General features: G+C 40.6%; 1 protein-coding gene and 2 long non-coding RNA genes across 4 annotated transcripts; 1 reads left to right on the top strand and 2 right to left on the bottom strand.

The window, feature by feature from the left end:
* Positions 1-19,727: 19,727 nt before the first annotated feature.
* LOC124180540 lies at positions 19,728-84,690 on the bottom strand. 2 transcript variants are annotated; one of them, XR_006870280.1, is made up of 3 exons: positions 84,584-84,690; positions 21,396-21,562; positions 19,728-20,367 (listed from the first exon to the last, which is right to left on the bottom strand). It is a non-coding gene; the product is annotated as an uncharacterized LOC124180540 (long non-coding RNA). The 2 variants fall into 2 exon arrangements; XR_006870281.1 differs by lacking the exon at positions 84,584-84,690 and adding an exon at positions 31,224-31,263.
* On the top strand, positions 49,901-73,818 carry LOC124180525 (homeotic protein empty spiracles-like). The gene is made up of 3 exons (XM_046566163.1): positions 49,901-51,271; positions 61,374-61,546; positions 72,937-73,818. Exons 1-3 carry the CDS (start codon positions 50,422-50,424, stop codon positions 73,156-73,158), a joined length of 1,245 nt encoding a protein of 414 aa, XP_046422119.1. The 5' UTR covers positions 49,901-50,421; the 3' UTR covers positions 73,159-73,818.
* A 6,819-nt stretch (positions 84,691-91,509) lies between the features above and the next one.
* LOC124180543 lies at positions 91,510-94,035 on the bottom strand. Its single transcript, XR_006870283.1, has 3 exons — positions 92,984-94,035; positions 92,212-92,320; positions 91,510-91,985 (listed from the first exon to the last, which is right to left on the bottom strand). It is a non-coding gene; the product is annotated as an uncharacterized LOC124180543 (long non-coding RNA).
* Between the last annotated feature and the right edge of the window lie 28,301 nt (positions 94,036-122,336).

The raw sequence follows: 122,336 nt of genomic DNA, 5'->3' as shown, positions 1-122,336 counted from the left end.
CGGAACTAAAAATTTCTCTTAGCGTATACGTGCGCGTGTGTGTTATTGATTTTTGGAACACTGCTTTGCCCAATTTGAATCCGTCGGCTGTTTGTGCTACGTTTCAGCCGATGCGCTGCGAGTTTTCCGTAGCGCGTGTTTCTGGGGATTAAGCGCGGGGCGGGTGGACGGCATAAGAGGATCTACCGAAGTGCGGTGGAGTCTGCGGCCGTGTGTGGTGTCGGTGAAGTGTACGCAAGTGGAAAGGTACACCCACGCGCAAGATGTCGGGCCGATCGGTTCGGCCCGGTGAGAAAGCTGCAGCCGAACCCGCGGCGAACATCCGTAGACGAAACTGTGTTATTACGTTCTTAGGGGTCAAAGGGGAGCCCGAATGCGTGTGCGCGGAGACGCGTGAAGTCGGCTGCAAGGCGTGATCACGGGATCGGCGTCGGCGGCGCGCGCCGCTTCCCTCGAATGTAACGATCATTTCGAATTACGAATTACCGATCGAGCGCATTCATACCAAACAGATAAACACCCGCTGAGCGGTTTTACCGTTAACGCAATTATATATTGATTTAGATTTCATCTAAAATATAGCTCCTAATTGTAAGTTGAAAGAGCGAAAGATTCGGCTGTGATATATCTATGTATGTGCGAGGGGAATATTACCGATCCCATCTTTCCCACATATTCATTATCGGTAATGACCTATACACGACACGCACACGCGCGGGCTGCTCTTATCTTTAATACTAATCAAAATCTTCACAGGAGATCTGCTAAGGAGAGGTTGAAAGACCGATGTCGGATTGTCGTTGTAATTAATGCGCTAAGCATTTCCGCAGCCTGAAACTAAAAACAGGCAGATGCAGAATGTATTGCGTACAGTAAACGTTCAACCATGCATTGTTCATCTTTCACGGTTCTCACAAGGTTAATAGTTAAAATCTGCTGTTACCTGCAGACAAAAGTTAATTATACAGTACTTTGCTGATCATAAACTGATTTGAAACAGTCTCTATTGCACGATAATATTTAAAGTAATTTGGATGTCTGGTTTCTGTGACTGTACCATATAATTCATTTTTCTAGAACTGCTAGCTAGTTGTAAGTTATATAAACGACTTGGACATTTATTGATTCACATTCTGAAAATTTTAAATATTCGACATCGATCCTTTCATAGTTTAATATTATTACCGTCTCAGAAAAATTAGTTTTAGGCTTCTTATTAATTCAGTTTCGGTATAGGAATATCGGGGTTTTAATATGATAGTTCTGTCTAAGACGAGATTCTAAAGAATACGGTAGTATAGAAGAACGTGTCACACATACACATACATACATAAATAACGTGGCGTACAAAAAGTTGTCTCTAAGCCCCGGTTCCAGATGTAGATTTATAAGTATACACTATACCTACGGCAATATACTGTACATATATTATATACCCTGCCTAAGCGACGAAACGGAACGATTTTAAATCACGTGTATCAGGTTCCAGGAGATTTGGTCCTTTCGGGCAGGCTACACATGCCGTCGGTCAAGATGCTCGAATTAAGATTAGAAAATTCTTGTTATATTTTCTTTCTGTCAGATGAGATAACATCTGAATAACCTTTCAAGGGCACTCAAATGGTCCTGCGGGCGTCCTTTTTCAATTCACTCTCACTGTGTCCAAACGACGCCGTTATCGTTCACAACATATAAGGAATATGTTCAACACTTTTACCATTCTTTCGGAGTCAATTTGGAAAAACGTGCGGTAGTCTATACCACACGCATAATTTATTAAAAGAAACAAAGTATCGAAGTGAGCTAATTAGGCTTCTACAGTTGTATGATTACGACCTGGTAAAAAATGTATCATGCTCTGCGATAGCGATTATAGAAAAATGTGGTATCGCCAACTATAATCACACTGAGTAAGTTACTTGTATCGAATATTCTTGTACATTCCAGCACTATTTGAATCGTTGTCATGACGATACCTATTTTACCAGATTTTTCAAGAAATTAACACGAATGATATTGTTCTTTGTTACGATTATGCGCCAAATGATTTCGTTAAAAAACTAATTATCTTCAGTGTCAAAAACTAGGGTGAAAATCCCTCAGTTTTTTTTTTCGGTGGACAAAACTTTTGCGTAAATTGAGTTTACGGTTCAGTTGAATGAGAATTCGCAAACTGTATTATCGGGTACTGAAAAATTCAACAGCATAAGAATAATAGATACCTATAGCGGCGAGTGCAACTATGCAGCAGTGCAATATACGTCGCTCAATGTAAACATCAGCGGCATGTCCCCTTAAGGAAGCACTATATATTCCTTTATCTCCTGCAGCGAAGCTTTCTTCGATCCTAACCTGACCCAACGTCGCATTACGGAATGCCGGCCGCCGCTGCGTTCGCCCTTCTTCGCGGTTTGACGTCCCTGCAGAAAAGTCGTCGGTACTATTCATCACTGGACCTCGCAGTGCTGCACTTTTGTTAGAGCTTGCAGAGCGCAGCGCTTAGCGGCTGCGTTGCGGTGATAAATAAAGTTTGAAGGTCGAGCAGGAGCTATTCTCGCGGGGAATAACACTCGATTGTCCAATATTTTTACTCCCCCTCTATCCTTTGAAGTGTCTGCGTGGACAGGAAACCGCCCAGCGTGCGTTCCGCGTCATCATTGTTTCCGTTCGCGGCGCGATAAGCCGGAAGATTTACTGTCCCCCCCTCGCATGATGCGGACTTTTGCTCAATTACGGGAACAGATGAGATCGCTTATGGCTGCACACGTACCGGGAGTTTTCCCTGAAACCTGCCACTCGGCGCCTGCGGATAGGCAACCTCGCTCGGATTTTGCTCTTGCGTATTCAGAATGTAGCTCCGGTTGCCTATTCTCTGGCGTTGACCAAAGAGTTTCACGGAAAACTCCTGGTATGTACGCGTAGCTACATTCACAACAGCCCGAACTTCAAACGGTTACTCCTGCCTCATTCCCACGCGTGATAAACGCACTTTGATGCCGGCTGTTGGCTGGCCACATGCGTTGTTGTGGTTATCGTAACACCCCATGCATACCGCGGGGTAAATATAACGCCCAACCGACGTGATCACTTTGGCTGCTAATTACATGCGCGATATTGCTTTATACCTGGCTGGTTTCAGCCCGATATAATTTACCGATCATTCGGGTTTTCCCAAACGCTTCGATACTCTGATGGTAACCATAATGCATCGCTGAGTCCAACCTTTGCACCTCACCGTGGATGTAAAGGCAAACCTCGTGACGCGGCGGGTTGGTTACTGTTCAGCTTCAATGAACACGAGATCCCCAAATTTTGTTATTATTCAAATTCCACGTAGTTTTCGGGAATTTCAATCAATTTCAAAGGATTTTAACCGCAGGTCATATTATTACACACAGGTTTGAAATAATTTCGGAAATTTACCACGAGTTCTTGAAGGATTTCAAGAATGAGTCATTGTCAGAGAAATTCATGTACATGCTGTTCCTCATTTTCAAATTACTTTGAAAAGCGAGACGTGATGGCTCACTTAGTTTCAAATGTAATCGTGTCATCTTTATTAGTAACAACGTCCAATAACTTATATTTTCAATCATGTTTCTAATATTCCTGGCAATTTGTCGTTTATTATTACGTTCACCCGGAAACAGTATTTCACTATAGTAATCTGCCTTTTTTATCACTCGAATGTTGAAACGCTTGGGAATTCAATACCTTTGTTTTTTTTGTTTTATTGTCTCAAAGCTCCGTGTATAATCTGTATCGTTTACGTTGATGCTTTTTCACCATCTGTATAACATTCGCAACATAACATACACCGAGGATGATATTATTTAATCTCGTTACACCCGCATTTGGAGTTGAATGTTGCTCAATTCGTACCATGTGTAAAAGTAAAGAAAACTTTACTGCATGACGCGATGCGATGTTGGACGGTTAATTCGACAGAAATCTTTTAAAGACCTCCTGATCTTTGACCTACTACACACACATATTACCCGGGGATCGTTACACGGTGAGGGAATTGATTCCGAACACGTTTCAATCCACGTCCATTAGGAAAACCGAAGAACGTTATACCTACGTTCCAAAGGTAGGCTGTAAAGAAGGAGGAGGAGGTGGAGGAAGAGGTAGAGGAGAAAAAGTGTTTGCTCGTAAACATCCTGAGCACACAGTTTGTAATCAATATATATTTTCATATACCTACTATTCAAGGCGTATATTATACTGTATTTATATAGTGTATATCATAGTATACCATGGTATATAGGTATATATAGGATGAGTTGCAGAGTCATGAAACGTGACGGAATTCCTCTCGGGCATAATGTCCAAAAATTGACGCCACGGAGTCGACCGAGTATGACAACGCGCTTTGGTGTATATGCATAAAGGAATAATCTGAATGGTGGTAAAAACTCGTCAGCACAATGTAAACATTCGTTTATGGTGTGTGAGGCTTCATCTTCCCCGCCTGGAAACTGACCGGAGAATCTCAGTCAAGCATAACATTCTCAATTCAATCTCCGCAAGCGCATACTCAGGTCAGATATTGTGTGGTGGCGAGTAAACATATTATGACTATAATTGTTAGCATTTTTTCTACAGTGTAATTTCAATTTATTTTAATACTCGATCCTTTGTTTTCCTTAGTCAACTCTATAACAATCTCAATTCAATCTCTACAAGCGATTTCTCACCAAATCGAATATTGAATGGTGATGAGTAAATATACCATAACTGCACTGCTAGCATTTTTTCTATAATATGATTTTAATTAATTTCAATACTAGATTTCATTTGTTTTTCATTTTCTTGTATCGATGTAGAAACGTAATTTCTTCTTTTCTTTTCACGTTGACATGTTTTCCGTTTTCAAATGGTTTTAGAATCATTTCTGTTGCAGTGTATCTTCCTTTGCTCACTGATATCTGGAACTTGATATATGATCTGTTGCTGTTATCCCAGTGGAAGTTTAGTGAATAGAAGAAAGAATCTTCCTTGAAGTGATCCCGTTACAGGAACTACACGTGTTGGATAATTGGCATTGGGCAGCTTCATCGACATCAGTAAATGCAATTGGGCCAATTATTGCCTGTACTAATGCCTGCGTTACCAATGGAATTTTGGTAATTACATTTCAATTTGCAACATGTAAAGCATGCGTTGAGTATAGAATTGAAGAGGAGATAGACAATATAACTACCATCAATCATGGAGGGGAAATCGTCCAGGGATTTGAAAATTAGTTATTCTAATTGAGTAGGGTTGCATTAGGGCTCAGAATCTATAATTTGATTTTTCCAATCAGATTATATTCCTATGTTAAACAATCCTCAACAATGGATTGTTATCGATAGACTGACCAATATTGTACGAAAATAATCATTACGTCTAAAAAAAAAACGAACGCCTTGAACGGCCACATGTATCACTCTCGTGTATCTTCAGTTGCAATACTTCAGGCGCAAATCTCGGCTAAGTACTTATAATTATTTTCTCGTTAGTATCAGGAATGTGTAGGTATGCCAAATGATAACGGGTGACTTAGAATTATCGTTGGGGTGTGATATATAATTCTAGGGAAAAAAGGATTTATATTATTGAAAAATTCCTTTCGTATAAATTGCACCACTATGCCAAAGGCATCCACTGACGGAATAGGATGTGTAACCATAGGATGAAGTAACCATGAAAACTATACTCTTATTATTTCTCTACTAGTTTTTAAATTTGTGCCAGTTACTCATTTTGCATCATGATTTTGTTTCACTGTTTATTTACAATTTTAGTCTTATTCTTTCTCCTTTTTGTGTATATAAATTTATCCGTTATCCGTAGTAACTCAAAACCAGTAGTATACAAATGATTATTTTTCTGCGTCTTACTTACGGTTGTTTCAACCTACTTGTTCATCAAATGGTGGACCTATGAAACCAAGGGTAATACCGTTCTAGTCGAGAGAACGCTGGCAAGTCGTGCAATCTCTTTACCATTTGTAGCACGGCAGGCCGCAATAACCGCTCAGGAAATCTTTTACACGACCGTGATGTAGAGAAAATAAGCCTTCTTAAGGGTAACCGCATGAGACTCCAACAGTAGGTAACCCTATGTTTTACACGGTAGAAGGGTGAAGGATAAAAAAAATATATGGTGCCACATTGAAACCAGAGAAATAAACATGAAAATGATAGCTTGAATAAGACCTTCATTTCCTTCAGCTTTACTCAGCGCTAACGATTAGGACGTAGATAGTTTATGAGCGCCTCTTGTACAATTTTTTTTTTTTATTGCTTTGTATTTTATTTTTATCCGTTATGAAGTGACGATCGCACTTTTTGTTTCAGACGCTTTCGTGTTTGATGAATATCGAGGATCCATTTTCCAGAACATCTTGGAATCAGTCATGTGGACTGATTAATCAGACCTACCGCGTCAAACCTGCTACCAGTGGTCATCAATAATTACATCTATAATTATAATAATGATTATCGTCATCATTTTGCAACCTACCTTCGAATCTCGAGAAGCATCAAACAGCCGCGACCTTAGGTACATGGCCTGGTACAATTTATAATTTGTCGCATATTCCTTGCTAATTAGCTGAGTCTGATTATATGTAATTTTATTATTGTAAATTTACTGTCATGAATTGTCCATTTGTGAGCGACTAAGGTCGCAACTTTGTGAAACGATCGTTAAGGCTTCAAAATTTGTAGTTGTATCTTATAAAATCGACATATTATTACACCAACTACTTTTATTTGTAGTTTATTTTCTTGTATCGTTCTATATCAAAGAGAAAAAAAAATATTACAACACACTATTGCGTAAAGACAATCTAGATTATATACAATAAAACGGCTATAATATAAAAATGAAAGAATTATTCATTTCAAATGGGACTCTATTTGACACGCGCTCGATGTATTCCATAATATTAATATTCATAATTATTCCAACAACTTTTCACATGCTCTCTCGATCTTGATTTTTCGTAGGCATAGAATCGAAACGCTGTTTTAGCGAGTCTAAGTGAAGTATCTACGTTGGGTAGAGAAGCAGAATTGTTTTTAGAAAAGTGTTTGTATCGTAGGTTATACCTTGAATAGTAATAAATATTTTCAGTATAAGAACACATAAAAAACATTGTGTAAGGATAACTATAATCAGTTGGTTAATTAATAATATAATAAATTTTATTATCGCATTTATAGCTACTGAAGTTGTGCTTGCGCGAGAAATGAATTAAAATAATTTACTGTAAGCATGACAAGTTTGAAATATTTTGGATGAAATATAATAACGATTTCCATTAAACATTATAAAAATGTTAAACTCAACGAGCACAATTCCTCGTCCTCCTCATCCGCCTTGTCCTCTTCGTCTTCCTCGTCCTCCTCCTCGTCCACCTCCGACCACCTCCAGCTATCACCAACCACCTCCAACAACCGCCAACCACCTCCAACAACCACCGCTAACCACCTCGGGTTATACCTTGAATAGTAATAACTATTTTCAGTATAAGAACAGATCAAAAATATTGTCTGAGGATTAATATCATGTTTTTATCAACAGATTTTACCAAGAAGATTATGAGAAAAAGATTGTTATAAAAAGTAATACAGCTTTTATTAGAGCATTAAGAGCTACTGAATTTGGAATTGCTCGAAAAATGAATTAAAATAATTTATTGTAAGCATAACAAGTTTAAAAAATTTTAGATAAAATATCATTCCAATTGCCATTAAATGTTATAAAAATGTTTTACTCACCGTTCAGAAATCCTCGTTCTCCTCGTCCTCCTCGTCCTCCTCCTCCTCGTCCTCCTCGATCACCGGCAACCACCCCTAACGCGTGAGGGCTCAGGTTTAAATCCCCGGCCTTTTAAATAGTTCCTGAACAGCATGTTGAAAAAATGTAAGACTGGTCACGCAGTTCAGGCGTCGGGCTGCTTGTGGGTCCTGTGGATTCGGATCCGGCTACACCTGGACAAGGTTTCCGGCAGTTTCCCTTGTCTGCCGTGTCAACGCGGTTGTTCCCACTAGAACTGCTAACCCCCTGCCCTACTCTCTACTCTTGCTCCCATGTATTTGCAACCATAGTTGTAATTAATAACGAATCAGCATCATTTCATGTAACTTGTATTGAAATGAATAAAGAATAATTTTATGACCGTATTTTTTGTTTTTTTTTTGGGTCGTAAGTCCATCGCATGCTCTTTTCATCCGTATCGTACAACATTACGTCGCCTGAAATACTGAGTTCGTACACTCGAATGCTAAGAATAGGACTTGTGAGAACGCAATTCTTGTAACATAATACAAAAAATTTCAAGTATTTTGTTTCACTTGAAAATTCAAAAAAAAAGGAAAAAAGGATTTGGCATGAAATATAAAAAAAATGGGAAAAAATAAATAAATACGAAAAAGGTGCCTTTATATTGGCTTCTGTAACTGAAAGAGTTAATCATTTGCGTAAGCCCAGATTCAGCTCATCGAAGGAGATGTACTAACTGGAGTAAGTGATAGCCAACGTTTTACAGTGAATTTCGAGCTTACATGGTTCGTCAATTATTTCTCCACGGAGGAGTAATATCGTCTGTTAACGTTGACGACTTGTTCAGTTCAAACCACTGCACGGTACTACGCTATGGTAATTGCGCTCTGCATTATCGACTGCTTTCGTGTTGTTCAATACTACAGGGTATCAGTTACTTACCGACTTATTGAGTGACCACGTTCGAGCCCTACTGAACGCGTGCAGGCTGGTTCCTGAGACGCCGTGAAGATGACATTACCAACCGAATAAATCAGTAACGCCAGACGCATGCGTGATTCCTTGAGGCATCATCAGACACCCTATGATCAAAAGATTGCCTACAACAAGGAGCAGCGTATCAATTTGCGGATTTCTCTGAGATTTGTATTTTTTTATAATTTTTTGGATTACCTGATGGAATTCTTAGCTCAATATCAGATCTCAAAACAAGTGATGACGTCTTCTTTCACTGCCGTACATATCTCTGTACACATATTGTATAATACTGAAGTCATTTTAACAGAAAATGGTTAATCGCTGATCATTATTACACAAAAACAAGCGTGATCAAAACGGATGCATGGTAATTCGAGTCGCATATTTGAATTTCCTCGAGTGCCTGAAAAAATAACTTTATCAGAAACTAATTATTACATGACTAAAATCTGTCTTCTATCCATTTTTCATGTGGAGCTCAATTGAAACTTGTCCTCTAATCGGCGGGAAGCGATGAAACTATCCGATAACGTTCACGTATTTGGATAAATTATTCCACCTGATTCTTGAGTTACGCGTATAATATTACTTGGCACCGAACACCTAATTGATCATCAATAATCCGATAATATCATAATAAATTACGGAACACTATTTCATAATGAAATTTCCGATGATACTCGATGATAATATTGCCAGTATCTAACATGGATATGTTTACCGTTTGATTTATTGACACGGCGCTTCACATTTTTTACTGCAATATTTGAATTTTTCAATGACGTGGATAACTTTAAATAATTCAATTAACGACTGGCACAGAATACAATTTTTCAAACCGGACATTTTTTCTTTTCGAGACGGCATCCAAAATTTTGAACGCAAAGTTTGAATTAATTAGATCACGGCGATTGTTATTATTAAGGAAAGAGCACCTACTGAAAAATGTCGAAAACACAGGTTCTCGTTTTTTGTCTCTAACTTTTGATGCGTTGATCGCAGCATATTGGGACTGCGCCAAATCGATTTCTCTCGCAAAATTACGTCGGAATAGGGCATGAAAAAATATATTCCCGCATTTTTCAAAATCGCGAAAATTTCTGCCAAAAATACAAAGGGGTTAGCCTTCCTTTTTTTTGGGCAAAAAACTTTTGGTCTCAGATTCGATTTGAATGACCCTTATCTGACCTATTGGACCCCCAGGAAAAAGCACTTGCTGCAAAATGTCGAAAATTCAGGTTCTGGTTTTTGGGCTGTAACTTTTGATGCGTTGATCGCAGCGTATTGGGACTGCGCCCAATCGATTTCTCTCGCAAAATTACGTCGACATAGTGCATGCAAGAATCTATGCAGTCAACGGCTGACCATCGAAGGGCCTGGCCGCTTGAGTCTGGAACCGGCAGGAGAGACGAAGTGTGTATTTCTTGTATGAAACGTGAAAACTAAAAGCATTATACATCATATCATATCATCATACATCGTACATCATACATCATACATCATCATACCTAGTATTACAGTTCGAAACCAAAGTTTGAATTTTCGGATGTTCGGAAAGTGACGTCACCAATCTAAAATCGGCTAGCCGAGTTCCTCAGTCCGGTAACAACCGCGCAGTAGAGCGGACGGATGAGAGTCGCGCTCCGCAGATTTCGAGTACGGGTTCTCAACCTCCCGGATCCCGCGCTTCGGGTCCGCTACGTATTTCGAGTACCAGGTTCTCAACCTCCCGTATCCCGCGCTTCGGGTCCGCTGCGCGGTGAAACTCGACTTCCAGGATAAGCGCTCCGTGGTTCCTCGTTCATGTTTACAATAAATTATTTCAATTCGTTTTTCGCGCAAGCCCAAATTCGGTAGCTGTCAGTCCGCTAATAAAATTTCTCGACTTCCAGGATAAGCGCTCCGTGGTTCCTCGTTCATGTTTACAATAAATTATTTCAATTCGTTTTTCGCGCAACCCCAAATTCGGTAGCTGTCAGTCCGCTAATAAAATTTCTCGACTTCCAGGATAAGCGCTCCGTGGTTCCTCGTTCATGTTTACAATAAATTATTTCAATTCGTTTTTCGCGCAAGCCCAAATTCGGTAGCTGTCAGTCCGCTAATAAAATTTCTCGACTTCCAGGATAAGCGCTCCGTGGTTCCTGGTTCATGTTCACAATAAATTATTTCAATTCGTTTTTCGCGCAAGCCTAAATTCGGTAGCTGTCAGTCCGCTAATAAAATTTCTCGACTTCCAGGATAAGCGCTCCGTGGTTCCTCGTTCCTGTTCACAATAAATTATTTCAATTCGTTTTTCGCGCAAGCCCAAATTCGGTAGCTGTCAGTCCGCTAATAAAATTTCTCAACTTCCAGGATTAGCGCTCCGTGGTTCCTCGTTCATGTTTACAATAAATTATTTCAATTCGTTTTTCGCGCAAGCCCAAATTCGGTAGCTGTCAGTCCGCTAATAAAATTTCTCGACTTCCAGGATAAGCGCTCCGTAGTTCCTGGTTCATGTTCACAATAAATTATTTCAATTCGTTTTTCGCGCAAGCCTAAATTCGGTAGCTGTCAGTCGGCTAATAAAATTTCTCGACTTCCAGGATAAGCGCTCCGTGGTTCCTCGTTCCTGTTCACAATAAATTATTTCAATTCGTTTTTCGCGCAAGCCCAAATTCGGTAGCTGTCAGTCCGCTAATAAAATTTCTCGACTTCCAGGATTAGCGCTCCGTGGTTCCTCGTTCATGTTTACAATAAATTATTTCAATTCGTTTTTCGCGCAAGCCCAAATTCGGTAGCTGTCAGTCCGCTAATAAAATTTCTCGACTTCCAGGATAAGCGCTCCGTGGTTCCTCGTTCCTGTTCACAATAAATTATTTCAATTCGTTTTTCGCGCAAGCCCAAATTCGGTAGCTGTCAGTCCGCTAATAAAATTTCTCGACTTCCAGGATTAGCGCTCCGTGGTTCCTCGTTCATGTTTACAATAAATTATTTCAATTCGTTTTTCGCGCAAGCCCAAATTCGGTAGCTGTCAGTCCGCTAATAAAATTTCTCGACTTCCAGGATTAGCGCTCCGTGGTTCCTCGTTCATGTTTACAATAAATTATTTCAATTCGTTTTTCGCGCAAGCCTAAATTCGGTAGCTGTCAGTCCGCTAATAAAATTTCTCGACTTCCAGGATAAGCGCTCCGTGGTTCCTCGTTCCTGTTCACAATAAATTATTTCAATTCGTTTTTCGCGCAAGCCCAAATTCGGTAGCTGTCAGTCCGCTAATAAAATTTCTATAACTTTATATTCTTCTCATAATCTTTTCGGTCAAATATGTCGATAGAAAAATCATATTAAACCTTACACATTATTTTTGATTTGTTCTCATGCTGAAAATATTTATTATTATTCGAGGTATAACTCGAGGTGGTTGGCGGTGGTCGTTGGGGGTGGTTGAAGATGGTCGGCGGTGGACGAGGAGGAGGACGAGGATTTGTGCTCGGTGAGTAAAACACTTTTATAATATTTCATGGCAATTGTAATTATATTTTATTTGAAATATTTCAAACTAGTCATGTTTACAATAAATTATTTCAATTCATTTTTCGTGCAAGCACATATTCAGTAGCTATGAATAATCTTATACAATTTGTTATATTATTAATCAATTGATTAATATTCTTATAATATTTGATGGCAATTGTAATTATATTTCATCTGAAATATTACAAACTTGTCACGTTTACAATAAATTATTTCAATTCATTTTTCGTGCAAGCACATATTCAGTAGCTATGAATAATCTTATACAATTTCTTATATCATTAATTACTTAATTAATATTCTTATGGTATTTGATGGCAATTGTAATTATATTTCATCTGAAATATTACAAACTTGTCACGTTTACAATAAATTATTTCAATTCATTTTTCGTGCAAGCACATATTCAGTAGCTATGAATAATCTTATACAATTTCTTATATTATTAATCAATTAATTAATATTCTTATAATATTTGATGGCAATTGTAATTATATTTCATCTGAAATATTACAAACTTGTCACGTTTACAATAAATTATTTCAATTCATTTTTCGTGCAAGCACATATTCAGTAGCTATGAATAATCTTGTACAATTTATTATATTTTTAATTAATTGATTAATTACATTAATCCTTACACAATATTTTTAATGTGTTCCTATACTAAAAATCTTTATTACTATTTCAGGTATCACCCGAGGTGGTCGGAAGTGGACGAAGAGGAGGACGAGCTGGACGAGGAGGAGGACCAGGTGGACGAGGAGGAGGCGGGGTGGGTTGTGGGAGAGGACCTCTCCTCTCCTCAGAGGAGGGGAGGAGGCGGGGTGGGTCGTGGGAGAGGACCTCTCCTCTCCTCAGAGGAGGGGAGGAGGCGGGGTGGGTCGTGGGAGAGGACCTCTCCTCTCCTCAGAGGAGGGGAGGAGGCGGGGTGGGTCGTGGGAGAGGACCTCTCCTCTCCTCAGAGGAGGGGAGGGGGAGGGGCGGGGAGTGGGAGGGGGAGGGGGTGGGGTACGGGTCGGGCGGGGAGGGGGAGGGGGGAAGGGAAGGGAAGGGAAGGGGAAGGGCGGGGAGGGGAGGAGGGGAGAAGGGGAGGGCGGGAGGGTGGGAGGGAGGGTGGGTGGGAGGGCGGGGGCGGGGGGGGGGGGGGGGGCGTGCGTTCTGCTCTATTAACTCTAACGGGCTCACATTGACATCCGTCCTCCACTCCCCCCCCCCCCCCGCCCGCCCGCCCTCCCTCCCTCCCTCCCTCCCTCCCTCCCTCCCTCCCTTCCTCCCGCCCTCCCCTTCCCGCCCCTCCCCCCCCGCCCCCTTCCCCCTCCCCTCCCGACCCGTCCCCCACCCCCTCCCTCTCCCCACCCCTCCCCCTCCCCTCCTCTGAGGAGAGGAGAGGTCCTCTCCCACGACCCACCCCGCCTCCTCCCCTCCTCTGAGGAGAGGAGAGGTCCTCTCCCACGACCCACCCCGCCTCCTCCCCTCCTCTGAGGAGAGGAGAGGTCCTCTCCCACGACCCACCCCGCCTCCTCCCCTCCTCTGAGGAGAGGAGAGGTCCTCTTCCACAACCCACCCCGCCTCCTCCTCGTCCACCTGGTCCTCCTCCTCGTCCAGCTCGTCCTCCTCTTCGTCCACTTCCGACCACCTCGGGTGATACCTGAAATAGTAATAAAGATTTTTAGTATAGGAACACATTAAAAATATTGTGTAAGGATTAATGTAATTAATCAATTAATTAAAAATATAATAAATTGTACAAGATTATTCATAGCTACTGAATATGTGCTTGCACGAAAAATGAATTGAAATAATTTATTGTAAACGTGACAAGTTTGTAATATTTCAGATGAAATATAATTACAATTGCCATCAAATATTATAAGAATATTAATTAATTGATTAATAATATAAGAAATTGTATAAGATTATTCATAGCTACTGAATATGTGCTTGCACGAAAAATGAATTGAAATAATTTATTGTAAACGTGACAAGTTTGTAATATTTCAGATGAAATATAATTACAATTGCCATCAAATATTATAAGAATATTAATTAATTGATTAATAATATAACAAATTGTATAAGATTATTCATAGCTACTGAATATGTGCTTGCACGAAAAATGAATTGAAATAATTTATTGTAAACATGACTAGTTTGAAATATTTCAAATAAAATATAATTACAATTGCCATGAAATATTATAAAAGTGTTTTACTCACCGAGCACAAATCCTCGTCCTCCTCCTCGTCCACCGCCGACCATCTTCAACCACCCCCAACGACCACCGCCAACCACCTCGAGTTATACCTCGAATAATAATAAATATTTTCAGCATGAGAACAAATCAAAAATAATGTGTAAGGTTTAATATGATTTTTCTATCGACATAGTTGACCGAAAAGATTATGAGAAGAATATAAAGTTATAGAAATTTTATTAGCGGACTGACAGCTACCGAATTTGGGGTTGCGCGAAAAACGAATTGAAATAATTTATTGTAAACATGAACCAGGAACCACGGAGCGCTTATCCTGGAAGTCGAGAAATTTTATTAGCGGACTGACAGCTACCGAATTTGGGGTTGCGCGAAAAACGAATTGAAATAATTTATTGTAAACATGAACCAGGAACCACGGAGCGCTTATCCTGGAAGTCGAGAAATTTTATTAGCGGACTGACAGCTACCGAATTTGGGGTTGCGCGAAAAACGAATTGAAATAATTTATTGTAAATATGAACCAGGAACCACGGAGCGCTTATCCTGGAAGTCGAGAAATTTTATTAGCGGACTGACAGCTACCAAATTTGGGGTTGCGCGAAAAACGAATTGAAATAATTTATTGTAAACATGAACGAGGAACCACGGAGCGCTTATCCTGGAAGTCGAGAAATTTTATTAGCGGACTGACAGCTACCGAATTTGGGGTTGCGCGAAAAACGAATTGAAATAATTTATTGTAAATATGAACCAGGAACCACGGAGCGCTTATCCTGGAAGTCGAGAAATTTTATTAGCGGACTGACAGCTACCGAATTTGGGGTTGCGCGAAAAACGAATTGAAATAATTTATTGTAAATATGAACCAGGAACCACGGAGCGCTTATCCTGGAAGTCGAGAAATTTTATTAGCGGACTGACAGCTACCGAATTTGGGGTTGCGCGAAAAACGAATTGAAATAATTTATTGTAAATATGAACCAGGAACCACGGAGCGCTTATCCTGGAAGTCGAGAAATTTTATTAGCGGACTGACAGCTACCGAATTTGGGGTTGCGCGAAAAACGAATTGAAATAATTTATTGTAAACATGAACCAGGAACCACGGAGCGCTTATCCTGGAAGTCGAGAAATTTTATTAGCGGACTGACAGCTACCGAATTTGGGGTTGCGCGAAAAACGAATTGAAATAATTTATTGTAAACATGAACCAGGAACCACGGAGCGCTTATCCTGGAAGTCGAGAAATTTTATTAGCGGACTGACAGCTACCGAATTTGGGGTTGCGCGAAAAACGAATTGAAATAATTTATTGTAAATATGAACCAGGAACCACGGAGCGCTTATCCTGGAAGTCGAGAAATTTTATTAGCGGACTGACAGCTACCAAATTTGGGGTTGCGCGAAAAACGAATTGAAATAATTTATTGTAAACATGAACGAGGAACCACGGAGCGCTTATCCTGGAAGTCGAGAAATTTTATTAGCGGACTGACAGCTACCGAATTTGGGGTTGCGCGAAAAACGAATTGAAATAATTTATTGTAAATATGAACCAGGAACCACGGAGCGCTTATCCTGGAAGTCGAGAAATTTTATTAGCGGACTGACAGCTACCGAATTTGGGGTTGCGCGAAAAACGAATTGAAATAATTTATTGTAAATATGAACCAGGAACCACGGAGCGCTTATCCTGGAAGTCGAGAAATTTTATTAGCGGACTGACAGCTACCGAATTTGGGGTTGCGCGAAAAACGAATTGAAATAATTTATTGTAAATATGAACCAGGAACCACGGAGCGCTTATCCTGGAAGTCGAGAAATTTTATTAGCGGACTGACAGCTACCGAATTTGGGGTTGCGCAAAAAACGAATTGAAATAATTTATTGTAAATATGAACCAGGAACCACGGAGCGCTTATCCTGGAAGTCGAGAAATTTTATTAGCGGACTGACAGCTACCAAATTTGGGGTTGCGCGAAAAACGAATTGAAATAATTTATTGTAAACATGAACGAGGAACCACGGAGCGCTTATCCTGGAAGCCGAGAAATTTTATTAGCGGACTGACAGCTACCGAATTTGGGGTTGCGCGAAAAACGAATTGAAATAATTTATTGTAAATATGAACCAGGAACCACGGAGCGCTTATCCTGGAAGCCGAGAAATTTTATTAGCGGACTGACAGCTACCGAATTTGGGGTTGCGCGAAAAACGAATTGAAATAATTTATTGTAAACATGAACGAGGAACCACGGAGCGCTTATCCTGGAAGTCGAGAAATTTTATTAGCGGACTGACAGCTACCGAATTTGGGGTTGCGCGAAAAACGAATTGAAATAATTTATTGTAAATATGAACCAGGAACCACGGAGCGCTTATCCTGGAAGTCGAGAAATTTTATTAGCGGACTGACAGCTACCGAATTTGGGGTTGCGCGAAAAACGAATTGAAATAATTTATTGTAAATATGAACCAGGAACCACGGAGCGCTTATCCTGGAAGTCGAGAAATTTTATTAGCGGACTGACAGCTACCGAATTTGGGGTTGCGCGAAAAACGAATTGAAATAATTTATTGTAAATATGAACCAGGAACCACGGAGCGCTTATCCTGGAAGTCGAGAAATTTTATTAGCGGACTGACAGCTACCGAATTTGGGGTTGCGCGAAAAACGAATTGAAATAATTTATTGTAAATATGAACCAGGAACCACGGAGCGCTTATCCTGGAAGTCGAGAAATTTTATTAGCGGACTGACAGCTACCGAATTTGGGGTTGCGCGAAAAACGAATTGAAATAATTTATTGTAAATATGAACCAGGAACCACGGAGCGCTTATCCTGGAAGTCGAGAAATTTTATTAGCGGACTGACAGCTACCGAATTTGGGGTTGCGCGAAAAACGAATTGAAATAATTTATTGTAAATATGAACCAGGAACCACGGAGCGCTTATCCTGGAAGTCGAGAAATTTTATTAGCGGACTGACAGCTACCGAATTTGGGGTTGCGCGAAAAACGAATTGAAATAATTTATTGTAAATATGAACCAGGAACCACGGAGCGCTTATCCTGGAAGTCGAGAAATTTTATTAGCGGACTGACAGCTACCGAATTTGGGGTTGCGCGAAAAACGAATTGAAATAATTTATTGTAAATATGAACCAGGAACCACGGAGCGCTTATCCTGGAAGTCGAGTTTCACCGCGCAGCGGACCCGAAGCGCGGGATACGGGAGGTTGAGAACCTGGTACTCGAAATACGTAGCGGACCCGAAGCGCGGGATCCGGGAGGTTGAGAACCCGTACTCGAAATCTGCGGAGCGCGACTCTCATCCGTCCGCTCTACTGCGCGGTTGTTACCGGACTGAGGAACTCGGCTAGCCGATTTTAGATTGGTGACGTCACTTTCCGAACATCCGAAAATTCAAACTTTGGTTTCGAACTGTAATACTAGGTATGATGATGTATGATGTATGATGTACGATGTATGATGATATGATATGATGTATAATGCTTTTAGTTTTCACGTTTCATACAAGAAATACACACTTCGTCTCTCCTGCCGATTCCAGACTCAAGCGGCCAGGCCCTTCGATGGTCAGCCGTTGACTGAAGATATACATTTCAGTGAACGGCTCGGCTAATAACGTTGCCGTTCTGCGACAGTTGGATGATGAAAAATTTCACTCGTATCTATCAAATGTGTGTTAAAATACACTCGAAATGTTAAGAAGCGTCGTTCTTTCTCTCCCTATCACCTTTCTACGTCTTTAAATCGTTACGCAGCGTTAAATACTGTCTCATATACGAAGCATCCGTTTCATCTCGTTCAAAATTAACGCATCCGTGATGGATTACAGTTACTCTGAATTTTTTGCCATCCGAATACTTTTCGAAAAACAATTCTGCTTCTCCACCCAACGCAGATACTTCACTTGCGACCAGCTAAAACAACGTTTCGATTCTATGCCTATGAAAATTCAAGATCGAGAGAGCAAATGAAAAGTTGTTGGAATAATTATGAATACTAATGTCATGGAATACGTCGAGCGCGCGTCGAATAGAATCCCATTTCGAAATGAATAATTCTTCTCTTTTCATATCATAGCTAATCTGGTAATATAGGTAAATAGGATGGTTGGAGGTGTTCGGAAATGGTAGGAGGTGGTCGGCGCTGGCAGAAGGTGATAGGGGGTGCTCGAAAGTGGCCATTCATGGTCGGAGGTGGCAGGGGGAGGTAGGAGGCGTTCGAAAATGGTAGGACATTCCAAAAGTTAAAGTCGACGATGATCCGGTGCATCAAGTTTGTCGTTACAGATTTTCTTTTCCCATGAGGCCTAGAGTATTCAACAACGATAATGCAGTCCTTAAAATTCATCATTTATCTCTGACTGGAAAGCTAATTCGCAAGGCGTGGTATTCTATTCTATTTGCATTATTAGAAAAATACCCGTACTCTACATACACTGTTTCTAATCTTTTGCTACATTTGGTTTAATCCCCATGCTTCCACAGCACGATTAGTCGGAAATGTTTTCGATTATCCATAATAAAATAAAAGAAGTAACAAAGCTTAAATTTATCGTTAAAGCTCTAATGAATACATCAAACTGCGGTCGAATCAATTCATTTATTGTTTGCACATGACTTCTGTATATTTGATAAATTATTCCTAAATACATTGAAACATATGTATTTATAACGAAATATCATGCAATGGGCTGTGTAAACTATAAACTATAATTTCTATCGCATAGCTTCTTTTATGTCAACAGGGCTTTGAGACTCAGTTCAGTTCGTCCTCCTCCTCGTCCACCTCCGACCACCTCCAACAATCGTCAATCACCTCGATCAACCACCGATAACCACCTCGGGTTGTACCTGGAATAGCAATAAATATTTTCAGTATCAGAACACATCAAAAATATTACGTGAGGATTAATATTTGAAAAGTGCTGGAATAAATTTTTTCTGGCACTATTCGGACGCAATTTTGCGAGACAAATCGATTAAGCGCAGTCCTGATACGCTGCAAGCAGCTGATAAAAAGTTACAGCCAAAAAACCAGAACCTCAGATTTCGACATTTTTCAGCAGGCGCATTTTTCTTCGTAACTTCTTTCCTGTTGATCCCACGCTCTTTTCGCTGCGTTCTCTGAGTTCCTGGGGATCCAATAAGTCAGGAAAGGGTCAATAAGTCAAAATCGCGAAAATTTTCGCCAAAAATGGAAAGGGGTTAGCCTTACTTCTTTCTTCATTTTTGGAGCGAAAAATTTGTGGTCTCAGATTCGACTTGTATGACCCTTTCCTGACTAATTGGACCACCAGGAACTCAGAAAACGCAGCGAAAATTATGTACCTAGAGAATTATAATCAAATGGTTCTTATCGTAGATATTGCTGGTCCGGCTCTGCACTTGTAAGTTTCGACTAACGCAGAGTCTGATTCGACGATTAGCGCCAGTTCATTAAATATTCATAAATATAGCCAGGACAGTATTGTAGTTTCGGCTACAATGGCATTTGCCGATAACACGGCGTTACATTATTCAAACAAATTACAGCTCGCCCATGGCTGCAATATACGTTTTGACAAGCGGACATAAGTCAACCGCCATTGGAATGCGTGAGATTTTTTTACATATGAAAAATTGTTGTACAATGTGCAACGTGATTTGACAAAACTCGGCAAATAATAAATATAACGATAATTAATGGGCAAAAAATTCAAGGTAATTGTCAAAAGCGTTCCTACTTGCGTTCGTCCCCCATTCCGTATCAACAAGATAATTGCATCAATATATTCTCGTGTCTTTTGATGATTAGAATTTTATCTTCGCAATGCTGGGACCTAGAAACTTCATCGCTGTCGAAAATCGTTCTGTAAAAATTAAAAGCAACTCTCAAGAATATATTTATTTAAATTTTTTTATTACAATTTTGTATCTAAACACTGTTGAAAAATGGAAATTATTCTGGCTTTCGTGAATCGTTTGGATGATATTAATAAGTGATGAGTGTCTTTGAGCGGCTCAAATCTCTGATATCAGTTACCTCGGAGCAAAATCTACTTCCGCACGGTGCGTGACTAATTGAATCGCATTTTTAATTCTTCCGCGGAGTGATTAGAATTAATAGCCAAGTTTCTAATCCTGTCGCACGGTATTTTGGAAACGTTGTAAAAACCATGCATTCCCATGATCTAAAATTTTAGATTAATGTACACAACAATTTTTCAATCGCCGTACCGTATACCCAAAAATATATATATACACAAATGATAAAGAAGCTGCAAATGATTTTGTAAGACACGTTGCCACACTGAAGATACACATGTAGGCATAAAACCTACATCGGTTATTATTATTCGTTTTTTCACTATCTCCTTCCCTAACTTCTTCACCGCCTCCCTCTCTCTCTCTCTCTCTCTCTTCCCATATCGAGACGGTCAAAAGATAAATGATATAAGAAAGTACACACGCAATCGGCTTGTGAGAAATTTGAATGTAAGAGTTTGAAACCAGTAAACGTAACCTGCGTGCATGTGTGTGTTTCCGACAGTAGTGGTGGTAATATTTTACGCACAATATATTTTTTTCCAAAGAGGAGAATGAGGAAAATACGGAGAAGAAGGATGGAAAGGAGGAATATATAAATTATAAAGAGATAGTCAATTATAATTGCGGACATTAAAAATCGACGCTTTCGGCAAGTGATTGATGAAGTATCGTTTAAGAATGTCCTAATCGTTGATCGAGTCCTACCAGACCTCATTATAAATAGCCACTCACTCAACCCGATCCGCCGGTCGGCCCGCCGCGGTCCCCCCGCTCGGCCAGTGCAGCATCGTCCTTTTTATCTAAAATCTAAAGGCTAACCTTGTTAGCAAGCTGAACTACGGACTATTACATTTATCTACCCTAATCCCGGGTCTCCGAGGCCTACGGACGCACACACGATTCGCTGCTTGCTCAACTGTGATGGATTTTTTCTGGGGCTAATTCTGACGTCGCTCCACTTCTTCCACCTCCCCTGACGACCGCGTGCGAAGCGTAGACCGACGAGTGGCTCGAAACCTGAAAAATTGATCGAAAAATTAGTTCCATCAATTTTTAGAGAGAGAAAAACATCCTGTATTCTACTCGAAAATGGAATAATTGGATGAGAAAACGATTTTTCTGTCATTCCGTACATAATTTCAACTGTCCGTGGAAGCGAAAATTTTTATTTTCGCAGGTTTGAAATGTTCCTAAAATGAGGGCAAAATTTTTCTTGAATAAACGTCAGCATTTATTCCGATAAAATATCAATTCACTTTTCAGTGATTATAAATAAATCACTTGTGAATATTTCTTCATAATAACCATTCCGACCTTCGTATTATTACATGCTAAAAGATGAAAGAAAAGTAAGAAAATAAAAACAAAACTAGAAGTAGAAGTCTTTGCCAATGACACGTCAAAGTATAACAATAAGAGTGACAAACGTCCGGCGTTAGCACAAAGCGAACGCCGCGAGCTAAGTTCTGAGTAGGTTTACCGCTAGCATTAGAATCGAGCCTGCATGTAAGGTACGGTGATAGACACGCGTTATTAATTACCGAGTCAACGGAGATATATTTGCGCATATCGCGGTCGATTTATACCCGCAGAAGAGCGCTCACCCTGCCAAACGTCACAGTTGTACCATATCTTAGACATAGAATGCACGTAACACAGTCACAGGCAGGAATAACGCGGTGGAAATCATTAGAGAGACGCTGTATGACAAAACAGAATAATCATCGGGCGTCATTCGGCCCGCTGGCGATCAGCGAGCGCGGAGAGTCGGGCGCGCTCGGTATGAGCGAGTTGCGTCTGATCGTACGCGCAGCGAGACCTTCCGTACCGACGGAGTCCGCGCAAGCGGGCAATAGACGCGTATACGAGCCCAGAGACGATCTGATAACCGTAACAAATGACATCGTCGAACTGCCATGCGGCTATCGCTTAATCTTCCCGCGTCTCTGCCCACGAGGCCTGGGAATAATTGTCCCATGTCTCCGAGCCACCGACCGCGTTCCCTGGAACCAAACTTAAAAAGGCAGATATCGTTGCTCCCGGCTCCCGGTTTCTCCTCCTACCTGCCCACTCTCCTCCCCCCGCCCGTTCAACGAAAGACGGGAAAAAGATCATGCGGCGTCGAAGTTGTCCTAGAAAATATGAGACACACTCGAGCTTGCGTCTCTGTATACATGATGCACCGCATCCTTGCCCCTTGGACAATTTTTTTTAACCGCGATTCCCGCGGACTCGTGCTTACACTCGCGGTCTACGGGGTAAAAGAGATATGAAACTCTTTTGGTGTAACACGTGTCGTTACCGGTTCAACCTTAATTGTCTTGTGCGGCTTTGTAATGCCAGACCGTAACAAACTACCTGTCGTAATGGTGCGTTGCGAGTTGTAAAAATTTTCGTTACTTCCTGTTGGTTTTTTCTTTTCTTTGTCATTTTTTTTTTTTTCTTGTTTCTTACTTCTTCTTGTTTCTGATATCATTTTTTCACCGCCTATATTCATCTGTAATTCAAACCGAAACGTCGAATATGCTGTTTAGAAAGCCAGGACAATAGTTACATATAATTTATACCACAGTGTAATCTACGCAAAGGATAATGCTGTGTACCTGTAAGTGACGAAGTATGATTATCCTATTCAGCGATCATTCGTGCGATGCTTTCATTTTGATTGAACGGAGTTTCTGATCTTGTATAAGACTTGTTTGAGGCATATAGGGACAATCGATTTCATAAGCGTACAGATTATTATTGTCAAATAATATCGAATGTACCTCATTCCAGGAAATAAGAGACAGATTCAACAGATTTAGGTATTATAATGACGCGATTAAATTTTCTCAGTTATTTTCCCGAATTTCACAACTTTCAATTCAATTTGCGAGAATAAAAATGCGACAATTATTAGATTAACAATATTTTGCACAGCTATTACGATCTCGTTCTGTATGGAGACGGATCGTCAATTGGCAAACAAGAATCGAATAATGCAAAGCAATGACAATACTCGCATACGATCTCACCGAAAATCATTTCGGGGTATAAATGAGTTTATTGGTATGCCGATCAGCAGCCGTCGAATAATTTAACGTTGTGCAATTATCTGTTAGGCAGCCACGGCCGGTGTATAAACAAAATGAAAAGATACATACTATGCGAGGGAATTGAAGTACACCGCAATAATGCGTGCTTGTAAGTATTACAATTAAGCATGTGTGCGAGTGAGTTTCGTAAATACAACCCGGGTCAGATGGAAAAAGAAACTTTCTCGCGGCTTACAGCGTTAGCGACACGAGTGAGCATTATAATATAGTAAGTAAGTGGGTATATATTTCAGGTTTCCTTTTCAAGGAAAAAAAAAGAAGACAAAAAAAAAATAAAAAGGAAAAAAACTCGGCTGGCGTGCCCGTGTTGAATTATAATTGTCTCGACCTTACGAATGTAACGTATCTCGGTATAAGCATTATATTCTCTTTTTCAAGAACACTTTGATGGTTTCTTGTTATTTTTATCATCTACTTCCTCCTCTTACTCACTCACTTTTATTCCCCTCTTTACGCGGCAGTTTAAGACTAGAAACCTTCACGAGGTTTATTATGCCTGGTTTTATGGGTTCGTTCGAAATGGACCGAATCGTCTTCGATGTCCGTGATTATTGGGAATAATCGCCTTGTGCGTTGGTATATTGTATAAAGATTTCAAAATTTGATGGTACGAGTTGCATAGTTACGGTTATACACTTACGGACAAAAGGATAAACGGCGTTACAGGAAATCGGATATTGCAGCAATTTACGATTAATTTGTCATATTTTTATCGCTGCAGCTCACTCGCAATATATTTCACAATTTTATGATCAACTTATTAGAATCAACATTTTTTATTACATCTTTGAATCAATCTTTGCTCTTTATTGTACGCGTACTCTGTGATTTTACCGTAAACGTACATTCTTGACATATTCTCGTTTGATCACGGTGTTACCTCGTTAGATTTTTTCTTACCTCAAATTCTCAAATTACACCGTCAGAAAGCCGAAATATGTTTAAGTGAAAATTTCTTAACCGAAAAGTATTCGGGGATCAACTTTGATATCCAAGAGATATAACGTCTCGTAGATGGTTTAAAAGCACATTTCCCTATTAACTCCGACAATTTTTTAAGCTCGATTTGACACAGCTAAAATAACGATAAAAGACTAATTGCTAATATAAAAACGGGAATACATTGGAACGATGATACCGATTAATTTCTTTCCTGCAGTAAATCGATCAATATCGATTAACCATCGCGTTCATTCATTTACGTACGATTATTACAATTTACTGTCCAATCATTTTGAAAATATCGTGACTTTGTTACACTTACGGAACCGCCCCTTTAAAGGACCTTGGATGGAAAAGTGCGTGTATTGCAGCGTTTGTTTGTTGATATCAGATATAGCTGTATACTGTATAAAAATTTCTTGATATACAACAAACAAAGGACAGTGGTTGGTCAAACGACATTGGGTACGTATATATATATATATATATATATATATATATATATATATATCTACATAGTTATATTATATGTATATTAGATGTGTATAATATATATATATGTTTGTATGTACTTACGTATGTTTGTACAGGAATGGGGTTTGAACGTGAATGTGGCTCGTGCACGATGTAAGTCTCAGCGGGATGCCACTTTATAATTTTTGTTACTACGATATTGCCTACGAGATATTTCACCCCGACTTTTATACCCGGTGATACCAAAACTTTTCGGCACCGAGCTAATCGAGACACTATTTATTTTATTTTCCTTTTCGAATAAAATGCTAATATAAAACCATTGCACGTATGAAACAGAAAAGAATATATTATACCTGAGATATTTTTTCCTGTAACCGATCCCGACATCTCTTAAATTGTTATACGTTACGAAAAACTTTCCGGGCTGTTCGAAACACGTGAAATCTGACTCATGATTGTAATTTTTTCACCTAATAATTCATTGAACGTTTTGAATTCATTTACTTAAGATTTGAAGGTTTTTGATTTGGAAGAAAAAGAAAAAAATTATAATAATAGTAGTAACAGCCACGGTAATAAATAAATTACAATTTAGATAAGTTTCTAATTTATGGCCTTAATTAATTCTAGAATAAAATAAAAATGTATAAACAGATGTACTCGGTAAGTGAACCATTCGTTTGTATTCAACCCACAATCACTGTTCAGCACTCGTAACTGATTGAATTTCTTGCGGCTGGTAAAAATCACGGTAATATTACGTACGCAGGAGAGAGAATATAGCTATATTATAATATTTTTCTATTATCATTTGAAATATATGAATAGCCGATTAATTATCACCGTTATAATATTTCCGAAATCTCCAGGCTTAGGCGTGTATTTTTTAGTAAATACATTTCGGACACGGTGTATAGCTAAGCTCATTACTAAGATCCCGTGCGCAAGCGGGTGTCCGTTAATCAGCTTAGCGGCTACCTAGGTAGTCGCGTTTGGATCGGTGTATATGCATACTGTAGATAGGTTATTCTAAGGCACACATACTCCTGAGTTTCCTTATCTTAATCATACTATTTTTACTCCCACGTGGTTATCTCACTTTTAATTTATACTTATACTGTATTTTAATTGGTTTTTTTTTTTTTCTTTATTTTTTTCTCCAATTCGTTACCACTTTTTTCCACATTTTTTCTTCAACCCTGCAAGCTTTGTAAAACAGCGTAATTGTTCGGTTTTAGACATTAATGTTATGAATTTAATATTTTTACCCCCACGTGGTTACCTCATTTCTAATTTATAATTATTGTTGTATTTTATTTTGTTTCTTTTTCAATTCTTTACCACATTTTTGTATACTTTTCCTTCAACCCTGCAAGCTTTGAACAACACCTTAATTGATCGGTTTTATAATTATACTTCAATATTGTAAAATTAAAATAGTTAAAGGAGCCGTAAAGTAAAGTAAAAGACAAACAAAGCAGCAAGTGAAAAAAATTTCAATATAAAACCTAGCCATAAACCACCATACACATATTACACTGGAAATTTCTTCTTCTGTCGTATTTTGTATCGCAACGCATAAGTGTAAAAATCTACATAATTGTAGTGTATATTTTCCTTTCGAGTGCGATCAGACAACCAGATGTAATTGAGATATAAATTATTCATTTAAGCCTCGTGATTCAGAGATGGCTGTAATAAGATTCGAGAATTGAGATTGGGGCTCGTGTGTTTGTTCTGTATATATACAGTGTGAATTATAAATACCAAAATGTATAATGTAGGCAGATATATATCAGGCAGATTTCAGCAGAAGTAAATTAATAATTGTTTTTATCTTGCTATCTGTATAATACTGTGCCTACATGTACCAATATCTCTCTCTCTCTCTCTCTCTCTCTCAAAAAAAAAGAAGTTTTTGTGTTTGCGTTTTAAATCTGTAGACTATAATTATAAACTTTCCCCTGAATAATTCATACCTGTATTATGTACAACCAATTTAAGAAGTCGGCGATGATAAGTGGCGTCTTACTTACATAATGCGCACTACCGAGTATCAAAGGATGAATAATTCCTGTGTCACTTGAAATATAAGAGACAAAAAATTATTCTACGATGTTTGAGTATCGACTAATGCTTCCTTGCAATAAGAAGTAACGAAATTATCTCATTCGCGTAACAAGTTTGCTCAATTTTATATTGCAAATTAAATACGTGAAAATTATTGAAATTTTTGTTATGATTATTCGCATGACTGTACGAACGAATATTTTTTTTTTTTTAACAATTTACAATAATCTGCAGTTGAGAATGTACGTTACGGTTTAAATTAATTTAGAGCAATAACAAATGTTTATTGAAAAATTGTCCACTAATAAATTGATTCAGCATTATAAGCTAATTTTATCAAATTCCTGCACAATTGCTAGATCCCAATTTATCCCTACAATGCGAAATAAATTCAACTGAATTAATGATAGATCAAAAAAAGAAATAAAGGATTGAATAAAAACAATATTTTTATCGACAGATATCTGTTGTGAAAAATTATTATCCTAATTTCGACCGATATAATGTTCGTAATAACCGCTTCACATTCAAGTGTGTTCACATGAATACATTGCATTTATCAATGGATCGTAATTCCGTTGAAATTTTTTTTCTTCCACTCGAATTTTGTTTTTTTTACAACAGTTTATCGCCAATTAATTAAACCGAGCAGGTGAAACGACGCCAATTCGTTTATGGATATAATATATTTTCGTCGAATACCATTATATGAAATTGATGATAATTTGAATCATACGTTACGTAAATTAAATCGCTATATTCGAAACTGAGCGAACGACGATCAGTTGTATTACATGTAAATGTGTGTGCTACATGCATGCAGTTCGAGTCAAAACCTCGGAAAGGCCGTGGCGAACCGCCGAACAGCCTCACGGAAACTAAACCTACAATTTAGCTGATAATTAACGATAATTAAAGGTATAACAATTAACAAATCGCTTAAAATTCATAATCCACGCCCCCTCATTTAACCCAGTCGGCTAAGCTGTGGAGACCCTCGCCAAGTGTTTTGCTCCTTCCTTCCTTTCCCTTTCTTTTTTTTTTTTTTTTTTCTCTTTTATTCCCTTTCTAGATTCTCTCGCTATTCTACGAGGAAGACGTACAGGCCATTCCATGCCAAATCAACCAACTTTCACAAATTCGTCAGTGATTTTTTTCATCGTTGACTCAACACTGAGATTCACTCACATCGCGATTGCAATTTTTCTTGAAACCGATAATTTCGAGTGACTTGTTCGTTTCATTCTACTATCAAAGAGTAATTTTATTCTGTAAGCCCGCGTAATTGTAGGGTTAATATTTTTCATGATTCGACAATATTCGTCATTTTCAATTTTTGCATTTTATTAACTGACTGAAAATTATCGTCATTGTCGAATTCTCACAAGTATCGAAACAGTGTTTCACACAGGCATTGAGTAATTTCTGAATGGTCGAGCTCAAGGCACGTATAGAATAAATATAAGGACACAGCAGACGAAAATGTGGGAAAAACTGAAAGGGATTCGTGTGAAAAGGTACGTTAAATACGATTAAACGGCAATCGAGTTGGCATGGAATGCCTCATACGACGCGTGCGTGTAATGCATTTAATTCTTTGTCTTCTCCTAAACGGATTGGAAGATCGGATCAGGTATAAAGAAGTTAAAGGTGTGCGTTTCGATGAGGCACGGGTTCGAGAGATGCGGGCAGGCAGGCAGTCAGCCAGGCAGGCAGCTCTATTCTACTAATATATTACACTTAACGACCGCTTCAACTTCAGAAACTATTTTGACAAGTTGATTATACGTCGTTTAAACGCCGCGCGGTCGACGAAGCGGCCCGAGAGCCGCGCTGCGTTATTCTTGGGTTCTTGAGCTATTTTCGAAAAACGGTAACAAAACTTGAAATTTCAAACTCTTCAGATTACCCATAATTTTCCATCGTTGAATGTGTATATATGTATATAGATTGCAAAGCATCCTGACGTGCGGCGAACGTTTAGCGTCGGCCGGATTGTCTCTTATTTTTTATTTTTTTTTTTTTTACTTGACGAAAAAGGAAGAAAAGTATACATACAACTCTTATTCGTCTTCTTCTACTTTTTTCAAATTTTTTTACCTTTTTTTTTCTACTTCATCTCGTTCGTTTCACGTGTTATAATAGTCCTCGTAATACGTTATACGGCTAATGTTTATAATAGAGCTAAGCGGCCGCGTCGTTTAGACACATAACGCGGTTTTAATACGCCCGATACATCATACACTCGGAGCCTGTCGTTTTTAAAACGCACCCCTATAATCACGGAGATCTTTGAATCCGTATTTTTGACACGTCACATCACCACGCGGCTTGCGATGCTGTTTCAGATATCCGAACACTCGTGATGCAACTCAAAACCAGGAAAAAAAATCGTAATATTTTATTTGTTACTCGAATTCTGACAGTATGATATATACATACCTTTCCAATCTATCTACATGAAATATTTTAATCGGTATTATAATTTTTACAAAAAGCTCAAGATGTACAACTCGGCCGTAGTGATTCTGATTGATGTTTCGTTCAAATTACGTACGTTGGCAATTCGGATTCAGCCCGCAGCGCCACCGCCGGCCTGCCGCGAAACTAACTCAAACTTTGCAAACGTAACGTAAATCATGACCGTCGGGTCTAACCGAAAAATACAAACTTCGACGGTTACGAAACAGGATCAATATTTGCAAACGTAACGTAACCCATAACCGTCGAAGCTAATTCAAATATACTAAATTCGACAATCATGGGTTATGTTAGGTTTAGCCTGTTTCGCGGCCGACCGTCAGTGGCGCTGCGGGCTGATTCGTCATTGCCAACGTAACCGACTCGTTGAAAAAATTACGCCTTTTCAGAAATACTGCGGCCAGCTGTACACGGTTGTGTGCAGTTTAAACATCACTACTCGAACACTTTACATGCCATCTGTCGAGTTCGATGTGTTACAGATATACACAGGAACACGCTAAGTGTGCGGAAGAAGGACGGAGATAAAGGTGGTCAGGTAGGCGATCGGAAAGAGTGACTTGCAATCAAAAAGGCAGCATCGAGTAGCGAGGAAGATGTCATTGATTACACAGTTGATACCGACGTCAAGGTGCACGCCTGCCTGCCTACCAGCTACGCGACATTCGTTATCAATTACCGACCTGCAGCCTACAATCCTCGTCCCAACTGTGCAAGTTCTATCCATCGATATGTCAGCTTCGACGTGACAAGGATCGTGTACGAATTTGCATAGCTAGACCATTTCGCCCGATCTATTCTTACCCGAAGTTTAAATAAGTTTGATCATATTTCAATAACAATAATAATAATAATTGAACATGGTTGTGTCCAACTCAAACTAATATCAACTAGGAAGGGCGAATATACGTTGTCGCTGTGAGACGTTGAAACTAATTTGAGCGTGAGCTCAATGTTTAAACTGTGCAACTGAAGATGATCGTATAGTTGAAATATTTATACATAAAATATAATTTCAGGTGTACGTCGGTTGGAGATCAGTTAAAATCCTTGTGCTACGAAAGTTATTAGTGTAAATATCTACACAGTAGCTTTTTAAATGTCCTGGGTTTTAACCGAATTTTTTAGCTAACGCAAATAGTTTCAATGTGTCGATATGAGTTTCAATAATACACTAGCTTTAAGACCCTCTCTCGCTAAAGCTCGCTCGGGGTCGGATGCCTAGTGTAACTGGTTTTTGTACTCGTGCGCTCGCTGACTCGTTGTCAGTGTTTTACCATACGACATAGTTCTAGGGGAGACTGGGGCACGATGACTCCCCAAAGAATTCTGATATTTGTTTCACAGTATACAGAATGAACACCGTCTTTGTGCATGTGACGCAAACCGAATCTGCCCGTAAGATTTTTTCTATATAATCCTACAAATCAGGTTTACACATGCATGTAAGTATAACGTATTGTGATTTTATGACAGTAAATTTCGTTAAAAATAACACAAAATAATCAGCTAAGTACTAACAGATTTGAAACACGAAACACAGCAATTTTAGCTCTAATTGAAGGATGTTATTGTCATGTATTCCCATGTATACAATCCCAACTACTCACCAATTGCAATTTGTTGATCCTGGTCGTTCGGTTTTATTTTTCGATTGAAAATGTTATCCGAAGCATGCATATTGGTTTGATAATACATAACATGACGTTTTAAATAATCGAACTTGGAAACCTGAAAATTAGTCCAGAAGGTCAAGTCATCAGGTCAAGGACCTGGACAGCCAGAACTACGGAGCGCTTTTCCTGGAAGTCAAATTTCACCAGGTAGCATACCTGGAGGGCAGAAACTACGCAGCACTTCTCCTGGAAGTCGAGTGTCTCCAGGTAGTGTACCTGGAGGGCAGAAACTACGCAGCACTTCTCCTGGAAGTCGAGTTTCTGCGGGTAGCGTACCTGGAGGGCAGAAACTACGCAGCGTTTGTCCTGGAAGTCGAATTTCACCGGGTAGCGGACCTGGAGCGTAGAAACTACGGGGGCGCTTGTGCTGGAAGTCGAGTTGCACCAGGAAGCGGACTCGGAGCGCAAGATCCAGGAGGTAGAGAGCCTGGTACTCGAAATCTGCGGAGCGCGATTTTCATACGTCCGCTCTACTGCGCGGTTGTTTCCGGACTGAGGAATTCGGCTAGCTGATTTTCGCCTATATAGATCGTTGACGACAAGAGAAAGAAAGTTTTGGTGACGTCACTTTCTGAAATTCCGAACATCCGGACATCCATAATTTGGTTTCGAACTTTAACACTATGTATATGATGTATACGATGTATGATACAATATGACATATGATAGTACCTCTAAATAGACCAACGAAATTTTAAAAACGATTAGTAACTATTGCATTGAGTGGTTTTTATGATCTTGTAATAGATGGTAGAGTAATTTGGAATAAGCTTTTCGCTAATCTGTTGTCGGAGAAACCAAGTCTCGATTAGTAACTTTTAAATCACTTCGCAAAATGGAGTGAAATAACTATACATCGAACACCGATCGTAAACTATTGCGTTCGACCAGTTTTCATAAGTGTCACGTAATAAATAGTAGTAATTTGAAGTTAAATTCCCCCGACTATTGGAAAGACTAGGTCTCGTTTGAAAACCATTACAATATTAATTCTCTGAACGGAGAAAAAAAAACCAAAAAAAAAAATACAGACCAACACACCCGTTGCATTTGAATAGATTTCGTTATTCTATAGTGTAATTGTAATAATTTGTAATCATCTGTGCGACGCTACATTGTAACGAGCGAGTCTTGATCAGTAACTATTACCCAATTCCATCCCTACCTTAACAATTTTTTAAAGTACAAGTTTTCTAAAATTTCTTTTTTTTTTCCATTCGAGTCCAAATTTCGACAATGAACATTTCTCTCCCAAGCCCGTTCTCCAATCGAATTTGGGACCCCGCAGCCTCCGACGATGGTGATTTTTAATGAAATTTCATCCGGTCTCTCTCGCCCTCGAGCTTCTTGGGCATCAGTGAAATAGGTTCGACCGCCCTTCGGGGTTAAACTGTTGGTAGATAGCCGCGGTTTGTTTGGAAGTCGTTCTAATGCGCGAGTAACCCGTAATCAGTGGCCAATGGGAGGAGTCGAATACATCACGCCGGGCTGGCTGTCGGTCCCGGGGGTTTCTTCCAGGCCTCTCGTACCTACCTACATATCTATACGTGTGGATACAACCCGCGGGAGAGCCTCTCCTCCCCCTCTACTCGCCGCCCTTCGCCCCGACTGCGCAAGGGCCAGGAGATGTTCTTTGGAGATAACTTAGCACTCGGTTAAACGCTACTTTGTGGCTTCTCTCCGGCTCTTCACCGCTCCGCGGGGCATCCGAGCAAGTTCCTCCAACATCTCTCGCCAGCTATATCTCGATAACGAGACGAAAGGACGCCTCGTCTTCGCGTTTCATTTTTTTTTTTATTTTTTATTTTTTTCAGATTTTTCGTTGTACCGTGCATTTCGTTGCACGGGGTCAAAAGTTTACGCATATCTCAATTTTCAGACGTGTGTGGTATTTTCGGTTTTTCATCTGTTTCTCTTTGTACCATAAATTACTCGTACACGCTGCAAGGAGGGCAAAAAATTTGGTATCACCGTTTATTTATTATCATAGTTCTTACGATTTTTCTCCGATTAAAACTGTAAATTATTTTACCAATGCTTCTTTCCGAGATCAAGGATTTCATTTGTGTCTCGAAACTTGACACAGCAATATTTCTCACGAAATCGAATTGCCCTGCGTATATGCACAGAAGCGCAAATCTTACACATGCAGCCCACTGGCCGACAGAAGGTTATATTATTTGATTACAGGCTGTCAAGTAGCGTGCTGTGTTTGGTTTGTGCGAGTGGTTTTACGAGCTGGACTCCGAAATCGCCAAACGAGAGGCAGAGCGTATATATATATATACACACGCAACGGCGATCGATCGATCGATTGATATCGGTACGAAATTAGGTTGTGATTTATTGGACTTGTAGCTGCAGGACCCGCGGGCATAATATGTTATACATAAGAGACCGGAAAGAAGCCTGTTAAACCGAATAAATACGACTATAGGTCTGTGTATAAGGCTTGCACGCATTACACTTGTGACAGTAAGTGTTAACAACTTAGGAACCAGAGCTGAAAGTGTATAAACATTAAAGTGAATGCAGATAACACTGGTCGACAAAATTTTGTAACAAGGAAGGTGTTTACTGATTTTTAAATACCTGTCTACTCTCATTACAAAACCATATTTATTTCGATTCGATGAGGTCTAGTTTTTGTGTTACAGCTACTACCAGTAAAATTAAATGTTTATCGTTTTGACTTATTTATTATAAATACCAGTTAATTATGCACGATGAATAACAAAAGACCCTGAACTAAAAAAATTAAATCGAAACGATAAACATACAATTTTACCGACAGTAACTATAACACAAAAACTAGACCTGATCGAATAGAAATAGGTATAGTTTTACAATGACGGTAGATAGGTATTTAAAAATTACTAAACACGTTCCTTGTTACATAATTTTGTTCACCCAGAGTACTCCAACACTACATATAACCTAATTTTGTTTTTTTCATAGAAACTGTATTTTTGAAAAAAATAAAAATATCATATTGCATTAAATCTGTTCGTATCTAAGATATTCTAGTACCAATTCTGTTATATTAAACCTTGTTCCTAACATGATCGGTTAAAGGTTTTCATGTTACACATAAAGTTAATTTTTGTTGACCATTGTAATTGAAGTGAAAAAATTTCGCCCTACTTTGATTTTCTTTTATTTGCGACCGGGCAACTTTTGAAACGTCTAATCCGTGACCGAAAAAAAGTAGTTTCTTAATTTTTTCAAGCGCTTAAGCTGAAACGGCACATTTTCACAGTTTTCACGACGCGGTAGTTCGAAGAGAGCTGCATACTGGAAGAAGAATAGTGGGAAAGAAACGGAAGAAAATGATACTGGATAAATAAAAAGAGGGTAAAAATCCGTTTGAACGGAACCCACCATTATCAGGTTATTACTTAAGTAATTCCAACCCGGCGCAGGGTCGCGGTATCATTTTCTTATTCCTCCTCATCTTCTTCCTTTTTTAATTATTATTTTCTCCCTGCCACAGTTTTTCCCCCCTTCTTATCCTCCTCTCTTCCTTTCTTCGCCCGAATGAAACTCCTCATGCACGTACGTACATAATGTATATTTATGACCATCCGAGCTCAATTTTCGCCTCAATGTCTGAACAACCGTGGCATCGGGTATATAATACAACCGCAGCTTGTACACCCTGGTCTCGTTACGGCTACAGGTATACATTGAATATATTTACCGTTATATACGTGAAAGAGCTCTCAACGATTTGCATCCCCCGTCAAACCCCGGAATTTTCATATCCTTTTAACTAGTTTCTGTAATTTTTCACAAAGGTTTCATTGACGTTATCCAGTTTATATTACGTACGATTCTCTTGACGGACAGACTTGCACAACTTGATTATTTATTGCACATCAAAAATCGTAATATCCCTGATTATATGCCCGTGCAGAGTATAAATCAACGAATCTCATAACGGGAAAACTAGTATAGGTACTCGATCACGCGAAGGAAATGCGCATTACGCGTAGTCGTATAAGACACACGAGCTGCATCAGATAGCAAGTCAACAGGTGTTTTTGTTCGTCTGTGTATAATGCGAAACGCTGCTTTGCTAATTACGGTGTTGTTCGATCTGCGCATGTATATTTCAAGAAGCGGAAAAAAAAATCGAACTAATAGAAAAAGGAAATAGCTGTTTAACCTCTTTCCATGAGTGTCTTTTCAACTATGCGCGATTCCTACTAATCGTATTACAATACCAAATGAATCTGTGTATTTGTTTGAAAGTTGGAGAAATTGTTAGTGGTCAAGAATTTATTATGTAATAATGCACAATTGAATCAGTGATCGAAGGATAGTAATGATACACTGAGAAAAATCTCATTTTTTACAGTAGGTAACTAGAAAAATTCAGTAAAACGAGGTACGCGTAACCATTTTGCGATATCGTCGATCCTTTTTTGGTAATCGCAACGCAAAATCAGTTTGTTCGGTTTACTCTACTTTTCTAGTTAAACAAGGCTTTGACGTCAATTTATTGTTGCACAAGCGTTAAATTTTCGCAACAGTTACAAGAAAATATAGCAACAGCGATCGTAACGAGAAAGAATAGTAACGGATACTAGACTTTCCGGTATCAGCTAGAAAACTAATTTTCATTTTTTACCTAGAACTGTATTTTTCGATTGTGGTAAAAAATGAATATAGTCAAAGACTGAGCGGTAACCGGAACTGAAAATTTTTCTCAGTGTACATATTGACCAGATAAAGATTTACAGGTTTGTAAATTTTCATTTCGTTTCGCAGATGTATTTATTTCTCTTCTAGTATCTGCTGCTGTTGATGCAGGTCTCAATTGCAAGCCTGGAGTGCCAAAGATTGGCGTCCGGCAACACGTGTAACGAACCAAAATCGAAGAGCCGATAGGTGAACACACACAGCGAGATATGTGTAAGCTCGTCGTAAGGGGTGTTGGTCCGGTTGGCGAGGTGAACGGTAGTTAACACTCCATTACACTCGCTTACCTATCATCAGGATCCTTCGTGCATGCAGCTCTGACTTGCATTATACACCTTTATGCACTCCGGGCGTGCGTGCATCCTACAGCTGTGTGTATTCATAACAATAATTGCAGGTATAAGGATGTGCGCAAGTCCAGAGTATAATGCGTGTACTGACACAGGCTGAACGTGAAGTGGATAATTGGGCACCATGGATTCGACACACGAGCAGCTACCCCGAATTCGTGATATCGTACAACCTGCATACAGGTTATAACTGCTGTTTACACGGCGATGCGTGCGAAATAAGACGAGCGGAGAAATTTGGAAAAAAAATTGACGGGACAAATTACGATTAGACGTAATTAGCCGTCCAGCCTTTGTGCGCGACGTACCATGAAAACTTTAGGTACCTTGGATTTGTATGTGCACGAAACCGTCGCGATCAGAGATCATCGTCGTGTCGGTAATTACAGGCTGTTATTTTACCCTAAAAAATTTCAAGTCGTATTAAATATTGTTATTAGCGGTGTACTTAGTGCTGCAGATTGACGAGGGGATCGAGTTACGTAGACGAATGCGGCCGAATTCCTATTAGCCGAATGAAAATGAAGTGTAAAAAATACGGAGATGTACCTACTTTTTGAATGCCCTCGTCAATTATTATATCAGTAACGCAAAAGTTCGCCTTATGGCTGAATAACTGAATGATTTAAAGATGAAAGCTGCACTCGATTCGTAAAACAACGTTTTGAAATGCACGATAATTGATAATTGCGGTGGTTTGTAAGATTACTATTTTGTTTGATTAATAGTTGTTTCATAGCGAAGCCAACATTTTTCATATTGCACTATACACTGTGATAGTTGCGCCATTTCAACTATGTAATATTATTGAGAGAAGCAATGTTGGAAATTCCACTATTCGAATGTAGCAGAAACATTTGATTATTTATGCGATAGATTTTATTATTCCCATACTTGATTCAAGCATTTTACACAGTTGAGTCGATGACAAAAGATGTTAAATGCTTTACATACGCCCAGACGTAGTTTATACTATCGATATAGTTGATTCAACTATGTTAGACACATTTCACCAAATCAGTCTCACTAAACTTTCTAGTTGGATCGCATTTTGTTTTTACTGGACATTTGTTTACTGAAAGAAATTTTATTGTAATATTTGCTTTTCCCCATACACAAAAGTACAATAAAATATAGCATTTTAGGGACAATCGCGGTACAGTCGTGAAAAGTACAATAGTGAGTAACAAAATGCACAACATTTATAAAAATGTTTCAAAGATCATATAGTAATTTTTGCTTGTCAAGATAATATTAATATATATAGAAATAGTATAATGTCCTATTATTCTAGGAATGTTTATGATTGTACTTTAGTAGTTGAGATAACTACGCATTCTGAATATTGCACACTATTATAGTTAAAATAATTGAGCAATTTTCTACCATTATGAATTTATGATGCCAAAAGCGTATAATCGTGCTCATAATTGCTCACAAGTAGGAAACTAGTAAGAAAAGTCAATAGTTTCCGTGACTTTTCAACTATATCCTCATGTTCCGTGCATTGGTGTTTTTCTATGAGGGCCCGACCGATGCATTTAGTAGTTTATTCGGTGCCGAGATGAATAGTTGGCCAACAAAATGAGTTTGATGTTGGATACGAGGCCGGAGTTGAAAACCCCGATCGTTGAATACGTGTGTATAATCCAACGAAAATACGATCAGGGAAATTGAGCGCGGGATATGCGGAGAAATTGCCCCCGCACGTCGGATGGTATAACACGTAATACACACAGGCATCATGCGGTATGTACACACGTCGTGTTTGAGGTAAATTATTTTCGTAAGAACCCGTACGCTCTCGGCCCTGTAATAAAGTGGATCAGGCCCCGGTAATAAGCCATAATGGGCCCCAAGTATGGGTAATCAGCGATCCCCAGACTTCCTCTGCCGCCGCGGCTGCATCACCGCACGTCATCTTTGGATACTGCCGGAGAACAACGACGAAGAAGAAGAAGCAGGGCGTCACGCCCGAAGGCCGATGGGGGTCCGATGACGCGGAGGAGCTGATGGTTCGGGCGAATATACCGAGAGGAACGTTGGAATTTGGTGGACTGACCGATGGACTGCGCATGCGTGGAACAATCGAGCTCGATTGGTCGGCGAGATCGTCCGGCGTCTGCAAGACAGGGTAGCCAACTCACACACCGAAACGGGGCACGAGTGGTTCAACTCTTCCGTATCTAGCGACAAATAACGAATTGGAATTATATAATTGTTGTGACGACTTAATTCCGAATTGAACGCTTTGAACGACGAATAATTTTCATGCATTTGTGGTTCGGACTTCCACGGAAAAAGAGCCAAATATCTCACAGATCACGGCGATCTTAAATAATACTGCAAAACAATGACTCGATGAAAATCTCAAAAAGACTTGTAATTTTTTAGGACCATAATTGAGGTTATTTTACGGTTACTTCAAGGTTTCAAGATACTGCGTTATTCTGAGCAGTCAAATGGTCTTCAAACTGTGTTTACTGCACAGATAATGAAATTTATCAAAAAAAAAAAAAAGTACAGAGCCAAAGAACCACTTTAACAATTATAAAAATTTACCGAGCTTTCCCGAATCGCTACGTCAACTAATCGAGATCTGTTTAACCCAGATTAACCCAATTTGCATTACCGATACTTCCACTGGTAGAATTTGACAGCTGCGAGGCTTGAGGTGGTCAGCCTGTGTAAAAAGACGCAGAAGCTCGCGCATGCGCAGTCGAATTTTCAATCTGCTCAGTCTCACCATTTCCTCTCGATATGGTAGGTCTATAGGTACAAGCAGACGGGATGATCGCGGTGATCTCGGCCCTTTTTGATCCCCAGCTATTTATTTATGGGTTTTATTATACACATGCGTATAATCTATTTGCTCATGGGGCGTATATCACGATCCATCCACTTACGGTGCGGCTTAAATTTTACTATATTATGCAGGTTGTGCGTTCACTCTGACTCACCTAACACGCAACTATTACGACACACCTCCGGCCGAAGGGCTCGGAGAGACGAGAGGAGAGAGCCGGTCCTCCTATACCAATTGCGAATCAATTTAATCACCTCTTATTCCCAGAAAATGATAGGCCGTGGCACCCGGTTATTTAAGGTGTATGTATGCACGATAGGTTATTCCTGGGGACCGTTGCATCAAAGTATTAACAGCGGTTCTCATGTGATGAGAATATTAATCGATTTTGTATTGCGTAAGAATTAGTAATTAGTGTTCGGAGAATATTTCTGAAATCTTAAAGTCGATCGCCAAAAATGCGCTGCTTATAATACAGATTTAATACTCTAATATCGTACCGGAAACTTGTACATAGTCAAAGTATAATATACAAAATATTTGTACGAAATTACAATTTCAACTATGTAATTCCACATAGTTCATATTTGATTGTTCGTGAAGATAATTTGACCATTTGTACCACGCAGTTAGTCCAACTATGTTAGATAGTTGTAACGAAAATTTGCAAAACTTTTTATTTACCAAATAGTCAATTTAATTATTATAGATACGTTTTCTTTATTGTACTATGATTTGTTTGGTCAGTTGTGATATTATTGATCTGCTATTGTAGAACTTCGTTCGTTTTAACTGTAATATGTGTATTCTTTGTTAATCTGCAGTAAATAAATATAAGATTAGTTAAATGTGATTAGTTTATTGTTAACTAAATACAACAGTCGAAATGACTAAGTATATATAATTAAAAACCACAAACGGGAAAAAATTAATAAAATACACGAACAATCTTTAAGTGAATTTTCGTAGTAGTTTTTCATTATCGTGCTTGATGTGTAAAACTATACAGCAATTAATCGTCTTACATCCTCGCGTTCGATAACCATAATTGAATCCATTCATGTATAATAAAATACAATGATTTTGAAATACGTATATGAACATCAGTACACGGATTTCACAGTGACCATCTGTGCAGCGATTGTAAGAGGAGAAGAGTATAATAAATTACCTGTATAATTATACATCCAGCTGTAGAGGTGAAACCGTGCGTGTAATGCGCATATCAAGTCTCGCGGGAGTTAATTACGAGCCTCCGACTAAGTAGTTCATGCGGACTAATAAATAAATTAAATAATACGTCATTTCATTATAGAACAAAAACCGCTGTATGAAGTGTACTGTATATTAGCTGCAAGTATATAATACGGCCGCTGCTACTTTGCAGATAAATAATATAACTAGACATTACAGTCGAAGCCCCGCGATGCGCGAATGTGTCATAATAATTAATACGTTTCAATGTAATATAATTCGATCAACACCGGTTATCATAAGCATCGTATCATTGTATTATATATATAGACAGTTTGATATTTGCGGAACAATAAATTGAAGTTATCAGGCTTTATTTGACGGAAAAAATTCGCTAACTAAACGTATTTAATTTTGAACATTTAACTATGATCACCATACTAATCATCTACTTGTACTACATTTTCTTGTGATTCTGATGATATTTAAACAGATATTGTAATGATACCCATTTTACTAGAATTTTGTAGTAACCATATCAAATGTAATTTATCTCAATGTATACCTAAGTTGATTATACATGATTACGAGTTCCTGATTGAGTTTCGAATGCATTTGGCGAATTTGAGATATCATTACATGCCCTCATGAGTATTATGAGAATACCAATTTCTCGCCTGTAAATCCACATTGCTAATTATATTATGTCAACACATTACATTCGACAATTACCCACACGAGCGTTGATAAAGTCATTTTATTATTTATACCGATAGGATATGCGATTCGTTTTCTTTCATTCTATTATAGGCTGTTTCACAGCTCACATTGATAATCGGATAAACAGCAAGCATGAACCGGATTTACAGGCTTCGATAAATGCAGCAGCAGTTTTTTGAACGCGTAATATAACTCGAGGGCTGTACAGTTGAATGGAAATACGTTAATTAAGAACCGAAAAGAAAAACAATAAAGATATTTTATTCCACATTACGGTCACGTCGAATGCATCAATTATGAATGAGGCAATTATAAACAATAATCGATTTCTTTTGTTGTATTTTTCGCTTTTTTTTTTTTAAACATTCATTAAAACTAACACCCCTAAATATATACCCGAAAAAATTGGCTGAATTCATCAATCGTGGCGATTGAATACGGCGAAAGATATGCTTTGTTTATGCAAATAAGTGTGGTTTTACTTTTTGACACAGATTACTGCTCAGACATTAATTTCACACACATTTAATCGCGATCTTTGATAAAATTAACAAATCTGCGGGTATATAATTAGGTATACCTAAAAATTCGTAATATTCATTTATCGGAAAATGAGGCAAATTAAAAAAAAAAAAAGGCCAGAAACGATGTTATCCAACTGTCCAAGTATAAACAACTATCTTGAGATCGGTAAGCAAGCACGTATTGAAATGAAGTATAATTGATTTGATTCTGAAAAATAAATGTTTCTTTAATTTCAGTGTTAATCCTCGAGTGTTGCGACTGACTTTATGCGTATTATATATTATATTAATATACGAGTTATTGCATAAGCTGATGAAATCATATTATCCTTTGATAATTTGCGATGCGAGGCTACACAAAAATCACAACAACAACAACAAGATACCAAAGACCTCCATTTTATTTCCGTTCAATTCAATCTTACCTCACAAAACAAGAATGGCAGCGAACCAAATGTCGAACCTGTAACACGGGTCAAACAAAATTTTACTTAGACTTTAAAGTATTAAATTTCGATTCATTAGTTCGTAATTAGACGAAAAAAAATATGTTGCATGAAAAAGTTTTCGTTTTTATTTAGGAGACCGATTGAACGATATTTTCCAAAATTTGTGATTTTAATTATCAATTAAAGATGAAACCATTTAAATAAACATATTTATTATTTTTATCAAGTTTCACTATCAAAATAAGTTACAAAAAAGTAGAAAATAATTTAAAAATGCACGATTTTACTTTTTCTTTTATGTTCGTAAGTACTTTCTCTCAATAAACCCCAAATATAGTCTCCAATCATGTTTTTATTGTATTGGCCTTGATAACATTGTTCGAAGTTCAAAATGTCCTGATGAAAACGTTCTCCTTGCTCTTTTGAATACGCTCCCATGTTGTTTTTAAATTTATCTAAACGAGCATGCAGCATATGTACTTTTAATGACATCCTGCAGCCCATGGCCTTAAAATTTTTCAGCATATCCTCAAGTAGCTGTTTGTAGTTTTCAGCTTTGTTATTTCCCAACAATCCAGAAACGACTGCTTTGAAACTGTTCCAGCTCGTTTTTTTGCGTACGATTCAACAACGTTGGAAATTTTTCATCGGCGAAAATCTGTCTGATTTGCGAACCAACAAAAACCCCAGCTTTAACCTCCGCTTCTGATAACTTTCGAAAAAATTTTCTCAAATATTCAAAAGCTTCTGACGTTTGATCGAGCTTTTTCACAAATTGTTTCATCAACCCCAACTTAACGTGCAGAGGCGGCATTAACACTTTTTCCGCTTCAACAATCGGCTCAAATTTGACATTTTGTTTTCCAACACAAAGTTCTGTGTGAATGAGTATTTTTACTGCAACTATTACAAAAGCAATCTTTATACCAAAAAAAGGTATTTTCATTTCGTCTTAGTTCATGATTAACCAGAAAATCATAAAATAAACTTTAGGACGAAGTAGAAAATTTTTTTTGTAGAGCCGTGTAATCAGCCCAACGCAATGCAGAGAGGATGTAACACACGTGTAGGCGGATGTATTACAGCCACTTACCCCCGTTTACATAACCGACATCGTGCACGGTGTATTATACAAATGGTCGCTATGCATTTGGCCGAGGCGAAAGAAGCCCGCGAGTTATAAGTCGAGACTTGTATATTCAGGGAGATTAGGTTACACAAAATGGCGGGCTTAATCAGCCCTCTTTATGCCTCGACAAAGCCTCGACACAAAAGAGGATAAAAAATTGGAAATAAAAGAAACCAGATCTTTCCTATCCGTTTGCTCCGCCATGTTTCCCACCGTGCCTTGTGTGATTGCGTATATGCGGTCTAACGTATATGCACATGTAACCGTACACTGACATGCGGATATAATTGATTCAAACGAGGGTAGGTATATACTGGTATATATGTACACGATATAGATGCATGTCTGAGAGCTTTGTCGCGAGGTTCCTGCAACGCTGTAATACATATACCATGCACGTATCAATTGCCTGCTGTTCAATTATAATAACTCCATAAAGCACCGTCGTAATATTAAATCTACTTTCATTGTCCACTTTATGCGTGTTAGGGATATAGGTACGGAGGACTCGATTTCGCATATCCGTGTTCAATTGTAGACGCGTGAATTTAAGGATGTATGGGAGGCTATAGTCAGGTCAAACATGCGTACCCAAGCGAAAACTCTTCGAGACAAAGGTTTCAAAACCTAAACTGAAGCTTGACCAATTGACGAATCGATAGTTGACAACATCATTTTATAATTTAAAAAAAAAACAAAATCTCAGCCCTGATTTGGACAGAAATTTGAAACTAAGAATTTTGACTCGGATGATTCAATACGAAATCGCATATTATTGTACCGATACTATTATTTTTTCATCTTGCGCAAGTAATCGATATAATTTTTTTTACAAATTTTAATTGTAAATTTGAAAAATAACAAATTTTATTCAAAGGTTAATTCCCTAAAACTGAGACGGATTTTTTCCCTCGGACTTGAATTACAATCATTTTAATTTACAAATCATAAAGTTACGATTCGCAAAATAAATGTCGTACCCTATTTTTATTCAAAATCTTACTCGTATATACTATGATTTGTCGAGAACTCGTTTACTCGTAAGAAAATGAACATTGATGCTTCGTCGGAATTATTAAACAAGCAATATGGATTTTTCGCTGAAGAAACGGCAGAACGTGATTCTACTGACGGTAATAATCTGTAATATAATAACAATAATAATTATCATGATAACAACAACAACAACAACAACAACAACAACAACAACAACAACAACAACAACAACAACAACAACAACAACAACAACAACAACAACAACAACAACAATAATAATAATAATAATAATAATAATAATAATAACAACAACAACAACAATAATAATAATAATAAGATGTCTAAATTTGAAATACAATGTTCTAAAAAAATTTCTCCACGCAATAACTTTTTTTTGTTTTAATGTAACGATGGCAGATTAGCATCGAAATTGAATCTTTTCGAACATTTTCATATGACCGTACGTCCCATCATTGCTCAAATTTCGCTACAGTCATTCCTGAACATAACACCTATATATTGTGAAAGTCTGAATATATACCGGGACAATCTCTTGAAACATAAAACTCAACCGCGCATGCGCCAAATAATTTAATCTCATTGGTCGGCGAAATCGTCCCGCAACGATATTCTTGTCTGCGACGCAGGTGAGCCAACGTACGCAAAATGTGTACGTTTGAATTTTCAAAGAGCGTAAGCGTTAAATTCCGACCGTTCTTTGAAGAATCGACTTTCCGACCCAATAACGAATGCCTTCCAAACCTTTCCGAGTCACTGCCTCAATTATTTGACATTCTAACCTCGAAAACTCGTATCAAATACATCACCGCCAGAATCAGTTTGACAGCTGAAACTCGGGATGGCCAGGCTGCACGAACAGCCGATAAAACTCGCGCATGCGCGGTTGATTTTCAAGTTTCAAAAGATTATTCCGGTATATACATCATGTAGATGTTTCAATAATTGTATCAATGCTCGCGTAAATGGCGGTAAAAGAATTGCCTCAAACTCATAGAATATCAGACACTATTCTACAGGTACCCACGTAAGATTCCTTGAATATATCCAGTAATAAGCTGCACAGCTGGACCGTTAGAAACGATCCGCGGTGTCGGTTGTACAAGATATCTTTGATATTTTTTTCATCCGTTCCTTACATGTACCTTATATATATATAATGTATCGTTATATGATCCGATTCCAACGGGCACAATGCGTTCAAATTGATTTTGCGCGTATTGAATAATGGAGACACAATGGGTTAAACAGATCACATGCATACACGGATACACATATTCTGGCACAAGGACCTCAATTCCTCACCACAGGAAACGATCGAGTAGTGAAAATCGTCACACAGAAATAAGACACTGGACGGGTTTCGGTGGAAAAATTCTACAAAGTGAAAATTTAAACGGTTAAAAGAAATATATATATATGTATATATATATACGTATATAGGTATACGATGCGAAGGTACTGTAATCTGTAAACTGCGTGCTTGATCCGTTATCCTGTTTCAGCCATTGTGAAGAATTTCGCGACTACAATGGTTCGCCTACTTTAAGCACAATAGCGGTTTTTCGCGTAGTTATCGTCGCTATTGTTTGCTGTGTATCGATTCCGTAAGAGAACGTCTTTTCTCACACATTAAACTCCAACACTTTCAACCTGTTCGACGTATACGCAATACTGTATATTTTATATTACAACGTATATGCGTTATACTTTTTACTGGAAAAATCTTGTAACTCGAGCTGTTGAGAGGAGAGAAGTTACCTCCAACAATCCAAAGAAAAGAGATGTGAGGAAAATATGAATGAAGAAATCAAAAGAGGATGAAGAGAAAAAAAATCACGAACCGTAATGTTAAATTATATGATCTCAACCGATTTTAACGGAATTTCAAATCCGGACAACGAATGTCCCGCAACTGACGCTCGATACTTTTTCACGAGTCCTTTTTTTTTCGTTAGAAACGAACCTTTTCATGTATTAACGTTATACCTATGTACGTAAAGATACGAAGGTTTTGTAACGGATTCTTTTCGTTTGCTGGGATTTCACCCTGGCAGCACGTACACTTATATAATGTAACATAAAAATAACTCTGCGCACATAAATTGAGCGTGCAATAAATCTTGGCTGTCCAAATTAGTTGTGATATCTGATTTTCATTGTAGGAATTGTTTATGATCACGCGGGAAATATCGAAAATTTCATGATCGAATGTTACATTGTTTTTTTTTTTCGTATGTATATATATATATATATTTTGTATCCTAACTCATGTGAACGTGATTGTGGATGAACTGAAAGGTCAGAATTGTTCAGACATGAGGAATAAATTCGACCGTTGGACCAAAGTAAATTAAATTAAGGAGTGTAACTAATACACGAAGGAACTAAAAATGTAGTGACTGCGTTATAAACATTTCATTTCTCACTGTAGATTCGAAGAAAAAACTTCTCGTATCTGATAAATAGGATGCCTAATTGATAATTTTGTCGACAAAGCATCCAAATTTGTGAAAACAAAAGATAAGCTCATTGATACAATGTTTGAGAAGAGAGTTTATTTACTGTAAACAAACATATATTACATGACTATGGCGAAATAAGTGTCGTGTCATTATTATCAATTTTAATTTCAGCCAAATGCAATTTGTTAACTATTAGGAAATTTGTATCGATCATTATTTGGCTCAACTAAAATTTGATAATAATGAAAAAACATTTATTTCGCCATATCCAAACGTACGTTTGTTAAAAGTAGATAAAATCTTCACTCATCGTCAGCGAAGTAAAAACTATTTATATCACACGACAGTAACAACGGGTAGATTTTCAATTCATTTAGTCTCTAATTAGGTCCACTATATTTTTCTCGATGTACATGTAAAAGGTTATACGTGTACGTATGCGTGTAACGACAATTTCAAAGTATCGAATCACTGTCATTCGTGTATGCAAATTATTGTCCATTGATTACCGCAGCGACGAGGTATAGACATTGTAAATATGGTAGAAATATAATACCTACACAATTGGTGAATCAAGAATGAATCGAGCTTAAATTTGGTCCGTCAGGAGAATTCGAGTACGTTGCCCGTGGGTGACGGTGTGACAAAAGACTTGAAAAAAATAAAAAAAATTCCAAAGTAAAAATGAATGGAAGGTGGAAGAAAAAATTAAATACAGCAAAAAAACGAACAAGAACCGAGGAGCCTTCTCGAGATGAAAGCTTCGAGTGGTTAACAGGCGGACTGGCATAGGCTGCAGCCGAGTGTAGGGCAGCCTTAGAGCGTTCGCGCATTGGTTACTTTGCCGAGGCGATGTGTGCTCAGTCGCCATGTTGAATCCCCACTCCGAGGCATAAAAACACCTACACATGTCACGTGACGGCGTCGCCCTCGCTGATAACCTAACAGTTGGATAAAACAGCCTGAAACCGAAGTGCGAGCCCACGTTAGATGTATGATTGTGTATTTTGAAACAATCTTATTATCAATCAAATTTATATTCATTGGGTAAAGATTTTTTTTTTTAGTACACGGACTAATGGGAAAGCGAAAATACTGTAACTATCGTACATTGAGATGATGTGTAAACGAGATTGTTGAATTTTCATTACAATACTTCGAAAAATTGTGTATAATTGCGTTTTACTCCTTTTCAACAATTTTTATACCGTGTCGTTTAAATATTCTGCAATGTAAATAACGAAGCGGTCTCTCTACATGCTCGTATAAAATTTTACGGAACCGTTGTATCGTTTTGCAGATGAGCGTTTTGCTGAATCCTATGTTTGACGAATGAAGCTTTGTACAATTCATCGTATAACGAGATTAACCGTGGGAAATTTGACAGTTGTAAACGTACAGTGTTACCCTTGTAAAATTCCCTGTACAATGACATGTTGAAGATCCATTCTCGAAGTAAAAGACTAGAATATAAGTTTCGCGGTCCTTTTTATACGTACTGCATCGGACAAATTCTGGTTGCTAAATTTAATAAAAATCTTTATGCATCAGCTGTAATACGGAGTTTCTTGATCACATGGTTTGATTTCAGCACAACAAAAGCGATTTACATTATTGCATGGCCGCTGTGTATCAAAATTCGATTACACGCTCGATATCGATAATTGCATAGATAACAAGAAAATTCTATTTCTCCGGTATGAATTTTACCAAATATATTCCATTTCCGAATTACGAAGGATGCACTTGCACGTAAACCACTTTTATGTTGCATCGCAGCGTTGACAACGTGTTACGTTACGCATGATAATTTTCGCAAAATGACCGCATGTTAACAATCACAATAGGTATACATATGGCAAGCTGCACGGTGCATTTAAGTGAATAATGCAGCCGCATCGTGAAGTAGAAATGTATCACAATATATTATATACCATACAGAGAGCATCGTCTGTAAAGAATTAGCTTCGCAAACAAAATATTAACAGCAAAAGAGTGAATAATCTTATTATACCTATGTACCTATACATATATAGCTAGAGCGGCGGTAATCGGTGGCGAAAAAGTAAAACCAGGATTCCTCGGACACCGAAATAAAATTGTGAGCCAATTCGATTCCCGCCGGCTCGTGCACGGCTCACCGCGCTTGCTCCCGAGTCACTTTATTGGCGGTGTAGGTACGTCTGAATGCACTGAACGGATACGAAAAGGCATCAATTTCCGCGTTACAGATCCTAGGGTCTTTTGTATAACCTGATTTCAAGACGACCGTCGGTTCTACGATGAGTCAATTTCATCAGGATATTCCAGTGTCAACTACGAGACGAGAGAATTGGACGACAAGAACTTGACCGATGTAGAACATCTAGCGAAAATTTTATAGGAGCGAATCGTGATTCGCGATCAGAGAGTAACGGATATTATAAAATGTCCCGTTTATTGAGGGTAATGAACGTTGGAATTTGGCAAAATTGCAGGTGGTGGAGTTCGCGTCGACTTTCAAGTGCAAGGACTTGATTCAAGCTTCGCGAAAAGTCGGTTTCACGAAGATTTGCGTGATACCTAGATTGGTGAATCGTGAGATGAGAGAACGAGATGACGGGAAACTCGTAATTGGTACGATCCAAAGAGGAGTTAACGAATGAATATTGATTTTCAGCCAGAGAGTAAAAGATACAAAAGTAAAAGAGTCCGGTATATCGAGGATAATAATCACAAGGTTTCGAGTTCAACAAAAAATACCACGGCGGTGGATTTCGAAGTAGGTATGCAGGAAACTCCGTTGGCAAAATAAGAAGCGTGTCCCTTACCGAGTAGATATACGCGTCGAGTGTAAAATACGGGGCAAAAATGAGTGGGAAAGGTAGCGATCCCCACCCCCGAACATCGTGTCGAATTCCCCCGCCTCCGACTCGGTTAAGAAACAGTACACTCCGCGGGCCAGACGTATTAATTAAACGGCTCATTTTCATGCCGGGGCAAAAAGCGTCCGCGCCTCGTCCAACGCCCATCGCGAACTAATGCGTCCCCCACCACCTTCCAAATAGGGTTTGCCCGTGTGGCAGATTGGGGGCAGAAAGGGCGCGGCCGAAGGATCTGAGCCAATGACGCTGCCGGAGGAGCAGACGAGTCCGGGAGATTGTTTTGGCCCCGCCCCCGCCTCCCCCTGACGGCGGTAGGTGGACGTGGAAGTGACCCCCCACCACCGGGGGCAGTGGCGTTTAGTCGGTAATTTTCTCTCAAACACCATCAAGACCCGACGCCAGAAGCATCCGAGACACCGCCGCTCCTCGCGCAGCTGCGGCAGGCACACCGCAGCATCGAAACGACGCAAGGTTATCGGGCGATTTGACAGTGACGAGAAGACGTACAGTGGTTGGATAAATGTTGTTTTGTGGACGTTTGAGTAAGTGACAGTGCGCGATAGGTTTTCGAGCGGGTGGAAGAAGCCTCTGGATTTACAAGATCCGGAGTCGCCTGAACTCTGGACGTACAACGATTGTCAGGCCCCGACGGGAAGTGAAACTGGTCCCCCGAATGATCGCGGTCATGGCCACGGTGTGCGTAATCAAAGTGTGACAGTGTGCGGGATAGAGAGGATAATAATTTTGTAGTTGAGTGGTTTTCTTCGGTGGTTGAATAACGAATGACCCTCGCAACGGCAAGGCCAAGGGTAGTATAGGAGATGAGGCCCCGTCAGGACACTCGCTGAGCACGGGACAAAGGGGGTCTCAGCAGGAGCAAGGCTGCCGAGTTAACCTGGCCGCGACACGTACAATGATGCCACTCGCGCCGACGCCGATAGTCGCGGTGCCCTCGAAGCCGAAGATCGGTTTCAGCATCGACTCGATAGTCGGCGGGGGCCGCGAGGACCGGCTTAACAGGGTCGCGGATCACCTGGAACGCGATGGAAGTCCGATGGAGGTCGAGGGGTCCTCCTCGCCGGGCCCGATGCGGGGCCGCCAGGCCTCGCTGCAGTCCCCCGGGGGGCACTCGGAGGGTTCGGACAGGCCTGGGTCAAGGAGTTCCTCGGTCGAGTCGTATCCCACGGCGAGGCACACGCCCGCGCACAACGGGCACCCCTTGGGCCTGACCCACCACCTCCAGGAGTTCAACCGCACCACGTCCCACAGCCACAGCGGCGGCTCGACGCCGAACAACAGTCCCAGCCCCCCGCACCGGATATCCCGCGACTCCCCCGTCGGTGGGCACCCCCAACCACCACCCGGGGTCGTAAGGCCCAGTCCCAACTACCTCGCGCCGCCTCCGAGCGCCGCCGCCGCCGCCGTCGCCGCAGCCGAGCAGCTCAAAACCCTTTACGGTCTTCCTGGACATCCCCCGGGAGCCACGCAGCCCGGGCAGACCGAGTACCACTCCCAGCAACTCGCCCTCGCTGCCAACCTCGCCGCCGCTCAGCACTTTCAGGCTGCGAACCTAGCCGTCGCCCTCCAGGCCCACCACGGCGCCTCGCCCCACGGACCCCCCCATGGGCCTTATCCTCACCCCGGACCCCCCGGCGGGCCACACCCACCGCCGCATCCCCATCAGCCGCCCAGAGACAGCTACCCCCTTTATCCATGGCTATTATCCAGGCACGGGAGGATCTTCCCTCACAGGTTTCCCGGCGGTAAGTCAGACCCTCTTTATCAACTCCACGTGCGACAATCGGTGCAGGGTACCTTAAGCTTCTGCCGATCGAGCTTCCTCCAAGTCTCGAACGGTCGCTGACGCTCGGTTTTGATAATAAACGGGTTATGCCGGATCGTTGAGATCTGCAAGTGTGAGCGTTATATTGTCAACTTCAGCCTCGTCACCTACTTGATCGGTTGCAATCTTCATTTTCATAAACGGTGGAAATTCACTGGCGTGACGTTCAGCGAATCGTAAATGACTCCGCGCACTTGTAATTAGTATACCTACTCGTTCTGGAAATATCAGCCACTGTACTCATAGCCACGAAATCTATAGCCGTAACTGTTCACTGATATCAGCAATTTCCACTCGTTTATGTTCAGGAAGTACGAGTAATCGGGATCATGACGATGCTTAAGTTATCCAAATGCATTGGAATGTGATCGATGATTTGACTAATTGTAAAATCGGAGCAATCGTCTATTATAGGTGCATTATACAGTTGAGTGCCCGAATTCTTCTGACGATGGATTCTTCATTCTAAATAGTTACACAACTTAGCAATGTAATGTGAAGAAAGCTAGTGATCAAAGCGATCGAAGAAATCATCCAACACTGTACTTGAAAGATTCTACAATTTACCGACAGACAGCAATCGAGAAGCTTTTCAAATTATCATCAGTACTAAGTCTTCAGCCACTCTGATAAAAGATTTCTGATCGAGAGTCCTCGTGAAATGTTTCGTCAAAAATAAAATCTCGACTATCCAATCTATCCAAACGTCACGGTGTGATAATACTAATTTTTGAACCAAAGTGACTGTATATTGTAAGAAAATATAGTTATTCGCCAGAAAAAATTTGTCACGTGAGTTTGGGTGATACAATAAATTTTTAGACTTGAAAGACAGGTATTGTTTGGAGCAAAATTTTATGTACGGTATTAATAAAGTCCATCCGTACAATGGGTATTGAAGCAAGATTGCTTCTTTCCATAAATTGGCAAAATTTTGTCGTCAAACAATAAAAACGACGACATTTGAATGGAGCTAAAGTTGTACGACAGATCGAACTAGAACGCGAAAGGAAATCGGTACAATCATCTTGAAGTGTCAATATTCACTGACGTCGGGGAAATTGTTTGATGAAGTTGGGAATACAAGCAACCCACAAGTCGGCTGAATATCCGAATGACGGAAGTTTACAAGAGTCTAACTAGCATGTCGATAATATACATATATATATGTATATATATATATATAATGTCGTATAAAATTATTTACCAAGATAAGATTATAATTGTAGCTACGCAGGTTGCTTAACACTGAAAGCGTAAAAAACCGAAAGAGAGAGAAAGAGAGAGAAAGAGATGAGAGAGGAGAGGGAGGTGTGGAGCATAAGAGAGCGATAAGGACGCGCTTCGGTTTATCAGACGTTCAAAGTCATTTGTTGTTCTTTATACTCTCGTTATATCCGAAGTGTCAGTGATCTACTTTCGAACAAATTTTACGAGTAAGCTAATGAGGTAACCGAGATTGTAGTCGTAGAAACTGCTAATTGTAATAACGCGCCAGCGTTTGTATTCGTTCCATTTTCCCATATTTAACACGAACCTAGAAGAGGCTGTACCAGGACCGATCATTAGTACCTTGCAATAAGAATGAAATTGCCCATTTTTGGACTCCCGTATCCCGTTCAGTATGTACCGCGAGTTGCAAGAGCGGTTAATTTCACTCCGAAGGCATCGATTAACGCGATCATTGTACGGGTTGATGTTATTGAAGTGTACACGAAACGCTATAAAGTGGAAAAAGCTGTGTCGGTGCGAGTTTGCTTCTGCCGTACTTTACCACCACGTAGGTACATATATTCGTACCCGCAAAACGGGCCCGTCGCAGAGATCGCCGATTGGCCGAAGCCCAATTATCAAACAACAGATTGTAACTTGCCGGGGACTTTCGCGCCGGCTTTATAAAGGCGTTCGAACGAGGTCGGGCATTGACGGAATACCTTAGTCGAGGCTCGAGGTGTGCCGGACCATGCACCGTATACCGCGAAAGACAATTATCATAAATTTGCGGCAATCAGTAGCCAGATAGGCTAACAGGCATAAGCTGGAAGCACGCACGTGACCAGGTTGGACCGAGGGAATGCTCTCTCGCCCACTTACTGCCCCCCTGCAACAGAAAAATCGCAACATCGACGCCATCTTTGTTCCGTAATGACGTCACGGTCACTCCCTCCCTCCCCCTTGGTACCGGTCGTCATTGCGGAGGAATGACTCTCTGTGTTGGTAGCAAACCGACTGTTTACCCACTTACACTTACGTTATACCGTGTACACGATGCGTATCGTTGTATCACAACTCAAACATCAATTATCTCCGTCGTATGGTTTTCGGTCGTCGCGTTATTTTTTGTTTTACGCTTCCGGTCGCTCCTGTGACTTCTCATCCTCGATCAATTATTCGACATTTCTTTCCATTCGCCTTCTCGCACGTTGGAGGTCGAGTAATAACTATCGGGCAGCTGTTGGAAAATTAAATATCTACTCAAGTAGATACGATATTTTCCATCTGGATTTTGATTTTCACTGCGCAAGACGCGGAATCATTTCAGTTTTCTTAATGGAGAAGCTCTACCTGTACTGGCTTACTGAGAAAAATTTCATTTGTTATGGTAACTGGAAAAGATACGAGAAAGAATAGTAACGGATACTAGAGACTATCCGTTGACAGCTAGAAAACTAATTTTCATTTTCTACCTAGAACTATGCTTTTCGATTGTGGTAAAAAATGAATATAGTCAAGGACCGAGCGGTAACCGGAACTAAAATTTTCTCTCAGTTCTGATCAACGAAAGTGCATTTTTCTTCTACGGATTAAATCCAATTCCTGACTATCGTTAATTCATCATTTTCATTATCTTGGTCGATTCAATGGTTTCAAAGTCGTTTGACTTCGTGAATTCGTTGTACAATGAAATTGTCGACTCACTTTGGGGTGTCGAATAACTTACGCGTGTTATCGCTCTAGAGGTTGCGACGACTAAGTTCAGTCGCACTTACGCAAGTGTGCATCCCAGTTCCTTTACACTGCACATTACGTAAAGTGAGATGCAGTGTAATGCTCGTGTGGTTATTCAAGAACGGGCATAACTAATACCAACATGTGTTCGCGTTATACGAGAGTGAAAAGAGAGAGAGAGAGAGGGAGAGAGAAATAAAAAAAGAGTGATACTGGAGTCGTTACACAGTCTTTACTGATACCCGCTAATTGCAAGATAACGGACAAAGCTGCAGTTAAGCAGGCTCGATATTGCTTCAGCCTTTCGAAAATATAACAACGCCATTAATTAAGAGGCTAATTGCTTGCGAGGGTCAATCTATGTTTTCACGCTGTACAGTCGAAATGCGTGAATTTTCATTCGTCTGATTTACGCTTTGAGCAATAGCCGCGATTTCTCTACTGAACGCCGGCTCGCCGCATGGCCTAAGTGTCCTTCTCTTTGGACCCATGAGTTAACCCCCATATATCCTGTGATTAATTGACCAGTTTGTTCACCGTTCTTAAGTATATAATCAACTTGGTCGTAGATCATGGGGCAATACATAAATCGAATCGCGTTGAATCATGCTTCCTGCACCCGGCCGAATCCCTAGACTACATCGATAAGTGTGTAGCACTGAACGGCCTACCCTTCAACAATGGTCTGAAAATAAACAGCGTTTCCACTGATTTAAACCCTCTGGCAGATTCACCGCGATTCGTTTTTCCTCAAACGATTTCGAACTGACAGAGGAAAAACGTTCTCGAGTCAAATCCTTGACACAAATCGTATCTAGAACGATGCATTGGTGCTTGACAAGGTGAAGAAGCCGGGAAATCTCAACACCGGATACTTGAATTCCGTATAACTTTAATTCCATACCCGATTACGAAAAAGCGGAATGAATTCATAAAAAAAAGTATTCGTTATCTTGATCAATGAATCTAGTTGGAAAATGGTTCGGAACGTGGTTCGTTTCACATTTCACCATGGGTAAAGTGTCCAAGAGAAGTTAATAACAGTTGCATTATGTCTAACCGGGTAGAATCCCGCCCTCTGACATGACGCTGAAGCCCGACGGGGGGTCGGTAGGTAGCTAGACTTCCATTTTTTGACAGGGGAATGTAGAATCGCGCAATAGAAATAGGAAAGGTAATAACAAAGCGAGGCGGGAAAAGGTATACTGTGTATAGAAAATAAAAAGACGTGGTAAAGAGCAAAGCAGCGCGATTATTCCATTCATCCGTAGACCGTATGATACGCATTATATACCTCACACTGCCATTCCACCCCGATTGTCAACGTTTTGCTGAATGTCCTGTTGTCACTCGTGTCTATTTCGTACGATGTCACTTTTTTCCTGTAGCGTGTCACAGGTACGAAGTATTATATCGTGTATGTGCTGTCTATACATATACAGCGTAACGTATTCCATGGAATAACTTTTTTCGGAATCATTTCTTACTTTCTCCACTTTCGTATAGTAATTTTCAATGCGCTTATCGCATCCCCGGGGCAAATTTACGACTGAATGAATTTCTGATCAAACTGAAAAAAGCAACAAACAATCTTTGCTACAACAAGCAAAGAAAATAATGGGTATGGTTTCAAACCTCTATGTCAACTGGAACACGTGCCGCTAAGCTCTGCGAGTGTTGAATGTAAAATACATGTAGTTCTTATAACTAGTGATTGAAATTTTTATGACTTTGGTATAAATTGAGAGATCTGTTCGAAACTTGGCAGAGTTGTTGTTTATAATCATAGAAACTAACTGTGAAAATTTTTAAATTTTATCGTTATTGACGTGAAGGCTTAAAACTTACCACAGATTTTTTCCTAATAATTTGGAACAGATCCGGATGGCGTCCCATTGAAAATTTTTCTAACCCCCCAAACAAGGATCACCCTAACATATATATTGCTCACACGACTATATAAAACATTTACTCCTCAACGTAATGCGATCAGCGACATTAGAAAAAAACAAATAAGCTACACTAAACTAAACTGAACTAAATTGATCACTTCAGTCAAATGTTTAATCGCTACGCAGCAATATATTATAAGGACGAGAGCTCACTTTGGTTGTGAGAAGAACCCGCCATCTGGCGGCGCGATGCTAAAAATTCGCGGTCAGAGTTGAATCGAATGATTCTTCGTGACATCGTTGATACTTACTTTTCATCCGTTTGCTAATTTATTATACCGAAGTTGACGGTTGCCTTTCTTGACATTGGAACGGAGGCCGAATCAAGGATATAAACCAAGTGTTACCATAACTTTGTTACGCGTTGCGGTTAATACCAAGTCAAGCCCCAGTCGCACATGAACCGGTAATACATTAGGTATTAATAAATTGCCATTACCATAATTGCCCGTTACACGTATACGGTATTGGTTGTATAGTAAAGGCGACGCACGAGTGTTGTCCTAACAAATTCGTTGTCTCATATTTCAGCAATTCAAGACCCACCTATGAATTTCTTGTACAAACACTGCACAACCTGAGCCCGCTCGCGCGCACACAAACGTCACCGTCATCTTCGCACACAACGTCGTTTCGTCTAGTGTTTAATGAACAGTGTTAAATGAATTGTGAGATACAGCATTATCCTCAACGGATATACATAACCCACCCAAGTTGACTCGTTCCTGCAACGGTGTGCACGTATTCATATTGAAATCTCGGTAGCTGTCAAACGTTTACACTATACCCAGCTGGTAATTAAGTTTCGGCAATCCGCTCGCCTGGCAGTCCAACTAATGTTCCTCGTTTAACATCTTACCTACACCTAGCGTTCACCGTACTATATGTCGTTTCATCAAACTATCTATAGGTATTTATTATTATTATTATTATTATTACTCTCAAGTTCATGATTTGTGCACTTTCAGTTTTTTCCTTCTCTAGCCAAATTTTTGGCAACTTTGTTAAAAATGAACCATACATATATAAAATACTCCGTTGATGAAAAATTATATCATGTGTAATGTACGTCAGTGTAACGTGCATATGGCGGGTGTGTATATATATATATATATATATATATGTAAACGTATATATATTTCGTTCCTGTGCATGTCTGCAGGCTTAATAATCAATATTAGCAATTTCAATTACGTTTTAAATAGGCTACCTCGTAAAATGGCTGCTTAACGAGGCGCTATTTTATACTTCGAACGTGCCTCTCGACCCGCAGCAGCTTTCGCGTTTATAAGAGCCCGCGCTGCAACTGGCAGCCTGGGCAAACATATCGCATGTATAATTTCAATTTAATTGACTCCGGGTAAGGAAAAATCAATCCATACACCGGGAGTTGAAAAAAAAAGTACCGCTTCTGTGTACCTGCAATGGAAAAAAGCAAATCGCCATATCGATCTACTGGAACGAATTAATCGCATGCGGTTTCGTACAGAAACATTCGGATAAATTTTTATTACTGTCATTGTTCATGGAATTATATGTTGAACATGACTAATTTTATAGTTTTGTTGAATCGCTGGATCGAATTCATAGGTTTAATTTTTCTATGAATATAATTCGGTGACCTGATCGGTGATAAGAATTATTCACTAATCACAATAATATAATTAACAGTCGTTGCTTTTTTTTAAATGTCGTTGAAACAGCCAGTTTATATTTAAACCTTAGAACCTGAAGTGAATTAACAACTCTCGGTATCTTTATATATATATATATACATATACCGACTGCATAAACCTGGATATAATTAAAATGAATAACACAACTTTTTCCCGCATATATAAAAGTATATCTATGCAGCGGCGAGGTATATTACACGCATAAAGCACGGCTTTGCTCCGCTATATCGTGTGTATCTACATAACTGAGTAGATATAACGGGCGTGCCCGTGCAATTATCGCCTGAATAACAAACGAGTTTTAAACGTTATACGCACAGGTTACGTGTAAAAGAAGTTTTGAGGTTAGGCTGGTTGCGCGCGCAGACAAAATGGCGGCACTCAACGGCTCGTGCACGCGTACCAACCGCCCAGCGTTGCGTAACAATTAAAAAGGCGCCCCCCCTGCACGCACAGCTTACGCCTATTTGATACGTTGTAACGATCTGGTCTCGTTGGCTGTTGTTTCTTTTTCCTTTTCTCTTTCCTCTTCGTCTTCCGCTTCATTTTTTATTTCAAAAAGTATAATTTCAAGTCGCTCAGGGCGCCTCAGCTGCGCGGCCAGCCTGATCAGTGCAGTGGGTAGGATTCGAATATACCTACGTGGTGAGCTCGCTCTGCAGGTAATTGCCGGTAATTACTGGGTCGCGCTCAAACTCGACTCAAGCTCCTCCGCTCGTGTTGTTACATTCGTCAGTGTGTGCGCTCTATGCGACGAGAATGCCCGCGAGGCAAAATCTAGGAAGTTTTACTCGGCTATGCGCCACGCTCAAACGCTTGTACGCGCAGATCAGCGCGGATTTGACTCGCGTATATAACGACGCGATGCTTATCGGATACGGGATGAAGGAGAATGAGAAAATTAGTCACACAAAACTGCCTGTTAAATGCCTCCTTTATTCGGTCTTTAAAACGATGTTTGAGTTATAGAGCAATTATACTTTTGGTATTCAGCGTGTGGGATTGATTAGTTTCCATTGAATATATATCGACTTGTTGTATTCGCAAGCTACGACGATTTCCTCAGAAACTGAAAAGAAAGCTAGTCGATTACAAACACGAGCTTAGATTCTACCGATTAAATATCTCGAATTACTTTAACAATGATTGAAAACAAGTCAGTTCGTCGAATTCTGTAACGACGAAGAAAATCTGGATACAAAAACGTATACTTGAAAGTTTGATTCTTCAAGCTAGATCGAAAACTAGAATAATGAGCCTTTGACCACAGAATAATACGAGATTTCAGAGATCTTTCAATTACGTGACTAAGTTTTTTTGTTTTATCAAATCGAGAGTAAGAAACTTGTAAAAACTGATTAGGATTATCATGAGTTATTTGAATAGGCAAATTTGACGAAATTTTAGCCTACGTTGAATCAAATTAATCTGAATTCAGTGAGGAATGTCAGATAAACTCTATAGTACAATTTTCTCAACACGAATCAATACAGAAAATGATCTGATCACGGCCCAATGCAACAGTCAAGAAACCTGGACTTACAATTGCCTAAATTGAACCCCTATAATTACGAAAAATTGTTCGATCTCTGATATAAAAAAAAAGCGACACGTAAGTGCACCAAATTTGTATCGAATAACTGTGTTACGTTTCAATGCAAAATACGTTTATCTAAACTACATATTCATCAAACCAATTCGTGTAGCAATCTGCAGTTGAACAATTATCACATTGTATCGTAGCTCCCGACACGACGCTAGTATGAGGCATTCGCATGTAGCGGACTGAAGAAATAGCGAGCCCGCAGCGGTTTCGGTCACGGAAAGACCGCGCGGTTCGTATTTTGCACAAGTATAATAATGATACAAGTATACCTGCACACGTACAAAACGATAGGTAGAAACAAAAATGTAATTGCAGTGTAAACGGGGGAAAAATCTCTGCCGCGTGCATGTTCGCAAAGAACGCGATGTGTATCCCCGTGTACATATTATCCTACAATATATACTCCAGGATATAAATTTTTCCCCTGTGCAGTGCGCATATTAGCACAGGCAATACACCGTATGCGTCAACCCGTTCGAAGGGTGGAAAAGGCAATATTTGATCAATGCGTTTGCAACTAGAATCGTGCAGAGCAGTAATTATTATGCCTACAAGGCTGACCGGAAATGGTCACGCTATAGCAAAATAATTGAATACATCGCCGGCGAATTCAGTTTGCTTTCCGAATATATTAGGTATGTTATTTACGGGGTAGCAGAGGGAAAATCAATGGAGATCCTAGGGGATGACACAGAAATCTATAAGCTGAAAATTTTGCACAAGGCAAATTTAGTCAAAGATCAAATTTCTCAGTTATTCCACAGTCTTCTAACAAAGTTATTTCACCTTTATGTGTTTGTACACTGAGAGAAATTTTTTGTTCCGGTTACCGCTCAGTCCTTGACTATTTTCATTGTTTACCACAATCGAAAAATATAGGTCCAGGTATAAAATAAAAATTAGTTTTATAACTGTTACCGAAAAGTCTAGTATCCGTTACTATTCTTTCTCGTTACGATCACTGTTACTATATTTTCTTGTAACTGTTGCGAAAATTTAACGCTTGTGCAACAATGAATTGACGTTAAAGCCTTATTTAACTAAAAAAGTAGAGTAAACCGAAAAAATCGATTTTGCGTTGCGATTACCAAAAAAGCATCGACAATAGCGCAAAATGTTTACGTGTAGGCTCGTTTTCATAATTCCAACAATATTCAAACAATTTTTTTAACGATACCTGTTTCACTGAATTTTAGTAGTTACCGTAACGAATGAAATTTTTCTCAATGTAAGATTCTGTTAACGTTCGCGAATTTCCGTCGAGTTTGCCAAGGGCAGCGGAATAAGGTAAGTGTACCAGTTATTGACACGTTTAGATCCAATTATTGACCCTTTTATTTCACAATATTCTAAATACGGCACAAATTGCAAATTGCTCGATGATTAAAACTAATTGTTAGAGGGTTAAGCACTGCAAATTTATTTTTTGCTAATTTTAAAACTTATGATCAAATAGATACAACCAAAAAAGGTCAATAATTGGGACAGTGTCAATAACTGGTACACTTACTTTAATTGGCGAACTTGATACCCGCTGCAGCGTTATCGCCGATTCTTAAACACAGGAATTCAACAGCACGTGCAAAACGTTTTCCTCAAATTTTATACTTCAAACCACAATAAACATCCACTTGCATGGTAATATGACGATTTGTGATAATTAATAAGAATTTCCTTGACAGAGGTCAAGATATAATTACACTATATATATATGTATATATGTATACACATACATATGTCATATAACGCAATGTTTATGACATTTTTCTCATGAGCTCTAATTGTCAAGAACGGTTTGATTAATTGCGGTTTCCGCTTTTCTTCAACTTTTTTATTCAGGTCCAGATATCCCCGGATTCCTTCTACAGCCGTTCAGAAAACCGAAAAGAATCAGGACGGCGTTCAGTCCCAGTCAACTTCTGAAGCTCGAACACGCTTTTGAGAAAAATCACTACGTCGTTGGGGCGGAAAGAAAACAATTGGCGCAGGCTCTTTCGTTGACGGAAACACAGGTGAGGAAAATTTCATTTCCCATCAGACTTATTACACTGGTCTGCAACAAAATCCTCCTTCAAAAAACTATGTCATAAATATGAAGATTTTGATGCTCTGAATCTGTTCCCGATGGCCGTTTTTTTCTATCACGTCTCAATTTTTTTTCGGAAATATCATAAATTTAGGTTTTTTTTTTAATTCGTTTTATGCGTTAACATTATAAACAACGTATAGACGTACGAAATAGGTTTTAGCTAGTCGTAAGAGAGAGGAGGAAAATGGTCAGCAGCAATGCTTGCTGATTTTTGTTGGTCGATTCGCCGAGAAACTTCGATGGAAACGATGAAAAGAAAAAAAACTAAAAAATAACTTGAACCATATTACCATAATAAGATGAATATACTGATATTTTTATAACTTGTGACTGTAAAATTAGCATTTTTCGCTATAAAACTTGGACCGTAGTCTTTTTTCACTTTTTTGTAATTGTTGTTACTTCGATAATATCGCTTTATAATTAAATGAACATTGTATTTAAAATCTATGTGCTGTATTTATTTCCATGTTAAATTCTGTGCTTAGAGCACCAAATACGATGTTATCATGGATGAAAACAATGAGGACAAAGAAATTAATTTTTTTTTTGCAGACCAGTGTTTTTTACTCACGTTCCAGACAATTTACGATCAGCAATCGAACTACAATCGTATAATTTTTAATTCGTTCAATGTAATTCAAACAAACTTATGTACCTATATCGAAACCTTCGGAAGATTCGTACAATTATTCAAAAATTTTCAAACTTACAATTGTCACTCGTGAGATTTTTTTTTCTCAGAAATCCCGACAAGGTATGAAATTAATTCAAAAGTTGCGAGAACATTTATCAGCTTATCGTGTGCACGATATTACACTTGGAAAAAAAATGTCTGTGAATTTAACAAATCTGTTCTGAAAAAATATATAAAAATGTTGTATCGTAGGAATTTATTAGCGAGGATCGAAACTTGAATGTTTTCAAATTCGTACATCCGAATTATCATTTCACGCGGTCGAATGATATAACTCGTATTCCAATATGGCCGACACAGCGTAAGCACACGAGCCCCTCCTCCTAGACTTAACGAGGGAATTGATATGATAATTTGACACGGGGGACATTTAACGGTTCCGCGTATGAGCTGTATGAGAATTAAGCAGTGTGATTTAACAGACTGTACAACGTATAAAGGACGGTAAAATTTTTTCATTCCTTTTAATATTTCCTCCTTCTCTTTCCCTCTCTCTCTCTCTTTATATATACACTGCTATGTATAAAGAGAGGGGATCACTGTGACAATTAAATTCAGGGGCAGAAAATGTCCAGGCGTGTTATAACGTGAATACACACTGCACTGTGTTTAATATGCGCGCGCATTTGAACGATGGCAACCATTTTACGGGACGGGGTTGTTACAATTAACTCGTTATAGAACCCACGATGGGATACAGCTGGGAATTTTCTTACATCTCAGATTTATTTCTTTTTCTTGTTTTTTTCAATTTATTTATTCAGACAGAATTAAAGCCGGAAATCAATAAATTAAACAACTGCAGACTTATATTTCTAACAATTATCAATTGACTTGACGTGAATGCTGTAAAGTTTTACATCAGCTACTGGAAATATATTATTCGAGGTCGAAAAATTTCTCACGATTACTTCTACGATTTAATAAAAGTAATAAAAGTACATTATTTCACGGAATTTTTTTTTTTTTTTTTTTTCATACGCAACGGTGTTATGAATAATTTCATTTCTTATCGGTTCCGTTGAATAGTTGAATATTCTCTGCATTTAACGCATGATTATCGGTCGAACTCTCTCCAATTTGATTAATTTATTTACTGTTTCGTAAATGTTGAGCGATTATAACTTGAAATTAAATTTTTATCAGAATCCAAAAAATCACGACAATACAAGTAGTTTGAACAAGACGACTAACGAACAATTCAAGGAATTATTCTTCGTTGTTGTAAAAATTATTGCAACTCAAAATGGTGAATCGTATAAGCCAGTAATAATCGTATGAAAATTTCATCTCGAATCATCTGCAGATTATTATCGCGTGAATTCGAGTAAATCGCTAATTGTCCGGAGGAATGCATCTAGACGGATCGTGATTCGAGGTAGTACCTAAATGTGGGTCTGGGCCGTAGCTTTGGGCCTCGTCGTCGGAGGTGGTGGTGGAAGCCCGCGGTGCAGCGAGCTCGAAATATAAATTAAGAGTCGGCCGGGAGCCGTTCGCCTCGAGTTTAATGGCGGCGGTGAATAATTAACGATTCCCCAGTCCCAACATATATGGACAGCAGCTCGGTTCAGGTATGCGCGAGACTCGATCAGGCGGCGAACGTAATTGCGTCAAGTAATTAAACCGCCCGGAATTGACCACTTACCAAACAAAAGATGCAAATTGAAAGATAATCGGGCCCGCGGCTGATTATTACTCGACAAGCATTTCACGTATGCCTGCGCATTTCTTGCGAAATAAAAATATGGTGGATATAAGCGGAAGATCGTTTAAACTCGAAAGAAATTTCGTCTCGTTCATTTTTATTAAGCAATACGTTTTATTCGTATGTTTGTGTAGTAGATTTATCCATTTGTAGTAAATCCAATGTAGTAAAGAGTAAAGGTTTCATTTTAATCGATTCGAAATTTGTTCAACAAATGCGATGAAATTTTTTGTCTCGAACAAGTAAATATTCGAACTAATTTGTTTGGGATACCTTCTCGTTTTTTCGAATTTCTTTATCTGAAGCATGAAGAGAAAACTTATTAAACTCTAAACAAATTTGGTCTAATTCCTTTTTCTTTTTTTCTGAAAGAATAAATTTCATTCGTACTCATATGAGTAGACGGTAGATTATCCATACGCAAAGTGAAAGTTTCATTTTATTCGATTCGAAATTTGTTTCAACAAATGCGACGAATTTTTCTCGCGAACAAGTAGATCCGAATTGCTTGTTTCTGTACTTGAAACTTCACGAGAAAACGCAGACAGAATTTAAATCCTGAAAGAAAGTAAACACCGAAAACCACATCGAGCAGAAGATTTATCTCTAGATAGTCATCAGGGAAATAATGAGTGATGTAAATTTGTTCGATTTCGTGAAATTTTACATTCTGATATATTCTAAAGCCGTATTTGATCGCTTATGAAATCGTTTCTTTTAACTGCGGATTTATATCAATCCATAAAATTTTTATTGATTTTCAGGCGTTGATTAATAAAATTGCTAATTGGCAACGAATTAATGCATTTCGCAGTAGTAAAATTGTTGATTTCGCCGAGCGGAAAGAGATGTGTTTAAAAACAATCAATATTCATTCGACTCCAATCAGAATCATAAACAATCGGCATAATCAGACGGATATTATAATTACCTTCGAATACTGCAACGATGCGACTCTGCAAGTCAGCAGCAGCAGCTGCATCTCATCCAGTGTGTTATGCTAGTTCACTTTTTGCACTCTCGATCACACAAATTAAATTATAACTGCGGGAACGAAACTGGCACGACCGAATCACATAAACTCCCTTGGTTTGAAATAGGAAAATATTGACAATTTTGAGGAGCGTTGGTAACTGTTCGATATTCTTTTTATTATACCGATATTTGAAATTTAACGGTTGTCTCACAGTAGAATAAAAATTCATCTGTTCCAGTGCATTAATTACACTTTTATTTTGAATATAGATGTATTTGAATGTGGATTATTTTAAACTGTTATTTATAATACAGGATATTTGTATTATTTTTCGAAAGCTGTGATGATCGCCATCCTACGATTGATTTATAGCAAACCGAAGCTCAAAACTAGACTGTAAAAACAGATTGATAACATCACGATAAATATTCTCTTAAGAATTATCTCCGTAGCAAAATCAATTTAGAATCTAAACAAACAATAACCTACATATCTATATATATGTTATTAGACAAATTCGAAACGAATGAAATTCTTTCTAAAACAAGTAGATGCGTTATTCAGGTTTCCTCATATTTTTCAATTAATCTATTGCAAAGAGTTCATTCACACCGGAAGATTTTATGTTTTTTAAATTATTTTTAATCCCGTAAAGAATTTTCACGTGATCATAATATTATGGGGATATTTTAGGTATAATGTTATTAATTCGTGGATTTAATAAAAGAAATTTGACACTCAGCCAACCCGTGTTTATTGAAGAATAATACCTGCAGATGATTTATTTGATTTCGTTTAGGATCGATTAATAAAACGTTTGTCACTCGAGCGAAGATCGAACAGATTTAATGAGAACGTGTACCGTCACGCCTGGATATTATTCCGTGGGTATATGTTTTGAATTTATGAATATCAAATGATTCATATCGTGGTGACGATCAAGTAATATTATTATACACAGTTATAACGAACTGTCTCGTAAACCAGGAAGAATTTATTTCTTTCTCTTTTTCCTTTCCTCGTCTTCTTCATCATCTTCCTCTTCTTTTTCTCTTCTCAACAATTTTATACCGTGCGCGTCCCACGTATTAAATTTTTGTCACATAAATTCATTCAAATGAAATATATGAGAGTTGCGAGAGTAAAATATCAAACGCAAAAAAAAAAAAAGAAAAAAAAAAAGAAAACAGAATTCTACTCCAAACGTACAAAATCTCGTCATTTGAAATATTTCAGAGCTACTTGCGTTTTAAAAACAATTATAAATTGAAATTTAAAAAACTGCATTGCTTGGAAATTGGTTTTTTTCTTTTTTTTTTCTTTCCGAATAATTTTCGGGGGAATTTCGTTACATCGCGTGTCTGTAATTTTGGAAAAAATGGAAATCAAACGCGATTCGTCGTGATATGACATGGCGCGATTTGTGAATTATTAACGGATCCGATTTCCAAACTTCGTAATTCAGCATTGGGCTAGATTTCCGAGTTTTTCCTCTGCTAGCGTAGAATTACGCAACTCAATGCAGCGGTACAGTTGTGTAATCGCGTTAGGGTCTTATCATTGATCTTGAGAATTAGTGCTGCTACACCCTCGTAAATAAGTACAACATGTGCACGCGAATCGGAAGCCGTAAAACTTGCTGGCGAATATTACATCGGATTACTCACGATTGCTCGCCTATTTTAGAGCTGTTTATACAATAGCAAAGTATTATTATAGTACGCGTATCGCGGTATTCGCGATTTTTTACAAACACGTACACGCAGATATCTGCTCTGTAATGTGACGTACGTGTGCGTTCCTAATTACATTGATTACGTGACGTGCATGGTTTATTCGATTAATGATACAGAAATTATTACAAAAATAAGAAGTAAATTTCATTAGATATACGAAGCCGTTTTTCTTCATTCTTATTTCGTTTGAATATTTGAGAAACGGTGATATTTATTGTGTGAATTAATTAGCCAATTGGTTGATGTAAAATTCACAGTTGAATCAGACTTGCAATTATTGAAATAAATTTTATTCAAATGAAATTGTGCCGAATTTAACGGTAAATAAAATACGTCTGATCAATTTTATTACAGGATAATCTTTTGGGCATTCGAATGAATCCTTTTGATTTTTGTCATACATATTACATGTGGAGAGAAGCTATGCCTGTAAAGTATGCCTATTAGGTTGGTCCTTATTTGGGGTGTTTTCGAATCTTCCTGCCGACAAGGCAGAAAAAGTTTGCGAATAAATCAATAAAAAAGTACGCGAAACCGGGAACCTGTAAGCCAACCCTAACTAAGTACTCCTGCCAAGGCCATGAATTTTCCCATATAATTTCAATGGGAATTCGGACTTACTGCACTATTTTTTTTCGCCCCCGCCTAAATGGCATTTTGAAAATTCTGAAACTTGGCATGTGTCTTTCCTATATTCATAGATATTCTAAAAAAAAATTGGCCGATTTCCCATTGAAATTACATGGGAAAATTCATGGCCTTGGCCGGAGTACTTAGGGTTGGCTTACAGGCTCCCGGTTTCGCGTACTTTTTTATTGATTTATTTGCAAAATTTTTCCGCCTTGTCCGCAGAAAAATTCTAAAACACCCCAAATAAAGACCAACCTAATCCCTGTGCAATTGCCTCGCGTTAATAAGTTGAGGATTTATATGTATATTTGTTCCTTTCTCATCTTCCAGACATGATTATACGTACATAGGTATAGCGGGTACTATTTAAGATTCTTAATGCGTAAACGGCATGTCACTGTCACTTCGTTACGCGCATACAGATCGGACGGTGCACGTTTTAATAGAACCGGTAGTGCATTTCATACCTATCCATCCTCTCGGATTTATACGCTTGAAAACCGTACCTTGACGAATGAAATTTTCATTCGAGTTCTGAGATCCAGATATTATTTTCACTCCTAACATTTCTAATTTCAACGTTCGAGCTTTCGTAATCTCGGAATTTCATAAACACCGGCTTCGTCAATTACGTCAATTGCATTCGTCGCAATTTTTTTCTTCGCAAGAATGTTGTTTCCATAAACCGTCAATAAATATTTCATCGTCCGCAGTTTATACGCAATTTCCTATTTTCACCGTGGATAATTTCTCTTTGATCGTTGTGTCGCTTCGACCGTATACAAATCGAAATTACCCTCCGTCGATTTTCATTGTAAAGTATAAAAAGCACGTCATATAGGATCAGATATATATATATATATAATTCCGTGCGTCACATATGTACCCCTGGATTACGTAGGTGCGAAGGTGGCGAAATGAAAACGTAATTCAGGGAGAAATTGAGGAGGGAACGTGGGCTCAATTTCGTCCTAAAAAAACATCGTCCCTCCGCAAAGGTTTCCCCGGGAAAAACTCTAATGCGGTGTCGTTTCATATTTCGGAATAACACCGAAGCGTATAGAGGCATAGAGCCTCCGGACCGTCGGCTGGCAGATACCCAGATAACGAGCGTCGCGTGTTGGGAGAACACTCGGTGTTTGCCCTGGCAATATCGCCTCGACACGATCAAAAAATAATATCGTTCGTTTATTTAACGGACGATCGTTTCGCGCTACTACCGAAGGGCTCCGCCGTTCAGGGGATTAAAAATGGGTTTACTGAGCGTGACATCGGTGCTGTACCCGGATTATCACGATCCGGGATCATCGCGATCGCTCGCACCTTGCCGACTCCGGTCCATTTTCAATCAGCTATATTTTCGCTTTTTACATCCAACTCGTACAACTGCGAAAAAGGGTAAACCGAGTGAAAAACACTGGAATTTATCGCCGCTCGATCGGCGATTCGATATATTTCCAAAACTTAGACTGAACACTTTTTTTTTTTTTTTCATAATACAACTTCATATGCAAACGTAAATTCATACATTTTCTTTTCTCTTACTGGAAAAAATCCTTAACTCGAGGGTGAATTGAAAGCCTCAATTTTCTTCTTATGGGAATTCTGTATTATCTATAAGTTAGGGGTACAAATTCACTCCGAAGTTTAAGGTTGTTTTTCGTACGGGCGTTAGGACTTGAAAAGTAATTGTGAAATTCGTGTACGGAAAGATTCGAGTTTTTTTTCTTCTCCCTTGTTCTATTTTCTGCAAATCAAGAGCGTCTATAAGAGTGTAAAAACGTAATTTTTCACTCATCGACGGTATTTGATCCGATTTTGCATCCAGACCTAAAAAAAAATGATCGGCGTAAGTCGCACAGCATCTGTGACCGGAGCCTCTAACGATAAAAGACGTTAATCGTAGTTAGAGAATTCGATTTAAACAGCATGCCTAATTTCTAATTCCACTAAAGTGCCGATAAAATCTCACGCTACGCGGTTTTAACCGTGCATTTTAATTTCGCCTTACTCTCCGAGCGTCGTAATAAGTATATAATTAGGAAATTAGTGTATATAAATTGCTCCGACACAGCAACAATGATATTAAACCGAAGGATGAATCGCGATCGATCTACAATATCGCTGTTCGATGAGACAACTAAAATTTCATTCATCGTCGCAGGAACTTTCGTTGGGCGAGTATACAGTTTGCGGCTCTTGTAACGCACAGCAATAAACGTAATTATATCGAACAGTGGTTACAAAGCGTTTGATAGATCGAGCATATGCCTCCGTATCCCGCGCGCATTATTATTATCCGTAGCGTAGGCCTGCAGCATTCGTTCCTTAACCGGGCTACCAACCTTTCCTTGCGTAATTAGAATATTAATTAATAATCCGGATTAATTAATTCCCGCACGATCGCCGACGCATACCGCGAACCTCGACTCCGCCCATCTCGACTAACCCATCGTGTTATTATTAAACATGCGCACCGCGGTGTAACTCACTGCTGACGTATATTGTGGGCACTCACTGTCACCGCGGTTGTTTAATTACATACCCGGAGTTCGTTATTTCATCCGTGAGAACACGTGTCTTTGATCATTGTTTGTATTGATAAATTTATGTTTATTACCGTTACAGATATACGAGTATTATCGTGCATGGTGCGCGGGAACTGATCGTCAAGAAATTTATATCCGAAATCGCAACATTTTATTACGCAAAGATAAATTTAAGAGGCCTTGATCAAATAATAATCATCATGACTTGGGTCCCGATGAAACCTGATCGAATCCCTACGAAGAGAAACAATTTTTCAACTATTTCTCATCCTCAACTGAATAATGAATTGTTCGAGGCGATAGAATAATTGATTGATTATGAGCTCCGGGAATCAGTCGGGAGTTAATTAAATTTTTACTCATATTTTAGGTACAGCTCGTTTTTTTATGCCCGGGAATTCGCGACTATAAATATTTGTATTGACTATATATCTACTCAATTTAGTCTCGTTATTGTGCAGGAATTGTACCATTTTACGATACACAAGTTACCCTAAAAGTGACCACCCGACAAACGCGTTCACTTTTGGAGCCGTAAAAGGGGGGATTTGTGACGCGTTATCTTAGGGGGGAGGGGGGCTGGTCAAACGATCCATTGTTACAGGGGGGGTGGGGGAGGGGAGAGGGTGAAGTCGCCCAAAAAATGCAAACGTATTTGTTGAATGGCTCCTGAGGCCCTGATTTGGTAGCCACGTGAAATCCTGAAGATTATCAAGATGCCCCGATAAATCCCCATTCGATCGCTGTCAGAAGAAACAATTTTTCAACTATTTTTTACGATCGACCAAATCATTCGAGACGAATGAACTATCGCCTGACCCGGTCCCGGTCGGGAATCAGTGGGGAAACATTGTCGTGGAAGTCATGAGAAGCCCCGACTAGACCCAGAAACAAGGCTTTAACGTCAATTTATTGTTCCGCAAGCATTAAATTTTCGCAACAGTTACAAGAAAATGTAGTAACGGTGATCGTAATTAGAACGAATAGTAACGGTTACTAGACGTTCTGGTAACAGCAAGAAAATACTAATTTTTATTTTATACCTAGAACTATATTTTTCGATTGTGACAAATAATGGAATCAGTCAAGGACTGAGCGAAAACAGGAACTAAAAATTTCTCTCAGTTTGGGGAACACGACGACACGTATCTCGTGATCGAAGCTCGCCGAATCGTCGTCAGCAGAATATGTGGGGTGTGCAGGGACGAGACCGCTTGCCACTTACCGAACAATTACCGCGGCAAATAGGAGGCCCCGTCTTTCAAGCTCGCAGTATCCGATCCCATCGGAACTCACCCCGCGATTCGCTAACGGTTTAATCGTTTAATCCGGTTCCGCGGGAGCTGCTCCCCCATTTGGTAATCACCCTCCGCGGCATCGGTAGTCATGGCTACGCCGCGTCTCCGACTTCTGATTCGTCGAAATCTCCGCAGGAGGGTTGGTACCGTTTCCGGTTCAAACGTTCGTCTCTAATACCCCCGAGATGATGGAATAGCTCGCCCGGGGGCTGCTTTATCGTCCGCCGGGGATTACCCGCCGGATTTATCCCTGCCTTCAGCCGCCCCTCTTCTTTCGACAACCTTTCGCCGATTCTATGGCTGAAAACTTTTGCCTCACCCTATCGTTCACGTCGTTGTGAATTGTGTGCGCACGCATCGGAGACACACGCCTGCCTGTGATAATGCAATGATAACAGGGATCCAACGGTTGGTGGAAAATCCGCGACACCCTTTCGCCATCAATTTTCAACGGATTTGAAAATAACTCTTCTCGCCGCGGGGAAGAAAAGCAATCTCTCGGTCAATTTGAAAATTCCTAATTTCACACGAAGTGTGTTGTGTTTTGGAATGCGGACGATTATTTTCGAGGGGCAAGTAAGACGGAGGAATGGTTGCCTTCTTTTCGAAACTTACACCGAGGGATATTTTTAGTTCCGGTTACCGCTCAGTCCTTAACTGTTTCCATTTTTTATCACAATCGAAAAATGTAGTTCTAGATAGAAAATGAAAATTAGTTTTTTTAGCTGTTACCGGAAAGTCTAGTATTCGTTACTATTCTTTCTCATTACGATCACTCTTACTATCTTTTCTTATAACTGTTGCGAAAATTTAACGCCTGTGCAACAATAAATCGACGTTAAAGCCTTGTTTAACTAAAAAAGTAGAGTAAACCGAACAAACTGATTTTTCGTTCCAATTACCAAAAAAGGATCGACAATAGCGCAAAATGGTTACACGTACCTCGTGTTTAGTAATTCCAACAATATTCAAACAGTTTTTTTTAACGATACCTGTTTTACTGAAGATTGCTAGTTACGGTAGGTAACAAATGAAATTTTCCTCAGTGTTGTCTAGGCGAAAGTCATCGTTGAGACATTATTTTACCAAAATAGCAAGTCGCGGTTCTCGATCAATACCGGGAAATTTGACGATGAAGAAATCCCACTTGTGGAAATGATTGGCAATTTGGAAATGAATTGGAACTTCTCCATAGTCAATTAACTCGAAACTGAAAAGTGCGCTTCGCTACTTTGGAGAATTGATATGCGCGTGTCGAGCTTCACGTACTGCAAAAAGTTTTGGATTCGATTTTCCTTTCGTAACGTGAAAATTAATTGTTCTGTTGCCAGCGTTGGAGTAACAACTTTCCCGAATCTATAAACGTTACATATAAGAATGGCGTTTGTGGCTAATTCAATGGGGTTAAAGTCGATTTGTCGAATGGCTCGAGTCAGCAATGCCTTAGCATCGAACCCTTTGAATAATCGTCGACGCGCTAAAAGATGGTACAATGCTGATTTTCCGGCCCGATAGAGATCGGAGGGGCGAACCCTCGACGGAACATTGCCTCGGAGTCAATTCGCGGACAATGATTCGAGGGGGTTTCACGGATCTTAGGGCGCATTGTTACCGGAAACCCTCGTTCGGGTCGGGTCTCTGCCGAAGGGTCGTCGCGCCGTTGTTGCGCCCGATTAATTCGCTGCGGGGACAATTCTGACCTCCTCTTCTCCCGTGTTCCAGGTGAAGGTCTGGTTCCAGAACCGGCGGACGAAGCATAAGCGGATGCAGCAGGAGGAGGAGGCCAAGGCGCAGCAGCAATCCGGGGGCAACGGCAACAACGGAGCAAACAAGAACACCCATCACGTCAGCAAGTGGCAGCAGGAGACGGGCGACTACCACCAGGACGAGGACGAACACATCGATCCGGAGAACGACGAGTGCTCGAGCGGTTCCGAAGCGTAGCTAGACGTCCTTTGCCTGGACTAGATCGAGGCCTCAGAGATCCGGCGAGTCCTTTGAATTTTGGATGACGGACGCGTGCGCGAGCTCGACCAATTTTCCCGGGGAAAAACTGAAGGAAGGGGCGTAGATTCGACTGCAGGAGGACGAGGACGATCGTATAATGCTCAAGGAGCGTGCTTCCTCCGGATATTGTGTTTTCGGTGCAGTGAAATTCGATGACCCGAACCTATCGAGGAAAGGGCTGTCAGAGTTTCTTACGATCAGGTGATCAGGAGCTTCGTCGGTTAAGGGGATGGAGTGTCGCGTCGTCGCGCCGAAAAACGACTACAAATTTTCACCTTCGGTATTTTCATACTTCTTTCTGCCTACCTTCGACCGAAGCGATGAATTTTTAAGGTCACCCTCGCGAATCGAGGAAAAACGCTCTTCGTACCTAACTACACAATTATCTCTTGCCATGTCGTATTCGCCATATTATTATGAGAAATCGAATAAACTGTACAATGCGTGACCTAAACTTGAATATGCAAATCGATCACTTTTAGCGATTGTAAATATAAAGAAGTTACGTTCTGCGCAATTGATCCGTGTGCGTGTGTCGTGTGACCGTTTATCGTTCTACACTCGATTAAATTTTTAGTACATAAATATATATATATATATATAAATTTTTAGTACATATATATATATATATATATATATATATATATATATATATATATATATATAATATATAAATATATATATATACACACACACGATTATTATGAAACAGCGGCGAAGATACGTCTGAACATATGACGCGTGTCAAATTGTATATAGGTATACGCATACACACACATATATGTATACATATATGTATATATAGTGAACTAAATGACCTAAAACAATAGAGGAAAATGAAATAATGAAAAAGAAGCGATAAAAAAAAACTGTGAGTGCCAAACATATTATTTTAATGAAAAACACAAGCAAACAGAAAAGAAACCCAGTGTGTACCGATGTATTTATAAGTTAAGTTGTTACTATTATACATATATATTATATATATATACATATACATATATATATATATATATATATATATATATATATATATATGTGTATATATATATTATATGTATTTTATATATACATACATATATGTATATATATGTGTAATTGACAGTATTCTTTATTATTCGATGTCTGAAATGTACTAAATTATAAATTATTATTATTAACTATTGTTCGCCCGGAGAAATTGATCGGAAATTTCTGTGCAACGATATGAAAAAAGAATCTCGCCTGGTTCTGTACAACTGAGGCCTGATTTAGACCCTCCCAGTTTTTCTTCTCGTGTAATATTTCTGAGAGATGAGTGGAAAATAAAATGCGAATGAATAAATAATCGAAAGACAAGAAATGTTGCAAGAGAACGGTATCTATAAATAGTAAAGCTCGGGCTCTAAGTCGGGCCTAAGTCACAATATAATCGAGTGAAAAGATATTTCACCACATGTCGTTATAAAATACATGCTTGGGGAACGTTGACGATATAAATTACATGCCTACTCATATTTAATATCCTTCGTTAGTCAACCGAACCGAGAATTATATCATGTATGAATAAACGACAAGTTTGTACTACAAATAAGAATTTCCTGACCAAATCATGCAAAACGCGACACAGATTTATTATTTTTCTGATCAATTATATTACACATATTCATGTAATATGTGAAACGGGGTGAACGAATATAATTTATTGTACATATTATATTAACGATATTATATACTTGTAAATAATAAATGTGATTTTACTTGACGTACGAATGTACTGTATAATGTATAATGAGTAAAAATTAACAAACCAAGAGAAGCGAGGCAAATCAATAAGATTTTCAAAAATAAAATTATCATGTCGTATTCTATAACGATACAAACAAAATAATAAATGATATGACAACTTGTGTCATGAAAAAATATCTTACCTACATGTGCATTAATGATTTACGTACGTTAACGATATTATTTTTACAAGCGTTCAATTTCGAAGAAACAATTATACTCGACGTTTGAATCTTCTTCTTTCATTTATTTCTACGTTAACGCGGACTGAAGACGACAAGATTGAAGACGAGTCTCTAATCGCTGGTGTCCGTTTTCTCCATAGATGTAATTTTTTTTTCCTCATTCTATTTTCTTAGCACGATATCAAGTTACATCATGCTCAGGATACTTTCAGGTATACATTTCTACTCTATTTTTTCTTTCATTTCACCTCCATCAGGTGCCTCTTCTCTCATTCATTATTTTATTTTACCTAATATCATTCCATCACACCTTAGCTGTAGAAAAAAGAAGCAGGTGCAAAAAAATACAAACATCAATATAAAATATAAAATATATTGTACACCGCTTTTTATCTTCTTCAAGTTTTTGCACAATGTGTAATAATGCAGGATACGTGTGACGGTTGTTCGCTTATTTTTTACTGCTCTCCTCTTCTCATCGTATATTCAAATTGTTTTTCTTCTAGATCAAAATTTTTATTTCACCATTGTTATTTTGCAAAACCTATAAAATAGACGATATGCAGCATCGTTAACTTTGTGTTCATCGGTATCGCGTTGCCAGCCGGCTATCACATATTATGTGTACCGCAAACCCGTGTACGGGTAATTACTTTATAATAGCTGCAACCAACCTGCGTAATTACCACTTTCAAATACTCTTTACAAGTTCTTTCCCCTAATTGCTTAACTGACTTTCCGGCTGCCGGAAGGCATACCGCTTTACACTCGCTATGCTCATCTACACGACGTTGCTGTTGTTATTATTATTATTTTTTTTACTTCTTACCGTTGTTGTTGTTGTTGTTTTTGTAGTTGTTATACGGCAAAATTGCAACAGTTTGCGATAATTTTCATACATAATGATGCGAACATGTATACTCAATTTTTCACTTTATTTTATTTTGATTATCAATTTGATTCTTATCCTTCTTCCCTTCCCTCAGAACCTTTCGATATGCGGACATGTGATTCGATTTTTATCAAAGTTGAATAAAATTTGCAAACAGCTGCACCGCACGACGTGTTACATTGCAGTCAAGTCCAGGGTTACACATGAAAATGCAGGAGGCACCTTGAGGCACTCTAATTATCACGTCGAGCTGGAGCTGCAGTCATCTTCGAAAAGTGCGCTGCTGCACTTCCTGCTGCGTTGCAAGTGTAGTGCAACATTGCATTGCCTAATGCGCGAGATGTTTTGCACTTAAATCGTTAACGCCGGGAGCGAATCGAGGAACTTGGAGGAAAAACCGACTCGATTGCAACTTGATTTGCATCCTTTTTTTCAGACACTGCAGGTTTCATATCAAATTGCACAGACTTGATCGCATTGCAGGATGTGCTGAGGAATTTTCGTACCAATGATGGAGGTATTATGTAAGGGTGCAGCCAATTCAAGAGTAGAACACTTATACTCACTTAGCGAACTGCGGGATGCATTAGATCGCCTAGTTCTTTTTTACATCCGGTTTTTCATAGCAGTCCTCAAGGGATTCGCGATTATTCCTGCAAGTTTCTGCGACACATTGACAGAGCAGAATGTTGTTGGTATTGGTTTAGAAATCAAATCACGGGTTGATGGAAAATTTCTGATTGAAATTTATCGATCGGCGATAATCGGTGAATCAACATTTGTGGAATAAAATCAAACGAATCCACCGAACCATTCATTTCAACCATTTTGTAGTGATTTAAGACGAAAGTCGACATCTAGGATCTGTTTAACAATTTTAGAGTAATCTTTATTCTTGCAATATTAGAATTTTTACCAAGCAAATCAACAACGATTAGCTATGGTGTATAAAAACAAGCGAAAAAGTATCGATTCTTCCTCACCGATCCAATATGGGAATGATCATTGTGGGGAAATATACAGAATGATTTTAACTTGGGAAATTTGTTTACGAGGTATAATATTACGGTGAAAATCTCTCTTCCCCTTATTTACAGCAAACGCGTCGTCGTTAAATCCTCGGAGATTATATTTACCTTGAGCACTTCTCGTGCCAGCTTACGAGTATAGCTGCCATCGTTCTTATAATAAGGCGATGCTGCTTCAGCGATACAGCCGCGCATTGGTAATTTGGTGGTAACTGATTGCAGGCGAGTATTTTAGCCTTAAAGAGTGTTGAACAGCTGAATTGCGGAGATGGCCATGCAGCCTGACTCGAGGGCCGTAAAAGAATGCGAATTTTTCTCCTTTTTCTCAACGATACACTTTTCTTTTCTTTTCTTTTCTTTTTTTTTTCTTCTGTACTCCTTACCGTTTTTTCACCTTACTTTGTTCCTCCTCTTTACGACCGTGGAGAAAAATGCACCTCGGCAAATTATATAACTCGTCGCCTCGACTGACGATGCAGCAGGTTGAAACGTATTTGCGCAGCTCGCTCCGGTTTAACCACGCAGCTACGTTGGTAATTGAGGGCGCGTAAAACTCGTTTAAGAGCTTTTTAATTTTTGAAACCCCCACGCATGTATACGTACATACATACCCTGAATTGCACTCAGCTTCATTAAGCATTCACTGTTTACATTAGGTATCCCGATTTAATTATCCGTAAACGCACTGCGCTTCTGAAAAATATCGGTAAACTTCTGCATACGCATATTATCGAAATTTCCTGCGTATTTTCCCATTTTCGTTTACTAACCGTATATTTTTCGTTCAACTCGCTATCTAGTTAGACAATTTACACAGAGTGAATCGCTAAAGACCAAATGGAGCGTCGTCTGCTAAAATTTAATGCGCACGCGCTATAATCGAAGAGCGGCTGTTTACCAGGGCGACCAACGATCACACACGTGACTTCAAAATTTTTGAGGTTATGAAATTTGCTTTGTATAATGTACCGGGACAATCGCTTGGAACTTGAAAATCAACCGCGCATGCGCCAAATAATTCAATCTCATTGGTCGGCGAAATCTTCTCGCGGCGATATTCTTATCTGCGACGCAGGTGAGCCAACGTACGCAAAATGTGTACGTTTGAATTTTCAAAGAGCGTAAGCGTTAAATTCCGACCGTTCTTTGAAGAATCGATTTTCCGACCCTATAACGAATGCTTTCCAAACCTTTCCGAGTCACTGCCTCAATTATTTGAGATTCTAACCTCGAAAATTCGTATCAACTACATCACCGCCAGTATCAGTTTGACAGCTGAAACTCGGGATGGCCAGCCTGCACGAACAGCCGATAAAACTCGCGCATGCGCGGTTGATTTTCAAGTTTCAAGCGATTGTCCCAGTATTCGCATACGACAGTCACCGTGGTATCGTATAGCTGCTTTGGTAAATTTAGAAGGCAATGATTATAGACTGTTACATATTAATTCGAACAAGTCTACATTTTATTTTCTCAATAATCCCTGAGTATATTACAATATGCAAAACTTATACCTCGTCTATATACAAACACCATGTCCCGTAGTTTTAATTACACATTCGATAATACAATTTGATTTCTTTGCAGAGGGATTAAAATGCAAAAGGCTGATAGTAAAAAAAAAAAAAAAAAAAGAAAAAAAAAGACTAAAAAATCTAAACGCATGATATAATATGTAATGTGCTAGAAAACGGAGTAATTATAGACTGCGAACATATGATAGTACAGCTCACCGGCAAATTGGTTAATTTGCACAATTCGCATATCACGCGTTATACGTGCGAACAGTGTAAGGCGATCTACCGCGTTTTACATATACAGGTATAACATACGCGCAATGAAACACTGTCGATACGACGTGACGTCAAAGGGTTGCCGGAGACGTAAGCAGCGACTAATCGTTTGGACAATTAAATGATCATTAATAAATAATATTTCATTGTTCTTCGTCGATTGGGCGGATCGCCAGGCGCGGTTTGACGTAACCCGCAGTTTGCCTTGCAGAGACTCGCGTTGATCTGTTCTGCACTTATAAATTCTTCAAGGAAGCAATTATTATTCTAGGATTGTATATTCGCTAATTACACGATCATCGTTCAGCCTCTTATGGAACTGCTAAATACGATACGAAATTAAAGTTATGCTTACGTTTCGGGCACTCGTTGCAAGGTATTGCAAATAGTCCCCAAATTAAGTTTGTGCAGAACGTGGTGGATTTTTTATTCGGTATAATTTTAAATATAACAAGTTTTGCGTTTTTTTCGCTAAAACTGAGGCACAGTAATATATTTCACTTTCAAATTCTGTGATTTCGAATTTTTTTTTTTTTTTCATCCCAATGCTTTAGATAAATGTTTTGGATGAAATCCCTCCATTCGATCGCTTTAACTCACTGAAGCTTTGGAACCTTTGTTTTACAATTTTTCGTACAATATTTTCAATCCAGACTGTACACCCGGAGTAAAATATAATGTAACGTAAGAATAAGAAGAAGAAAAAGAATATTTCCCGTTATGCCGCGTAATTTTTTAATCATTTCGGATTAGTTTCTAACAGTTTAATACCGCGAGCTTATACGTATAATGAATGCGTTAATTTCGAGCGACGTGCGATGCGATAAAAGTTATTAATGTGTAAGAATTTATGACCGTAGTTATACGTATGTACACATGTACACATAAACGCGCACACGCCTACGCGCAGAAATAATTAATTATTACATCATAGATCGTGTCTGATTACATGTGTAATGCATACGCGGCAGTGATTCGTCAGATAGATAGATAGACATTACACGCCTGCGTAGGATATGTACATGTGCATGCGGCAGAGTGCTGCCACCTGAAAATAATCAATTTTTACAATTCAAATGGCGACGGGGAAGCCCCCGAAATATCTTTAATACGCCACTGGTAAGGAATCTCACAATGCCTGCTCGTTTCCACGGCAGGAAGGCGTACAATGGCGTGTCAGCAGGGATTCTTCCTTCATTCTATTGTTTCTCCCTCCTATTTTCCACTAAATCACGAATTCTTTTCATTCGAATTAGCATTTCTTTTTCCCTCTGATAAACGTGATTAATTTCTCAAAGTACTTTTCAACCTCTTTAACGAAAATTTTTCCCATTTGATCAACATTGTTATCACGATTTCAGGATTTTGATACTAATATTGTACATTTATGTAACGCACGCGCATTGAAGTCGGTAGGTACAAAATTTGTCTCGTTCGCGTGAAAGCGGCAAAGTCGTGGTATGAGAGAGCGTATGAAACCCGTACCTTATTCTCGCCAAAAATTACGCCAATGGAGAAGGGAGAACGTAAATGAGACGGAGGAGTTGGAGCGAGGAGTGTGAAAGAAAGAGAGGGAGAAAGAGAGAGAGAGAAAGAGATAGTGGAGGAAGGCCTCGGCGCGCAAGGGAGAGACACACAAGGGGCCGCGGGTTCAGAACTGCTAATTATGTAAATTGCCGGTGTTGCAAATTACCCCCCCAGTTTGTGTTCGCTCTACACACAATCCACACACAGTCTTGCGACCCGAAGTCGAATAGCCCATATAACACGATACGCTAACTGTTCGCCATATCCGATCCTCCGCCGCACCTCCATTGAGTGTAAGAGAGTAACAAGAATGAGAACGGTCGCGACATGAAGTAAATTTTCAGTGTACTTTACACCGATTTTTGTATTATTAATTGATAGCCTAGTTCTAACTATGCTAGGTACATAATCGTTTTAGGTTAGAGATAAAACGTTCGATTCAAAAGCACTAAATACCCTCTTCGGTCTGCTGGAAATATTGAATCCTATGAAGGACTGTGAAATCCAGCGTCAGTATAAGCCCGTGTGCAACTTCTCCAATCTTTGTCAATTTCCCAGCATCAAAGAATGCTAAGGTTAATCGCCCTAGACTGGATAATACGTGTTGCATAACGAACCGATCAGAATTTACTTCTTCACTGCGAGTGCAGGCCATGCTTCGATAAAAATGCCTGGACAAAGGAGTACTTTCAACATGTGACATGTGAAGAAGCTCGAGTCCTTCGTGTTTATCAGATTTCGAGATTCCCGAGAAGGGAATTCCAGTCGAGGGATAATCGTGTGGTCACGAATAGTGGAAAATTTGAGAGGAGCGTTTAATCCGTCGCGGTAATGACGGCCATAAACTGTGGCGAACGACACCGGGGTGCGTTGTGTTCGTTCAAGAGGGCAGGAAACAAATTGGGCCTGACAGACGGAATCGGGCCTTATGGCAGCCGGCCCAAACTCTGGGCACACAACCTGCGGGGATGTCGGGATGCCCTCATGGCAGGACCAGCCTCTTCGTTCCAGGAACAAGGCGTGTAAAACAGCGGTTAAATCGGGCGGTTACTATTCAAATGAAAAGCACCAGCTCCTCGGCCGGTAAAGTGTCTAACAAATGTTCGGATTGTTCGATTGGTTCGACTGGATGAGGATGAGGATCACAGATAACGAGGCATTAGGAATAGGCGACTGCATAGGGTGAAATTTCGTCCAGGCTTTGATCCTAATTACCGATGGAAGGCTCGATCTCCTCAGGCACAGTGCCAACTCTCCACTCTTGATAGCTATACACGATGAATTTAGTGTTTACGACTATCGCCAAGTGCTCGGTTATGGTGGTCCCGACTCTCCTTCGGTCAGGGTACAGATTTATACGGGGGGAAAACACTCGCCTGGTATAAAGGTCCTGTCCTCACCGTGTTATTTAAATCGGACAACGACTAACTTCGCCTCGATCAACCCGCTTGACTTATGTTAACCCAACTCCCTCCTCTTCCACCCAATCCGAATTGTATATCCAATTTTGCCACGGACAAATTATGGGAAATATAATCGCCATTGATGGTAATAATGCGGTATACTAACTAACATTGTTAACGACGTTGCTAAACGTTCCATACTCCAGGCACCATAAAATCAAATGGAATTACGAAATCACTGCGGTATCATACAAATATTTACTTTATTCAATGATTCCTTGGTCATTGGTAGTCATGTCACAGACACAATAGCCGAAATTGTATAAATAACTATTTAGCTCGAACAGAATATACTTAGTAGAATACGTAACTTACCGAAGATGTCCCGTAATTTGTGCGCCAAGTTGTCATGAATTTTGTCGAAACTATTTATTTGTTAGGATATGTTTACTTTTACCTAGAATTTTTTTGCAGCGTATGAATCGCACCGATCGAAATTGCTGAACAATAAACCATGCGGAACTGCACTGGGAATGATTTGCTGAATGCGGTGCAACTCGGGTTTATGGTGCTCGATAAAAGGGGATTGTATGGAATCGGAGGAAAGATTGCATTCAGACCCTGACTGCCGAGGGTGAAATTACCTTCTGTGTAAAAAAGTCGAAGTTACGTGGCAAAAGGCGGAGTTCTTCTTTTCACAGTTCGAAAAAAAAAGAAATCACGACATCTGTAAAAGGGCTCAGATCACTGCAGTGAAACAAGCGTCATTGGAGGAGATGACGTGGTCGGGAAACAACTTTGATCGGTATTAGAACCGAGAAATGTGGTGTGTATTGTAACGGGGACAATAATTGTACGAATGCGTCGACGGTACGTGAAAGAAATAATGGTGTAACCACGCTCCGGGTTTTATGCCGAGGTGACGCGACCACGGTCTGTGTGGGTTATACACGACGGTATCGGGTTACCAATGAAATAGTGGTACCATTTTGTTTACAATAATGTCCCCGTTCGCCGTGTCCACACTCAACGATCCTCGCTCTACCCTCACCACCTAGGAGTCTGACCGCCTGGTCAGGGTGTGAGGGAAACCACGGCGGCGTAGCCGCAGAACGAATCCACGGATTAATGTTTTGGTTGAATTGAAAGATGGATAGATTTCTGATTATGAACTGCCTTTTCCACTTGTTGGAGGAAATTTCAACAGTATCCTTTGGCACACTGTTGTCGATATTGTGAATAATGTCGTCATTCGTGAGTTCAACGTGGTACCTGATATGTGATGTAACGGTCTTGCGAATGTTGATCTTAGACTACAAATACCTCTCTTGTACATTCCGAGACCATGTATTATATGTTCTTCAAGTTCAAAAGATGGGTCCCACCATGCATCCGCACCTTTAATTTGAACTTGTAGAAATGCAAATTCAAACAAACCGTTTGCAGTCCGAGACGCGGCTGCGGCGTTGATTCTCTGTGCAAACATGTAGTTAGAGCTGTTAACCAGAGCCAAGGTTGGCCCAGGTTATGACGGTATTATGATAGGTTCGCATGCCAGGAGGGCATTAAACACGAAGAGATCCATTCCGGAATCGCAGAAATCCTCAACTTTCAGAATATGATTCCTAGTTATTAGACCTCGCCGTATCCGACCGTGGAAACTAACCATCAATCCCTCCTGTATCTACTCGAATAGGATGTCAATGGTTAGCTGGGAAAAAAGGTACCCGGCATGGTCATCCCGAGCTCCGACCGAGAAACAGAAGGCCCCTAGAGGCGAGGCCACGATTACCTCGAGCCATGGTCTTCGGGTCTGCCAGTCTCGCGTCTGACTGAGACACTCCGCCATGCGCGACATTTATACGTGCCAACTGCACCGGGCAGACCGTATGCAATAAAACTCTCCGATGGATCGATCGTCCGAAAGGAACCAGCCGTTCCGCAAGAACGCGCTCTCCACTCAATTGACCCGTGAAATTCACCGTGTGATTGAGCACCCAATGGAACCCACGCAAACCCAATCAGTAAGCCGAATCCATCAATGCACCTCACTGTGTATATATAACTTCGACCATTCACGAGATGAATGTACATCGGATTAGAAGGTCACTTGTTCCTTCATACTAACGAAAGACGAAGAATAATAATAAACAAACGGAAGTCGCAGATATACGAAAGAATTTGTCATTTTCGAGTAACATTGATCACTGACCATAACGACTATGCTTCTTTAGCTAACTTTTGACGATGGAGTTTCTACTGTTTTTCCAAATTTTGTTAGTATTCAAAGGGCAAAACAGGCGTGTATATTATCTCCAGCATCTGGAAATCCATGGTTGATACTTTGGCCTTTAGCCGACACGGACACTTTTCCTTATGCATATCTGGCCGGTTGGTGTGCACTTGTAGCTGTACCGAGGTGTACTTCATGGTAGAAGGTATCCCGTAATTACGGTCAGTGAGCATTCATTAAACTGATTACACCTCACCCCTCTTTCTCCCTCAATTTTCTCACTCTCCGGTAGTCTTGGTAAGTCTGTTATCCTCCCATGTCTCACCCCCAGTGATCTGCACCTACTAGACTCAACGCCGAAGGTGGGTGGTTAGACAACACGTAAATACACGCGATAATACACACCTTAAACCCATAAAAATCAATATCTGCCGCATGAATGCAGGGATGAAACGGGTTGATAACATCGTACAGGATGGTTTGAGCTAAGTGAATACAGACGCCTATTACTATTTACATCAACACTTCACATACCTGAACATTATGTACCGGGAATATGATGCTTGGCTGGAGAAAATCTCTATGCGATCTAGCAATAGACGAAGACTCTTCCTCGTTATGAAATGCTGAACTGGAACAGACTGTTGTCAGCGTTTTAGTTAACAATAGAAATAATCGCCCTCTAACCAGATCTTCTTTAGATGTTACCGAGAGAGAAATACTAAGTGATGCACGGTCAATTATCCAACTTAGGCCAGCAAGGAATAATGCAGCCAGGCTACGTTCTCGGCTGACTCGGCAACGGAATGAGCCTGAGGAGAACAGAGTTGTAGAAGTCGCGGGCAGCTTCTCGCTTCATACTCCGGGGCCGCGATTCCCGTCATAGATGAGAATCGAGTGGGCACTCTAGGTGTGCGCCTTGGGCCGCGAGTGTTCCATCCTCCTCCAGGAGTCCGAACGGAACGGAACAGCGTAGCAATTATCAGCCATTTCTCGCAAATAGCTGATGGTTAGTGATAATTATCTTCGGTCAGGGACTCTCTGAATTGCTGTGCCAACCACGGTACCGCCTCCCATTGGTATTCCATGCAACGGGTGTCGAAATCGAGAGCGAATAACTCTTTTCATTTTCGACCGGGCGATCGGAGTTCTGCAGTTTCGTGAATCGATTCCTTCCTCACTGGCCCGTGATTTTTGGCAGACGACTTACCGCTCGACGTTACTTCCAGTTAGCAAACACTCTTAAAAATTCTGGTCCATATCGTCGTTACACCGAGTACGTAGAGAATTGAATAAAACCTGTGAATATACAGCCTCAAGCTCGGCTGTGAATCTCGAGCTACACCGAGAACGACAATCGTTATAGGATACCGCGTAGCTCCGACTGATATTTGCCTACGTAATTAAGTAATGCTCAGTTGAAGCGGATCTGTAACCACGCAACGATTCACTTCACGTAAGAAATTTTTCTACTTCTTTCGAAGATCCCCGCAGGTAGTTTACTATTCTTGAAGTGAGATGACTTGATATATTGGCTTGAAGGTCTGTGCAAACAGGCTGAAGTCGTGTGAACTCAATGGAAATCGTTCAATCACTTGCAGTCACGAGAGTTGGTTGGATTCGTACCTTATTTCTTCAAGATTTAGAAATTTTTCTCCAACTGTTTGTGTCACGCTGAATCACAAGATACGGGTTAGCCTGAGACGCGAGTTTCAGAGGGATCACACGTAAGAGAACATTTCCAATTATGTTTTCATTGGCGTGAGCGGTTCCCCAGTATAACACCGATCTTGATGGCAAGTCGCAGGGTAAAGTTGAATGTAACAATTTAATGAAACTCCCCAACGCGTTAAATGTATTCATCCTTTCCGCAAATTGATTGGCTCGAGCCGGTGATAATTCAAGATAAACCTTAACGATAGGATTTATTTTACGGCCGATCACGTGGCGAGTGCCAGAGAGGAAAGATCAGTAAGAGTAAGAGAGGGACGGCCTTTGCCGAATCCCGCGCATACACCCACGGCTGCAACGATGCACCAGACAGCGTTGCAGGAAACGTTTGACAGGGAGGGAAAAACGTTGGTGCAGTTTTATCTTTCTTCTTTTGTCCCGCTTGGAAATATGCCCGAGAAGAAATACGTAAGAATGTCGATTCGCCAACGAGATAACAGACGGGGTCCGTTTTGAGTGCTGCACTTTGAAGAAGCGCTTTCCTCGCGACTCCTGCTGCAGATACGCTGATGCATCGAATTATCGTCGCGAGACTCAAGCCCTACGGGCTGAAAATTACAGGTAGCAATTTTCCATATCTCACAATTGTGGGTACACATGTATAGATAGAAGGAGATACCGAGTTACGAGAGGGGAACCGAATGCTAATAACCCAGGTTCTAATTACAGCTGCTTACCGTCGCTGACTAATTGTTTCATCGGGTAAAAATAATAGCTCCCTGTCACGCGCACGGACTGTGCACGCATACTGACCACTGTGTACTCAATCAGCTTTAGCCTTTGCCAGACATTGTTGCCTAGGTATTGGTAAACATATGAAAACGGACTATGAATTCTGGTTACAAGTAATCATCGTGAAATCAATCAGCGACCAAACGCTGGTAGGTTAAACCAAAATGATGACGGTCGTGCAGGAGCTATGCAGCAAGTCAATGCCTCCTGAGTTCAAGGTGTAAAATCGCTGGATGAACGACCGTAACTCTGATCCCAGCTTCACGAAATAAGTGTCGTTAAACGCAGAATCGAAGGCTGGAAGCTGATGGCGGTGGAAGAAAATGGTAGGGAGAAATAGAAGGAGGAAGAATTATAAACTAAGAAATGAGAACCCTTGTACTCCTAAAGAGAATACGGGGTATCGGGTGGAGGGAAAGGGAAAACAACACCCGCCTACGATAATACTGATGAATTAGCTTCATGCTTCTGCCGCAGCACAAACACGCGAGTTCATTGGTGGTGCATTGGACTGGCTCACACACGCGAAGGAGGCAGGCTTCATCCAGGTTTATTGTTGGCGGCCACGTAGTTACCTCGTTCAGAATCTCAAGAGGAAAAGCACCTTCTTTGCACTATATATCAAGCCAACTACCCCTGCAGCTCGTCCATGGTGTCTCGGTGGGCAGCCGCAACGTCCGTACGCGCAAGCTGGTCAGCCGGTGAATGATCATCCTTGTCTCCACCCACTAACCCTGACAGCATAATCATCGGGTTACCCTCCACTTAGACTATAGTTAACCGGCCATTGTGGTTCCTCGATCTAAATGTGTACTTAAGACCCACTGGTTTGTTTTGTTCAAGGCGAGGTAACTCCGCTCTATCAGGTGACCGATCTGAGGCCACGGCTCTGATACGCGTCTGCCTTTGCACTTGTTGTATGGAACTCGCAACAATTACCTCTTCAACCAGACGACTGTGTTTCTAAATACTCAGTTGTTATGCCATTACATAGATCATCGCAAATCCAGCTGTTCTATTTCATGTCATCCATCTCGGACGATTGAAATTCTGCGGTAGCAGACTGAATCCTTATCACGGATCGTTGGAGAACAATTTCGAAAATACACAAGCCATCATCCTGGAATCAACAAATTGAGGTTACGGACTGCAGTGTTCCGTACGTCTGGCAGAGAAGAGGAGAAAAGGCCACTGAATATTTATGCGACGATTAGATTAATAAAACAATATTCGTTGCCCGTTAACTTGATGCTGCAGCGGACGGTTCAGCTGTGTTCATAAATAAAACATCGGTTGTTTTACCTCCTGACGCATAAATGCCAATCGAGCGATTATCAGAACTGACTCGAGCCTCGTCCCATCGCTTCGCAGTTCCCCGTGTTCCTCAAGTCGTGTCTCCTTCTGCCGCGGATTCAACGCCGACCCGAAGTGTCTGTGCTGAAAACTGCAGCAGGGTGAGGCCGAGTCAACGTATTAACAAGCCCAACCGCTGGAATATCTCAGCTTAGCAATTTTATAACGACGCACCTTGTGAATGGCGAACGAGATGTACAGGAATTGATATTTCGGCAAGAATTTATCCCAGCATCCCGCGCTCCGCGTGCATACCTACGGGTGTGTCGAATGGACCGAGAGCTTGCGCGCTTAATAAGTTTAGGATTTTACTTTGGCGGTGTTTCAGGGCTAATTGGGTCCCGCTCCGCGTGCCCCTCTGATGGCGCCTGACAGCTCGAGTAACGATCGATTCGACCCGGACCGACGGGTGATCGACAAATCGAATAATTCGATCTAATCGACAATTAGAAAGAGATCGAAGAAGGTGGACTTTTTCCCAATCAGACATTGGGCTCTAACGTATTATACTTCGGATAATATAATATGCCGATGAAAACGATTATTCATTGAAAATGTTTCAGCCCAAAGCTTCTGTTTCAATGGGGTAAATGGTAATCAAACTACTCTTGCCATCGTGTACTTCGATGTGATGCTTGTTCTATAACTGACGAACTCTCGTAAACGGTCTTCCAATCATAATAAAATCGCAAGTGCGTCAACGGCGGCCATGTTAATACTGTAACGGTATTTGAATCTGTTCATCAATTATCATATTAGGAACCCATTTTACGTCACTTACGGTCAAAAAAACAATAAACGTGAACATGAGATACCTTACCGTACCTATAATATATCTTTTCGGGAGCAGGTAATCGATGGATTTTCGAGTACAAAATGGAAAGATCTGCAACTCCGGAAGCGCGGAGAGCACGAGGGGAAGCTGCGAAGTGCGAGCCTGGTATAAAGGAGTAAAAAGTAGAAGCGGACGTCTCACTTCGGGCTGAGAGGAACTTGGGAAGGGGAGAGCGAGAGGTGAGAGGCCTCCGCGGCCCTCCAGAGACTGAGCTCGGTGCAGGTATGATCATGATAAGCAGGTGATAGATGCCACACCAGGTACCACCGGGTCCCACCAAACCCTCGATGCCGCTCCACCGGGCACAATGCTATTTGTTTCTGCCCAGCGGAGGACGCGTAAGCTTTCCCTGGCAAGAGTTGACTTCTTGCGCAGGGCAGCGCAGGGCAGCGTCCCGTGCGGACGATTTTTCTCTTCATTTATTCGTTTTTTTTTTCATCCGGCTTCCCGTCAGCCTCTCCGCTCCTCCGTGTCGGTTAAATCACATCGACAGATAATCACAACTTAATTTGCCCCCCGCTGCGAAGTCATAGTAGCCGGTGCGTTATACCGTCGAGTCACTCCACTCCACTCTCTCGCTCCTTCTCTCTCTGTATCTCATTCTACCCGCGACGTCGAAAGAGCGGTTAGGCGACTTTAGTTCAAACATGACACGGGAGTCGTTGCCCATTCATTGTATGCAGATGGATTCATCGTTCCCCGTTACCGTGTCAAGGAATTTAATTTTTAAAAGCTTACGAAAGCTGCTTCTGCTCCTCCTTCGTCCGTTTATTCCGCTCCTATCCGCTTCCACATATTGTAATAACGCAACTATTCACTTTTCCTCACAACAAATCCTCTTTACTCTCTTATTAAGCTTTTTCTTTCCTTCAACCAGTTTACTAATGACGATGAATCGATATTATGAAGTCAAATCAATATCGCAAGGCTTGTATACCTCATCGGGTAAGTCCGAACGAGAACTCGATCGATGCAACCCGAAACAAAATCACACTTATTCAGAAAATAGTATCAGTAGTCAAATCTCTAGTTAATTGATCACATGCGGAAAATGTTTTTTTGAGTCAGTAAACGTCATTGGGTTATTTCAACCAATGATTCCAGTAACCATTTAGCGACCAGTAGAACAATTCCGGAAAGTCTATTCGAATCGATTAGGTAGCAGCTTCATGTTTTCGATCAAAATGAAGGGACAAGCTGCAAAACGAACGGTAACATTAGTCCAATTAGTCTCCTCGACGAGCTTAAGAAACAACAGAATTATGAAGCACGAACGTAGCCGGTTTGGGAATCGTCGTGTAGTGGTTGTTGGTATCGGTGATGCGTGCATCGAATATAGGTACTATAGGGGATAATCGGTGCTGACGTGGTTCAATGTTAAAACGAAACAGGAGCTGCGATGCGAGAAGCGCGGGGTATTTTGAATCAGGCATATGTGCGGGTCGTTTGGTGAATCGTGATGTAGTAAGAGGCCATCTATCAAAATTAAGTGATCAAAACTTACGAAACGAGTGCTTTCATCAACTCAGAGCAGAGCCGTAAATGGTCTATACCTGAGCGCCGGACATCAGTGGGCAATATAAAGTGATTTACGCGAAGGAATCATACCATGACGTTACCGATACTCCTCCAGGGTGATTCGAACGATGCATCAACGTCGATCGATCCCAGCGTGCGCAACTCGTTAACTACCTATTACTTGCTCTCAATATTCTCGCATAGTAAGCGGTCCAAGAACAAATTCATCGCGAGAGGGTAAAGAAGGTGAAGAAGAAGAAGAAGAATAACTATACATATAAAGACTTTTCGTCGATCGATCATTGGCATAAATGCACACTGGTCTCAAGAAATGACTGACACTTTGAGACGTTGTTGCAGCTACGAGGCGTTAAGTGGATATTGATGATAATGTTGAAGGGAGGATATTTTTCAACCGGGAAAGTTGGTTCGTGAGTGATATCGGCTAGATTCACGGATAGTCAGGAAGAGATTCAATAACTTTTCACCCAGTATCTTCGGGATCTTGATCAAGACGTTTACACTTGAGCTTCGACGATAAGCCCCAGAGTTCAGATATATTTTACAGCCCAACCCGGCCCCTAATTTTTCTCCGTTTCGGGTCCAGTACCTTCGTCTCCGTCTTTCCACTCCTCCGTTTCTCCGGTATAACGGTGATGGCGATTGTTGGGCTGTTGTCGTGGATACTGAGATATCGGGTTACTCGCACAGGCGATAAAATAATTGTCTCCTTAAACCCATCACCGTACGGGGCAAGGGCCGGACGATTAATTCGAGAGATTTCGGAGGAAGAAATCTTAAGGACTTTATTAAACGCTGATTGGTGCCCCGAGATATCAGATTCCTCAAGCCGCTCGAGTCAAATAATAAAGAATAAGATTACAGATATGACGCGGTCATAGAATTATGTTATTAATTAAACGGGCTTTGACTATCCTCAACCACGTCGCTGCAGTTTTCCCTGATTATCATTTATCGTTGTTTAAATTCTCACATTTGTCAATTAAGCAGCGGAGCAATTAAGCCGCGTGGTAACAAGTTTCGTTGTTCGGTAGGATTCACGGAAACGAGATAGGTATGAACGTTACCCGCATCGGTTCTCGGTCATCTTTTTCTACTTCTACCGAACCCTGTGAGACTCGTTCACATTCTCAACAGTTAATAAAGCCGTATCAGTCAATTAACAATTGGTCACAGTCTTCCGCCGTTTTAATGAGGTTATTAATCTTAATCATCAAATTAACTTTCAATCAGAATCTAGACGTTTTCACGCTGGGCTTACCGCATTCAAATGTATCAATCATCGGGGGGCATTGTGTGGAGAACGGGGAGGTTCCTGGCCGAGCATTCGACGTCATTAAAATTCATTTGCACCCAATATCCTCCTCACCGCGGCCTCTCTCGTACAAACGGCGCAGCAACAACTTGCTAATCATTACACCGGTTTAAGCCTCGTTTAATTTCATCACTTTCAATGAATCCATTCGCGCACAGCTGTGTGTGCGTGTAGTTCGGTTTCGGCTCTGCCTGCATCCACGTCGTCAACACGCCACAATACCACTCGACCCTGCACGTCCGCATGCGCGCATATTCCGATGATTAATGATCTACTTTGCCCGCCATTAGTCGAGTCCGTTAATGAAGCGGTGACTTGACACGTTCGCTAACTAGCTCTTTCAGCCCAAGGTACTTGCGCCCCTGCAGCAGATCATGATCAGGTCGTAAGAGAGACGCGCACGATTGAATCCCGAGAAAACGCCGGCATTGCTGCAGAATATGAACAAATTAGATAACGCAAACGGAGAGTGGGAAAAAATGCAAGCGTAACGTGATCCTGTATAAAGTACGAAGCATATCCCGACCCTGAAAACCAGCAGGATTATTGGGATGGAAGGATGCGGAGCCTGCATGTTGGCGTTTACAGGTACGAGTGGATATACACGTGGTTACACAGCCTAAGCCTAAGCAAGGTATGCATAAATATACCACTCACAAGATAAAGATCTCTACAGGCTGCAGGACCGGCCTCCAGGCGCAGGACCATTTGTTCCATGCGTCAAACCGCGGCGACCCCATCCAAGGATCGGAGCTCCTTCGTCAATCTTGTGCAATTAAACCATCGGTTAGTGCATCACGGCTGCGTTATATACACTGTAGCTTGAATTTCGATTTGAAATCATTCGTAAAGTAGTAACCAATTCGTACAATGTCACATATATTTTCAATAAAGTTACCTTCTCCACGTCGTAACACTAAATGTTCAATTCGAAACGTATTTTTATCGATAATAAACTCAGAAATTATTCGACCTTTTTCAATGACAACAGTTTAAACAAGCAAGGATTTAATTAACTGACGTCGATACACTGAGGAGATGGGCTTCTGTGACTCCATCTGACCAACGTCATTTGAGAAATAATTTGTTTCTTCAATATCGGAATCCGTAAAACTAGTCCAAGGTGAATTTGATCCAATGCCCGTAGAGCGTGCATCGGCAGGATAAGCACGCGTGATGTTGATTTGAATGAAATGAATATTTATCAGGCATATAAGGAGACAAATTGTTTTCCCACAATCAGTGTAGAATAATTTACCAAAACGTCGAGTAGTATATGTTAAACGAAATTTTTACAGCACGCGGTCCTTAACTGACTAACATATTACGCCGCGTAGTCGTTTAACCCACGTTATATACGACCATCCTAAAGTCAATTAGACTTTTCAGTTGAAACATTCTGCAGTTACTTTTTAGAAACTATACCTACCTACACTAAGTCCGGTGCAGCCTAGAGCTGGAATCCAGCTCTCGACGATCGCCTTCGGATGATACGTGGAACGGTGGAAGGAGAGTTACGGGAGAGACTTATGCCATTGCTATCCAGGTGTTTGTGGTCAATCAGATACGCGTTTCCTTGAAAAACCGAGCCGGGTATGCCTGCGGCGACCGGCCACCTCCACACGCCCGAGCATTACACGCATTGTACACGTTACCGAAAAGTCGCACGCGGGGGTTAACCGAGTTAAAAAATCCCGCTTCGAGGTCCGTCCGTCTGTCCGTCCCTTGGCTATCCGAGATAGATCTCTGGCCCTGGCTGAGCGCAGCAATCCCGTTGCAGCGGAGGCTGAAAACTGAGTCGAGTTTCAGGGTTGCCTTGCTTGTCAGCGACGTGCCCGGGGAACAAATTACCTTTTGTTTTCTCAAACTCAGCTGTTATTTAGGGCTAATTTATCACCACCCTGACCGCAGCTCCAACCATTGAAGATATTCTACGATCCGAGTTTTACGTGAAACGATCGAGGAGACGATTCCTCTCTGGTCTCTTCGCGAATGCAGGCGTGGGCTTCGGGATCGACGGGGTATAAATTTCACACCTCTCCGATTTCGGTGCAAGCATCGGTGCGAGGAGCTATTCGCTTACAGATTAAGTGACAAGTGATTACAAGATTTCGATGATTCAACCATGTATTCCCAATAATTTTACTCGAGGCATGCGATTTCAAGCGATTCCAGATGATTTCACCTCGAATGTCTTGCAGTTTTTACTTATATCAAATATTTCAAGTACTTTCAAAGGATTTCACGTCAAATTCTAACAATCACTTGTGCTTGGTCTTTGACTGGTTCCGAGAAATTCTCGGGAATTCCAGAAGATTTTTCAACAGATTTTGCGATATCGGGAAACGAATAGCCCCACGCATCGGTGCAGGGGCCCGAATTTCATTACCACTGAGCTTTTGCGACACTCGTTGACGGTTTTGGAGACCTCGAGGCGCGGCTAGTGGGCCCGGGCCGCTCCGCAGGGCCCCTTAATTTCGTATTAACATAATGTATAACGCTCGTATACAAGCGATAATTGCGTTTTAATGCCGGTGTGCTTTACGTGTGGATGGCGCTTAATAAGCTCCCTAAGCTGCGGGATAAAATAAATAATGATATTCATTGTGCACAGGCGAGAGCCCGGGCTAACCAGAAAAGCATTTATCTTCACTGACACTCTGTTTATTAAAAATAATGACTGGTGAGCTACACACGCTCTCGAGGTTTCCCCCGGGCCTGGCAGCTAGCAGGGATACGTACACGCCGACTTCGTGCGGCCCGTCCAACAGGTTGCCGGTCTCCGAACGCCGCTCGACGCGTGACAATCTTATGAAAAAATCTGACGTACAGCGGCGGGCCCATCTGCAACGGGGCCTGGAATTATTCGCCTGTACGAATTCCTCTCGGAATTGAGAAAAGCGCCCCGCATTATCGTCGGATGAAGTTTCTGGGAGGGGCCCACGTATAATCGGAGTTTCCGATAAATCATTACGTTCAGGTGTAAATAGGCCACTCAGCCCTCGAAAACACTTCATCAACCCGAACCGGCGCGCAGAGCGGAGAACGCCCGGCAAATATTCCCCTCGGCGATATTTTAATTTACACCGGCTCCGGCTATCCGGCGCACGCAACTCGCCGGCCCCTGCGCACTGCGCACAAAAGCCCTAACCTCGAAGGGCAGGATGGGTGGTGCACAGGTTCCGAAGCATGTGCAGGCGGCTGCTGCCCGCGCTCCCACCGGCCAGCAAATCAAACTCGATAAAATACACAACCGTATATACGTAGGTATACCTATAGGGTACCGTTGAAGTTCAACAGACGGAGACTCGCCGTCGACGTACGTATTAAAATTGTCGGGGGCTGGCTGTTCGGGGGATTGTAATTATATTATAAATTCAGAGATTAAATATGCGGTCGTATATACCGTACATTTAAATATATACGTGTATACAACCTACCTTTGGGTGATCATGGGTTGATCCACCGATGCACCGCCTAGTTCGACATCAAATCCGAGTCTCAGCTATTCTTCGCATCATCTGCCTATTTGAAGTCCATACTAGGGATGTTCCAATAATTCGAAACACTCGGTAATTCCATGCGAAATGAATGATTTGATTGATTACGACGTGTTCCGTTCATCTGTTTACTTGTTTGGAAACAACGTGCAAACTTAGCTCCAACTCTTCGGGGTGGTAGAAATTTTGATCTCCATAAAGAGACATTTTTCGGTGCCATGTTCGTCAATCAGCTTCTGCTTGTTGTGTAAGGAATTCTTGATTCTTTTTTTTCAACTGCAAAAACAAAGTAACGTGAAAATTAAAATCAGAACCATAAAGTAAAGCCTAATTGATTGTAAATTTGGTTATATAACGAGTTTTTTGCGCGACGAAAGATAATTTTTCTGCTAGCTAATCGACGAAAATGAAGTTATATGTTATTTACCTCGACGAGGTAGAGTTGTTTTAAGTTCTTCCTGAACAACAAGGGAACCAAGATGCTCAAACAATCGCATTTTGAAAATGACACGTGACTAGAAAAATCGAATATTTTATTCGATGACTAGCAGCACACTTTCATGCAGTACACTAAGTCACCTGAGTCGGTAAACAAGTTAAGACTATTGTTTCTGCTATCATTTTCGTCGACAAGTATTCAGCCCCCTTTTTAGTGTTGACAATGTCGTATGATTAAGACTGGTATTAAATCTGGTATTATCGTCATTCAAATGGCTCTCGATTGCAGGTTTTAAATTGTAGCTGAATTGTTGGAGGTCAAGTGACAAGGAAACAATGTCTGATCGCTGTGCCTTTCGAAACAAATCCTCGTCCTTGCTACTGACATGACTGTTCATAAGTGGTCGAGGGTTTGGTTGGGAGCAAACGGTAAAGCGTTGGATTCTCAGGGTGTCTTTGTTGGGCGAAGATATCAGCGATTGAACCGGCCGGAGTGAAACTTTCAGGATGGTGTGGAATGACCGCGAAAGGTGTAAGGTAGAAAACAAAGGAACATAGCTGGATGATGCACGAGGTGTGTTTAGTCGCACGATAGTGACGCGGAGGTTCGAGTTCAGCGCGACGGGAGCCGATTCGGTACATCGTCCTCTCCTTCTCGGGCCCAAGCCGAGGGCTTGTGGAGGCGTCTTTCTCGGCCCCTAACAAGACTCGAATAGAGCCGTCAAAACCGCGGGGGGTGCGAGACTCCGGAGTCAGGCTGGCCCCCCGCTGGCGACCATTTTGGTTTTTATTAACGAGAGAGGAGCGTCCCGTCCACGGGAGGACGACACCGGTCGGCAGGCCTGCCGCAGAGGGACTCTCGCGCTAGTGCGAAGGAATTCATTAGGCATCTCGCGTTAATGACGCTAAGCCTCCATCCACCTTCGGCTACCTACCGAAGACATTTCACTCCGTCTGCTCGGACGGTGGAAGAGAGGCTTAAGTGCTGGGAACACTCGTCTGCTCTCCCCCTCTGACACATCCTCGCGACACTCGTTCCATCGCCTCGAACAACCGTTGGTATTTTATATTCACTTGTTGTTTTTTGTTTCTTTTTTTCATTACTTTTCTTGATTTTACGTCATTGTTCCGTGGACTCGAACAGCCCGTGGTTCGAGAGTCACTTCGTTACAGAATTAAAACCTTCCGCGTCTGAGTTGAGATGAACGTCCATTGAATGTTCCGTCGTGTCGATGTCAATGTTAAGTCGTCAGACATGATCCTGGCTTCCGTGCGCTTCTCGGAAGACGGAAGCCTACGCTGATCTACCGAACGACAACGCCTGTTTCACTCGTCGAAACGATAGTGGACAATTTGTTCTTCTCATCGATACTTCTACAATCTGCTGGAAAAAGCCAGTTACCATAATGTCGAAAAATGAGTGATCATTGGCAGCATGTTTTCTATTTCAACGTATCCGGAAACAGAATATTTATCAACGTTTCCACGAACAGAATTCACGTTTTTGAAGAGAATTACATTACTTTACCAGACGCTAACTGGATGACAAATTTCTTCAAGCAGAGTCAGAGTGTTCGCTAAAGTGTCCGGAAAGAAAACTAAACGAACCTTCTAACACGTCTGGTGCGAAAAGCGGAAAGGAGTTCGAGTCGAGGTGGCGGCAGTGGTTAGTGAGAGCGGAGTTTGAACGCGGAGAACGTTAAACAAAAAGAATCGTTCTGAGATCAGGGGGACTGGAGGAGACGTCGTTCGTGGAGGTAATTCTTTCGAGGTATGGAGCTTCTACCAACCTAGATGGCAGGCCTCGCGAGGAGCAGGCAGGTCTCCGGTCGCTATCAGAGATGAGATCAGATCTCGGGGCGGGCAGGCGATGTTGGTATAACAAAACACTGTCCGGTGATGAGCGTCATTACCCCTACCCGGAGACGGCGAAGCCCCGTCACGACGGCCATCTTGGAGAGCTCTGACTGGCTGCCTACTGGAAAGGTTTTGTCCATCGGGGCCAGGGATGCGAAAGGTTATTGCATCGCGTTCCGGCGGGCTCAGCCGTTAATTAATTATCGATTATCGCCCCGTCATATCGCGTTCACCTCGGCCAGTCACGTCGCAGCGACGAGTGCCCTCCGGAGCGTTTTGCGACCACGGTGAAATTCGACGAGTGTGGGTGTTAAACCCGCCGCCATACTTACTCCGGCGACCTACACATCCGAAGCCGTTGGGATACACGAATCGCGGGTAATTCAGGAGCCGATACGCGTTTCCGGTCGAAATGAACGACGACAAAACTTTCAAGGTCGTGAAAGGACTCGCGCACGATATCCATGGCAACCCGAACATCGTCGGTGCACACACGCTACGTGCTCCGTGATCTCGCTCACACGTGTCCCACCTTTGCGCACACTGCGGTACAAAGTGCCCTGTGTACATTCAGCTTCGCATCAAGCTACTCGCGGTGTCTGCTTTACACCCTTTCTCCTCTCGCCTCTCTCTCCCTCTATCCCCCACCTTCTTGAGTGCCTTGGCACTCCTCCTCCTCGACCGGCTCGAGAGGCTCCTCCGCCTCTCGGTCGACTCGCGATGCTTCTTTTCTGCATCCTCCGTTTATTATCAGCAATTTGGCGCGCACTCGCGTGAGCGTAATTTCATATTGGTTTTCTCCCACCCGAGAAGAGGCTTTTTCCTCCTTCCCTCGAACCTTTTTTTATGTCTTATATTCGCTTTTTACTCCTTCGTGCAGCCGGGGTGAAAGGCTTCGTGCGGCGAAACCTTAACGCGCGAATATAACCAGCACGAGAACGAGCGAGGATCTCATGAGGGGCACTCACAAATTAGAAGATGATACTTCTGAGGGACTAGTTAGGAACTAGACTCATCGACTGACTGTCTGACGGCTCGACTTGCTCTCAATTTGCTTCAGAGATCGGTGAACCTCTGCAGTAACAATGCATCCTGAAACTTCAAACTTCACGGTCTTCGAAAAAATATTCTATTCCGCACAATCGCAAAAATGTACTTTGAGATGCATCTAGATAAATCGTCTTGTAAATCATCGACCACCTTATAGATCCCCGTAGAGAAGATCTAGGTCATAGAACACGAACAGGTTCTTGCTTCCCCTGAGAAACGTTCGTCTAAAAGCCGACTCAGAAGAATCGGCATCACGGTACGCGAAGCTTACATTCGAAGAATCGACGATGTAACAACAATTGGAATATAACTTATGGAATTTGTGCTAAGTAGCAAGAAGTTCATCCTACTCCTGACATTCGAAAACTCTTTCCCTTGGGCGTTCAGTGATGAGAAAACCTAACGGCAAGAAGTGACAAAGTAAAGAATTCCCTATTTCATAGAAAATCTCAGCGGTGAGTCTTGAGTACGGATTTAACTGTATTTGAACTTGTCCCGGATTAGACCTCAGATTAAAATTAACTACCGGTTAGCTGACTTTAGTTCCTGACCGAGTACGTAAGCTACTATTTATCTTTAAGAACCGGGCCGATCCTACAACGACTCGGACAATGACTATAGGCATCACAATTTGCATGGCGCGTTGCTGCTGCAGTTACGCTGTGGAAAAGTTACCCGATCACTTTTCCGTCAACCCACTGGTAGCAGCTCAGCAGCGCGTCAAGACCCCCGATTTTACCCGGCAGCGTTAAGCTGTTTACTAAGTTTCGGCGTCCAGTCCATTCCTAAATAGTCTTTTCTCGACGGTTACCAGCAGATTATCACTTCCACGCCCACGTTTAAGCCCCGTTTAAAGTATATTCTCCATTCTGGGTTCTCTATCCCATTACCTCCGTCATGCTACTCACTGAGTCTATCAGGGATGCGATATTCACCTTCCCTCACCATAATGTGCTGCATCCCGTGAACCAACAATTCCGTTAATTGCCTTTCAGGTAGATGAGAGTTTTGGTTTGGCGACTGTTGCTAGTTACAATATCATTGTCCTTATATCTACGGCGTGCCTACATCAGCATCTCGTGCTGTAAAATCATTTTGCATTAGACAGAGTATTATAAATTGACACTGCTAGATCTTACGCTAATTCTGATACTCGAAGATGTCAAGACAGTTTTATTATGAAAACACTCTTGTGGAGATTGGGAGTCGAAACGTTCGAAAATTGCTATCATTCCAAGAAATGTTATAATAATGGATACATCACAGTGAATTAATTGGCCACTTCACCCCGCATTTAGTTACAACCATGAGAAGGTAGAGGAGCCTCCAGGCCGTATAAAGGAGCGCGAACGAAGCACCAGTGCGTCAGGAATTACAAGGAATTAAATGCGGCAGGTGCAGGCAAGTTCGATTGGTGATATAATTTCGTCGGCGAGCACGCCATTCGGTGGTTAAGAGAGCTAGATATATACATATATACTCGTATATATATATAGAGCCAGAGAGAGGGAGAGGGAGAGAGGCTACTCAAAAGGGAGAAATGCGCCGGGAGGCTCTCATGAATCAAGGGATCACACCCTTGTTAGCGAAGTGCGCGTGTGCATGGGGCTTCCCTCGCCGGGCATGGTTGCGATCTATCGCCGAGTCGGCGTTAATTCCTGCATCCTCCAAGGAGTACGGTGCCCGGGGTTAGAGCGAGAAAAGCGGTTCTTACAGTCACTCGGGTCTTTCGCGATCGCTGCACTTGCATAGCTGCAGTGGAATCGAGCCAGCGTAAAACTTTTCCCGTCTGCAGATATTACGTTTTCTACCTTCTCTGCAACCACGTACCGCGCCTTTTATCATCCAATTAAAGCGTGATTTAGAGTTGCCGCTTAGATGCACGTTTAGCGATCGTAAAAGTCATCACTGTACGGTAATCAGCTCAACATTAAAATCATCGTACTAACGATAGACCGAAATTCGCCAATCAATTAATTATACCCAGGGTCGTTAAATTAATTCGAAACTCATCCCTCGTTCAACTTTTTGAATATTCGCCTTAATTCTGCGTCTCAAAAGGAACATATTCCGATTTTGTTAACAAGACGTGCATGCGCTCATGCGTATGTGTGTGTGTGCGTGTAACAGTCGGTCTTCAGAAAAACAAATTCATTTGGTGGGGGTCGTGATTGAAAAATCATGGCTATACAAACCTGACAAATGGAGACCGGCTAATTATCACCAGAAGTAAATTAATCTTTCAGAGGTAGTTGAGCTGTTAATGGGTAAAGCGTTAAACGATGGTTGGGAATTGTGACAGGCTCAGGGTGCAGGAGAGGATGGAACCCAGCAAAGCCGAGGCCGTGAAGCTTTTCTCTCCGTAGGCGTAGAGAGAATATAAGCACAAGGATACTAACATGACCGATGAAGAGCCAAGAGGAAGTCTCGTGGAACGCAGAGAGCGGCGGGTAAGACGCAGGAGGTAGAAGAAGAGGAGAAAAGATGAGTAATAAGAATAAGAAGAGGGAGATGAGGAATTCTACTTCTACTTTTTGCTGTTCTCTAATTAGGGGCCAATTATAGCGAGCAGGCGCTTGGCTCCACACAATACCTGCGAGCGTGCAGCGGCAGCAGCAGGAACGGCAGCAGAGGAGTACCTACTCGAGTAGGTTATGGCCGGCATGTGTTGAGGTATCGATGCACCGGGGTGATTAACTCTGATTTTTTTTGGTCCTGGAGCCTAGCCAGGCAGGCTAAATACAACGATTAAGGTGTTCGCGCACCGGTACCGCGCTTCTTTTCATACCGGCACATCTCATGCTGAACGCTGTTTACTTTGCTCGGTGCGAAGAGCTGTTCCGGGACTCTGCGGAGCGGTATGGCATTCCTGAAGGCACGTACCCTGTCTTGCGCCTACAGTCGAGGCGACGATTTCAGGGAACATCTGTTTATTCAGCCAATTATAAAAACGCGGACAATAATTTCGACTCGGCTAATCAGCTTACCTTGGTATATCATAATGCAGGCTAGCTGCAGGGGGTAGTCCTCTCGTACCGTATACGTATACTCACGAAGATCTGATAAACCTGATCTTATTTATTACCTTACCTCGATGCCCAAGCATCTGTGTAACACGGCTTATGTATACCCACCAACTTCTAGTCTCCGATACACTCGCGTCACTCGACATAATACAGATTTCATATGCTAATTCGTTGATTAACAATACCGAGATGGCGTTTCGTCATCGCGGCTCGAGATCAGCAACACGGTTATACCCTGCCCACCTTAATACACTTTGGATTTACATGTTAATTTTTTGTTAACCCCTCAAACCAGCTCTGCCTCTTCGTATTCTTATTCTCCCTCCATTTTTTGGTAACAACACTGGAAGCTTCTCGGTGTTATTTATTCTTTTAATTCGTCAAGCTATCTCATCTTCTCCAAAGTTTTTTTTCTCTCTTTTCTTTTTCACCTTACTTCAAATTTTGAAACGGAGTGCAGATTCGGAACGCAATAAATGTAAGAAAGGGACGCGTTCCTCGGACGGTTGCTGCATCCACCGCATCGCCGTACAAGCACGAAAAGCGAACTCAGAGACAACTATATTAAGACGAAGAAAGAGATACGATCTCTGGTGATCCGTGGCCAGAGAGAGAGCGTCATGCTGGGAGAACCTGGTCACACCTCGGAGCCACGGGGAGTCAAAGCCTTGATTCAATTATACCTCGTAGCTTACGTGAAGTTGGGATTCGTTTAGCTCAATTTCGTTCCATTTCGTCTCGTTTCATTTCGTTTCGTTCCGGCGAAATCGAGGGGGTGCAGAACGCGTCTTCGCAATAATGGTACATTTTCGAGCTCTCGTCTATCTCGGATGACACCGATGTCGGGAAAATTGGAATTTCCGTGTGTTCGGCAGCTCCCGCGTTTTAACGTGCGGTCAATTCGACTATGAGAACGAACTGTAGGTGAAAGGAGAGAAAAAATGATGGAAAGTTGGGTTTCCAATGCGCGATGGGGTTCGGGATGAATTTCTGGAAGGCGAGAGGCGGGAGTTTATGCCGTGCACACGGTGCGTCGTCTCGCACAGTAAGACGCCGATGGTATCTAAGGCAGCTAATATAGTTGTCGTGAATATCTTAAGCCGTCGAGGCATTCCTCGGGGTCCTCTTCGTGCCCCGCGTTATGAGGCTCGACGGGACGCCCATTCATTCGGGCGAAGCATCTGCTAATTTGAAATCATGGCAGTTTGATTGCACGACCCGACATACTTTCGTCCACTTCTTGGATCCCCCGTCCCCCGGTTATATTCCGGAATTCACTTCTTTCTCGGGCGGCGTGCTACGCGTTATTAATCGATCAGCGAGTGGTCACCACAATTGCGCACTAATTGGTCTAGAAGTAAGGTATGGTTTGGAATTGAACATCTTCGAACACAGGAATTAGGGGCCAATTCTCGTTGCTCTCGACGTTCGGTTTTTCATCTCGCTTTGTCCCAGCTACAGATGTAATCTCGGTTCGAATCTAGTAGAACATCACTCAGGCTCGGCGGCAGCGCTCGAATAATCATCTCAATTAATTGTCGGTGCTAATTAAAGCTAAACTCTTCAAGTAATTAACAGCTGACCCTATCGCTCAACAAGATCCCACCGATCGAACAGCTTTTCGTATAACAAGGAAACCCCGCGTGCTGCACACGAACCTGGACACCTCAACTTACTCTTAAACCGCAAGATGCTGTTTTCTAGGGGGGAAATCAGTGGTTCACACGTGAGCTAAAGTTATTTTTACAATTACACGGCGAGCAATTTGATTTACAGGCAAAGGGCAATCATTCGCACCTTTTCAAATTTCGTGTATCAAGTCAGAGGTTGTGTGTGTGTGAGTAACACCCAGAGTTCTCTCCGTGTATCCTTCGTTCTCGACAACGCGGAGGACGGGCATCGAGCATCTGATCGGACACCGAGATTCGAAGAAGGAACGAACATTTTTCAGATTTTACAGAACCTGGCCCGACACATGTAGACACGCCTAGCCAGTTTTATTGGAATTTGTAAGATATTCTCGAAAGGGAAAAGAGGGATTAACCCACCTCCATCTCATCCGAGTAAAGACATCAGTTAGAAACTTATCTCGAGTCGATGACAAAGTAATTATGGGCCTACTTAAATCTTATTCATCCAATTAATTATTCATACCACGGCGATCACGCGCTTATGCCGAAAATGAAACCTCGCAGAACTTGAAATCTGTTTCTTTCCAGTCTCCGTGTTACTTGTTTTGAAAACAATTTAGAAATAAGCACGAGATAGCAAAAAAAAAAAAAGCGAATGTGCAAAAAATTCGCAGACCATCCTGTGACACGATCAGACTCATGACTAGAGACGTACAACGTCTGGGTATTTTTTTGTTGAAAATAAAGAAAAAGGACGATTGAATACATGAAATTATTCAAAGCCATTATCGACTTTCCGTTCCAACAAGCGATACATGCATACATGACTACATACACACTCACAGACAATTATGTTTGTTAACGAAGAAGTTAGCGGTGTCGGTAGGTACGGAAAATCAGAAATGCACCAAAGCAGAGGAGTCATAATCGTTTACTGGCGGGAGCATTGTCTGCATTGTTTAAGGGGAGGCCACACAAGCAATGCGTTATGCATACGGAATGTCAACGCCACACAACGCGAACACTGCGAGTATACGCGGAATATCACGGTGAATGTCGAAGAATTTCTCATACCTATATCCACGGCTTCGGACCCGGCGGACTGATGCCCAATAGCGCGTCTGAAAAACCTTGACCGCCGGATCAGTAAGCGATTTTAGAGAAGGAAAGAAGTCACTTGAACTTTGAAACGAACGAGTGAAACGAAAACGATGGATATCTCCGTGAGCGCAGCAAAGTTTGGGTTTGGATAAATGGAGTCACCAGGTGCCTGGAGCCCGATTGGGATGGAGGAGGACTCTGTTAATCGTCGATTCAAGGGGTAATCGTTCCGTGCTCGTACTTCTGAAACGGTGCTTTCGTCGGGCGGAGAGACTCAATTATCCTCTAATTGATAGTCAAATGGCATAATATATCGTTGCGGACACGGTACTACGGTGTCACTCGGTGTGTATAAGCCTGTTTGACAGGAAACGATCGAGTCGATAGAATAACTTAGGCCAACAGGCACTCGTCATGCAGGCTATATAAGTTCTCTGTGAAATGAAAGAAAGGAAGGGGAGACTGGAGAGGAAACGAAACAATATCGCAAGCTCCATCACCAGGTGAAAAGACCATTTTACCTCGATAAAAAAACTGACCATGCTGTCAAAAGTACGAATGCAAAGAATACTGTAACCTTTGCGCCGCTTCTATTTATACTCACGCTGGAAGTTGGGTCAAAAGGCGAGAAAGAACCCGAGCGTATCTCACGTTCATCGAATTTAATTCCATGGGATATACGTTGGCGTCTAAGGCTGACGGAAACGTTGGTTTGGCTTCTATGAGCGATTAACAACCCTCTAGGCGACGTCGTGTATCGGCGCAAAAATAAGAGCTCCAAACCGTGATCACCGGCTGTGAAGAGCACTTCCGGGAAACAGGCGGAAAAAGACTACGTCTTCCAAAGCGGGTCGTGGAATGATCCATATCGCGTCGTTGAATTTATTTGATAGCTTGACACAAAGGGTAGACGTGGTGCAAATGATCAAGACGAAGGGCGTTACGCTCAGTGCAAAGCGATGCTGCGTCTGGGCGTAGAGCGTAAAACATCATCATTCATCAGTCATTGCATCGGGATATTTTATAACCATCTTACGCACAGAGCATGGGGATGGATGGATAATGTATTAACTGCATTGTTTATGACGACCCTAACCTGAGCTGACAATGAGTTACTATGCATATATTTGTTTGATTAATAGACAGGTTCTAGGTAGGCGATGGGTGGTTTCAGGGTTTGGTCCCTCCTTCAACTCTTTCTAGTTAGTTACCTACTATGGATATAGTGTTAACGGTCTGGCCGTAACAGGACGCAAGAGATGAACGCTCTCCTACTCCGTGATTGATTCTCCACCACTATGCGGGGACGTACACCACGCGACCTGACCACCACGTTTTCACCACCTGAACAGCGCAGGGTCTGACACGATTCTGCATCCGTTACTGTTTCGAATGTGTCAATACTCCTTCAGGCATTTCGCTGTACGGTAAAAGTGTGAATTTTGATTGGCAGAACTATTGTTCACCGCGAAATTATCACTGATTAGCCAGGCTGTAAAGAGCAGCTGATATTCCAAGCATACGATGACTTGGAGTGAATGTTTCCTTGAGCGTAAATCGAACGCAGCGTAGAAGAGTCGTCAAGGAAACAGGAGTCATCGGATAACACACTGTGCGTCTAACACGGATTGCGGTGATGGTAATTGTACCGCGGCAACTGATTACTGCCAGTAATACGAGAACTTATTATGGAACTCAATCCAGATACGCGGTATATTCCCGTGTAGCTAACGAAGCGGAGGAATCTGTGGATCATTTTTTGTCGGCAACGTTATATAGCACGGGAACACGGAGCTTGACAAAGTATTGACTTTCTCCACCTGCTTATACCCGTCCAACCCAGGCCATTCCGCGACGCCACGGTCTGCATCCAAAGGCTCCTGATTGCCGATACAAATCGAAAAACTGTGGAGCTTGTTTCTCAGTTTTGCAATCACTTTGGTAGACATTGATCTATCGCTCGTTCTGATTATGAAATGACGCTCTACAAACGTAGATTATTCTTTAGAACCTTGTTTGAACTGTATTGAAGAAAATATTTAGACTACAAAAGAATCCGTATTATGAATGACCAGTTGGTGTCAATTTATTTTTTAAATCTGTGTGACGGTGAGTAATTCTAACAAAGAGAAAACTGCTTCACAGAAATCGATTTCATGCTTACACAGAAACAATACCGTTTCTGGATCCGTGCGGCATGGGTAAATCGTTTGATAACGGTCCGATCGGTTGGTCTCTTTCGGTTCTTTCGAGGCATTTGAATGCGTCTAGATGGGTCAGGTTAGGTTCGTGGATTCCGCGTATCTGTACGGGCGATTCAGCTCTGATTTGAGCAGTGAAAGTTTGCCTGTATGCGTTTTATGTAATTTTGCTTTCCGATCGCGTGTGGGATGGTAATATCCGACGGACGTTGACTGCTAATGAAGCCAGCGCCTCGCTGTCACCCGCTCAGAAATGTTTATAGACTTTACGTGAGTTCTGATCGCGACTCGACGAGCCACGTAAATAAACGATCCGAAATACTAGAAAAAAAAGTAAATAAATAAATAAATAAATAAACGAGTTAATACATAGAAAAAAATTACGATCGTGATCACACTTATTTTTCTTCCCTTTCCGAATAAATCACCACAAGCCGTGACGGTAACGTCTCGTCGACGTATCAACCATCTCCCAGGTAAAAAAATCACCCTTGTCAGGATCGAGGAGCACTTTTCGGTGGTTAAAAATAATTTGTTGAATATAAGAACATTAACCCTTGTCCATAAACCTTCCCGTGGATGAGAGTTAGCCGTGGCGAAGCCATAGAGAGGTCCGGATGATCCATAAATAATGCATGCTCACCGTTGCAGCGTATGTGTGTCTTTGACCTGTAATTTCATTGCGAAGGCGTTGGTTTAGACTTTGGCGCCTCCGCCCACAGGTTCAAACATCGAACGAATGAGCAGGCTGCACCAAGGATCGACTCTGCTCGTCCGGCCAGATGATAGCTGGTGTCGAGCGTGAGCTAGAGGCTTGTTGCACGCACCAACACGCACTCCAGGCACTTTAGGATTACGGGAGGTGTGTGGGTCTGGAAACGATCGGGCACGGTGCACGGAACATCGTGTCGGGTATATTGTCAGTACTATCACGAAAAACAATCACGCCATTGTTGCCGGCCACGTATAATTAACGATATTATCTCTTGGAATTATTAATTTACAACCGATCGGCGCACGGTGCCATGCAATAGGATGGATGCACCCTGGGCACTCCGCTGCATCAGCATCTCCCTCTTTCTTTCACCCACTCACACTGGCACACTCGATGTGAGAGAGGATGCATCCTCGTCAATGTTTTTTTACATCTTCCTTTTGTCGTTAAAAGGAGTTTATGCTACAGGAGTGACACGCCACTTCGTGCGCCCTGAACATGCTATTGTTTCCTCGACTCACCAGGGTTGAAGACACGTTACAGTAATAGTCCAATGGCATTATCTGTTGTAAAAGTGCCCCTTAGAGTTGAAGCTCGGTGGAGAAATTAAAGTCCCAGCGGTTGCCTGAAATCAACGCTCGGTTCTGAGCTTGGGTTAATAAATTCGCTGATGAGTGACCAATCGGCACATCATCGTCGAGAATCGACGGAGCCGGCTGAGGGGTCAAGATAGGATAACGGCTGTACGGGTGGCTTCTGTAACATTCTCATCAGGCATCATCGGTGGTAATAAAACTTAAACATGCCTAAGTGTCTGGACGTGTGTGTTTCAATTCTGCCCAGATTGTTTGTATGCGCATAACGATTCGATGGTGAATCGTCGACGGTTTTGTGATGGGGGTATATGATGTAAGATCTCTGTCTACAAGTTTATGGAGTAATGCCGTATACCTTTACCGTACGAAATATTATCGCTAGCCACCTGAAATGGATATTTGTAATGCGGTTGGATGTGTGGCTCTGTTGTTAATGGACCTCACACCGCCATAATACGCTTTCGGACGGTAATCAACCGTTTTGTGCCACTTCGGTGTCCGAGGCCAAGTACCTGCGCCTCCTCTTCAAACGAAGAAGAATCCACGCAGAATGGCACTTACATTCTTGTTATTACCAAGTCGTCTTTCCTTCTTCCATGTACCCAAATTACCCGTGGGTATCTATAAACATACGAGGAACAATTGAAGGGCACGTGCCAACTACCGCGATCAATTGTTCACTCCGGCACATCAGCTACCACGACGAATACTAAACGTTTTTGTTAAAAATTCCGGGGTTTCTAGTCTTTTCACAAGAAAAAATAACGAGGAAAAGAAACACCGCCTGTGCTACGTAGAAAACGTCAAGTTTATTCACTTTGGGCACGTATTCGTAATTCACGTCAGGATTTCTCTATTTTTTGTTCCATCTCTCTCTTTTGTTTTAGTTTATAGTTTTGAGAAATGTGTATTATAATTGAGAAACAGAGGACAGCGATGTGTTTTGAAACTCTTGTTCGACCGCGGGCACAAAGGGGAAAAACGAAACGAGGTATGTTTTGTTCCGCGAAATTTACGGGGCTGAAGGTTTGTGGAAAATGCTCGTGGAACGGGCGTTCTAATCTGAAATTTTCCCGAGCGTTTCTGGTTAGTGAATGATAATGAAGCCTGTCAGGATCTAGCATGGAGGGTAATTTTGAGAGTCAACCTGGTGGAAAATCGCAGCGGGGGTTCGGAGCCTGCGAACAAAAAGGTGCTGCGGAGAGGCTGAGGTTATAAGAAGAAGAGGGGTAAGAGAAAAACGGAATAAGAAAGAAAAGGGAAAAAAGAATCTGAAAATGAAATCTACATTGGAAGTCCGTTGTCCCGTGGCTAATCCAGCTTCTCCCGGACTCTTAACTTCAGAAGTCAAACCGCATATATTTTTCTCCACTCACATTGGGCACAAGGCATAACAACCATTGTCGGAATTTAACGCGATCATTCGTATATCCCAACGCTGACCGCTTTTCCCAGATCCATATATACCGTTGCAAGATCTCGCCGATATGAACAGGGGGAAGATAAATATTTTGAGAATCCATTGTGCCCCTGTTTTGCCAGCGGCCAAACCGCAGATGCGTCCGAGCGCCGTCACTGTGCCGACTGGTTATTATTCCACTATTATAGTCCATGCATGGTGAAAACTGCTTCTCTTCTGCTCGCTTTATTGTCAGCTTTAACGTCGCCGCTCGCACAAACGCCATTCTCTTCCACATCCACGGATACCGCACGTATAATCAATTGAAACGTCATCTTCAGGTGCCGAAGCGCATCGAGCGGAGATCCTCGGCGGAAGCGACCCTTCGTACCGTTTTTTTAGGACCTGCTGGCTCTTGAACAGGATACAAAGTAGATCCCGGGGATCGTCACTCGATACTTGGTCTTTAGATCCGCTTAATTAGGTGCCCATGGAATATCCAAAGAACTGTGAACGAAGTCAAACGCGCAGTCCGTGTATGGAGCTTTTTAAACCTCCGTGGTTGAACCGATACTGCTTTTTTCATCTCTATAATAGCTCGACGATTCTCCTCGTCTACAGTTCGATAATTACTATCTTATCGTATTTCGATCGTGACTAACTCAGCGTTGAAACTTTGACGATTGCCTGCATATCAATCAGTCCACCGGTCAATTAACCTCCTCATTTTATTTCCACCCACGATTCAGACGGACTTATAGCTCACCGTTTAGCTGGCTGTTAGCAGCCATGAGACAGCTTGTGTGTTTTAACAGTGGTTTGGCAGATGTGACGAAGGAAACCGGCGTGGCTACGAGGCGAGGTTTCGAACCCTGCTAGAGCTGGAGGACGGATGTTTGACGAGGGATTGGTTACCATTTTGCTAAGACCTGGTGGTCCACGCCACTCTCGAACCAACTGATGCGATACGACAAGTCACCGATACGCTCATCTTATACATCGACCACAGTTTTGTAAAGCTTAGCTTACCGATTTGACCGTAGAGAAATAAGGAAACAGAGACAAAAAAAAAAAAACAATCAACGGATGCTGAACGCGGGGAAGAACGGTAAAAGGAAATAGCCAGCCAACAACGTGTAATGTATCATATCATCCTTTTTACATATAATTTATACCGTTGATGAGAACACTTTGTAGGTACTATACCTGTACATATCGGTGTGTTATGGATATTACAAAGGTACATACATATTACGCAAGAACAGGGTATAGTCTTACACACGTATACTCATATATCAATTTCTATCAACGTCAAACTCATGTCCACTGAGAAGATTTAATCACTACTGAACTGAGTCTGAAAATCAAAAACAAGTTCACCTGATATCATTGCTGCAATTTGCAGCATACGTTCTTTTCCTTATCCTTTTATGAATGTCCTCTGCATTATTTCATTTCTATTGATTCAGCCATTACAGTCAGTCTGAAGAACTTTTCTGAAAGTGATTTTTCTTGTTTTTTTTTTGTACAACGAATGAACTATAATCATTGATGGCAGGTCATCAAGGATCAACTTGGAACCTTATCACAGGATCTTAAAGGTACATCGACAGAAATATCCATGAGTATTAGAGCAAACCCGTCGAATACCAACACAGGCATGTGATACACCGTCGAATTGCTCAATCGGTAACGTAAGAAAGAACGTGGCATCTTGTAAACGGTTTCAAAGTAGCGAACGTGACTTTGCGACAGGCAAGCGACACGCTGTGTTGAAAACGCTGGAGGACAAGTGTGGAGGAACGGCTCTGAAACGCGTGGAGTAAAATTTAAATTTCTTTGAATCTCGGTCAACGCCTAAACTTGACGGCTTAAACCGATCGGTGACAATAGTGCCGATAGAATGTGTATTAGGATGAATCGGATGGGTGGCTCTGAGGTTTTTTTTATCCATTGCTCCTTTTTCTCTTATCGAACGTGCCTAAAAGCGAACATACGCCTGAAATTTCGGATTCAGAGCTAGTCTCTCTGTACCAAGTATGTAAACAAGAACTTGCCAACGTGATCGAAATCGACAATCGAGCTCTGCACTCCTCCGTCCCTCGATTCCTCAACTATATAACATGTGTACACACTCATCGTTCGAAAGTACGTTTAAACGGTTTCGTAGAATAATGAACAACGGGCCAACATTGTTCAACTCGGCTCGCAAGCCGCAACGCTGCCACGTATTATACTGGTATACACTCGTGGAAGAAACTTTAATGACGACGGCCTTGTTGTGGCGCATGAAAATATACGGTTTCAGATTATAAAAGTCAACCGTATTTACTCCCGACAATTGGGCAAAAAACGTTTTTTACCACTGTAATTATAGACGGTCGATAGAAACAAACACGCAAACGAACACTAAACGGTCTGTGAACATGTTGGAGGACAATTATTGCGGAGTATTATAGCGTTCATTTAACGGCGACGGCATGATGGTTGAATCATTACCAAGCACAATGGATTTCGAATGATGATGAGGGAACGTGGTTATGATACGTTTGAGAAATGTGTTAATTACTCTCGATATACCGATATTTTATGCTAACGAGTGTGAAATCACACCTGTAATCTTTTTCGTCAGTCAATTACAGCTGTAAATTAAGTTACATCGAGTTCATTACCGTAGATTTCAACTACCGATGAGATATATACACGCAGACTTACTCACTCTAAGGCGATTCCTTTACTGACTATACTCGTCATGCAACACTCGAACTGCCCCGAAGGCGACAAAAAGGAGGAGAAGAAAGAAGGAAGAAGAGAAATAAAAAAAACAACCCCATGGAAGAAGAGACGCTAACCGCCATAAAATTGGCAATGAATGACCAAGTTGTTATACGGACACTAAGGAAATGCCGAAATCCATTGTGTCGCGGCTGCCAAGCCCTAGAAGAGCGTATCCCGTCAAGAATCGGTTGCGAAGAATGAAATCCTCTCGTAAAAGTATAAAGCAAACGCTGACGCGCCCTATGTATACCTATACGATATTGTATGCCACTCGACTTTGCGCCTTGTACACCCGGATTTTGAATACAGTGTCGAGAAAAAGAAAGACGAAGAGATCGGAAAAAAAAACAGAAAAAAAAAATGAGAGAAGAAAAATGTAACGTAGCGTTACGCACGGTAAATCATCGCTCATAAATTGTATACCCTGTGCGGAATAATGCGGCAAATTTATTTCTATGTCCGAAGCCTAATGATCACGCATATAATTATTATGCAATTGGATACAAAACATTTAATATTTTTCACAACAACATTTGACAAGCGTAATTTTATTAATCGCGATATGATGCTTATACGTTTGTCTGTAAATGAACACGGTAAAAAGAATTAGAATCTCTCGCTGGAATATCTGATATTTTATCGAAGTACCGGAATTATATCATCGCTAATTCGGCGCTCAGCCTCAAGGTGGAACTGACGCTGAGCATTCCCGCGATGAAAAAAGTTGTCGACTGTATCTAATAATCTCTGTGAACTGAGCACATGAGAATCGAAACAAATTTTACCCGGTAGTTTTTACTAGAATTAGTTATTTTTGCGTAACTTCAACGCTAAGTCGGTAGAATTACCTAAATTTCACGTGAATAATTGTCACTTTTTAATCCAAGTTTGAGTTAAACTTGAACTCCGCACCAACTGACATTGTCATACACTAAAAGTAGAATTACAGCTTCATCTTACTCATCTTAAGTCAGAGATTGATTTTCTCTAATATACTATGATTACCGAAATGTCACAACATCAGGGAAAATTTTTACACACAACTACCAAATATTCTGATACACAGTTGAAAATTAGCATATTTTACCCGAACAGTAATTCAAACAGAAAGAAGAAAAAAAAAAAAAAACAGACGATGAGGTAATATCATCACGGTATTTTTGTTACTTGCGTAATTTGATACACGCTATTGTGTTATTTCTGCTAGCTAATGCTCATACCCGGAAAAAGGAGACGATCATTGTCAGATTGTAAAAATTGTACTTACGAGAAATGTTGGTAAAAAAAAAAAAAAAGACAAATCGATGTGAAAAAAAGAACGATTATAATAATTATGTGTGATTTATTTCCAGGTAGTAAATTTGAGTAATTGGCAAATTTAGGTAGCCGATTCGACGCGATTTGTCACAAGCTGCTACCTGGGCCAGTTCGAAGAATGTGTGTTGGGTACGCGTGTATGAGTTATTGAAAACGAATGGTATATTCAAAAAAATAAATAAATAAATAAATAAAAACAAAATAAATATATATCCTGCCAGTGAGCGTGATAATTCATTGCAAAGCAAAAGCACACGCGTGATTATTAACGCAATTTAAAATTCGTTGATAGGTAAGTATTTGAGAAGCGTTTTATGTCTATACCGTACGACGATGCATTCGTTCACTGATTACTTGATCACGCTTATCCGGCTGCATGACCATAATATCTACATCGGCGATAATATATAATATCACCATCCTATACAGCGACTGTTTAATAGCCAAGATTTAGTGGGATACCTCGTTACGTAACAGCCAGAGCGGTTCAACGAAACGGATTCGTTTCTAACGACATCGTTTCGGTCACTAACGACTCTTTTATTAGGTAGACTGAGTCAGGCCTCGAGTGCTGCCGCCTGAAAGCCACCCGGAACACCGGCAGCAGCGCCCCAACAGTCCGGCCCGTTTAGGAACTCCTGTGTAACGACTTATTCCCATTTTAATACGCAGACACCCCAGCGCCATTGTTTACCTTACCACCCCCGATTTCACCCCTTGAGTCAATCCTCATCTTTCAAACTGAAAGATCTCGGCACTGGAAATTATTTTTAACGTCCGGTGTCGAACGCGTATCGACTATCTAAGTTTTTCAGTAAACAATGTTTCAAATCAAAGCAAGGAAGAAATAAACAATAAGAAAATTAATGAAATCAATAAACAGAGTAAATCTTAGTTTTTTGGATCACAATCTTCCATTCTCAATCCTCAAATTCCACAGTCGTGCTGATCAGATTTCAGATTTTCCAACTATTGTAACTACCGTGTAATGAATATTAATGCAGCTGTACGATGTTTTCTGGATTAAAAATCAAGTAAGTTGAGCGTAATCAACAGTGGTTAATAATGAAAAAAAAAACTTGTTAAAATGGCGTTTTGGCTGCTGGACATACGAATTATTGACAGTGTGGAGTTCTGAGGGTTGACAAATGAAGAATGACTAAATGAAATCAGTCCTGAATAATAAATTTCGGAAAATTATGAATGGATCAAATAGGCTGCTCTGATCAACTTGTGAAACAAACGTATTTTCAAGGATAGAAACCTGACCTGTCGCCGTCTAGTGTACATAAATAAGATTAAAAGGAATTACTGGTACAAAACAGTCTCGACATTGAGTGTAATAATCCGACTGGCTGTGGAGAGAAGTAAGGAATGCGTGTGTCGGGATTTTGTGGAATGCCAGACGAACTGGCGAGTAACATGGGCATACCTATTCCCGAACATGGTACGAGGCTGCATCGTGCGTAGCTGAGGAAATGAAACTATATACCATAAACGCCGTTTATAACCCGTGCACGGGTATAATATTCACCGACGTCGAGGCCACTAAAAGGTTAACGTTTTATAGGTTATAACTCATTTGGGAATTAGGCTGTTTAACAAAGGGTTTTACCTCTCGATAACCATCGCAAGAAACCCGCTCAAGGAGTACCTCAAAAAGTGAAAAACCTCGTATCAAGTCCACCATGCTTGCCCTTCACCTTCCTCCACGTGACGACGCAGTTATGGTCCAGTTTCGGAATCAAGAGGACGAAATCTCCAAAGTCAATATACGTATACTATTGTCAAAAATTGTCGCATGGCACTTTCGTTATTGGCACAAAATTCGGAAAACCGTTGTTGGGCAGAATATGCATTCATTTTTCCAACTTATCTGCTTCGAATTCATTCTGAAGTTGCGCAATACCTAACACACAGAGAAGGGTTTTTGAACTCTACCAAATAAACCGATCAAATATGGCGAATCAAACATTCTTTGAATTAACATAAAAGTAGTTAGAACAGAGATGCTTTCTTTGGGTTCATGATCGACTGAAAACCCCATTTTTCTCTATCGTTAAAAAAGAATCTAGACATTGCAATGGTTCGTTTTCAAATGGGAGATCCAAATTTCTTTTTCACACTGAGTTTGAAGTCACATTCATCACATCTGAAAGTTTCTGCCTAAAAAAATAATAACGAATTTTTTTACGATTTCAAACTGAATGGAAGAGGAGGGCGAGAAATCATTGCTATCCATTTTGGTGCATAAGTATTGACGGAAAATATGTTTTACATTGATTTTTCCAAAAATGTATACCTTGGGTGAGTAAATGTGTTGAAGAGTTCAAACAATTAGTGCCGAAAACACATTCCAATGCTTGAATTCGATTTTAAGCTTTATTTATAATCCAAAACTAAAGAAGATACGAACATCAAAATGCATCTATAGGGACTTTTTACCAAATCTGTCGAAAACGTCTGCAGCTTCATTTCCAAAAACTTTTGGAACACCGTGAACAACTGTAGACAATTTCAAACAGTTCTGAAGTGGTTTTAAACGGTTTCAAGCGGTTTAAAAGTAATTCTAATCTGTTCCACAGGATTCCAACCATTTTCAGGAAGTTCTAAACTCATTTCTAAATGGTTTCAAGTGATTCCAAGCATTTTCAAAATTAATATAACATTCTTAAGTGGTTTTAATTGATCTGAACATAATTCTAAATGGTTTTAACCTAGATTAAAGGAGTTTCAAATGATCACAAAGTGATTGCAAGCGGGTTAAAACAGTTTAAATATAGTTGCAAAGGGTTTCAAACTGATTTCATGGAATTCAGATGCTTTTAAAGTAAGTTAGTGTTTTCAAAATGATTACAAACGGTCTCAAACGACTTCCAATTAGTTTTGATCGATTCATGAGTGATTTCAGGCGACTTCACCGATTTCTAAGCATCTGTAATCAATACTGCTTTATGATTCCGACGAATGAATAGCCTTTCAGCTCTCCTTTGGTCCAGCTCAAGAATGCAAGGTGATAAGCGAAATCTGTGCGCAATTTGATCGAACACGAAAATTAATCTTCGAAGCGCGCTGCGAAGAAGCCGCGAGATGCGGCGCGACAATAATCTATGGGGTTCCAATCTGATGGGGAATCTGGCGTGGCACCCCGCCGAGTAAAGGAGGCTTTATTAGCCGTCAATTGTTTGTTCAACATTCCCGAAAAAAAAGAATCCCCGTAAAAGTAGCCTTCGAAGATTTACTGCCTCTGCCGCGCGATGCTGCGGTCAGGCTGCTCTGCCCTCCCATTTCCTCCGCTTACAATCCGGCTCCAAACTCTAAACTCCTTCGTCCACGGCGGCGGCTGAATATCTCTCACAAAATTCTACGAATATCCTGAGATAAAAACTTTTACACCCTGAATTACGAAACAAGAAAGAAAAAAAAACGACTTTTCGCAAGTTTTTTTTTCGCCTGCTTCATAATTTGTGCTTTTTGTGTCACGTTGGATTATATTGAATACTCAATTCTCCAACATGACACTGCGTTGATATTAATCATGATCGACAAATGGCAATATTCAATTTACTACCGAAAGAAAAGAGAAAATCCGTATCAACGACTCTGTAGAAAACAGTGCTCTTAACAAAACGAGCCATTGTAGAGTGAAATCGAACGAATCTAATAGATTCTCAAGCGTTTGATAACGATTTCAAACGAAGAATCTATAACTCGGTTCTTGTCCAGAAATTGAATATTTCCTAGTTTTGTATTTTCAAATAGATACTTGTAGATTATTGGTATGATAATTCGATGAATGTACTGTATCGTAATGAAATGAATAAAGATTATCCATTTTTTATCATTCAAACTCCGTAAACAAATCTAAAAAATAATTAAGAATAATTTTAAAATCCATTTTATTCATTTTCAGTCTTCAATTCAGCTTCTCAAGGCGTGATAATTCACTGTTTCGACTCTACGAAGTACAGATCGCGTAAATTCGCGTTGCTGCGAGATGCTAACAATAATATATCGAAACAATCAGCGATTCGATACACAATCTACTCAGAGAAATCAAATACCTCGATTCGTTCATTTCTACAATGAGTCAAATAATATTAGGCAGAACAATCAGTTGCGGTTTTGACGCGCAAATCGAAACGTATCATATCGTGAGTTGGTACACATATAATGTAATTAATGCTTCTCGTATCGCGTTTCTCGATCGGGTTATCTCGTAATTATTTTTTGTCATCATCATGCGTACCTACGACGTTGTGACACTGAAAATATAAAGACGCTTACAAACAGTATGTTTAATACTATTTTCCCGCGATTATCTCTACTCCAAAAAAATGTGAGCATTGCGATTTTTTGACAAATTAATATTTAAAAAAGTTTCGTATCCTCGTCGTTTTTAATTTATAAGTAGTATCAAAAATGTCACTTCGTGAATGAATAAGAAAATTATTATGCCAAAGAAACGTCTTATGAGAGAAAAATTTCTGTTCAATTCAAACACATGCCTGCATAATTAGATGCACACAAATTATCTCTGAATACTATAAGATTTTCGTACTAACTGAGATTGTATATGATCCGAGACTTGCGTATAACGCGAAGCGTTCGAAGCAGGAATACAGACGGTGTCACGTTATAAAATTCAAGACAGGTCTCGTGACCATCGAGATAATTAAAAATCTAACCCAGTACTGCGTCATAATTTATAATTTAATTACAGTTTAAAAGGGCTATAATATTAAACAGCGAATGGTATCCGAAAGACCGGGATATTTATTACTATGCGAGTCGACGTTGCCAGTTTGAATATACGAACCTCGGGCCTCGACCGACAAAATGAAAGAAAGAAGAAAAAAAAAAATTGGAAATGGAAATAAACGGCAAATGAGAGAAACGAAAAGTATAAGAAAGAAACACACACAAAAACTATCATAGATAGAAATTAATGAGTAAGAATTTAGGCGTAAAAAAGCACAAAGCGTCGCTTGAACTTGAGTGAAAATAACTTAAGAAAACACAAAACTTAGGAAGCGAATATTTCGCCTCCTCAAATCTTCCTAACTCTTTGGAAAATTACATTTCTTTCATCAGTATTTGATTCTTTCCGCGTCTTCTGTATTTTTGTCTAGTCCGATGGATTTAAAAAAAAAAAATTTCAACTCGTGACGATAATGAAAGTATCGAAACGATTGCAACTAAGAATACGTGAGAATAAGTAGTGAAAAAAGAAAAAAAAAAAAAAAACTAGGCTTTGATTTGTGTTCAATTTTCCACTCTTTTTAGATTTTCCTAACAGTTGTCTGTTTCTTCAGCCCCCACAATTCTTACAATAATTTCTTTCTATCCATTATAATTTTGTGAGCACTTTTCTTTTTTGTGCTAAGGAAAACGGGGAATAACAATATTGAGGTAGGAAGAGTGAGGGGGAGAAGGCGAAACGATTGGGGAGGAAAGAGAGAGGAATCAACGGCGCGAGAGAAAGAGAGAAACAAATGAGGGAGATGAGTTACGACATCACGTAAATCTCTGGCTAATGGCTGCCTAAACGCAAAACCTTCCGAGACCCGCGGTGCAATCCTGCCTACAACCGAGAAATTTAATAATACGGCTAATAGGCTTGTGTTAGCCTATTACCATCTCTTAACAGGTCGAAATCCTCCAACCTTCCATGAACGCAGCTTCGGGAGCTAAAGAATCGCTCCCTCGACCGATTTTAATTTAATGTCGAATAATTAGTTCAGGTTTGGATACACATATTCAGGACAAGTTATTTTCGTCTATATAAACGTCGATGTTACAATAAATATTCGTCCCTCGAATACATAAATAGGCAAGATAAAATGAGTATTTTCAGTAATTATATACTGAGAGCACAATATAAAGCAAAAACTACCAATCAATATTTGTAACCAATACTCGCAAGTTCGAATGGTTAATTAAGTTTTCGTACCATTGAAAATATTTTTACCTTCGTTGTGTCGATCAAATTTTTTTCCCATTAATAATTTCATACTATATTTACTTACTTTTGTTTCTAATTCAATTTCAATATCGACTCGCAGATGCATATTTTCATCTTTGATTTTCATGCGCGACAAAAAAACTCGATTCGTCTATTTTTTATCGACGACTTCAGAGCTCCTGTAAAACAGAAAAAAAATTTTCGGACATGCCGGCATTGTGAGATATAATATATCGCGATATTTATGCGGGACGAAAGATCGAACGATTCCGTTCGAAAACAGGACGCGATGCGATCCTGCAGTCTGAGTTCGGTGTTAAGAAATTATACCGCAAGGCTGCAATGGTTATAATAATACAAGGAACCGTGGGCCGATCGGTTATACGTACATGCATACATATATACATGAGGTTATAATTTTATTGCGAGAAAATAGTGAACGTTTATTGCTTTAAAAAAGGGCCATTCACAGCTCGGGAATGAAATTATAGTCGAACACGGCCATAAAGATTATTACCAGACAGTTTTCACGCTCAACTATATTCGAGTGACGATCCTCTCTCGTGAGTTGGGTCGGGTTATGATAATTAGATGTCCGAAAGGTTATTTAATTAAGTCTACACTCCGGTAGTAAATCAGAATATTATATACTCTGGTAAGAAAAACGCGGATGGATTGAGAAAAATTTCAAATTTTCTAAGACCTTCGCACGTCATTTGCAATGTATTAGCGAGACGAATTTTACCCAGTCTCTACTATAATCCAAGGGTCATGACGATTCGTTTCAAAATTTGTCGCGTAAAGGTGCACGTGTGTATAAAATGGGGAAAAAAAACGTCGAGAGGTAGCAGGTGAGAGCAACACGTTCAGGCAGATAATAAAATTGAATTAACGAGGACGAGTAACGTGGCTGAAAACTTACCGTAGCTAGTTTCAACGATATTATTATACGACTCGTACATACAACTTACGGTTCCTCGTTTGAGATGTTTAAATTTATGTATTTTATCACCTGTCTAGATTATTATAAATTATCCTCAATTTCAATGCAAAATTTATTACAGATTACGCTAATCGGCTGTAGCAGAAAAAAAATAATAAAAATAAAATAAAAATTCAATACACCATTACCAATATTTTATTGAAGTTGACTTTCTTCTTCGATAATCGATACGGTCTAATAAGCATTTATCTTGCTCCAATTATAAAATCACGCCCCCGGAGCGGTTTGAAATAGAATTTTTTCACTACAGGAACAGATTGGTGGAAAAAATATTTATTCATTCGTTCAAATTTTATTGCAATCGTATTTTTTTTTTTTTTTTTTTTTTTTTTAATTCCCCAGAGAAAATTAAGCAACGTTTCTTACCGCGGCCAAAATTTTTTTGATTCGATATATTCGATGAAGACGTAATTAAAATTCCGCGTCCGTGATAATAATGATCAACATTTTATTGACCAAAAGAGCATAAAAGTGCTTATTATGTATACTTTACGAAGAGATAAAAAACACCTGCGCGCGTGCAGCCGCGTATCGGTCGGAGACTTGGAGGATTAAATTTATTAATTCGATAAATTCGACAATTTTTAGTGAACAGGTTTACCTGGATGATTGAAAGACTCGGAGCCGTCGCTCGCATTAAAATTAGCTAGCCGTCAAGTTTTATAAAACTGTACGAGATTTTAATCCGGTGTTTAACGACGATAACAAATTACGCTGTTCGATAACAATTTAATATTCCGCCTGCACTATAAAACGATCGCTAACCGACCCGTAGCTGCAGCATATTTGGATGCTAATTAATTTTGACTGCAACAGGAACGAACGAGAAAATTTTTTATGAGGTAAAATTTAAACAAAAGCGAGAATCCAACAACACACTGAGAATAATTTTATTTTCTATACAGCTAGTAAGAAATTTTCATAACGCAGTTACTAAATTAAACGCAAAATTTCTCATTTATATCAATATTTTTTCGATTTCTCAACGTCATAACTTAATATCAATTTATCGTTCCATCAAACTCAAAATTATTGCAATAATTGAAAGAAAATATTGTACGAGTAACTATAATTGATGAAAAAAAAAAAAAAATTACATACGTACTAGATTTTCTAATTAGACTTACGAAACTGATTTTCATTTTTCACACCGAACCGTATTTTACAGTCAATTATTGTAAAAATTGAGAATATTGAAAGACTTCGGGACTGTATCGACGAGTATAAATTTCTCTCTGTAATCAGATAGCCTCGAATTACAATAGCTGACAATGAAAGACCGAAGCTGAGCCGCCGAGCAGCGTATTGTGCGCGAATTTTGTGTTTGCAAATTTGACGGATGACGCATAATGAGAGAAGTACAGTGCAGCCCAAGTTTCGTGGGCGTTGAACATCGACTGAAAATGATCGCTGATCGTGAGTGAGAAAATATCACCCGTAGGTATCGACCGTAATGGCGTGTGCCATTACGGTTATTTATTGCGACGCTGACGTTCTCAGCATCGTTCGAAAATAAATAACCTCTGTAATTGACCGAGCTGCATATATTTCGCCGACCGATATAGGTGCCTGGAGTTCGCTCGTGCGTACATTAAATCCACACGGATTCGTCCTGAATGGCGAGTGATCATTGCGATTTTTTTACCAACCTCCCTCAATTTGCAACCGGAGAAAACAATTTCTCATCGCTGATCCGAGTTCGTGGAGGGAAGGAAAGACATTATCCGCATTCGCGGGTTCTTGCAACGAGAGTACCGAAGATCCGCAAACTCTGCGCTTATGGTGAAGAAAAAAAACAGGTATCAATTTTGAGGTGAGACTTGGTTCGTTGATTTCATCGAAAAAGCCCTGAAGCAAACCGAGCGTTGGGCTTTACAACGACGAAGAGGAATGGCTTTTTCAAACCGCATCCCGCGCAGTTTCAAGTTCTTATTTGAGTCGACGCCATGACCACGTGACTAATAACAGGTAACATTGGAAAGGCGTGTCTGAGGGCTCTAAAAGTCTCTCCAAGGTAATAACTCCATCTTTCGTGTGGCTTGTTATACCAACATACATACATATATATTCATATCCACATACATACGTGTATATAAATGTTGCTTTTACCCTGTCAAAACGACGCGCAGGGTAACTAACTGCGCAACAACAACTAAAATTGCTGTACGCTTCGTTATAAAACATGCCGATCAGGTTAAACAATTG

This window comes from Neodiprion fabricii, chromosome 4 (assembly GCF_021155785.1).
Source record: "Neodiprion fabricii isolate iyNeoFabr1 chromosome 4, iyNeoFabr1.1, whole genome shotgun sequence".
NCBI classification, from domain to species: Eukaryota; Metazoa; Arthropoda; class Insecta; order Hymenoptera; family Diprionidae; genus Neodiprion; species Neodiprion fabricii.
Note: the sequence above shows the minus strand (reverse complement) of the source record. Positions and strands in the feature narration are given on the sequence as shown.

Bases quoted from the DNA above. Each gene is read 5' to 3' on its own strand.
- LOC124180525 (XM_046566163.1), top strand. From the start codon at position 50,422: ATGATGCCACTCGCGCCGACGCCGATAGTCGCGGTGCCCTCGAAGCCG. The intron at 51,272-61,373 runs GTAAGTCAGACC...TTTTTTATTCAG, and splicing joins CCCTCACAGGTTTCCCGGCG to GTCCAGATATCCCCGGATTC. The intron at 61,547-72,936 runs GTGAGGAAAATT...CCCGTGTTCCAG, and splicing joins TTTCGTTGACGGAAACACAG to GTGAAGGTCTGGTTCCAGAA.